We start from the raw sequence: 144,179 nt of genomic DNA, 5'->3' as shown, positions 1-144,179 counted from the left end.
AATAAGCCATTAAAAAGGAAAAAGTAGGTGCTTATTTATTGACATGAAAAGCTATTTGTTATAAATTGAAAATAACTTACAGAAAATTGTGGAGGGTTAGAAATCTTGATTCTCATTTGATTTTAGAATAGTGTTTTTAGGTAAATGCATGTATAGGGCAAAAGCCCTCAGGTAGGGGGCCACAGCCCACAGATAGCATGGCAAAAGCCCATCTAATCAACTAATCACTGCTTAGGTATGGGATTGTATACTTTAATGATTTTAGAGATAACAGGTGGTTGTCATACCAATCCTGTTAAGAGATTTTAAGAATTGGTGAAGGGAAAGTTGTGGAAAAAATGTTTGCTAGGGGCAAGCTGTCTGTTGGGGGAAACTTTAGAGATAATTGTATTTAGATTTTATCATAAGAATGTAACTTTTGTTTAAGGAGAGGTTATACTTTAGATAATGAGCCAGTTTGACCAACTTAACTTTTCACTAATTGTACTTTGGAATGTCACTGTTTATTTTACTGATGTTACTAGTTTCCATTGTTAAGCTATACTTGGCCATAGATAACTTTTGTAACTCTGCCCATGTCCTTGTGTCCTTTTGTAATGATCGAATCAACTGAATTTTCTTGTGAAACTTCCTCGTCTTTACAATAAAAGAAGCTAACTTTGGTTGCTGTACCCAGTTTGCTCTGGGATACAGACCCTTTGGGCTTCTCAATGCAAAAAAAAAAAAAAAAAAACATACGCAAATCAATAAATGTGATACACCATATTAATAAAGTCAAACACAAGGACCATATGATCATCTCTATAGATGCTGAAAAGCGTTTGATAAAGTTCAGCACTCATTCATGACAAAGACCCTCTATAAGTTAGGTATAGAGGGAAAGTATCTCAACATAATTAAAGCCATATATGACAAACCCACTGCCAATATCATCCTGAATGGGGAAAACTGAAAGCTTTTCCTTTAAGAGCAGGAACTAGACAAGGATGCCCACTCTCACCACTCCTATTCAACATAGTGTTGGAAGTACTAGCCAGAGCAATCAGAGAAGAGAAGGAAATAAAGGGCATCCAGATTGGAAAAGATGAAGTCAAACTGTCCCTGTTTGCAGATGACATGATCCTATATATCGAACAGCCTAAAACCTCTACAAAAAAACTCTTGGAATTGATAAATGATTTCAGCACAGTAGCAGGATACAAATTTAACAGACAAAAATCAGTAGCATTTCTTTTCTCCAATAGTGAACATGCAGAATGAGAAATCAAGAAAGCCTGCCCATTTACAATAGCCACCAAAAAAATAAAATACTTAGGAATTGAGTTAACCAAGGAGGTGAAAAATCTCTATAATGAGAACTACAAACCACTGCTGAGAGAAATTAGAGAGGATACAAGAAGATGGAAAGATATCCCATGCTCTTGGATTGGAAGAATCAACGTAGTGAAAATGTCCATACTACCCAAAGTGATATACAAATTCAATGCAATCCCCATCAAAATTCCAAAGACATTTTTCTCAGAAATGGAAAGAACTATCCAGACATTTATATGGAATAATAAAAGACCACACATAGCCAAAGCAATGCTGAGCAAAAAAAATAAAGCTGGAGGCATAACACTACCTGACTTTAAGCTATACTACAAAGCTATAATAACCAAAACAGTATGGTACTGGCATAAAAACAGACACACTGATCAATGGAATAGAATAGAGAATCCAGAAATCAACCCACACACTTACTGCCATCTGATCTTTGACAAAGGCACCAAGCCTATTCACTGGGGAAGGGACTGCCTCTTCAGCAAATGGTGCTGGGATAACTGGATATCCATATGCAGGAGAATGAAACTAGACCCATACCTCTCACCATATACTAAAATCAACTCAAAATGGATTAAGGATTTAAATATACACCCTGAAACAATAAAACTTCTTAAAGAAAACATAGGAGAAACACTTTAGGAAATAGGACTGGACACAGACCTCATGAATATGACCACAAAAGCAAGGGCAACCAAAGGAAAAATAAACAAATAGGATTATATCAAACTAAAAAGCTTCTGCACAGCAAAAGAAACAATTAACAGAGTTAAAAGACAACCAACAGAGTGGGAGAAAATATTTGCAAAATATACATCTGACAAAGGATTAATATCCAGAATATATAAGGAACTCAAACAACTTTACAAGAAAAAAACAAGCAACCCAATTAAAAAATGGGCAAAAGAGCTAAGTAGGCATTTCTCTAAGGAAGATATACAAATGGCCAACAGACATATGAAAAAATGCTCAACATCACTCAGCATCCGGGAAATGCAAATCAAAACCACGCTGAGATACCATCTAACCCCAGTTAGGATGGCTAAAATCCAAAAGACTGAACGATAAATGCTGGCAAGGTTGCGGAGAAAAAGGAACTCTCATACATTGTTGGTGGGACTGCAAAATGGTGCAGCCTCTATGGAAAACGGTATGGAGTTTCCTCAAACAATTGCAGATAGATCTACCATACGACCCAGCTATCCCACTGTTGGGAATATACCCAGAGGAATGGAAATCATCAAGTAGAAGGTATACCTGTTCCCCAATGTTCATTGCAGCACTCTTTACAATAGCCAAGAGTTGGAACCAGCCCAAAGGTCCATCATCGGATGAGTGGATACGGAAAATGTGGTACATCTACACAATGGAATACTACTCAGCTATAAAAACGAATGAAATACTGCCATTTGCAACAACATGGATGGACCTAGAGAGAATTATATTAAGTGAAACGAGTCAGGCACAGAAAGAGAAATACCACATGTTCTCACTTATTGGTGGGAGCTAAAAATTAATATATAAATTCACACACACACACACACACACACACACACAAAAAAAAACCTGGGGGGGAGGGGAAGAAGATATAACAACCACAAGTACTTGAAGTTGATACGACAAGCAAACAGAGGGGACATTGGTGGGTCGAGGGGGGGAGGGAGGAGAGGTGGAGGTTTTGGTGATGGGGAGCAATAATCAGCCACAATGTATATTGACAAAATAAAATAAAAATAAATAAAAAATAAAAATATATAAAAAATAAATTAAAAGAAAGAAAAAAAAATTGTCATGCCATAGTCTGAGAGAGAATATTTTCAATATTTTTATTTCAGCCAATTATTTGTATCCAGAACAGAAAAATAACTCGACTACAAATAAAAAGACCTATAAACAAATTATAAACTGAGATAAAATATTTACAATACAGTTGGAGAAAAATTGTACAATATACACATATGTCCAGTAACTTGTGCCCATAATATGTTTATAACTCTTAAAACTACAAATAAGATGACAAACAATCCAAATAGAAGAATGAACTTGTATTTAACGATGAAACATATATAAATGACAAATATCGCATGAAAAATTCTTCAACATAATTAGTTACCAGGGAAATGAAATACCACATATGATTCCCAGAATGACTAAAACTAAAAAGACTGATACTAAATATTATGGAGGATATGAAGCAACCAGAACATTCATACATTACTGGTTAAACACACATTTACTCTTTATTCCAGCAATTCCATTCTCAAGTTATTACCCAAGAGAAAGGAAAAAAAAAATGTTCATGAAAAGCTCATAAAAAATTTATGATGAGGTAGTTCATCCCAAACCCCACTGACACCTAGCCCAGGAACCACCAGCTTCACCTCATCCAGATCCAGGTGTTCCTGCATTTTACCAGGTAGAAGAAAGAGGAAAGAGGGAGAAGTAAAGACTAAGGAGAAGCCAGGGCCCACAGGAAAGAGGAAAAAGAAACCTCACTCAGGGCCATCCATTGAAGTTAAGGAGCTTCAGCACACACCAGTGCACATACCAACGACATCAGACACTAGCCAGGGTGTCAGCAAGTCCACCCAGGGCCATTCACCTCAGCTAAGGAGTGACAGGTCACCCAGGCATTTTCCCAAGAACCTGAGATCTTGCTTATGTCCTTGATGACCCAACACAGTGTCACTCACTTCAGCAAGGAACAAGTGAATGCCCCAGAACTTAGGCCACAGAGGCACTCACAGACTACTCTGACATTGAGTATGGCAGAAGTAGCCACACAGAGACTACACTACTGCATCTACCTGGAACCAAAACTAAAACACCTTACCAAATGGTAAATATAAAACATGTCTACAGTAAGGAGTCTCTCTCCACAAAACCACCCCAGAGTAACAGAAGAAGCAACTACTCCACTAGATGACCAGATATCAAAACAGTGATAGTAGAAATATGAAAAAACAAGAAAATATGACACCCCCAAAGGAATACAATAATTCTTAAGTACCAGACCCCAAACAACAGGAAATTTTGAAATGACTTAAAAGTAATTCCAACCAACAATCTTAAGGAAACTCAATGAAAAACAAGAAGACTAAGGTAAACAATACAATGAAATGAGAAAAACAATTCAGGCTATGAAGGTGGAACTTTATAAAGAGAGAAATACCTTTAAAAAAAACATAGCAGAACTCATAGAACTGAAACATTGTTTCAATGAAATAAAAAATACAACCGAAATCTTAAGCAGCAGACTAGAGTAAGTGGAAGAATTTCCAATCTTGAAGATAATCTTTCTGAAAAACCCAGGCAGACAAAAAAGAAAAAAGAATTTTAAAAAATTAAGAATATCTGTGAGAGCTATCAGACAACCTTAGGCATACAAACATCTGCATCATAGGAGTTCTGGAGGGAAAGAGAAAAGAAAAGGCATTGAAAACCTATTCAATGAAATAATAGTAGGAAAATTCCCAAGTATTGGGAAAGATATAGACTTCCTGATCCAAGAGGCTCAAAGATCTCCAGAAAGATTCAATCCAAAAAGGTCCTTTCAGAAACATATTGTAGTCAAACTGTTAAAAGTCAGTGACAAAGACAGAATCCCCAAAACAGCAAGTGAAAAGCATCAAGTCATCTGTAAGGAAGTCCTTCTTAGACTAACAGCAGACTGCTCAGCAGAAACCTTACAGGTCAGAAGAGAATGAAATAAAACATTCAGAGTACTAAAAGAAAAAAATTGCTAGCCAAGAATACTATACCCAACAAGGCTATCCTTCAGAAACGAAGGAGAAATAGTGTATTTCCCAAACAAATAAAAACTAAAAGAGTTCACCACTGCATAACCAGCCTAAAAGAAACCAAGGGAGACCTACATCTGGAATCCAAAAAATGATAATCACCATCATGAACAAAACAGACAGAATAAAAACCACTGGTATAGCAGATATGCAATAGAGAAATAGAAAGAAACTATATCTTACCACTTCATACAACACAAACAAGAAAATAAAAGGGAAAGAATGGAACAAAGATATTCTTTTATTTATTTATTTATTTATTATAAGCATATTATTAGTACAAATCATGATTTTTCTTTATGACCTTTATACAACCTGACCCTCCCCAATCCCCCTCTCCCTGCCCATCTCCAGTATCCTTAGGTTTGTTTTTCCCTTCTGAAAGTTCAACATATAAACAACCATATAAAAATCTATAAAATGCGAGGAGTAGAACAATACTTTTCAATAACAACCCTAAATGTAAATGGATTGAATTCCCCCTCAAAAGACAGAGACTGCTGAATGGTTCAAAAACCAAGGGCCAACTATATGCTGTCTACAAAAAACACATCTAACTTATAAAGACTCAGACAGACTAAAGTGAAGGAATGAAAAAAGATATAACACAGAGATGGAAACCAAAAATGAGCAGGAATAGCTATTCTTATACTCAATAAAATAGACTTTAAACCAAAAACTAAAAAAAGAGATAAAGAATGTCGTTATATAATGATAATGGTATCTATCCAGCAAGAGGGTAAAACAATCATAAATACAAATGCACCCAACATCAGAGAACCCAGATACATAAAGCAAACACTATTTGACCTAAAGAGAGATAGACCACAGCATAATAATAATTGGGGACCTTAACACTCCTCTTTCAGCATTGGACAGATCATCAGGCAACAAATCAACAAAGAAACACAATATTTAAACTACGCGTTAGACCAGTTGGATTTGGCAGACATATACAGAACATTTTATACAACAACTAAAGAATATACATTCTTCTCATCAGCACATGGAACATTCTCCAGCATAGACCACATGTTAGTCACAAACAAAGCCTCAACAAATTTTAAAAAATTGAAATCATTTCAAGTATCTTCTCAGACCATAATGGATTAAAACTGGAAATCCATGACAAGTGAAATTTGGAAACTGTACAAATACATGGAAATTAAACAACATGCTCCTGAATGACATATGGGTCAAAGAAGAAATGAAACAGAAAGTCAATAAAGTTCTTGAAATTAATGAAAATAAAGACACATCATACCAAACCCTATGGGATACTGCAAGAGCAGTACTAAGAAGGAAGTTTATTGCAATAAATGTTTACATTAAAAGAATACAAAGACTCCAAATAAGCAATCTTATGTTACACCTCAAAACACTAGAAAAACAAGACCAAAATCCAACCCCAAAATTAGTAGACAGAAAGAAATAATTAAGATCAGAGCAAAACTTAAAAATGATACAAAGACCAAGGAAACAAAAAGTTGGGTTTTTTGAAAAGATAAACAAAATAGACAAACCATTAGCTAGTCTAACTAAATAAAGAGAGAAGACCCAAATATCAAAAATCAGAAATGAAAAAGGAGACATTACAACTGATACCACAGAAATACAAAGAATCATTAGAAACTTTTATAAACAGCTTTACACCAACAAATTTGAAAACCTGGAAGAAATGGATTAGTTACTGGACACATACACACTACCAAGAATGAACCAAGAAGAAACAGAAAACCAGAACAAACAAACAATAAGAATGAGATAGAAGCAGTAATCAGCAGTCTCTCAACAAAGAAAAGACTAGGACTGGATGGCTTCATTGCTGAACTCCACCAAACCTTTAAAGAAGAATTAATACCAATACTTTTCAAACTATTCCAAAAATTGAAACAGAAGCTATTCTCCCAAACTCAGTCTATGAGGCCAGCATCACCCTGATACCAAAATCAATGATACAATACAAAAAGAAAACTACAGGCCAATATACTTCATGAACAGAGAAGCAAAAATCCTCAACAAAATATTAGTAAACAGAATACAACAGCATACCAAAAAGATTATACATCATGATTAAATGGGATTCATCCAGTGTTATAAGGATGATTCAATATATGCAAATCAAAAAATGTGATACACCACACGAAACAAAATCAAATACAAAAACCATATGATCATATCAATAGATGCAGAAAAACCACTGGACAAAACTCAACATCCCTTCATGATAAAGACTATCAACAAATTAGGTATAAAAGGAAAGTATCTCCACACAATAAAAGCCATATATGCAAACGCACCACTAATATCATCCTGAATGGAGAAAAACTGAAAGTTTTTCCTTTAACAACAGGAACAAGACAAGAATGCCTGTTCTCACCACTCCTATTTCACATAGTATGGAAGTACTAGCCAGAGCAATCCAACAAGAGAAAGAAAGAAAGGGCATCTTAATAGGAAAAGACAAAGTCAAATGTCCTTGTTTGCAGATGATATGATCCTATCTATAGAAAAACCTAAAAATTCCACCTAAAACTCCTAGAGCTGATAAACAAATTCAGTAAAGTTGTAGGATTCAAAATCAACATACAAAAATCAGTTGCTTTATATATGCCAACAATGAACTAGGTGGAAAAAAACCAAGAAGGCAAGCCCATTTACAATAGCTACCACAAAAATAAAATACCTAGAAATAAATTTAACCAAGTAGGTGAAATTTCTCTACAATGAGAACAACAACGCACTGCTGAATGAAATTAAATAGGATACTAAAGGATAGAAAGACATTCCATGTTCATAGATTGGAAGAATTAATGTTGTGAAAATGTCCATTCTACCCAACGCAATCTACAGGTTCAATACAATGTCCATCAAAATACCAATGACATTCTTCACAGAAATGGAAAAAAAAAATCCTAAAATTCATATGGAACAACAAAAGACCCCAAATAGACAAAGCAATCCTGAGGGGAAAAAAATGCTAAAGGCATTACACTACTTGACTTCAAATTAAAAAGAAAGCTATAATAACCCAAACAGCGTGGTACTGGCATAAAAACAGACACACGAACCAAAGGAACAGAATAGAGAACCCAAAAATCAATCCATGTACTTATAGCCAAGTGGTATTTGACAAAGGCACCAAGAACATACATTAGGGAAAGGATAGCCTCTTCAACAAATGGTGCTGGGAAAACTGGACATCCATATGTAGAAGAATGAAACTAGACCGGAACCTCTCAGCATATACCAAAATCAACTCAAAATGGGTTAAAGACTTAAATATAAGACCTGAAACTATAAAACTCCTAGAAGAAAATATAGGGGGAGCACTTCAGGAAATAGGACTGGGCAAAATCTTTATGAATAAGACTCCAAAAGCACAGGCAACAAAAGGGAAAAACCAAATGGGATTTTATCAAACTAAAAACTTCTTCACAGCAAAGGAAACAATCAACAGAGTGAAAAGACAACCTATGGAATGGGAGAAAATATTTCCAGACTATACATGTGACCAGGGATTAATATCCAGAATGTACAAGGAACTCAACTTAACAGTAAAAAAACAAATAATCCAATTAAAAAATGAGCAAGAGGCTGAATAGACATTTCCCAAAGGAAGACATACAAAGGGTCAACAGGTACATGAAAAAGGCTCAACACCACTAAGCATCCAGGGAAATGCAAATCCAAACCACATGAGGTATCATCTCACACCAGTTAGACTGGCTATTATAAAAAAAACCTGAATAACAAATGGTGGTGAGGATGCAGAGAAAAGGGGAACCCTCCTACATTGTTGGTGGGACTATAAATTACTATAGCCAGTATAGAAAACTGTATATAGGTCTCGGTCTCTCAAATAACTATAGATAGAACTACCATACAATCCAGCAAGTCCCACTACTCGGTGTGTGTGTGTGTGTGTGTGTGTGTGTGTGTGTGTGTGTGTGTACACACCCAAAGTAATGGAAATCCTCATGTCAAAGGGATACCTGCACTCCTATGTTTATTGCAGCTGTATTTACAATAGCAAAGAATTGGAACCAACCTAAATGTCCATTGATGGATGACCAGATAAAGAAAATGTGGCATATATACACAATGATATACTACTCAGCCATAAAAAAGAATGAAATTCTGACATTCATAGCAACATGGATGAGCTTGGAGAAAATTACCTTACGTGAAATAAGCCAGGTACAAACAAGAGAAATACCACCTGTCTTCACTTATAAGTGGGAGCTAAGAAAGAAGGAAAGAAAGAAAAAGGGAGGAAGGAAGGAAAAAAGCAAGGGGGGAGAGAGAGAGGAGAGAGAGAGAGAAAGTCACAATAATCTGTTGAACTTTCAGAAGGAGAGAACAGAACTGTGGTTCTAGAGGTGGGAAAGGGGGAGGGTGTGAGGAGGTTAGGGAGATATTTGTTAATGGACATAAAGAATGATACATTTTGTAATGATGAATATGCTAATTATCCTTATTTGATCACCACATATTGTACACAAATACTGATAGTTTACTCTGTATCCCACAAATATGTATAATCAATTATGTTTCAATAAAAAACAAACAAAAATAGAATTTATCCTGAGGTAAAGAATCCAGACAGAAGAGAATACTTATTGTATTATATGCATGATTCTATTTATCTGAAGTTCTAGAATTGGCAAAATTAACCTGTGGTGATATAAATCAGAACAATGGTTGTTTTGAGTACAGGGTAGAAATTGGGAAATGGCGTTAGGAACTTTTTATGGTGAGGAAAATATTCTGCATATTGATAAGGTGTGTGTTGTACATTTGTAAAAATTCATTGAACTATATATAAGATCAATAGCCTTCAGTGCATGTCAAATATACTTCAAAAGATAAAAAAAAGCTTACAGCAAAAAATATACAAAATAAATAATGACTATTTTCCTTTTGTGATCTGAGCAAAAATAATAATAGTGCTAGCAATCACTACCTTTACTCAATCTCTACTATAATATTCTTTTCCAGTATAGTAGGGCAGGGGGAATGATATAATATTCAAAAAGAATAATTAAAAACGTCATTGTATTGAGTCAGGTACTCTAGAATTAAACTTGAGACAGAGATTCTGGTAAAAGTGACTTATTGCAGAAATGCTTTGGGGAAGAATGTGAGTAAACAGGATTAATCAGGGAAGAAAGCTAAGAACAGACGGCAGAAACTTTCCTCAACTTGATCCCATGTGTGTCTGTGGAACATGAACTATATTGCAAAGTTGGTTCCATTCTGAGGTGGCATGGCTGTTCTTTATTCTTCTGTGTTAATCATTAGCAGGTGGTTGCCTTTAAAAGAGGTTGGGAGACATAGTCTTCTCGGTGAGGTGAGCAGTTCCTGTCAAATGAGGCAATACTTTAAAGAAGTAGGCAGCTATGATCTCCTAACAGCCAATATTCATTCACAGCAGCCAGGAGATGGGTGGACCAAACTGGTTAATTGGATTTGGGAGCAGCAGCAACAGCACCCATTATAAGTATTCAAAGACTATTTAAATGTGTACCTAGAAAAAGCCCTTCAAATTACAGATAAACTATTAGCATTATAAAATAATATAGCCAAGTTGGAAAGCCCATGGCAGATATACAAAAATCAATGGTATTTCTGAATACCAGCAACAAATTAGAACAAACTGCATAAAATATCAAATATCAGGATATGTATACTAAAATTATAACATAGTTATAAAACATTGTAAATAGATATCAAAAAGACTTCATAAGAAAAGATATACCCTGTCATGACTTTGAATATTTAATATTGTAAAATAAAAAAGAAAGAAAGAAATATACAACAATTATAATAATACATTGCACTGTCAAAAGGAGAGAACAGAACTGAGGTTACCAGAGATGGGAAAGGAGGAGGGGGAAGGGAGTAAGGGAAGAATTGGTAAAGGGCCACAAAAAATGATTACTGTGCATAATGTTGAATATACTAATTATCCTGATTTGAGCATCACATATTGCACACAGTACTCCACAGAAATGTACAATCAACTATGTTACAATAAGAAAAAGTCAACACCTAAATTTATCTTTGTATTTAAAAACAATTGCGGTAAAAGTACAAGGAGGTTTTAAAATGAAACCAAGACAATTCTATAATTTAAAGAAAATACAGTGGGCCAGAATGAGATATTTTTGAAGAACAAAGCTAGAGTACTTTCACAACTGGATACCAAGAGTTATAATAAGTTTGCAATAATTAATAAATGTGGTATTGTTACAGGACAGCAGTTCCAGGTTCTTGCTCAATCCATGGAAAAAAAAAAACTTTCACAGGACTGGGGACTGAGAGGGGCCCACATCACAATGAGCCCCCTATACAACGAAAGGAAAGGAAAAAAGGGCCAGACGATGGAACAAAATAGGGCTTTATGCCAAAAAGAAAGTACACACCAAACAAGTGCAGTGGCGTTCCTGTGAGGGAGGAATGCACATTCCCAATTCTTAAGGGGAGGGGTTGTATGTTTTCTGGGATGGGGGTGTTTCTCTATTCTAACTAAGGGCAGTGATATTCACCTGTAGGGAGGATCTAGGGTAATTACGGCCTATTAGGCTTATGGGAGGTTGCATCAGCTTCCAGTCACATGTCCCTGAGTTTCTGAACATGTACAGTGGAGTCACTTCCTTTTAACCTTGTCCTTTACATCATGGGTAGAAGGTTGTAATGGCAGTAGTTTGCACCTTAGTTCCTCCTAGTGCACAGGTGCTAGGTCTAAATATTTATGAGCAGCCTCCCTGGGGCATGCCCCTATTCTGTACTGCTTCGGTATTGGCTCCAGGATAGATATATCTGTGTGTGTGTGCCACTTAGTAGCCAATACAGTACTTGGATAGTGGTCTATTTGCTAGTTCAGTTCTCAAAGTCTTTGTTCTGCTGAAGAGGACCAGATCTATGCATGCATGGATTAGGGAGTGAGCCCAGGAATTTATAAATAACTAGATTAGGAGAGTGCCCAGGATTTCATAAACAAATTTGTGGAGTCATTTTCCCAAGCTTCTTTCTCCTCACAATTTCCCAGTACTTTCTCCTTTTTTTCATTTCTCTAACCAGAAAGCTGAGTCTTTAATTAGCTAACTCTGCTACTCACTTCTGTAGCTTTGCCTGTGTACAGGGCAAAGCAGCAGGAGGACGGAGAAAAAGAAAGTAACAGTGTTGGCCCCGCTCTCATGGAACCAGAGCTCTAGCAGTTGGAGAGGAAGCTTCCACCCCTCCTCAGGGATTTGACAATGGTGCTTGGCAGTTGTGGCATGAGAGCACAGAGAAAAGAAAAAATAGTGGGACTTCCACACACTCTCTGAGCATTAAAATTTTCCTTTTGCATTCCTTGAGCTAAAACTATAGAGTTTCTCATTAAGGTCTCTTTGTGCCCCAGTGTCCACATGTAAGTTGGTGGGGGAGGGGGTTACCAGAGAGAAATAAAATGGAAAACTCACTGCCAATTCAATAGTATTTCAAATTCTAGTCTTCTGCAATCCGCCTGTAACTATTTACTATTCAGAGTTCTCAAATAGCAATTCCATTGATTTTGCCAGGCTTAGTAGCTGGTTTAAGTCTTTGAAATATGTTTCACAATGTATGACTACTATCTCTGCTTAGGTTTTTTTTTTCCATTTTATTTTTAAGCCTGGTTTCCTAAATGGCACCACTGTGTTTGCATAGCTTAATTGGTCAGAGGTCATGCTCAAATATCTTGAACAACGAAAGCTTCCAGTTTCTGCTGATGAATCTGCGTGTGGGCTAAAAAGTGCATTCACACTCAAGGACTTTTCCTAGTCTGCTCTGTCAGAAAATCTTCTATTATGGCTTGCAAGGTTAGTCTGCTGACAATGAATTCTCTTAATTTTTGTTTGTCTGAGAAAGTCTTTATTTCTCCTTTAGTTTTGAGATAATTTCACTGGTTATTGGATATATATTTCACTCTACTCTCTTCTTGCTTACATCATTTTTGATGAGAATTCTGCTGTAATTCTTATCCTTGTTCATTCTACAAGTGAGATTTTTTCCCCCCCTCTTTCTGGCCTTTTTTTGTTTTTGTTTTTTCAAGATTTTTCTCTTTGTTTACTGCTGTTTGAATATTATACACCTAGGTGAGGGTTGGGGTTTTTTTGGTGGTGGTGGTGGGTTTGGTTTTGTTTTCTTGCATTTATTCTGTTTGGTGTTCTCTCATCTTCTGAGATCTGTCATTTGGTGTCTTTCGTTAATTTGAGAGAGTACTTGGCCATTATTCCCTCACATATTTGTTCTGCTTCATTCTTTCTTCTCATTTTGTTATTCCAATTACGTATATGTTATACCTTTTGAAATTCTCAGTTCTTGGATATTCTGTTCCATTTTTTAAATTCTTTTTTTTTCTTTGCATTTCAATTTGGGATGTTTCTATTGACATATCGTCAAGCTCACTGATTATTTTTTCAGCCATGTTGATTCTGTAGATGAGCCCATCGAAGGCATTCTTCATTTCTTCTACAGTGTTTTTTATTTCTAGCACTTTTTGTTGGATCTCTCTTAGAATCCCAACTCTGATTAGATTTCCCATCTGTTCTTGCATATTTTGTCCACTTTTTCCATGAGAGCCCATAACACATCGATCACAGTTATTTTAAATTCTTTGTCTGCTGTTTTCAACATCTGGGTCATATCTGAGCCTGGTTCTAATGCTTGATTTGTCTCTTAGGATTGTGTTTTTTCTTACCTTTAGCATGACTTGAAATTTTTTTGTTAAAAGCTGGACACAATGAATTCGATAATAGGAACTAAATTAAATAGGCCTTTAATGTGTGGTTTTATAATAACATGGCTAAGAGCTGGGCTGTGTTTAATGCTTGTTGTAGTTGTAGGTGTCAGAGGCTTCAAATTCACCTAGTGTCCTTGTTTTTGTCTCCTCTCTTGAGTTTGGGCTTCCCTGAGTTCTCTTCCTCTGAAAAAATCTGCATCTCACTGCTCTTTCGGTTATAATGTATTTTTATTATATGAGATCCCTGTTGCTGTGGTAGTAAGGTGTGAGGGATTGGGAGCATTCTATAATCTTGTGATTAAATCTCAGTTTTTTAACAGAGAGAACATTGTTGGGTGGGAGAGGGGAGAGGGAGGAGGGAGGGGGGTTTCGGTAAAGGGCCACAATAATCAACCACATTGTATATCGTCAAAATAAAATTAAGAAAAAATAAATAAATAAATAAATAAATAATTTAAAAAATCTCAGTTTTTTAGCAGGCCTGAGTCTTGGGGCTGTGATTTTCACAAGTGTTTCTTCTTATATAGCTTTTCCCTCCAGCCTCTTTAAGTGAGATAGAAAGTCTAGAGGAACTGGAGTGAGAGGAATGCCCTTTCCCTAGGTGTGATAAATCATTATTAAAGTGTTTTCAACTACAGAGTAGAACTTTGCTGTAGCGAAGGCTCTGGGTGTATATCGTGAAGATATATCTTCTTCTTCCTCTGTTAGGATCACTAGGAGCTCTTTCTCTAATCTTCACCATGAGAACCTGGTATGGTTTCTGGAAGCAAAACTCATGTCTGGAAGTAAAACGCATGTGTGCAGGGCCTCCTAAGATTGAAACTCCCAAGAATTTCTCACTCATGATAATCTTCACTCAGCCTCCAGCAAATCATCAATACTATCATTTAAATGTTTTTTTTATCAGTTTATGGCTCCAACAGCTTCTGATCCAGGTAAGCAAATCTTGGCCATGACTCTCTAGGTTCATCTTCAGATTTCACGGTGACGGTTTGCCCTGAAAACTCAGTTCTCTGATGGGTATAAGAAAAGTCATTGATTTTCATTTTGTCTCAGATTTTTCTTGTTGTAAGGGTTGGAGTGATGACTTCCAAGCTATTACATGTTGGAGCTGTAACTGGAAGTCTTATATTTTATTTTCTTGTCCTATCCTGCTGTGGTGGTTTTAAATCTTTGTACACAAATTCTTTAATCCTCCTCCTGTCAAAAAGTAGAGATTAATTCAATTCCCCTCCCTTTGATTGTGGTGCTGGACTTGGTGACTTGCTTACAGTGAAATGAGGACAATATAAATGATATGATGTTACTTCCAAACTTAAGTGATAAAAAAAATGCAGGTTTTCAGGTAAAGTGTTTTTACTCCATTGTACTCCCTCTTGGATTACATGTTCTGGGAAAGTCAGCATCCAAGTTATAAGCAGCACTTTGGAGAGGCCCAGTGTGGCAAGGGACTAAGATAGGTCTCTGGACCATGGCCAGCAAATAACTAAGGCCTTCAGTCCAAAAGACTGTGAGAAACTGTGACCTGCCAACAAATATGTGACTGAGCTGGGAAGAAGGTCCTTCAGCCCCGGTTGAGTCTTGAGATGACTAAAGCCTTAACCAACAGCTTGACTCTAGTCTCATGGAAGATCTTGAGCTAGAACCACCCAGCTAAGGTACTCTGGGATCCCTGGCCTTCAGAACTATGAGAAAATACATGTTTCTTGTTTGTGTGATTCCTGGCCCTCAAAAGCTGTGATAACTGTGTGAACATTTAATGTTTTGTTTATTGTTTTAAGTTGATAACTTTTTGGTTAACTTATTGGTTATTTATTGTGCTACAATAGATAACTAATATACCTGCTTTCCTCACTCTCCTTCTGAGATCACTCTTTCCATAAATCACTTGACAAGGATTGCTCTGTCAGTCTCTGATTCTAGGGCACTCTGCTTAAAACAATCTACTTGCCAATATTACATGATTCTCTTATTTTCCAATTCTTGATTTATAAAACCTGAAATCTGGCAAATGTTTAGGAACATGTTGGACAAACTCACTGTCTGGGTTTTATAAAATCAAAGCTATATTGGAAATTTAGCAATTAATAATCCATACTAAACTTGCCATCAAATATGAAGGGTAGTTGGATGACTCCAGACGTTTGTGAACAGCCACATGTGTGTCAACTCAGTTTGCATGCTACAGTTTCTTCTTCTGTGCCAGAAGCAGGTGAAAGAAAGATAGAAAATGCAATAACAGTACTGAAAAGAAGAAGATAATAGAGCAATATCATCAACAAAATTTGAATAAAAATAATTTCCAACCTAAAATTTCTTTTTTTTTTTTTTGTCGTTTTTTCATGACCGGCACTCAGCCAGTGAGTGCACGGGTCATTCCTATATAGGATCCGAACCCGCAGCGGGAGCGGCGCCGCGCTCCCAGTGCAGCACTCTACCGAGTGCGCCACAGGCTTGGCCCCCAACCTAAAATTTCTAAAGTCATCCAATCATCACTTACAAGAGAGAGTGCTTGTTGGTTTTTTTTCCCACACCAATGAATTGTCCAATTCTCTGACTCTCCCACTCCAACTGGGTGTTCTACAATTCAACTCAATTCTGACATGAACTACCTAGAACTAACATCAAACTCCATGGGTATAAGAGCTCAGTCCCACCAGACTGGCCTCACTTCAGATGCCAGCCTCAAGTATGAGGTCCCTAGGTTACCCACACTTTTGTCTGATATGGCTACAAATTCTGGGGTTCCCCAAATCCCCTCTCCCAAGTTTTTAAAATTTTCTAGAATGACACAGAACTCAAGAAAATGCTATACTTACTATTACAATTTATTATGAAGGATATTTGAATAGTCAGATGAGAATGTACATGGGGGAGGTTTGAAAGTGTTCTGAGTGAAGAGGAGCACAGGAGCTTCTGTTTCTATGGAGCATAAGTTAACAACCCCCTGGCACAGGGATGTGTTCACCAACTTGGAAGCTCTATGAGCCCCAGGGGTTTTTATGGAGGTTTCATTACACAGGCATGATTGATTCAATCGTTGGTTGTTGGTGATTGAACCCAATCTCCAGTCCCTCTCACTTTCCCAGAGGTTGGGGAATGAGGCTAATAGCTCCAAGCTTCTAATCAAGGTTTGGTATTTCTGATACCCAACTCCCATCCTGAAGCTATCTAGGGGTCCCACAAATCTCCTCACTTGAATAAACTCAGCTATGGTTGAAAGGCATCTGTTAAAAATAACAAAAGACGGGCTGGCCCATGGCTCACTAGGGGGAATGTGGTGCTGATAATACCAAGGCCACGGGTTCAGATCCCATATAGGGATGGCTGGTTAGCTCACTGGGTGAGAGTGGTGCTGACAACACCAAGTCAAGGGTTAAGATCCCCTTACCGGTCATCAAAAAATAAGTAAATAAATAATAAAAATAAAAATAACAAAAGACTTTGGTTATCCATTGTCTTTCATTGTTCCATATGAATGTTAGGATTCTATTTTCTATTTTTGTGGAGAATGTCATTGGTATTTTGATGGGGATTGCATTGAATCAGCAGATGGCTTTGGGTATTATGGACATTTTCACTACATTGATTCTTCCAATCCATGAACAAGGAATGTCTTTCCATCTTTTGGTGTCCTCTTTAATTTCCTTCGGCAGTGATTTATGGTTTTTATTGTAGAGATCTTTCATTTCATTGGTCAAATCTATTCCTAGGTATTACATTTTTTTGGTAACTATTGTAAATGGGCTTGCTTTCTTGATTTCTTTTCCTGCTAATTCATTGTTGGAGTATAAAAATGCAACTGGTTTTTGTGTATTGATTTTGTATCATTCAACCTTACTGAATTTGTTTATCAGCTCAAAGTTTTTTGGTAGAGTTTGTCTGGTTTTCTATACATATAATCAGGTCATCTGCAAGCAGGGACAATTTGACTTTGTCTTTTCCAATCTGGATGCCCTTTATTTCTTTCTCTTGCCTGAGTACTCTGGCTAGTACTTCCATACTACATTAAATAGGAGTAGTGAGAGCAGGCATTCTTGTCTTGTTCCTGTTCTTAAAGGAAAAGCTTTCAGCTTTTCCCCATTCAGGATGATATTGGTGGTGGGTTTGTCATATATGGCTTTTATTGTGTTGAGATACTTTCCTTTTATACCTAATTTGCTGAGAGTCTTGATTATGAAGGGGTGTTGAATTTTGTCAAGCTGATCTTCGCTAAGGGCACCAACAACATACATTGGGGAAAGGAGAGCCTCTTCAATAAATGGTGCTGGGAAAACTAGATGTCTATGTGTAGAAGAATGAAACTAGATCCATACTTCTCGCCATACACCAAAACTCACCTCAAAAATGGATTAAAGACTTGAATATAAGATCTGAAACTTTAAAACTCCTTGAAGAATACATAGGGGAAACACTCCAGGATGTAGGACTGGACAAAGAGTTTATGAATAATACCCCCAAAGCACGGCAACAAAAGAAAAACAAATGGGATTACATCAAAGTAAAAACCTTCTGTACAGCAAAGGAAATAATCAACAGAGTGAAAAGACAACCTACAGAATGGGAGAAAATATTTGCAAACTATGCATCTGACAAGGGATTAATACCTAGAATATACAAGGAGCTCAAAGAACTTTACAGCAAAAAACCAAACAATCCAATTAAAAAATGGGCAAAGGAACTGAATAGACATAAAGGAGGATGTACAAATGGCCAACAGATATATGAAAAATGCTCAACATCACTAATCATCAGGGAAATAAAAATTAGAACTACTTTGAGATATCATCTCACCCCAGTCAGACTAGATATTATAAAAGACAGAGAATAACAGATGCTGGTGAGGATGTGGAAAAAGGGGAACCCTTCTGCACTGTTGGTGGGACTGTAAGTTAGTAGAGCCATTATGGAGAACAGCATGGATGTTCCTCAAACAACTACAGATAGAATTACCATATGATCTAGCAATCCCACTAATGGGAATAAATCCAGAGGATTCAAAATCATCATGTTGAAGGGATACCTGCACTCCCATGTTTATTGCAGCTCTATTTACAATAGCCAAGCTATGGAACCAACCTGAATGTCCATTGATGGATGACTGGATAAGGAAAATGTGGTATATATATAGACAGTGGAATACTACTCAGCCATAAAAAAAGAATGAAATTCTGTCATCTGCAGCAACATAGATGAGCCTGGAGAAAATTATCCTAAGTGAAACAACCCAGGTGCAGAAAGAGAAACACCTCATGTTCTCACTCATAAGCAGGAGTTGAATCCATAAATAAGAAAATAATCAATAAAGAGAGACAGAGAGAGAGAAAGAAAGAAACAACAATTACAATAATACATTGAACTTTTATTTTTTTCTTAATTTTATTTTGTCGATATACAATGTGGTTGATTATTGTGGCCCATTACATTGAACTTTTAGAAGGAGAGAAAAAATCATGGTTACTAGAGGTGGAAAGTGGGAGGGGAGGTGGGTAAATTAGAAAGTGGTTAACAGACACAAAGAATGATTATGTATCATAAAGATGAATAAGCTAACTATCCTAATCTAAGCATCACATATTGTACACAACTATTGAAAATCAACTTTGTACCCACATATAATAAATTTTCTTTAAAAAGTAAAATAAAAAAATATATAAATTGTATCCCAATAAAGCTGGGAAAAAGAGTCAATAAAGAAAGCACTACATATCAGAAGCTATTGGGTGTGGATAAAATTGTAAAAAGAAGAAAATTTGCAGCTGTAAACATGTAATAATTTTTAAAATATAAAAATGAAAAATTGGCAGCAAAATGGAAAGTAGGCAGCCCCAAGCCTCAGGCCCCACACAGAAACATCAAAAATAAGCAGACACTGTCAGAACCAGCAATGAACAATTGAAATTTGAAATAAAAAAACACAATAGGATTTACATTAGCACCAAAAAAAAATGAAATATTTAGGTATAAACTAACAAAATATGTAAAACATTCAAATGAGAAAAATTATAAATCTCTGATAAAAAGAAATATAAAAAAGATCCAAATAAATGGAAAACTATTGCATGTTCATGAAAAGGAAGATTCAATATTTTTAAAATGTCAGTTTTTCTCAAGTTGATCTATAACTTCAATGCAATCCCAATTAAAATCCCCGTTGCACAAGGGATTTTTAAGGCAATAAAAATATTCTGTGTGGATGGAGTTCTGGTCAAGATGGCAGAATAGACAGTCCCCAGCATCACTCTCTCCCACAAATCAACCAATTTACAACAAAAAATGTAACATCAGCCACGCTGGGGCCGCTGGAGCTCAGGGGAAGAGGAGGAGAGACCTACAGAGTTCATGAAGGCAGGAAAAACCACGATGAGAGAAAGAAAAAACTGCTTGGAGCATTTCGGACTGCAGCTGCTTTAATGCTGGAGCTGCTGAGCGCATGGAGCAGGAGCTGGCAGAAGTCACAGCTGTGCCCTTCAGATGGAGTTACTTGGAGGCAGCAGGGGAGAAGAGGACCTTGGTGGCCCCCAGGACAGCAAGATCACGAATAGAGTTCCTGTGGACCCACACAGGAGCGAGAAGCCAGGACAGCTGAAAAAAGGGAGCCTTTCAGAGCCGGGTTAGTCAATGCAAGGGACTGGCACAGAGCCTGTCCCATGGGAAGTGTTTGGAGCACGGGTGGTGGGGGAGACAGGCCCACCAGGGGAACACTGGGACACAGCAAGGACAGCTAATCCACCCTCCAATCAGCACAGGACCACTCAGAGGAGACTGGTCGGGAATGCAGAATTGCATGGGGTGCAGTTTGATGAAAAGATTCAGGACCAGATAAGAGTTTCTACACAACCCAGGTGCACTGAGTCTCTGGAGAACCAGAAGTAGCTATAAGGTCAACTATTGAACACTGAGCTGCACAAAAAGCCTTCCCTAGGGAAACAGCAGCAAAGCAGCAAAGCAGCAATTTAGCTCAACAACACAGCTCAAGTACTGGTTCCCACAGGAAGTTCCCCTCTGTTAGAAGTAAGCAAAGGACAAAAAACTAGTTCTCGCCCAGGCACACCACCAGCGCCTTGGGGCCCACCTGGGGACTCTAGGTATGGAGCTGAGGACTGGACCCCCGCGCACAACCAGGCACACCGCACCAGCACCTTGGGGCCTGCCTGGGGACCCAAGGCTTGAAGTGGGGACCAGAACCCCCTATCCCACAACCAGGCACACTGTACCAGCGCCATGGGCCCCACCCAGAGACCCAAAGCATGGCGAAGGGGACTGGACACCCCTCCCACAACCAGGCACACCACGAGCACCTTGGTGCCCTGCCCAGGGGCCTGGGGCATGGATCCAGGGACTGGACACCCTGCCCACAACTAGGCACATTGCCAGCACCTTGGGGCCCTGCCCAGGGGCCCAGAGCATGGATCTGGGGACCATACTCCTCCCACAACCAGGCACACCGCACTAGTGCCAGAGAGCCCACCCAGGGACCTGAGGCATGGAAAAGGGGAATGGACCCCCCCTCACACAACCAGGCACACTGCACCAGTGCCACAGAGCCCACCCAGAGACCTGAGGCATGGAAAAGGGGAATGGATCCCGCCTCCCACAACCAGGCACATTGCACCAGTGCCTCAGGGCCTGCCCAGGGACCCAAGGCATGGAGAAGGGGACAGAACTCCCCTCCAACAACCAGGCACACCATGCCAGCACCTCAGGGCCCGCCCAGGGACCCGAGGCATGGATCTGGAGACTGGATCCCCCATCCCACAACTAGGCACACCATGCCAGCACCTTGGGGCCCATCCAGGGACCCAAGGCATGGATCTGGGGACCCAGTCTGCCCTCCCACAACCAGGCACACTGTGCCAGCACCAAGGATCATGCCAAAAATATCACCTCCATGTGGGTAGCCCAGCATAGCCACCACAATAACCATGGCTGCCACAAAAGCAGCTAGATGCCACAACCATCATGCAGATGGTCTGCCAGCCACTGGAGTGCATTGACACAAGGAGTCACCAGCAGAGATAAAGAAAAGAAGAGGATGTCTTTCTCCACAAAGCCCATTCCAGAGTGACAGAAGAAGCATCTGCTCTATGATAATACTGGGGGACCTGATCACACCTCTCGGCATTGGACAGATCATCTAGGCAACAAATCAAAAGAGTAACCATTACTCTTTCAGAAAGAGAGAAGTAATTTAGGGTAATTAGAGGGGGGAGGGAGAGGAGGATGGGCAGAGATTGGATAAGGGGCATAAAAAATAAGTATAATTTGTAACAATGTAAATACTAGTAATATTGGTTTGATCAACATATCTCAATGTTGAACCCCTTAAATATGTATAATAATTTTGATTCAATAAAAATTTTAAAAAATTCTGTTTGATACTGTAATGGGTGGATACATGATATGATATACTTCTCAAAACCAATAGAACTATGCAACACAGATAGTAAACCCTAATGTAAGCTATGGGCTTAGTTAATAACAATGTATCAATATTGGTTCATCAATTGTATCAAATGTACAAAACCAATGCAAGATGCTAATAATAGGGAAAACTGTGGGTGGGGAAGAGATGAAGTACAAGTAAACTTCCTGTACTTATTGTTCAACTTTTTTGTAAACCTAACACTACTCTAAAAATACAGTCTATTAATTTTTTAAAATTTTCAAAATAAACCAGTGCTCTGAGAACTGCTTCTTAAAGTATAGTAAAAGAAGAAAAAAAGTTTTCCGAATTCATACTATGAGGCTAGCCTAACGCTGAGAACATAACTTCACAGTAAAGTATATATATGTATGTGCTCTACCAACATGTTATCAAGTAAAATCACTTATTGCAGCTGCTTCATCAAAAGTGTTAACAAGCTAGATCAGATTAACATGGCCTCAGATTAACACACAGCTATGGATTTGGTAGATATGTTATTTTTGATTCTGATCGGAAAAGAGCATCAGAAAGAATCTGCATTTGTATGGCATGGATACATGTTTATTTATAGGTTTGCCTTCAGAGCTATGTTAACTCACCTGCCTCCAGCATAATATAAAGTGAAGAGATCTAGACTCTCTGTCTGGACATCCAGAAAACGTTATACTGATTCATTTCATCAACAGTATCTTGCTGATGGGGCAGGGGGAACATGACTTGGTTAGTTCACTGGAGGTCTTATTAACAGACATGCATGCCACGGGTGGGAAGATTAAGGGACATGCCTCTTCATTTGATCATTTAGGGATACAGTGGTACAGTGGTGGAATATGCTCTCAAAGTAAAGGCAAATTCCTTCATCTTGCAGTCCCTCCCACAAAGAAGGAGGCAGTGCTTGATATATGCCTCTATGGATTCTTGAAGCAAACATTCCCCACCTATGAAACCTACTCTGGACCATATACTGGGTGATGATGAAGGTGGCCAGCTCTGAGAAGGGCCCGAAGCAAGAAGTGGCTTTGCTGTGGGTTCAGGCTGTGGTGCAAGCATAAACCATCATCACAGCCCATATCTCTGACCCTGTGCAGGTATCAGTGGTGGGAAAAGATGCAGTGTGGAATCTGTGGCAAGACCTTGAGGGAGAATCACAGGGCAGATCCTTGGTGTTTTGAAGCAAGGCAGTACCATCTATCGATGAAGAAAGAGCTCTTGGTTTATTACTGGGCCCTGGGCAAAATAAGACTTCTGAGCAGGTGCTCTGAATTGTCTAGAATGAGTGAGGTTCTGTTGGTTCTGCCAAATCATAAAGTCAGATGGGTCTGGCAACAATATTTAGCGAAATAAAAGTGACACATTGCATACCAAGCTCATACAAGAGGAAAGGTTATATGTAAGCTGTGTGAGCAGGTAGTTGAGATATCACTCATCATATTACTCACCATAACTTTCATTTGTACCTCACTCAGCTTACATATGGGGTTTTGCTCAGCCAGCTGAAGGAAGAATAAAATGGCTGAGTTTGGTTTATGGATGAGTAGGCTTGGTGTGGATTAAAAACCCGAATGGAAGATGATGGCATAACATTCTGCTTGACAGGTGACTTTACAAAAAGATTGGAAAGGAAGAAGTCTTTTTATTTTGCAGAGTTATGACCAGTGCACTTGGTCACCCACATTATGTCGAAAGATTAGTGGCCCAAGGTGGAAGAGGCCCTGAAAAACCAATTAGGCAAAAACCCTGGAAGAGGCCATGAAAAACCCAGTAGGCAAAATGACTTGGTCAGTCAACATTAGGCAAACTATGTCATTGACCACTCTGGAACTGGCACAAGGGGCACACAAACAGGTGGCTATGGTGGCATGGCAGAGGTAAAGGTACATTGGGCTCAATAGCATGGACTCCCACTTGCCAAGCAGTATCAATCAAGATACCACTGTCTAAAAGTAAAACTTGTCAACCACAAAGAACAATGTTGAGCTCCTGGGAAGGCACTACAATCTTCAAGGAAACCAAGCAGAAAATTGGTGGAAGTAAATTGACTACACTGGGTCCCTTCCATACTGGAGGGACAGCAATTAGTCCAAATAAGAAAAGATACTGAGTCTAATTATAATATTGCCTTCTTGCTGCAGAGCTTGAGTCAGCAACACTCTTGGGGGCATATGGATTGCATGATCTTAAAGCATGGAATCCCACATGACTTAGCACATAATCAAATGACTCACTCTTTTTTTTTTTTGTCTTTTTTTGTGACCGTCACTCAGCCAGTGAGTGCACCGGTCATTCCTATATAGGATCCGAACCCGCTGGCGGGAGCGTTGCCGCGCTCCCAGCGCCGCACTCTCCCGAGTGCACCACGGGCTCGGCCCTGAATGACTTACTCTTCAGTGAGTGAAGTCCAGGAATGGTCCCAAAGTGATGGGATCTATTGTTTCTATCACATGTAAAATATCCAGCAGCAAATATTCTCATAGATTGCTTGGAACAGCCTCCTGAAAGCACAGCCTGAGTGCCAGCTCAGAAACAATACTCTGGAAGAATACAGCACCATCCTTTGGGATGCAGTGCAGGTTAACTCAGAGACACCTATATGGTGCTGTAAATCCAACAGGAAGAATATGAGGGTACTTGGAAAAGTTCATGAAAAATAGAATTGAAAGACAGTATGATTGTTTTTGAAACAGTCATATATGTGGGACTAGGAACCAAGGAAGAAAAGCTGGGTGGCCCCACTTACCATCACACTTAATGATCCGCAGGTGGTTCTTCCACTTCCCCTCCTGCAGCTGTGTGTTCTCCTGATAGGCCTACATCCACAAATTGAGTGCACATTTTTGCTACCAGACACAGCATGAATCCCATAGACCTGGAAGCTATGGCTGCCACCTGGGCACCTCCAATATCTTGTGTCCAAGGACCAGCAGGTGAGAAGACAAATCACCATTTTGGTGGGAGTAATTGGCCCTACAAGGCAGGGGGCGGTAAGGCTTATGATCTTCAGCAGAGGCATAAAGGATTAGTACTCATGGAACCTAGGGGACTCACTTGGGAGCTACACGGAACTACCTTCGCACAGTGGTAACTATGAGTGGAGATGTGCAGCAATGTTGACCTGAAAAGAACTCAGATCCCTCAGGGATGAAGGTGCAAAAGATTTTCAACAAACATTACAGCGAGTGCTCTGGTTCCCCGCTTAACTTCCACTTTGCCCCTTTTTCTTTCTTTTTGGCTACATACCACCCACGAGATCTAAAAAAACGGTGCTCAGAAATACCATTGAAGCGGTTATTAGGACTCCAGACAAAAAGCAGGGAAACTAAAACAACCCCCATCCACAAATTTTGGTTCAGGGGAAAACTGCTGCTAAAGCTGAAACAACAAGGACCATTACTCAAATCCTTCCTACCTTGTAGAGACCCTACCCCTGCTTCACTTGTGACATCAGTAGTCTTCAGGCACTCCCTAGTATACCTCAACTGAATAAGGCCTCTAACCTCTATGCAAATTTGAGTGCCTTTACTTAGTTTTTTAAATAGTTTTTAAATATACTTTTTAATAGTTTGGTGCCTTTATTTAGGATAGGTGTGGACAAACCCCCACCATTGCCTGATTTTGGGTCAAGGACAGCATGTATCAAAGAATCCTAATTATCCTGTATAGAAAGATAAGTCCTGCTCCTATTCTCTAATTTTTCTTTACAGCATGGACGTTACAGGATTTGATTCATTATTTAGGTCAACCTTTTGTCAGACTAAAGTCAATATTTTCCCTTCACTTTCAGAGGTCTTTGGATGAGCAGAGAATTTAGGTGATTTTCCTAAGGTACGGCAAGGCTCTCCTATTTCAGACTTCTTTTACTATCGAAAACTCCTAGTCAACCCAATCCCCTGGCCACATCTGTGCTAGGTATATGATATGGCACACGGTTTGTGATTCTGTTAATCTGCTCTCTAAGTGACATGATTTCAGAAAGTACAGCCTTGAACTGAAGGGGCCATTTGGTTGCTCGGGGCATGTCAAACTTATGCATTTCTGTGACACCTTAGAAGACAAGGGTAATAGAATAGTTGACACACCATGGATAGCTTCTGTTGGTACAAAGAAACCAAGAAATCTTTTGAACAGATCCTAGTCTTTCTGAGGCCTCCTTTCAACAACATCAACAATCTTTCCCCCCAAAGACCTTCTCCTTCCTGCCAACCTCTGTTTCCATCTCTTACAGCCCCACTCTTTCTCACCTCCCTTCTATCCGGATCCCTATCTTCTTCTTGGCCTTATCTCCAGCTGCCGCTTACCATTTGACCCAGAAAATCAACTCCTTCTGGATGTGCAAAAGCCCTAGAAATAGGAAAGAAATATTTTAAACGCTAACTCTGAAGTTTTCTGCCCTTGTATTGACTGGGTTAAAGCAATCCTGTTGACAAGAGTGTGATGAATCTGTCTCAAATCTCTGACACTAATAACAAATTTCTTTTAAGGAATACTCATGTTCGGCCTTAACTCTGACAGTACCACCTCTTTAGTTTACGGCCCATAAGCTTAATTATCAGATACTACTTAGAAACATCAAATAGACTGGCAGACCACACTCCTCCTCAAGTTAAAATGCGTAGTTCGTATTTTCAAGATAGCACGATAAACAAAGAGAAAACCACACTCACTCAAACTTATGGTACTACAGATGAAATGGCTTCAGGGAAACAAAAAGTCCTTCACAAATACAAAACAGGTCAATAAGGATGTAAGCACATATTAGAAAAGGCGTTGGGACAGAAAGAGGAAAAATATGGTGCAGGACACACAGTTATCATTTTTTTAGTGCGCAGAGTGCTCAAGTAGAAACAAAATGACTCTCTGTCCTTTTGTGCCTGGGATGACACATTCCAGTTTCAATAACTGCCTTTGGATCAGGAAGAAAAAACCCTGTTTAGTAAATAGTCATTCAACCTCATTTTTAGAGGATAGTGCTGCCAGGTACAAATGCAGCAACCAAAGTTTAACAAGGGCACAGTAAACAGGGTCTTGGTTCAGTCATGGGTGAAGATCCAGGACACTCTATCAGGTAAGCTACCAGGACAAGACACGCTGGCCAACAGAGCTCTATACAAGATGGACAAACTGCAATGTCATAGGTGGGAACCCTATAGTTTCTGTAGTTCTGCATTTTCCCTCTTCCCTTTGGCAGCTACCCTCATCCAGATTTGATATTTTCAGAAAGAGATTTGATCCGAGACCTGAGTCATTTAAGTGGAAGGAATGTAATCTTTATCACTTACCAGATCCTGTTCTAGTGCACTATTTCCGAAGTGGTTCTTCCTGTTTCCTTTTACCTAAATAATTGTTGTCCATACATATATCAGTCCCGCACTATATATAATTCATAGACAGTCTGTGCTCAGGCGCTTGCTGAGATTTTCAATGTGAGATCCTATGACTTCAATAACCCAAGGCATTAAGAACTGATATATCAGTGCTCATGACTCCTTGTTTCATGGTTTTACAATAAAGAGAACATGCCAAAGACATTATACTTGGAATACTCCAGATTTAGCAGAACCTAAAATGAGAATAAAGAGAATGATAGCAGCTGGCACGTATTCAGTGCCTACAACATTCCTGGCCTTCCTTAGGTGCTTCCTGTGATCATCACAAAACTTTGGAGAAGCACATTTCATATCTTAATGTAAAATATGGACCTTGAAACTCTGAAAGATTAAGACTTTGCCTATGGTCACATAGTCGGCAGGTGGTAGAACCACTGCTGAAATTCAAGTTGCCATGACACAAGAGACTTTTTAATCTTCCTACTGTATCACTGCCATATGTTACTTTTTATGCTTATTTGTTTAATGCTAACAATAAGATGGACAAATAAGAAAAATCTACTACATAACCAATGGGAAAAGGACCTTAAGAGTGTTAAAACACATGCATACTAGTGCAAACAGGATTTGCTACGGGGCATCTTGGAAACGTTAAAACCCAAATCTGAAATAAACACAGGTCCTCTTATTAGTGAATCTGAGAGTTTCTGCTATCACCTATAGGAGTATTAACAACATGACCAGACATGAAATGTTCAGTGAATTTAAACACACCAGTCCTTCTTTTGATTATGAAGTGATTTTATTTTCTCAGATAACAACTTCAGAATCGCTAAATGATTATGTAATTGTCAACTATTATCAAACATTTCTCTCAGTAAGAGCCAATGTGATTTTCTCCATTGTGTGGGCTCCCGTCAGTATTTACTCAGATTTCATTATCTTCAGATATATCTTCTTCCAATACTTTCTTTTCTACTAATTCTTTTGCTTTTGTAAGGCCACCAATGAGAAGTGCAGCCAGAAAAAGGCTGAAACGAATAATCATCAGAAATAGTGACTGGTTTATGTTAGCAACTATTTTGGCTCGAATACCAGGGTCTTTGTCAGGTGGAGGGCCACTATCTATACTACCACCTACCCCTTTCTGTCTACACGTTGGTGGACTCCAACCACGCAGACAGTGACAATTTTTCTGGTTGTTGCACACCCCTTTGAAATTGCATTTCTTCACGTCACAGTCAAAATGCATGTCTTGATGAAAAGTACAATTCTGATTAAGGCAATATCTTCCTGGGCCACACGATGCACCATCCACTACAAGCCCCATATCTGGCAACTCTATCCCATCGTGTGCATCATATCCAAAGCAATTTATTTCTGTAACATCTTGGACTAGTATATTATGAAATGTAGTGTGCTCACCTCCACCAGGAATTTGTTCGATGCCACTACAGTGCAGCAATCCACACAAAACATCGTCTTCTTCACATTGAAAAGGCTTAGCTCCTCCTCGTTGAATCCTAACCCCACAGTTTCCAAATCGGTCACCTATTACATTCAATGTTTTATAGCATGCTGGGGAAGCGTCTTTTACTTTGTAGCCAAAAAGGGCTTGACACTGCAAATCACGGTCACTGCAGTTTCCTCTCACACAAACGGCTAATGCTGAACACGGGGTTCCATCCTGGATGTAAAAGTCATCCGGGCATTCACTCTTCTTCCCATCACAGTACTCCGGTAGATCACAGATACCACGCTGGTCCCTGCAGATCACTCCAGGTCGACTATATTTACAGTTACTGCAGCAGCCTCCTAAATTACAAACACTGCCAAGGGTGAGGGCACAGTTGGTCCCGCAACACTTATCCATGGCACAATCTTTAAAGGAGCCGCAGTCACATTCCTCCTGCTGATTTTTGATCTTGTCTCCACAACGAGGAGCTACATAAGGAAAGTTACTGTATGGAGTGTTTCTTTCACTCAAACAAGGATCCCACATATTAAGCCAATTATGTATACTGTGGTAAGAACAATTGCTCATCACATCTAGAAGACCCGGCACAGGAGCCATGACACAGTTGCTTCTCCGAAAACAATGACAAGCACTTCCATCATGGCCCACACCAAAGTTATGACCTATTGCATGTGCTGTAATAGTTGCGGTCAAAAATACGTGATATCTTACTGCATACACAAATAATGCTCCCCAGTTAGGGTTGCACATTCCACCACTGCTGGCATAATATGAGGATCCTGCAATTTTATGCCCTGTAAGAAGAACTGAAGTATCATGTCGAATCTCAGAAAACCATGTCCAGTATTTCCACAAACCAAAATGTTCTACAGCTTTGGCAGCACTTGGATAGTTATAAATGTCTGTTGCATCCATTCCATCCCATATGCACAAAAGACGTATGAAGACGTTGAAACTAACTGGCCTATAAATGGTATGTAGTATGCTGTTTATAATCACTACATTCTCTATTATACGCGTATTATTCTGGTTCTGCACAAATAATGAATTAGATACAGTATAATGGAGTTTCAAGTTTTTCAAATGTTGCCTCCACAAATACATGGGGCCTGCTCTAGGAGTCTGAGAAAGTTTTGCCTCTTCAAAGGCTTGATTTTCATCCTCCCCTTCAATCTTACACCTTTCAACCTCTTCTGATCTTTCTTCTGACACAAGCAGAGAAATCACATGCTCAAATTTGGAAGAAGCCTCCAGTGGTTTGATTTCATAAGTGAGGTCATCCACCTGCAGCATGCCACGCAGACCTCCATAGCAGGTGTCCAGTGTGGCCATGGACCCAGGGACCCCTTCCAGGTAGCTGTAGTAGTAACAGTCTTGGGGGACAAAGGGGTAGTCCTCTACCATGGCTCCTTGGTCATTATTGGTAATAACGGGAAAATGTCTGGGCAGCAAGTTCTTCTTGAGCTTCATGTGCATCACGTGTCTTCGGCCCCGGAAACGCATGCTGTAGGAGAGCTGGTCTAGCCTTGCAACTCCACCCATCCTGTGGGGCACCTTCCTGGGGATCACAACTTCAGAAGAAGTGAAGCGCCATCCTGGAGGGGCATGGGAGCAACTGGCAAGGGACAGGAGTGCCCAGAGCACAGGCAGCCAGAGAGCACATGCCAGTGGGGGCTGGGCCCAGGAAGGCCCCATGAGTAAGGGAACCTTTGACCAAAGAAAATGCAGTCAAGTGGGAGACAGGCAAGAATATCCCTGAAACACCAAGTTTCTTATTAGGGCTGTCATGAGAGCAGAATGAGGCTGCAGGCTTGGCACGCTCTGACAGGTTGAGGCAAAGGGGTTTGGCTATTACATAACAATGGTGTGCTCATCAGGGGAGGCTGTACTTAGGGAGCTAGAGACTCTAGGGTAGGGGATCTAGGGAAAAGAAAAAAATGGGAGGAATTAAGAAAAATAGTGTAGATCTGGGTTAAAATATCCCATGTTCTCTAAGAAAAGTCATAAGTGGGGGATGAATAAGTGGGTTTGGTGAAATTTTAGGATAATTAATGCCTTTTTTTCCCTCAAACCTAAATGTGGTAAGGATTTAACATGTGATTAAAACAGGGACATGTAAACAAGAGTAAGGAAAGTAGAAGCTCCTCCTACCAGGAATTTTGAGGGGAGAATTAGAGTTTATAGAAGTTGAACAGAGTTGGGGTGTGATGGAATGTAAGAGTAGACAGATGTCATGAGTAGAAAAATTAGGGTGTGTAACAATAGTTTCTTATCAATATAAACTTATACCTACCCTATGATCCAGCGACTTCAGTCCTAGGAACTTACCCACATAGTCTTGTCTGTGAATGCTCATAGCAGCATTGTTCATAAGTTTATTCTACAAACTGGAAACAAAGAACCAGTCATTAGTAGTCCTTAATAAACACATGGTTATATTCATCCAGTGGAATAATTCTCTGTAATAACATGAACCAAATTCTGATGAATGCAAGAACATAGATGAATCTCCGACAATACGATGAGAGGAAGAAACCAGACCACAAGAAGTAAGCAATATATTATTTAATTTGTACGATGTTCCAGAATAGTCCAAACAAATTTATAAGAATAGAAAAGTAATCAGAAGTCTTCTGATGTGGGAGTAGCAAAATGGGGCAAGGAGGGACCATTCTGGAGTGATGAAAAGTATCAAGTATCTTGTGGGATACTGATTTGGGATGGTGGTTTCAAATCAAAAGTGATCAAGCTTCATCCTTAAAATCTGCATATTTTATCATATGCTAAGTGTACCTCAATAGAATTATTTATTTATTCATATTTATTAATATTATTATGTTTTCACATTCTAAGATATTGTAGTGGAGCAGTTTGGGGTAGAGGGAGAAGGAAAGGGAGAGGGAAATAGGGTGAGAGGAGGAAGGAAGAGAAGCATGGTTGAGATCCATGGTACCCCCCCGCCTCCAGCAGAGGAACCTGGAGTGCTTCCAGTGCTGGCTTAGTGGTCATCATTGGACTGGTGGCGAATGTTGTGGGGGTGTGGATGAAGCCCTCAGTCCCCCACTGCCCCGGCTCAGGAGCCTGGGGCCTTTTTGGTGGCAGCCTGGTGATCATCACTGGGCTGGTTGCAGTCGTTGGGGGTGTGTGGCGGAGGCCCGTTACCCTCCTCCTTCTCTAGCTTGAAAATCCAAGGGGCGCTTCTGGTCCTTCTAGGTTTTATAGGTGTTCTTTGCTGGTGTTAAATTTTTCCTCGTTAATATTAAACTTTGTCTCTGATCTGTGGGTATTTTGTTTTTTCTTCCAGTTCTGTGTTGGATTATTTGCTGTTCCCATCACTTAAACTCTGCACTGGAACTAATTTGATGTCCTTTGCTTATTTCTAAAATGGGGGAACTTCCTAAGGGAACCAGCACTTGAGTCCTGTGGTTGAGCTAAATTACTGTTTTGCTGCTGATTCTCTGGGGAAGACGTTTTGTGCAGCTCAGGTTTTAGTTGTTATCTTTGTAAGCACTTCCAGGTCTTGTGAGGTCTGGTACACCTGGATTGCGTGGAAACTCTGGCCTTGGCCTGAGTCTTTTCAGCAAACTGCACCCCCTGCAGTTCTATATTCCTGACCAGTCTCCACTGAGTGGCCCTGCACTGATTGGGGGGCAGATCAACTGTCCTTGCTGTGCCCCAGTGTTCCCCCCGTGGCCTATCTCCCCTACCACCCGCACCCCAAATACTTCCCATGGGACAGGCTGTGTGCTGGTCCTTTGTGATGATTAATTGGCCTCTGAGTGGCTCCTTTTTCAGTTGTCTGTGGCTCCTTGCTCCTATGTGGGTCCACAGGAACCCAGTTAGTGATCTTGCTGGCCTGGGGCCCACCAAGGCCGTCTTCTCCCTTGCAGCCTCCAAGCAACTTCATACGAAGGGCACATCTTCAGCTTTTGCCAGCTCTTTCTACATGTGGTTACGAGCTCCAGCATTGAAACCTCCAGGGCTGAAATGGTCAGAGTGGTCCTTTCTTTCTCTCATTGTGGCTTCTCCTGCCTTCTTGAACTCTGTAGGTCTCTCCTCCTCTTCCCCTGAGCTCTAGCAGCCCCAGCTTGGCTGTCATTGCTTTTTCATAGCTGTAAATTGGGTAATTTGTGGGACAGAGTGACACTGGGGACCATCTATTCTGACATCTAGACTGGAAGCCAATAGAGTTAATTTTTTCATGAAGGGTTTGACTTTAGCTTCTTTTCTCCCCAGTTAAGAATTGGCACATCAGTAACATAACTCAGAAGCCATATTCCTTACTTTTCAAAAATCATTTTAACAAAGAATTGCATGTTAAATGAACTCAACTTGGTATAAAAAAGGTATCAAGGTATCTCCTTTGTTTTCTCCTCATATAAACCATAGTTTCTATTAGTAAGACTAACATACACAGCAACATTTATATCTAGAAAAAATATATACTAGTAATTAATTGTGTTATATACAATTTTGGAGGATTTTTTAAAAATCAGGCAGGGTAAAATATTTCTAAAGTTACAAGTATGACTTCATCTAATCCTGAAACAAATTGGCCATAATGAAAAGCTAATTTCTAGGAAGAAACAGTAATTTTAAAAAGGCAAAAAGAGAAACTAACTAATTGTAATGGTAAGAAGTAAAAAATTCACTAATTCATACATTACATGTGTACTAAGAATTATCAGAAAAGAGTAGTAGACGGTTATGCATTCATTATTTTATGTGACTGAAAAATGCCGATTGAAATCTGTGAGAATAAATATGACAGGAGGAGGTAATGTCTGAAAGATAATGAGGCTTCTTTTAGCATTCAAGGCCTAGAAAAAGTACAATCAGGAAAGTCCCCAGAAAAAAATGTTGCATAAATTCAAACAGCATCAACACTGTCTGAAAAGGACTATTTGTGGGCATAGAGAGAACCCATAAATTAGTCAGATTGAATAATCATGTGTGTATGTGCATCTTCACGCTTTCTAAAATCCTCTAGAATTTACTTTTTCTTTTGTGTCTCATCTTTGTTTCATTGAGCTACTGTTTATTATTTTTGAAGTCATGGAGATATTAACAAAGTTTGGAGTAAGAGCAACATCAAAAATTGTCACACTAGAAAGCTGCAAGCTCTCATTGGCCCACAAAAACATTGGGGAAAATAATCCAAGAAACTATCTGAATCAACTCTATAGGAAATCAAGACAGAAAAAAAATAGAAGGTTTACAACAACCACCAAGCAAACACCCATGAAAAGAAGCCATCTTCAAAATGCTACAAGCATTTAAGGAAACCTCTGTCAAAACATTACCTAAACATGATGTAAATGAACTGAGACTTCACTAAGCACACATGACTAGATACGGTCTTGGCTAAATATGTTAAGAAATGGAATATAGCCTACAACAATCAAATTTTTACAACGCATCACTAGGAAAAATAAGATGTTCTTCTGTTACCATTGAACAATAATCAAATATCCAATTTTCAACAACAACAAAAAATCACTAAGTACACAAAGAAACAGCAAGATGTCGCTCATTCAAAGAAACAAAATAAACTGCAAAGAAACCGTCCCCAAACATGCCAGATATCAGACTTACTAAACAGAGTCTATAAAACAATTGTCTTGCATATTCAAAGAGCTATTGGAAAACATGAACAAAGAGCTAAAAGAATAAAAAATACATGTATAAATAAAATGAAAATATCAACAAAGATATAGAATTATAAAAAGGAAATAAACAGAAATTCTGAATCTGAAAGGTATAATGACTGAAATGAAAGATGCACTAGAGTTTTTAACAGCAGATTTGGTCAGGCAAGAAAAACAATCAGGGGACTTGAACATAGGACAATTAAAATTATCCAGTAGGAGGAGGAAAAAGAAAAAAGAATAAAGAAAAGTAAACAAAACCTAAGGGACTAGTGGGACACCAACAAGCTGATCAACGTATCCATTATGGAAATACTAGATGAAAAAGACAAGTCTAGGCTGAGAATTTTCCAAATCTTTACTTTCTGATTCTTTCTTGGTAATTAATTCTGTCTTTAAATTGTTTTTCTCTTCTTGCATTTCACTATAAACAGTTGAGAGAAGCTGTGCAGCTGCTTGTGCTAATATTTTGCTTAGCCATTTCTTCAGCCAGATAGCCTTGTTCATCACTTTTAAGTTTGCTTTCCACAAAGCCTTCAGGCATGCACACAATCTTGCCAAGTTCTTTGTCACTTATAAGAATGATGGCCTTTTCTCCAGTATCCAGTAAGATAGTTTTCATTTCCATCTTAGACCTCATGAGAATGGCCTCTATTATCCATATTTCTACCAACTTCCTATTCATGACCACATAGATAATCTCTCAAACTTAGGCTCTCCCTAAAGTTATCCATTTTTTCTGAGCTCTCACCAGAATCTTCCTTAAGCCTCCATTCATTGCAGTCTAGGCATTTTCCTGTCCTTCTCCTACCAATTTTCCAGCCTCTGCCCACTACACAATTCCAAAGCCACTTCCATGTTTTGAGGTATCGGTTAGGGCAACACCACACTCCTCTGGTTGATACGTCTATCTTATTTGTTTGTGCTGCTATAACAGAGTGCCTGAGATTGGGAAAATTATAAAGAACAGAAATATAGGTCTCACATTTCTGGAGGCTGGGAAGTCAAAGATCAAGGCACTGTCAGGCATGGTGTCTGGTAAGGGCCCCGTCTCCACTTCCAAGATGGTGCCCTGATTGCTGGATGCTCCAGAGGAAAGAAACACTGCACTTAACACAGCAAAAGAGTGGAAGAGAGCAAACTCACTCCCACAAGCCCTTTTCATAGCAGCATTGATCCATTCATGAGCGTGGAGCTTTCATGTCCTAAACACATCCCACCAGGCCCCACCTTTCAACACTGTTGCATTGGGGATTAAGCTGCCAACACATGAATTTTTGGAGGGAATGCTTTCAAACCATAGCAGGGAGATACATTGAAAGTGTTAAAAAGAAAAAAAATTTCAATCAAGATTCTATATTGGGTAAAATTGTCCTTCAAATATAGGGAGAAATAAAGCTAATCTGAGATAAGGGAAAGCTAGGAAGTTCATTACCACTAGACCTGCCCTATAGGAAATGCTAAAGGGAGTTCTTTAATTTGAAATGAAAGGACACTTGACAGTAACTTGTAGCCCTATAAAGCTATAAAGAGTTCTGTTAAAGGTAACCACATAGGCAAAGATAAAAGCCAGTATAACTATAAGTTTGGTTTTTACCCACAACTTTAATTTTTTTCTAGCATTTAAAAGACAATTGCATAAAAATAATTATAAATCAATGGAATGGGTATACAGCTACAAAGATGTGGTTTTTGACATCAATAACATAAAGGGAGTGGTATACAGCAGTGAAGGAGTACAGTCCTCACATGTGATTGAAGTTAAGTTAGTATCATTCTAAGTAGAGTGTTATAACTTTATGATGTTATATGTAAACACCATAGTTACCACAAAGAAAATATCTATAGAATATACACAAAAGGAAATGAGAAAATCAAAATGTGTCACCACAAGAAAACCAACTAAACAAAAGAAGGCAGTAATGGAGGAAATAAGACAAAAAACTGTAAGACATGCAGAAAACAAATAGTAAAGTGGCAGAAGTAAGTACTTCCTTGTCAATAATGAGCTGAAATGTAAATGCATTAAACTCTTCAATCAAAAAACATAGACTAGTAAAATGGATTAAAAAACACAACCCATTTCCATCCCCAGCCCGGCTGAGTACACACCAATCAGAGAGGCACCCTGCCGGAGAGGCCAGAGATATGCGGAGACCACACGCTCCACAGTGCCAGCGCACAACTGAGCAGTCTGCCTCTGCTTTAACAACCACCAACTGCAATTATTCCATACAATCACCCACCAATTACAGCTTCAGATGGGAGGTCCCGGGGTCTTCATTGTCCAAAATACAGAAGGGGGAAATGTGGTATACTGAACAGCAAGCTGACAGAGTCCTTCCTGTTTTAAGGGAGGAAGCAGCCATTTGCCTGCTTCCCCCTCCTCCCTCCCCTTGAGGTCTGACCTTTGTTTGAACCCAGGACCTGAGAACTTTGTAAACAAGGAATTTATGCTCTTATTTTGCTGATAAGCAGTTAGCCATGAACCTTCAAGTGCAGTGGCAACAGAAAGTGTTCTATAAATAGCTTTGTACCAGACATAACTGGCTTAATCAGTACAATTTGTTATTTTTACTGGCTTATAAAAAGGAACCTAAAAAAAAAAATAGAACCCATCTATGTATGCTTTCTATGAGAAACACAGGTAAGATATGAAGACATAAATGGTAGGAAATGAAAAGGTAGAAAAAATATTCTATGCAGTTAGTAACCTAAAGGGAAATGGGGTGGCTAAATTAATACTAGATAGAATAGACTTTAAGTCAGAAACTGTTATGAGAGACAAAGAACAACATTACATAGTGATAAAAGGGTAAAAACACAAAGAAACTATAACAATTATAAAGTAACATGAACCAAACACCTGACATCCAAAATATATAAATCAATCATTGACATAATAGAAGGAATAGACAGTTTTACAAGAATAGTTGGAGACTTTGATACACTATTATAAATATTTGATGAAACAATGAGACAGAAGATTAATAAGGAAATAGAAGACTTGAACAAACTTGAATCAACTAAACTTAACAATCATATACAGAATGCTTCACCCAACAAGGTCAGAAGGCATGTTTTTCAAAAGTGCACATGAGGGCTGGTCAGTTAGTTCAGCTGGTTAGAGCATGGTGTTATGACATCAAGGTTGAGGGTTCATATGCCCATAATGGCCAGCCCTCCCCCACCACACACACATAAAAGAAATGCACATGGTTCATTCTCCAAGATTGATTATACTTACGTTCTAAAACAAGTTTTAAGAAATCATACAAATTATCCATTATCACAATGGAATGAACTAGAAATATATTGAAAAAAAAAAAACAGGAAAACAGACAAATATGTGAATATCAAATACCACACTCTGGAACAACTAATGGACCAAAGAAGATATCACAACAAAACTTAGAAAAAGCTTTGAGATGATTCAAAACCAAAACACAGTACACCAAAACATATAATGCAGTGAAAGCAGCACAAGAGAAACATTTGCAGCTGTAAACACTTACATTTAAAAAAGAGAGAAAAATATCATATTAATAACCTAAAGTACAACAAACTAAACCCAAAGCTAGCAAAAGGAAGGAAATAATAAGATTAGAGTGGAGATCAATAAAATATAGGATAGAAAAACAAAAGAGAAAGTCAAAAAATCAAAAGTTGGTTTTAGAAACTATCAAAATTGTGAAATCTTAGCCTAGACTGAAAAATGGGAAAAAAAAGAAAGAAGACTCACATTACTAAAATAAATAGAAGGAAGACATTACCATTAACTTAATGGAAATTAAATAAAAGAGAATGCTATAAATATTTTATGTCAACACACTGGAAAACCTTCATGCAATGCACAAATTCCTAAAAACACAAAATCTACCAAGACAGAGTCATGTAGAAATACAAAAACTGAAAAAATAGCCATGCAATGGATAGGACATATAATCAGGAATCAAAAGCCTCCCAATAAAGAAAAGACCTGTATCAGATGGCTTCACTAGTGAATTCTAGCAAGCAGTTAAAGAAAAATTAAAACCAGTCATTTTCAGACTCCTTCAAAGATGAGGTGGGGACACTTTTTAAGTTATTCTATGAAGCCAGGCTTACCTGATACTAAACCAGAAAAAGACTAGAAGAAAAAAAAAACTATGAACTAATGTTCCTTATGAATATTGATGCAAAAATCCTCAACAAAATACTAGCAAAGAGAAGTTAGCAGCATATTAAAAGGAATACACACCATGACCAAATGGGATTTATTCGTGGAATGCAAGCATGTTTCCATATATGAAAATCAATCCATGTAACACACCATATTGACAGAATGAAGGAAAAAGGCACACGATCATTTCAACTGTTGCAGCAAAGGCATTTGACAAAATTCAACACAGTTCCTTGATGAGAAATAAAAAAAACTTTCAACAAAGAGAAATAGAAACTTTCACAACATGGTAAAGGCCAAATATAAAAAGCCCACATCTAACATCATACTCAAAGGTTAAGGAATTGAAGCTATTCTCCTAAGATTAGGAACAAGAAAAGCATGCCTGCTTTTACCACTTCAATTCAACATAGTATTGGAAGTTCCCTTCAGAGCAATCAAGCAAGAAAAAGAAATAAAAGGCATCCAAACTGGAAAATAATAAGTAAAATATTTTTCTCTTTGCAGATGAATGATCCCATGTGTTGCAAACTCTAAAGATTCCACAAAATATCCTGCTGAGTTCATAACTGAATTTAGCAACATTGCAGGATACAAATCCACACACAAAATCAATTGCATTTCTATACTAACAATGAATAATCTGAAAAGGACAATAAGAAAATAATTCTATTTATAATAGATTCGAAAAGAGAAAAACACTTGGGATTAGATTTATTTAAGAAGGTGCAAGATTTGTACACTGAATACTGCAAAACACTGTTGAAAGAAATTAAAGATATAAAAACTGGAAAGATATTGCACATTCACAGATTGGAAGACATAATATTATTAAGATGACAGTACTAACCAAGCAATCTACAGATTCTATGCAATCCTGATAAAAATCCAAATGGCACTTTTTTGCAGAAAAGAAAAACCCAACCTAATATTCATATGGAATATTAAGGAACCCTGCATAACCAAAACAGTCTTGAAAAGGAAGAACAAAGGCAGAAGATGTAAACTGATTTTACAACTTACTACAAAGCTACCATAATCTAAACAGTGCATTACTGGCATTAAGGACAGATATGTAGACCAGTGCAATAGAAGTGTGAGCCCAGGAATCAAACACTCACATATACGACTACTTGGTTTTCAACAAAGGTTCCAAGACCATTCAGTGGTGCTGGGAAATTACATATCCACCTATAAAAAATTGAGGTTGGGCTGTTACCTTATACTACATGCAAAAATCTACTCAAAATGGATCAAAGACAAAAATGCAAGAGCTAAAACCATAAAACTCTTTGACAAAAAAATAGGAGGTAATCTTCATGACATTGGATTGGTGATGATTGTTTAATCTTTTGATAGGACACCAAAAGCACTGGAAAACAAAAGATAAAAATAAAGGTAAAATAGGTAGAGTGGACTGCACTGAAAGTAAAAGTTTTGTGCATCAAAAAACACCATAAATACAGGTTTTCTTAAGTTTATTTATTAATATTATTTTTTTACATTCTATGATGTTATTATGGAGCAGTTGGGGGGAGGGGGAGAGAGGAAGGGGTATGGAAATAGGGTGGGAGAAGGAGGAAGGGGGAGGGGCATGGTTGTGGCCTGTGGCACCCCTCCCATTCCTGCAGGGGAGACCAGGGAGATTCCAGTGGTGTCTTGGTCATTGCTGTGCTGGGTGCAGATGTCAGGGCGGTGTGGCTGAAGCCCTTGCGCCTCACGACCCTGTGTCAGGAGAGCCCAGGTCACTTCCTGCAGTGGCTGGGTGGTCATCACTGGGCTGGTTCTGGGTGTTTGGGGAGCATGGCTGAGGCACCCAGCCCTCCCCACTCCCTGGCTTGGTAGCCCATGGGATTTCTGGTCCTTCTAGGTTTTATAGGTGTTCTTTGGTGATGTGAGACATTTACTAGTTAATATCAAACTTTGTCTCTGGTCTGTGAGTATTTTGTTTTTATTCCAGTTCTGTGTTGGATTTTTTGCTGTTCCTACCACTTAAACTCTGCACTGGAACTAATTCGTTGTCCTTTGCTTACTTCTAAAATGGGGGACCTTCCTTTGGGGATCAGCGCTTGAGCTCTGTGGTTGAGTTAAATTGTTGCTTTGCTGCTGACTCCCTGAAGAAGGCTTTTTGTGCAGCTCAGGTTTTCATGGTTGACTTTATAAGTACTTCCAGCTCCCATGAGATCCAGTGCACCTGGGTTGTGTAGAAACTCTGGTCTGGGCCTTGGTCTTTTCAGCAAACTGTACCCCCTGTAGTTCTATATTCCTGACCAGTCTCCACTGAGTGGTCCTGTGCTGATTGGGGTGGCAGATCAGCTGGGACACAGTGTTCTCCTAGTGGGCCCATCTCCCCCACCACCCATGCTCCAAACACTTCCCATGGGACAGGCTGTGTGATGGTCCCTTGCAATGACTCACTGGTCTCTGAGTGGCTCCTTTTTTTCAGTTGTTGTGGCTCTTCATTCCTATGTGGGTCCACGGGAACTCCGTTAGTAGTCTTGCTGGGCTGGGGGCCACCAAGGCCCTCTTCTCCCTGCAGCCTCCAAGCAACTTCATCCAAAGGGCACAGCAGCGGCTTTTGCCAGCTTCTACTCCATGCATTGACAAGCTCCAGACTTGAAGCAGCTAGGGCTTGAAAGGGTTGAAGTGGTTCTTTCTTTCTCTCATTGTAGTATTCCATTTTGTGTTGCTATAACAGAAATACCTGAAACTGGGTAATTTATGAGGAAAAGAAGTTTATTTGGCTTATGATTCTGGGTCAGCTGCATCTGGCATGGGCCTTAGGCTGCTTCTACTCATGGTGGAAAGTGGCAGGTACAAGCAGATCACATGGCGAGAGGAAGCAAGAGAGAGAGAGAGGGGAGGTGCCAGGGTCTTTTAAACAACCAGCTCTCATGGGAACTAATAGAGTGAAAACTCACTCATTAATCCCCCCACCTATGGAGAGCATTAATCCATTCACAAGGGACCCGCCCCCATGACCCAAACTGCCACATTGGAGATCAGATTTCCACATGAGTTTTGGCGGGGACAACACATCCAAACTTCATCACTCATCGTGGCTTTTCCCACCTTCACACACTCCATTCCCCCGATCCATTCTCCTCCTCTTCCCCTGATCTCCAGTGGCCCCAGCTTGGCTGTCATTGCTTTTTAATACTTGTAAATTGGTTGACTTGTGGCAAAGAGCGATGCTGCTAATGGTCTATTCTGCCATCTTGATTGGAAGCCCTCAGAACTTCTGAATTCTTAAAAAGTTTTTTGTTTTGGTTTAGTTTTTCTTTGTTTATAAATCTTAGAAAGGCCTCTCAAAGACCATCCACTTCATCTTTTAACCCCAAGGTAACCTTATCAGATTCCTCTTCTTGTTCCTGTAGAGGACACTTTCTAAATTCCCCCAGTTTTCTTAAAATTCCTGCTAAGCTGCAAATGTAACCACAGTCTTCTCTGTCAGTTCTGGGATCTCCTGTCCTCTTTCCCACTGCTGTACTTCACTTTATCCTTTTCCTAGCCCTCACCTCGACTGAAAGGTGGCTGGTCTAGCATCAGGAGGGGTCAGCCTGCTAGGTTGAGTTGCTGAAGCTGGAGCTGAAATGCAGACCCTGAGTGGAAGGTGAAGTCCCACTCCTAACCCTGGGGAGCTGGGTGACTCACCGCTCAGTACCCCTACAAATACACTTTAAAGACAACCCACAGAATGATAGAAAAGAATTGCAAATTATATATCTGATAACAGGTTACTATCTAGAATATATGAAGAACTTCACAACTCAAGAATAACAAGAAAACTAATGACACATTCAAAAAATGAGCAAATGACATGAATAGAAATTTCCCCAAAGAAGATTCACAAATGGCCAATAAGGACATGAAAGGATGCCCAACATCATCTATTATAGACAGAATATCTGCACTGTCCCCAAATCCCTGTGTTGAAGCCCTAACCCCAAGTGTGGCTGTATTTGGAGAGAGAACCTCTAAGGAAGTAATTATGGTTAATGAGGTCATTAGGGTGGGGCTAATGTAATAGGAGTTGTGTCCCTACAAGAAGGAATACTGGAAATTTCATCCCCCCCCCACTCTCTGTGCTTATACTGAGGAAAGGCCCTTAAGCTGTAGGGAGGAGGAGGCCATCTGTCTATATGGTCAGAAGTGAACCCTCACCCCAGTCTGAATCAGATGGAAAGTTAATCTTGGACTTCTAGCTTTCAGAACTGTGAGAAATTAAATCTATTTTTAAGAAATGCAGTCTGTGGTATTTTGTTATAGCAGCCTGAGCAGACTAACCCAGATGTTGATTCTGAGAAGTGGGGTGTTGCTGTAACAAATACTGAAAAGTGTAGAAGTAACTTTGCAGCTGGATGATGGGTGGAGACCAAGAATTTTGAGGTGTGTGTTAGGAAAAAAAGTAAATTCTCTCGAAGGGACTGTTAGTAGAAATATGGACATTAAAGATGATTCTGGTGAGGGTTCAGAAAGAGAAGAGGAGAGCTATAGAGACAGTCCCTATTGTCTTAGAGAATATATATATGTATATATACATGAAGAAAATGTTGATAAAAATTTGGACATTAAAGGCCATTCGGTGAGGTCTCAGATGGAACTGAGAAACATGAAACATATTATGGGAAGGTGGAGAAAGTCAATCCTTGTTACAAGGTGTAAAGAACTTGACTGAATTGTGTTCTACTGTTTTGTGGAAGGTAGAACTTGCAAACAATGAAATTTGATATTTAGCTGAGATTTCTGAGCAATGAATTGATGGAGTGACTTGGTTTCTCTTTACTGCTTATACTAAAATGGAAGAGGAGAGAAATGAAATGAAGAAATTGTTAAGCAAAAAGGATCAGAATGTGAAAATTTGACAAAAATTCAGCCTATGTATAATTCAAAAACCAAGAAAGCACATTCTGAAGAGAACACTAAGGGTGTGGCTGCATTACCATTTGATAAGGAGATTCATATGGGTTTGAACCATGAATTTAATCAGCCATCTCAGCAGAAGGCAGGAATAGAGATAGGATTATACCAGCAGAAGTACTGCCAGCTGGGGCCATAGGTGACAGACAAAATGACCAGAATGAAGGAAGGCTGTTGGATTTCTGGAACTTTATAGAAAGTGTCCATAGAGCTATCTGGTTGAGAACATATGTTCTGTTTCAAAAATAGAAAAGATCGACAATTCAGAGACCACCAGAGCTGCCACTCCCACCACAGGCCCAGAGTACACAAAATCCTGGGGTGGGAAGGCTGCCTTTACTTTGGTTGCAAAGGGTGGGGCCACTTCTGGAGTTTCAACAGGCCAGGTTGCTGCTGCCCAGAGTCTTGTGAGTGGGAGTCCTGTCCCACAGAAGCTTTGGGGCTGAACTGCCACGTAGAGTAGTTGGGGCAAGGCTGCAATCACAGTCAGTGGGAAAACCAGGATGACAGCCCAGTGGATCAGGAAGGTAGGACAACCAGCCAAAGAAGATTATTCTTGAGTCTTAAGATCTAATGGAATTTGAGCCCAGAAGACACTGAGATGAGCTGAGACTCGCATGGCACTGGGGGCCCAGTCTAAGGCCCAGGATATAAGGGAAGTGCTCATAGCCCAGCAGCTGCCAAGGTGAGCTGAGACCCGCATGGCACTGGAGGCCCAGTGTAAGGGCCTGGAGAGAATGGAAGTGTGCACAGCCCAGTGGCCACTGAGGTGAGTTGAGACCTGCACGGCACCAGGGGCTCTGTCTACATCCAAGGAAAACTTGAATGGGAGCCAAGATAGTGTAATATAGCCAATGCCACACCTACTGTCACCACAAGGACAGTTCACCACCACAGTAGCAGCCAGGGCCACTCTAAAGGCAACATGACACTCACTCAACTACATTGATATAAGAGTCGCCAGTACAACCTGCTAATAGATGAGGAAATATTTATCCTCATAGCCAATCCCCGAGTTATAGAAGAACCAAGTCCTGTACCAGATGACCAAACATCGATGAAAAAATACTAGAACTACAAATAAACAAGAAGATATGACACCACCAAAGGTATACAGTAATGCTCAAATTCCAGACACCATAGAACAGGGAATCCTTGAAATGTCTGAAAAGGAAATCCAAGAAATGATCTTAAGAAAACTTGAAGAGATAAAAGAAGACTCAATTAGAGAACACAAGGAAACAAGAAAAAATATCCAGAATATGAAGGAGGAAATTTACAAAGAGATTAATACCTTTAAAAAGAGTGTAGCAGAACTCCTAAAAATGATTCACTTGATGAAACAAAAAACACAACAGACACTTTGAGCACCAGGCAAGAACAAGTAGAAAATAGAATTTCAGACCTTGAAATGGTCTTTTTGAAATAACCCAGACAGACAAGAAAAAGGAAAAAAGAATTTAAAATAATGAAGAAAATCTAAGAGAGATAGCAGACAACCTTAAGCGCTCGAACATCCAAAATTGTAGGTATTCCAGAAGGGGAGGAGGAAGGAAAAGGTATTGAAAACCTTTTCAAGGAAATAATAGAAAACTTCTCAGGTGTAGGGAGAGATGCAGACCTTCAGATCCAGGAAGCTCAAAGGTCCCCAAACAAATTCAATCCAGAAAGATCCTCCCCAAGACAAATTATACTCAAATTTGTGAAGCTCAAAGATAAAGAGAGCATTCTAAAAGCAGCAAGAGAAAAGCATCAAGTCACCTATAAGGGAACCCCCAGCAGACTAACAGCAGACTTCTCAACTGAAACTCTATAGAGTCGGGCCTTAAAAACTAACGCCACCTTAAGTGACAGTACAAGTGGCGCCATTATGGGGCCACAAGGGCGTATTAATGTGGCAGCCTAAGACTGCGCCAGGAGGAAGTAGGGTGGGAGTGTCTGCGGGAACCTTGCCTTAGCCCTTATTGGCCAAATACACGCTCCGTGCTCGTGAACACTGCGTGATTGCAATAGCTAGGCATTGAGACAGGATGCATGCTCTTGACCTTTAAGCTGATAGGATTATGTTAAAACCGCCCCTCCCCATCTGCCTATAAAAGCAAGTGCTTGTGTGATAATAAACAGAACTGCTGGACAGAACCCCCGCCGCATCTGAGTGTCCTTTAATGGGCTGGTTGGGGCCGGTGGCTGTGCTCACCTCTCTTCATGGCTCTCTTCCCCTGTCTCCTCCCAACGGGGACCGGAGGGAAAGAGGAATCCAAGCAATTCGCTCACCCACCAAGGGAGAGACTGATCACGAGGCTAGGGCTGTTCGGGTCGGCCACCGGCCGACCCGACACTATAGGCTAGAGGAAAGTGGAATGATATATTCAAAATATGAAAAGAAAAAATTTTCAGCCAAGAATTCTTTACCTCCTTCAGAAATGAGGGAGAAATAGTGTATTTCCCAGACAAACAAAAATTGTGGGAGTTCACCACCACACACCAGCCTTGCAAGAACTTCTCAATGGAGCCCTTCATCTGGAATCTGAATAATGATAATCACTATCATGGATACACAAGAAAGAGCAAAACCTGCCATTAAAACAAAAATGCCAGTGAGAAAGAGAAAAGTTAAATCATGCCACCTCAAATTTCCAACTAACATTGAAGAAGAGAAATAAAAGAGAAAGTAATAAAAAAAAAGATATTTAAAACATCTAAACAAAAAGCAATTAAATAACAAGAATTAAACAATACTTCTCAATAACTACCCTAAATGTGAATGGATTAAACTCGCCATTCAAAAGACATAGACTGACTGATTGGATTAAAAAGCTAGACCCAAGTATATGCTGTCTTCAAGAGACCCGTCTCACCTGCTGAGATACACACAGACTAAATGTGAAGGGATGGAAAAAGATATACTATGCAAATGGAAACCAAAAACAAGCAGGAATAGCTATTCTTATATTGGACAAAAAAGACTTCACACCAAAAAATAAAAATAAAAAGAGACAAAGAAGGCCACTATATAATGATAAAAGGATCTATCCAGCTAGAAGACATAACAATCATAAATATGTATGCGCCCAATACTGGAGCACCCAGACATATAAAGCAAACACTCAGATGTAAAGAAAGAAATAGGTCCTAATACATTAATAGTGGGTGACCTGAACACCCCTCTCTCAGTTTGGGACAGGTCTTCCAGGCAACAAATCAACAAAGAGACACAGGATGTAAACTACACATTAGACCAACTGGACCTGGCAAATATGCACAGAACATTTCACCCAACAACTAAAGAATATACTTTCTCCTGATCTCCTCATGGAACATTCTCCAGGTTAGACCACATGTTAGGTCACAAAACTAGCTTCAGCAAATTTTTAAAAATTGAAATCATTCCGAGTATCTTTTCAGATCATTATGGACTAAAATTGGAAATTAATAATAAGAAAAACTCTGGAAACTATACAAATACATAGAAAGTAAATAATGGGCTCCTGAACAACCTATGAGTCCAAGAAGAAATTAAACAGGAAATTAAATTTCTAGAAACTAATGAAAATAAAGATACATCATACCAAAACCTGTGGGATACTGCAAAGGCAGTACTAAGGCAGATTTATTGCAATAAATGCTTACATCAAAAGAACAGAAAGACTTCAAATAAATGACTCAAAGAACTTGAAAAAAACCCCAACAATCCAAACCTAAATGTAGTAGATGGAAAGAAATAAGATCAGAGCAGAACTAAATGAAACAGAGACCCCCCAAAACAATAGTAAAGATCAACAAAACAAAAAGTTGGTTTTTTGAGAAGATAATAAAATAGACAAACCATTAGCTAGGTTAACAAAAAAAAGAAAAGACTCAATTAACAAAAATCAGAAATGAAAATGGAGACATTATAACTGATAACACAGAAATACAAACAATAATTAGAGACTGTGATAAACAACTGTATGACAAAAAATATGAAATATGAATAAGTTTCTAGACACATACAAACTACCAAGACTGAACCAGGAAGACTTAGAAAACTTGAACAGACCAATAACAAGCAATAGGATTGAGGTGGTAATGAGCAATCTTCCAACAAAGAAAAGTCTGGGTCCGGATGGCTTTACAGCTGAATTCTATTAAACTTTTAAAGAGGAGTTAATACCAATTCCCATGAAACCGTTCCAAACAATTGAAACAGACTACTCTCCCAAACTCATTCTATGAGGCCAATATATATATATATATTTTTTTAATTTTATTTTATCGATATACATTGTGGCTGATTATTGCTCCCCATCACCAAAACCTCCCTTCCTTCTCCCTCCCCCCCACCCCCCCAACAATGTCCTTTCTGTTTGCTTGTCGTATCAACTTCAAATAATTGTGGTTGTTATATCTTCTTCCCCCCCCCCGTTTGTGTGTGTGTGTGTCTGTGTGTGTGTCTGTGTGTGTGTGTGTGTGTGTGTGTGTGTGAATTTATATATTAATTTTTAGCTCCCACCAATAAGTGAGAACATGTAGTATTTCTCTTTCTGTGCCTGACTTGATTCACTTAATATAATTCTCTCAAGGTCCATCCATGTTGTTGCAAATGGCAGTATTTCATTCGTTTTTATAGCTGAGTAGTATTCCATTGTGTAGATGTACCACATTTTCCGTATCCACTCGTCCGATGATGGGCATTTGGGCTGGTTCCAACTCTTGGCTATTGTAAAGAGGGCTGCGATGAACATTGGGAAACAGGTATACCTTCGACTTGATGATTTCCATTCCTCTGGGTATATTCCCAACAGTGGGATAGCTGGGTCGTATGGTAGATCTATCTGCAATTGTTTGAGGAACCTCCATACCATTTTCCATAGAGGCTGCACCATTTTGCAGTCCCACCAACAATGTATGAGAGTTCCTTTTTCTCCGCAGCCTCGCCAGCATTTATCGTTCATAGTCTTTTGGATTTTAGCCATCCTAACTGGGGTTAGATGGTATCTCAATGTGGTTTTGATTTGCATTTCCCGGATGCTGAGTGATGTTGAGCATTTATTCATATGTCTGTTGGCCATTTGTATATCTTCCTTAGAGAAATGCCTACTTAGCTCTTTTGCCCATTTTTTAATTGGGTTGCTTGTTTTCTTCTTGTAAAGTTGTTTGAGTTCCTTATATATTCTGGATATTAATCCTTTGTCAGATATATATTTTGCAAATATTTTCTCCCACTCTGTTGGTTGTCTTTTAACTCTTTTAATTGTTTCTTTTGCTGTGCAGAAGCTTTTTAGTTTGATATAATCCCATTTGTTTATTTTTCCTTTGGTTGCCCGTGCTTTTGGGGTCGTATTCATGAAGTCTGTGCCCAGTCCTATGTCCTGAAGTGTTTCTCCTATGTTTTCTTTAAGAAGTTTTATTGGTTCAGGGTGTATATTTAAATCCTTAATCCATTTTGAGTTGATTTTAGTATACGGCGAGAGGTATGGATCTAGTTTCATTCTCCTGCATATGGATATCCAGTTATCCCAGCACCATTTGCTGAAGAGGCAGTCCCTTCACCACTGAATAGGCTTGGTGCCTTTATCAAAGATCAGATGGCAGTAAGTGTGTGGGTTGATTTCTGGATTCTCTATTCTATTCCATTGGTCAGTGTGTCTGTTTTTATGCCAGTACCATACTGTTTTGGTTATTATAGCTTTGTAGTATAGCTTAAAGTCAGGTAGTGTTATGCCTCCAGCTTTATTTTTTTTGCTCAGCATTGCTTTGGCTATGCGTGGTCTTTTATTGTTCCATATAAATGTCTGGATAGTTTTTTCCATTTCTGAGAAAAATGTCTTTGGAATTTTGATGGGGATTGCATTGAATTTGTATATCACTTTGGGTAGTATGGACATTTTCACTATGTTGATTCTTCCAATCCAAGAGCATGGAATATCTTTCCATCTTCTTGTATCCTCTCTAATTTCTCTCAGCAGTGGTTTGTAGTTCTCATTATAGAGATTTTTCACCTCCTTGGTTAACTCAATTCCTAAGTATTTTATTTTTTTGGTGGCTATTGTAAATGGGCAGGCTTTCTTGATTTCTCTTTCTGCATGTTCACTATTGGAGAAAAGAAATGCTACTGATTTTTGTGTGTTGATTTTGTATCCTGCTACTGTGCTGAAATCATTTATCAATTCCAGCAGTTTTTTTGTAGAGGTTTTAGGCTGTTCGATATATAGGATCATGTAATCTGCAAACAGGGACAGTTTGACTTCATCTTTTCCAATCTGGATGCCCTTTATTTCCTTCTCTTCTCTGGTTGCTCTGGCTAGTACTTCCAACACTATGTTGAATAGGAGTGGTGAGAGTGGGCATCCTTGTCTAGTTCCTGTTCTTAAAGGAAAAGCTTTCAGCTTTTCCCCATTCAGGATGATATTGGCTGTGGGTTTGGCATATATGGCTTTAATTATGTTGAGATACTTTCCCTCTATACCTAACTTATAGAGGGTCTTTGTCATGAATGAGTGCTGAACTTTATCAAATGCTTTTTCAGCATCTATAGAGATGATCATATGGTCCTTGTGTTTGAGTTTATTAATATGGTGTATCACATTTATTGATTTGCGTATGTTGAACCAACCTTGCATCCCTGGGATGAATCCCACTTGATCGTGATGAATAATTTTACGTATGTGTTGCTGTATTCTGTTTGCTAGTAATTTAGTGAGGATTTTTGCATCTATATTCATCAAGGATATTGGCCTGTAGTTTTCTTTTTTGGTTATATCTTTACCTGATTTTGGTATCAGGATGATGTTTGCTTCATAGAATGAGTTTGGGAGATTTGCGTCCGTTTCAATCTTTTGGAATAGTTTGTAAAGAATCGGTGTCAATTCCTCTTTGAATGTTTGGTAAAATTCTGCTGTGAATCCATCTGGTCCTGGGCTTTTCTTTGTTGGGAGCCTTCTGATAACAGCTTCAATCTCCTTTATTGTTATTGGTCTGTTCAAATTTTCTACGTCTTCACGGTTCAGTTTTGGGAGCTTGTGTGTGTCCAGAAATTTATCCATTTCCTCCAGATTTTCAAATTTGTTGGCGTATAGTTGTTTATAGTAGTCTCGAATGATTCCTTGTATTTCAGATGAATCAGTTGTAATATCGCCTTTTTCATTTCTAATTTTTGTTATTTGAGTCTTCTCTCTTCTTTTTTTTGTTAGCCATGCTAATGGTTTGTCAATTTTATTTATCTTTTCAAAAAACCAACTTTTTGATTCGTTGATCTTTTGAATTGTTTTTTGGTTTTCAATTTCATTCAGTTCTGCTCTGATCTTAATGATTTCTTTCCGTCTGCTACCTTTAGGTTTGGATTGTTCTTGTTTTTCTAGTTCTTTAAGGTGAAGTGTTAGTTTGTTCACTTGCCATCTTTCTATTCTTCTGAAGTGAGCATTTAATGCAATAAATTTTCCCCTCAATACTGCTTTTGCAGTATCCCACAGGTTTTGGTATGATGTATCATTGTTTTCATTAGTTTCAATAAATTTTTTGATTTCCTGCTTGATTTCTTCTTGGACCCATATGTCATTAAGTAGAATGCTGTTTAATTTCCATGTGTTTGTATAGTTTCCAGAGGTTCGTTTGTTATTAATTTCTAGTTTTAATCCATTGTGGTCTGAGAAGATACATGGGATAATTGCAATTTTTTTGAATTTATTGAGACTTGATTTGTGACCTAATATGTGATCTATCCTGGAGAATGATCCATGTGCTGATGAGAAGAATGAATGTTCTGAGGTTGTTGGATGGAATGTTCTGTAGATATCTGCCGATTCCAATTGGTCTAGAGTATTGTTTAGATCTTGTGTTTCTCTACTGACTCTTTGCCTAGATGATCTGTCTAATATTGACAGTGGGGTGTTCAGGTCCCCTGCTATTATGGTATTAGTGTCTATTTCCTTCTTTAGGTCTAATAGCGTTTGTTTTATAAATCTGGCTGCTCCAACATTGGGTGCATACATATTTATGATTGTTATGTCTTCTTGACGGATCAGTCCTTTTATCATTAAGTAGTGTCCCTCATTGTCTCTTTTTATGGTTTTTAGTTTAAAGTCTATTTTGTCAGATATAAGAATAGCTACTCTGGCTCGTTTTTCTTTTCTGTTTGCATGGTAAATCTTTTTCCATCCTTTCACTCTTAGTCTGTGTGAATCTTTATGGGTGAGGTGGGTCTCTTGTAGGCAGCATATAGTTGGGTCCTGCTTTTTGATCCAGTCAGCCAGTCTGTGTCTTTTAATTGGGGAATTTAAGCCTTTTACAATAAGAGTTGTTATTGAAAGGTGTTGATTTATTCCTAGCATTTTATTGGTTGTTTGGTTGTCTTAAGTGTCTTTTGTTCCTTGCTTTCTGATTTACTGTTTGTTTTCTGTGTTTGTTGGTTCCTTAGGTTGTAGATAGCGTTTTGGTTTGTTTGTTTTCTCTTCATGAATGCCATTTTTATTATACTAGCGGGTTTAGATTTTTCTTGGGTTTTTATGGAAGTGGTAGTTGTTTTTCAGGAACCAAACCCAGTACTCCCTTGAGGATTTCTTGTAAGGGTGGTCTTGTGGTAGTGAACTCCCGCAGCTTTTGTTTGTCTGAGAAATATACTATTTGCCCCTCATTTCGGAAGGATAGCCTTGCAGGGTAGAGTATTCTTGGCTGGCAATCTTTGTCTTTTAGTATTTTGAAAATATCATCCCATTCCTTTCTAGCTTTTAGGGTTTGTGATGAAAAGTCTGATGTTAACCTGATTGGGGCTCCCTTATAGGTGATTTGACGCTTCTCTCTTGCAGCTTTTAAGATTCTCTCTTTATCTCTGAGTTTTGCCAATTTGACTATGACATGTCTTGGAGAAGGTCTTTTTGGGTTGAATACATTTGGAGATCGTTGAGCTTCCTGGATCTGAAGATCTGTGATTTTTCCTAAACCTGGGAAGTTTTCTGCCACTATTTTGTTGAATATGTTTTCAATGGTATCTCCATTTTCCTCCCCTTCTGGAATACCCATGACTTGGATATTTGATCGCTTATGGTTGTCTGATATCTCTCTCAGATTTTCTTCAATGTCCTTGATTCTTTTTTCTTTCTTTTTGTCTGCTTGTGTTATTTCAAACAGCCCATCTTCAAGTTCAGAGGTTCTCTCTTCAACTTCGACAAGCCTGCTGGTTAAACTCTCCGTTGTGTTTTTTATTTCGTTGAATAACTTCTTCAGTTCAGCAAGTTCTGCTACATTTTTTTTCAGGACATTGATTTCCTTGTACATTTCCTCTTTCAGATCCTGTATACTTTTCCTCATTTCATCATGATGTCTAGCTGAGTTTTCTTGTATCTCATTCAGTTTCCTTAGAATTATCACTCGAAATTCCTTGTCAGTCATTTCAAGGGCTTCTTGTTCTATAGGATCTAGAGTTTGAGATTTATTAACTTTTGGTGGTGTACTTTCTTGATTTTTTGTATTTCTGGTATCTTTTTTTTGGTGTTTATTCATTGTGGCCGGGGGTTTCACAGTCCACCGGTTTGAGACTAATGACTAACTAGGATGTTGCTGTGGTTGCCAATTTCATATGGCTCCCTCCGTGACTGCTCAGTTGGCCTCTAGTGCCTTGTGTGTGTGGTTGTCTCGGGTCTTGGGCTTCTCCGGGGAGCCACCTTTCTGGTCAGCTTGGACTCTGCTGGGCTGGTGGATCATGTACCACAGGGTGTGTGATCTCTGTTGAGCTTTCACTTCCTGTGCAGGACTTCTCCCTGTTCCGTGTGCTCTGGCCCAGGCTGTTAGATCGTGCTGTAGCGACCCCACCGGGTGTGTGGTTTTTGTCGAGTCTCCGCCTCCCTGGCCGCAGGTCTCCCCACTCTGTGCGCACTGTGCTGGGCTGGGGCGTGTCTTCTGCACCCCTCGTCTATCAGCTGGGCCTTCAGGACCCTGCTCGGCACCGTATGAGGCCAATATAAATCTGATACCAAAACCAGATAAAGACACGACAAAAAAGGAAAATTACAAGCCAATACCCTTAATGAACCTAGATGTAAAATTCCTCAACAACATATTAGCAATCAGAATACAGCAACACATTAAAAAAAATTGTAAACCATGATCAAGTGGGATTCATCCCAGGGATGCAAGGATGGTTCAACATACAAAAGTCAATAAATGTGATACATCACATCAACAAACTCAAGGACAAAGACCATATTATTATCTCAATAGATGCTGAAAAAGCATTTGACAAAATTCAACATTGCTTCATGATAAATACTCTCAAAAAATTAGGTATAGAAGGAAAATACCTCAACACAATAAAAGCCATTTATGACAAGCCTACTGCCAGTATCATTCTGAATGGGGAAAAACTGAGGGGCTTTCCCTTAAAAATAGGAACAAGACAAGGATGCCCACTCTCACCACTTCAATTCAACGTAGTGCTGGAGGTACTAGCTACAGCAATTAGGCAAGAGAAAGAAATAAAGGGAATCCAGATTGGGAAAGATGAAGTCAAACTCTCTCTATTTGCAGATGACATGATACTATATATAGCAAAACCTAAAGACTCTATCAAGAAACTCCTAGAGCTGGTTAATAACTTCAGTAACATTACAGGATACAAAATAAATGCCCCCAAATCAGTAGCATTTATATACTCAAATAATGAACTAACAGAAAGAGAAATAAAGAAAGCAATCCCATTTACAATTGTCACAAGAAAATAAAATACCTAGGGATCAATTTAACCAAGGAGGTGAAAGACCTCTACAATGAGAACTACAAACCATTTCTGAAGAAATTAAAGAAGACACAAAACGATGGAAAGATATTCCATGCTATTGGATTAGAAAAATTAACATTGTGAAAATGTCTATACTTCCCAAAGTAGTCTACAGATTCAATGCAATCCCCATAGAATACCAATGACATTCTTCACAGAAATGTAAAAAACAATCTTACCCTTCATATGGAACAACAAAAGACACTGAATAGCCATAGCAATCCTGAGCAAACAAATAAATCCAGAGGCGTAACACTACCTGACTCAAATTATACTACAAAGGTATTGTAACCAAAACAGCATGATACTAGTATAAAAATAGACATTTAGACCAGTGGAGTAGAATTGAGAACCCAGAAATCACCCCTCAGGCTTACAGCCATCTGATATTGGACAAAGGCAACAAAAATCTACATTGGGGAAAAGGCTGCCTCTTCAACAAGTGGTGCTGGGAAAACTGGATATCCATATGCAGAATGAAACTAGATATTCACCTCTCAACATATACTAAAATCAACTCAAAATGGTTTAGAGACTTAAGTGTAAGACCTGAAACTGTAACATTACTAAGGGAAAATATAGGTGAAAAACTTCAGCAATTTTGTCTGGACACTGGCTTTATGAAAATGAGCCCAAAAGCACAAGTAGCAAAAGAGAAAATAAACAAAGGGGACTATATCAAACTAAAAAGCTTCAGCACAGCAAAGGAAACAACAGAGTGAAATGACAACCTACAGAGTGGGAGAAAATTTTTGCTAACTCTGCATCTGACAAAGGATTAATATCCAGAATATACAAGGAACTCAAGCAATTATACAGTAAAAAACCAAATAACCCAATTAAAAAATGGGCAAAGGAGCTGAATAGACATTTTTCAAAGGAAAACATACAAATGGCCAACAGGTACATGAAAAAATGCTCAACATCACTAGTCATCAGGGAAATGAAAATTAAAACTACATTGATATACCACCTCACCCCAGTTAGACTGGCTATAATCAAAAAGACAGTGAATAACAAATCCTGGCAAGTGTGTGGAGAGAAGGGAATGCTCCTACATTATTTGTGAAACTGTAAATTAGTACAACTACTATGAAAAACAGTATGGAGGTTTCTCAAACAACTACAGATAGATCTTCCATATGATCCAGCAATCCCACTTCTCAGTATATACCCAGAGGAATGGAAATCATTATATCAAAGGGATACTTGCTTTCCATGTTCATCACAGCTCTGTTTAGAATAGCCAAGACATGGAACCAACCTTAATGTCCATCGATGGATGATTGGATAAGGAAACTGTAGTATGTGTATATATATATATATATATATATATATATATATATATAGACCATGGAATTCTACTCTGCCAGAAAAAAGAGTGAAATTCTCCCATTTGCAACAACATGGCTGAGCCTGAAGAAACTTATGTTGAGTGAAATAAGCAAAGCACAAAGGGATAAATATCGCATGTACTCCCTCATATGTGGGAGCTAAGAGAGAAAGAATGAAGGAAAGAAAAACCACAGTAGTGCGTTGGTCTTGCAGAGGGAGATAACATTCCTTGGGCTACAAAGTGGAGTAGGGGGAAAGGGGGAGGGAGAGGAAGGTTGGGGATAATTGGGTCAGGGACACAGGGTACAAATGCAATTTGTGGTAATGGGTATGCTACCAGTATGAATCTGGCCCTCACATCATGGGCGTGAGGGGTGACAATAAGCTTTGTATCTCATGAATATTCATAGCCAATTAAAAAAATAATAAATCAATAAAAATTAAAACACTGAAGATTCATTTCATAAGGTCATAAAATATCATGTTTATTTTAGTTGTTACAAAGGAAGTGTACAGAATGATGACCAGAGATGCCAAGCAGGCCAACTCACTCCGAAAGGAAAAATCAGTACAATTAAAAAATAAGTGATAAGAATACATCTGGTTCTGTTATTAGAATAACAAGGTTTTGTCTCCCAATAGGAGTGTTCCATAGGGTTAATTACCATAAGAGTGTAACCAAACCAAGAGGGGGTTCATCGTCCGCCATACCAAAATGACTATAGAGTCCCTTACCCCAAAGTTCGCAGTGATATAGATCAGTGTTTATTTGAATGGTGAGTCAACGGAGCCCATGGCAGCTATAGGAGGTTTAAGACCTTGGACCCCTAGATAGCTTAACATAATAAGTATTTTTTTTTTTAAAGATGACCGGTAAGGGGATTTTAACACTTGACTTGGTGTTGACAGCACCATGCTCTCCCAAGTGAGCTAACCAGCCATCCCTATATAGGGATCCGAACCCATGGCCTTGGTGTTATCAGCACCACACTCTCCCAAGTGAGCCACAGGCTGGCCTAATAATAAGCATTTATAGAGCAAAATCATGAATAGTCCATGACGTAGTGTGGGAAGCTGATTGGTTCAGGATGAAGTCAGCACAGCTTTTATTATTACTATTACTATTATTATTATTATTATTATTTTAACATTTACTTGTACATACTTGTGTAGTATAGTGTGTCTTGTTTACAGATTTAAAAAATCTCTTGGGTAGCAGCTCTCGGAAAGAACAGGTGGTTTCAATACGTGCATTTACTGCACAATGATTCACTCAGGATAGATAGCATAGTTTTATATCCATTAGTCTACCACTTCTCCTAGTCAGCACAACTGCTCCTGGCATCTTAACTGGTATTGTCCAGGGTACCTTAGGGTCCAGTGTGTACCCACTTCATAGCTGTCTTGTAGATGCGGGTGGTCTGCAGAAACAATTCAAAATTGACATTACAGTTATCTTAAGCCATAAGGCATTCATTTAGGAAACAAACATCCTGACCATCAAATCAAGTTAGTCTAAGGAACAAACATCCTGACTTTTAAATCTACTCTTCACCTAAGGAAGTTTATGTTTAATCAACTCCACCCTTTATTTTATTGTTAACCATACTTTATTGCTACTCTGAGGAATCCAGCCTATCCTGCTTGATCAAGCAGTTTTTCTTTTGCTTTTCCCCCTTTTCCGAGCCAAGGCCTGTTCTGTCAGGGAACAGCTAGGGGAAATTGAGTCTGTCCCCCAGTTTCAAAAGCATGAAATGGCGTCAGCAGAGGCCAGAAGCAACAAATTTTCATTTTAAAGAGACTTTGCCAGTATATATAAAAGCTGCAAACAAAAATGCAGAATATACAGTGTAGGAAAGTTCAGACTTTCTGAAGGTTTGAGTCTAAGTCTGTTGAAATGAATTGATGAAATACAGATTAATAGGAGAAAAACCAAACGAAATTTATTACATGCATAGGAATGGGAGCCACACACAAAGTATGAGACTCAAGGAAGGCCAAGATGGCTCAAGTTTTTATACCATCCTGAGGTTATAGAAAAAATAGGGGCTTGAGGCTTCTTGGGAGGGAGGTGGTATCATTGGTTATGGGAGAGTGAGGGAAGAAAAGTATGGCAAGCAAAGTCTGTTTTGTTTTGTAGATTAAAAAGAAAACTTCCAGGTAGCAGCTCTCAGAAAGAATAGATGCTGATCTATGTTAAAAGTTTCTCTGTCAGACCTTTAAAATTTTCAGACTTTTAGTCCCCTTTTCCTGTGAGTTAATCTTTCCTAGATTTGGATAAGGTAGATGAAGGGGGCCTCAGAGAAAGCAGGTTTGCATCAGCTGTTCACTTCACTACATGCAAATCTCCCTCACAAAAGACAACTTTTCAGCTACTCCTTTATGTGCAGCCCTCTGAATAGCTACATCAAATATGCTAAGAAGTATATTTTAGGGTAAAATATTCTGGTGTCCTTCAACCATTTCACCATTTCTTAATGGGAAAAAATGTTTTATTTTGACAGTCTAAAGAAAATGAGGCTGCCTTTTGCAGCAAAACATTCTGGATTCCTTTTGAGGTGATCAGCAATGTCAATGACAACAGTTTAGAGAAATACAGGCAGCAGAGCTAGGATATCATTGGGAGCAGCAAGTGATGAGACAGCAAATGACAACTTCAGTGTGACTTTTAGCAAGTGACTGAGTTTAAGCTTCATCATCACTGAAACTCATTCATTCATTGAAGGCCTACTATGTGTGGCAACTCTCCTAAGTACCGGAGATAAAGCAGTGAACAAGAAAGAGTGGGGATATGGCACAGCAAATGCAAAGATCTAAAGCAAAACCAAACTTATTTGTTTGAGGAAAAGAGAAAAGCCCAGTGTAGATGCAAAGTAATGAGTGAGGGTAGGGTGATGTGGGAGTAGATGAGTTAGAGAGCTACATAAAGGCCAGAACATGCAGTTTTAGAGGCAATATCAAGGATGTTGACTTTTATTCTAAGTGAGATGAAATTGATTAAAGGATTTCAAGTAGGGGCATAACATGATCCAGTTTACATTTTGGTAAGATTGCTTCAGCTGTGGGAGGAATGGATGAAGGATGGGAGAAGCGAGCAGCAGGGCAAACTGTTAGGAGGAACAGCAGGAGTAGACACAATAAATGCTGGTGGTTTGTAATGAGATGATAGTAGAAGAGATGGTCAGATAAAGACTATATTTTGTGCATAGAGACAACTGGACTTTCTGATGGGTTGGTTGTAGGTGTAAGGGAAAGAATGGAATCAAGAATGGTTTCTAAGATTTTTATTTGAACTGGATAAATTAAGTCACTCAAGGAAGAGGAAAGACAAAGGAGGTATAAGTTTGGGAGTATAGGAATGATAAATCAGAAGCTCTGACTGATGTCAGTTAAATTCCTAAAATCTTTGGGAGGTCTGGAATGGAGTGACAGTCACGTACCCACATCCTGCAACTGTTACCACAAGACTATTTTTAACCTAAAACCAGACTTGCTGACACTGAAAGAAATTATAAATTAACTCAAAAATGTTGAGAATGTATCTTGTGACCCTTACTCATAAATCTGTACATAAAATATAACTAAGGACCAATCACTATCTATGTAATGCTATGTAACCAATAGAAACACTGATATACTGATTAAGAGGCTGTCTGCTTTTTTCCCCTTTGTTCTTCACTTTTCTGTGATTATAGAAAATGCTAAAGCTCTGACGGCCCTTCAGAAAGCACTTCCCAGGCAACTTGGTGGTGGTTTCCCAGGCTGCAGTGACACATATTGGTTCAAATAAACTCTCTGATGATTTATTGGTGCCATAGGTTCTTTTTCCAGGTTGACAGGGATTTAAAATTCTGTTTTCATCATAATTTAGAATGCCTATTTGACATCCAGATTTTGAGATGTCAGGTAGGTAGTCAATTGGGTTAAACAAGACTGATGCTCATTGAAGAAAAGTGAGGGCTGGCATATTAATGGAATTTATAGCCAGGGGATTTAATTAGATTTCTTGTGAAGAAAGTGTATTCAAGGGTACTTCAAAAAGTTCATGGAAAGATTTGTAATATCTTTTAACTCTATTTTTCCATAAACCTTTTGAGGTACCATCATATATACAGAAGAATGGAGAGTATCAACCAAAAAGGCTGTAGAAGATGAAATAACTGTAAATGCCTTGCTAATATCTGCTGTCATCAATAGTTAGGACCTGCAGTGCACCTGTCTCCAAGAATTTGGAAATTATAGAAATAATATTGCTACCAAGATTAAACTGTAATACCAACATGTAATGTGCCACAGCAGAGATATACAATGACACCTTCCAAAATCTGCGACTTCACTATAATCTGTGTTATGGGCTGAATTTTGTGCCCCCAAAATTCATGTGTTGAAGGCCTAACCCCCAGTATTTCAGAATGTAATCACATTTGGAGATAAAGTATTTAAAGAGGTAATTACATTAAAATGAGGTCTTTAGGGTGAACCCTAATCCAATATGACTGCTGTCCTTTATAAGAAGAGGAAATTCAGACACAGAATTTTGCACACAGAAGAAAAGCCATGTGAAGAAAGAGAGAGAAGATAGACATCTGCAAGCCAAGGAAAGAGGCCTCAGAGGAATCCAACCTTGCCAGCACCTTGATCGTGGACTTCCAGCCTCCAGAGCTGTGAGAAAATAAATTTCTGTTGTTTAAGCCACCCAGTCTGTGGTATTTGTTACAATAACCCTAACAAACTAACATAATATGATTAAATGTGATAACACAACAAAGTAAAAAAAAGTGTCAATTAGAGGTTTAATCACCTAAGGAAGCACTGAAAAATAAAATACATAAGAGTTTGAAACCAAAAAGGTCAGTTTCAGGACCTCAAATTGGAACAAATGCCAAGTCAAAGGAGTGGTGGATAAATCCTAAATGCAAATATAGAGCAACGGGTGAGTACAGGTGAGGCAAGGTTTCCACTGATATTGTAAATGGTAGATAGAACTTGCCACCAAGCTCCATACTTTTTACATACCTTAAGGTTATAAGGCCTTAAACAGAAATGCTAGCTCAGACAGCTCAGTTTGGAATGTTCCATCTCAAATGTCTGGAAGACTTAGCTAAAGTAATAGGTAGATCTTGCACTAATCTTACTGTAAGGGTTTTGTTGGGAAAATGCAGTGGTTTGATCAGGCCCCCTCTCCTTGGGTCCCGTTGGGGGTGGTGTAGAGCATTCTTTGTGGGCAGGTTGTGTGGGGGTGGAGTTGGTGCACATGCGCAGCACCACCACTTGGCTTGCCTTTTACTGCCTCGGATGGCCGCCAGCAGAGGACCATGCTGTCCAACCTATGGCTTCCAAGGACCTGTTTGCTGGTAACCTAGCTCATAGACCATAGCTTATAGTGTGAGGGGTCTGGTGACCCAGCCTGGCGTGTGAAGTTTTGTGACCCAGTCTGGACAAGGGACTTGAGGGGTCTGTGAGCTCCAGACCCAGCCCTAGCTCAACAATTGGCCCAGTTGGCAGGGTTAAGGGCAGATAAAAGAGCCCGACAGGTTTAGAAGAAGGAGGAGGAGGGGGAGGAGGAGGGGAAGGGGAGGGGGAGGGGAGGGGGACGGGAGGGGGAGAAGAAGAAGAAGGAGGAAGAGAAGAAAAGATTAGGGCTGGTCGTGGCTCACTTGGGAGAGTGTGGTGCTGACAACACCAAGTCAAGGGTTAAGATCTCCTTATCCGTCATCTTTTAAAAAAAATGATTGAATTTTCCCTGTTGCCAAAAGAGAACTTTCCCCTCACATTTCCTGAAGGATTTTCTCGAGCAAACTTGTAATTATAATCTTTTCTCCGTCTCTGTCTCTTTATATAAATATATATCTTTATATATATATATATATATATATATATATATATATTTTTTTTTTTTTTTTTTTTTTTTTTAAAGCTATGTAAGACTCTTATCAGACACAATCTAGGAATCTTTTTCTTAAGGTCTTGGGAGCTAACTCTTTGAAATGTAAATATCAAAGCAGACAATGCCTCTATCTCCTGTCATTATGGGAATTAGCCTAAGTGCCTTGTTCTAAACTGTTAGTATCTGCTTATGAAAGAGAGAGAGAGAGAGTTTTCTTTTTCTATTGTATAGAGGCAATTAACTAACACAGAGGGTGAACTCTCAAAGAATGAGGAGCAAAGTGTTGTCAAGTCTTTTTCTTTTTTTGACCGGTAAGGGAATCGTAACCCTTGGCTTGGTGGTGTCCGCACCACGCTCAGCCAGTGAGCCCACCGGCCATCCCTATGTAGGATCCAAACCTGTGACCTCGGCGCTACCAGCGCCGCACTCCCCCGGGTGAGCCACGGGCCCATCCCTTATCAAGTCTTCTTACATGGGAACATGCATGTAATGGATTGTGCCTGCTTGGCTATATAAAAGGTGAGATTTTTGCCCGTTTCTGTAATGTCATTAGCGGATTGCCTGTGACGCCCGTCCCAGTTTACAGAATAATAAAACTTTTTTTTTTTTCTTACATTTGTGGAGATTTTCTGAGATGGTAGGAAATTTTCTTTTGAATTTTTCCTCGAAAATAGCAACTTATTTATGTCCCCTAACTTTACTAGCCTTCCCGCGCTCCAGCTTCCAAAGGTTACCTGTTCCTTGTTCACGTCGTAGTTTGCTTTGAGAACCCTGTCAGAAACTGCAACCTGTGGACGGTGAGAACCACAACTCCCAGCATTCCCAGCGCCTCCCGTGGGCTTCCTCTTCCGGTTCGCAGGCTGCTAAAACCCAAAGAGCTGCGCTTTGGACTCAGCGTTGAGATTGATTCACTTTAACCTGTGCAGAGCCCCAGCTTCCTCCAAGGAGGAAGCCAGGCAAGCAGTGAAACATGAACGGAAGAGTGGATTATTTGGTCACTGAGGAAGAGATCAGTCTTACCCGAGGCCCTTCAGGTATGTGCGGAACGAGTAGAGTACTTGAGGGTATAACTGCGGAGCAGACACCTCTTCTGCTGAGCCGGATTCACCTGGCCTCGGAGCAGGCGGGCCCCAACGTAGAGTTTTCTTGCAATGCTTTCGGGCACGTAGATAGAATATATTGGCATCCATTGTTAGCCAAATGCGGGTCTGAGGAATCCGTCTCATAATCCAGTCGGATTACCACGCGTATTTACAGTCAGGAAGGATTTCTTTCTGCTAATGGTTCTAGAAAAGCCTAGAAAAAAGCCTGCTTTTTAGCCGGCGTATCGTGGACACCACGCCCTTCTGTTACCTGCTCTATCCCTGCTCCTATAAGGGACCATTTAGTAACAATGCGAGCATAAACGTTGCAGATTCTGAATGCGTAGCCGTTTTCTTGGTCCTAGGATTCCTTCCTGTCTCTCCTTTCATTTCTGGGAAATTCATTTACAGTGTCAGCTAGAATGTTAAAGCAGGAAGAGACCATAGAGATCTATTACAGAAGTTCCCAGATTTGGTTCTACCACAAAATTAGGCAGGAATTTTTTGTTTTTTGGGGTGTGTGTGTGTGTGTGTGTGTGTGTGTGTGTGTGTGTGTGTGTGTGTGTGTGTGTGTGTGTAAATTCTTACATCCCATTTCTAGGGATTTGGTTTCAATACGGATTTTCTTTTTTTTAAAGCTTCACGTGATTCTGATACAGCCAAATCCTCACTTACCCCCTGCTGTCTTCTTCCCCTCCCTTGACGCTCTTCACTAGACTGGGCTCTTGACATTATTACATACTGCCTTCCTTGGACTTTGTTGCCTTTCCTTTATAGCTGTTTAGTTTATCGATTAAAAGCTGTAGCTTTCGTAGTGGTTCTCACAGAAATAGAGAATAGAATAATGGTTACCTGAGGCCGGGACCCCACAAAAATATACGAGTAAATGTTTTTTTTTAAAAAAAGAACTATAACTTTGGGATTACACTACCTAGGTCCAAATCGTATGTTTAACCGTTTACTAGTTCTTTCATAATTATTGATTGAGTAATTTACCTGATGTAAGACTTAGTTTCTCACCTGTAAAATGGGTATGATTATACAATACACTTCATAGGATCGAGAAAATGAAATTAGTTAATCTGTGTAAAATATTTAGAACATTGCCTGACACATGGTAAGCAGTATGTGTTTGCTACTGTTGTGATTGTTAATGCCTGAATGATCTAGACTGACACAGTAAATCCTGCTAAATACTGTATTCCAAGAATCTGTAATAAATCATAAAGTACTGTGAACTCTGTCTCTGAAATATTTTTGTAATCCTTTTACTGTCCCCATCACCACTACCTATAACAGTCCATCACCTTTTCTCCTCTGGAATTTTGCAGTGGCTTAGTCATCACTGATAGATTCTTCTTTATAAAATATGGCATTCAGAATCACCCATATTTTGTGTCTTTGTTCCTGTTATAAAAAATTGAAAGTTGGTTTTACTTATGGGAGTGTAACTGATTGCTGATCTTCGTGGTTTACTGTCATGCTCCTTATAAGCTCCTAAACTTTTGTCAAAGGCTCACTTAGTATGCCCAAGTTTCTTGGATTCATTTTTCCAGTTTCATGTAAATTTCTCCTTCTCTCACTCTTAATATTTATTGACTTTTGAGGCTAACGTGGCAAGTTATTTTTAAACCAAAATCTGTTTTTCTGTACTTTGCACCCATTGCTACTTCTTCTTTTAAGGCCAGTTAAAACAATGCTAGTTTCTTTTCTGATTGCTTTGAAATTATTTAAAGGCATCTAGTTGTTCTGCTCCTGCTTTGCCTCTTCCTTCCTTAGTCTCAATATCCCCAGTTGTTACATTACCTCTCCTGATGTTGTGTGAGTTATAATTCTGCCTCTTGCTTAAGAATTTAATGTATTTTGGCATAGTTCTATTGCTGTAGCATCCACAGTATTTCCAGGATTCCTGACTAGAGCAGAGCAGAAAGAACCCTATCTTTCTTGTTCTAGGCACTAAATATTTTTAAAATTCGGTATAATATCACTTTGTCTTTTTTGGCATTTGCATAATAGCATTGCCTAATATTCAGCTTACCATTCACTAATATTTTTGAGCCTGTTGATCTTGCAGACCTAAAGTTCCTAAATTTTTTGGAAACATTGGAATTAGGATAAGCTTCAAGGGACTAATTAAAAAGAATGATTATATCCAGCTAAATATTTCACCCCAAAGTGAATTAATTTCTGTATTGCTTATATATGTATCAAAAATGAATGAACTTATCCACTCAGTGGCTTCTTGAATTTTCCTAAGCATTTTCGTGCCTTGGTCATATAAGTCAATGAACTTACTGGGAAGTAGAGCCACAATTTAAGATTGAATTTGGATAAAAACAATCATTTGAAATTTGTTTTTGTTTTGTTTTGTTTTAAATTTTATTTTGTCAGTGTACAATGTGGTTGATTATTGTGGCCCATTACCAAAACCTCCCAACCTCCTCCCTTCCCCCCCTCCTTCCCAACAACCTCATATCTGTTCGATTGTCCTATCAACTTCAAGGAATTGTAATTGCTGTGTTGTCTTCCCTCGCCCTCCCAGTTTATTTGTGTATTTACTTATTTATTTTAGCTCCCACAAATAAGTAAGAACATGTGATATTTCACTTTCTGTGCCTGACTCATTTCACTTAATATAATTCTCTCTAGGTCCATCCATGTTGTTGCAAATGGCACTATTTCTTTCTTTTTTATAGCAGAGTAGTATTCCATTGTGTAGATATACCGCATTTTCTGTATCCATTCATCTGATGATGGACATTTGAGCTGGTTCCAACTGTTAGCTATTGTAAATAGTGCTGCAATGAACATTGGAGAACAAGTATACCTTTGACATGATGATTTCCATTCCTCTGGGTATATTCCCAACAGTGGGATAGCTGGGTCATATGGTAGATCTATCTGCAATTGTTTGAGGAGCCTCCATACCATTTACCATAGAGGCTACACCATTTTGGAGTCCCACCAACAATGTATGAGAGTTCCTTTTTCTCCGCAACTTTGCCAGCATTTATCATTTACTGTTTTTTGGATGTTAGCCATCCTCACTGGGATGGTATCTCAGTGTGGTTTTGATTTACTTTTCCCAAATGCTGAGTGATGTTGAGCACTTTTTCATGTGTCTGTTGGCCATTCGCATATCTTCCTTTGAGAAATGTCCATTTAGCTCTTTTGCCCATTTTTTAATTGGGTTACTTGTTTTTTGGATGTAAAGTTGTTTCAGTTCCTTGTATATTCTGGATATTAATCCTTTGTCAGATGTATATTTTGCAAATATTTTCTCCCATTCTGTTGGTTGTCTTTTAACTGTGTTAATTGTTTCTTTTGCTGTGCAGAAGCTCTTTAGTTTGATATAATCCCATTTGTTTATTTTTCCTTTGGTTGCCTGTGCTTTTGGGGTCATATTCATGAAGTGTGCCCAGTCCTACTTCCTGAAGTGTTTCTCCTATGTTTTCTTTAAGAAGTTTTATTGTTTCAGGGTGTATATTTAATTCTTTAATCCATTTTGAGTTGATTTTATTATATGGTGAGAAGTATGGGTCTAGTTTCATTCTTCTGCATATGGATATCCAGTTATCCCAGCACCATTTGCTGAAGAGGCAGTCCCTTCCCCAGTGAATAGGCTTGGTGCCTTTGTCAAAGATCAGATGGCAGTAAGTGTGTGGGTTGATTTCTGGATTCTCTATTTTATTCCATTGATCACTGTGTCTGTTTTTATGTCAGTACCATGCTGTTTTGGTTATAGCTTTATAGTATAGTTTAAAGTCAGGTAGTGTTGTGCCTCCAGCTTTATTTTTTTTTGCTCAGAATTGCTTTGGCTATGCGTGGTCTTTTATTATTCCATATAAATGTCTGGATAGGTTTTTCCATTTCTGATAAAAATGTCTTTGGAATTTTGATGGGGATTGCATTGAATTTGTATATCACTTTGTGTAGAATGGACATTTTCACAATGTTGATTCTTCCAATCGAAGAGCATGGGATATCTTTCCATCTTCTTGTGTCCTCTTTAATTTCTCTCAGCAGTGGTTTGTAGTTCTCATTATAGAGATTTTTCACATCCTTGGTTAGCTCTATTCCTAAGTATTTTATTTTTTGGTGGCTATTGTAAATGGGCATGCTTTCTTGATTTCTTTTTCTGCATGTTCACTATTGGAGAATGGAAATGCTACTGATTTTGCTGAAATCATTTATCAATTCCAAGAGTTTTTTTGTAGAGGCTTTAGGCTGTTTGATATGTAGGATCATGTCATCTGCAGACAGGGACAGTTTGACTTCATATTTTCCAGTGTGGATGCCCTTTATTTCCTTCTCTTCTCTGATTGCTCTGCCTAGTACTTCCAACACTTTGTTGAATAGGAGTGGTGAGAGTGGGCATCCTTGTCTAGTTCCTGTTCTTAAGGGAAAAGCTTTCAGCTTTTCCCCATTCAGGATGATATTGGCAGTGGGTTTGTCATATATGGCTTTAATTATGTTGAGATTCTTTCCATCTATACCTAACTTGTAGAGAGTCTTTAACATGAACGAATGTTGAATTTTATCAAATGCTTTTTCAGCATCTATAGAGATGATCATATGGTCTTTGTGTTTGATTTTATTGATATGGTGTATCACATTTATTGATTTGCGTATGTTGAACCAACCTTGCATCCCTGGGATGAATCCCACTTGATCATGGTGTATAATTTTGCATATGTGTTGCTGTATTCTGTTAGCTAGTATTTTATTGAGGATTTTTGCATCTATGTTCATCAAGGACATTGGCCTGTAGTTTTCTTTTTTAGTTGTATCTTTACATGGTTTTGGTATCAGTTGGTATCAGGGTGATGTTTGCTTCATAGAATGAGTTTGGGAGATTTGCGTTTGTTTCAAGCTTTTGGAATAGTTTGTAGAGAATTGGTGTCAATTCCTCTTTGAATGATTGGTAGAATTCTGCTGTGAATCCATCTAGTCCTGGGCTTTTCTTTGTTGGGAGCCTTCTGATAACAGCTTCAATCTCTTTTATTGGTATTGGTCTGTTCAGATTTTCTACATGATCTTGGCTTCATTTTGGGAGCTTGTGTGTGTCCAGAAATTTATCCATTTCCCCCAGATTTTCAAATTTGTTGGCATATAGTTGTTTATAGTAGTCTCTAATGATTCCTTGTATTTCAGAGGTATCAGTTGTAATATCACCTTTTTCATTACTACTTTTTGTTATTTGGGTCTTCTCTTCTTTTTTTAGTTAGCTGCGCTAATGGTTTGCCAATTTGATTTATCTTTTCAAAAAACCAACTTTTTGATTCATTAATCTTTTGTATCATTTTGGGGGTTTCAATTTCATTAAGTTCTGCTCTGATCTTAATGATTTCTTTCCATCTGCTAACTTTGGGTTTGGATTGTTCTTGTTTTTCTAGTTCTTTAAGGTGAAGTATTAGGTTGTTCACTTGCCATTTTTCCATTATTCTGAAGTAAGCATTTAGTGTGATAAATTTCCCCCCTAGTACTGCTTTTGCAGTATCCCACAGGTTTTGGTATTATGTATCATTGTTTTCATTAGTTTCAATACATTTTTTGATTTCCTGTTTGATTTCTTCTTGGACCCATATGTCATTAAGTAGAATGCTGTTTAATTTCCATGTGTTTACATGGTTTCCAGAATTTTGTTTGTTATTGATTTCTAGTTTTAACCTATTGTGGTCTGAAAAAATACATGAGATAATGCCAATTTTTTTGAATTTGTTGAGACTTGATTTGTGACCTAACATGTGATCTATCCTGGACAGTGATCCATATGCTGATGAAAAGAATGAATATTCTGAGGTTGCTGGATGGAATGTTCTGTAGATATCTGCCAAGTCCAGTTGGTCTAGAGGTTTGTTTAGATCTTGTGTTTCTTTGCTGATTCTTTGCCTAGATGATCTGTCCAATATTGATAGTGGTGTATTCAGGTCCCCTGCTATTATGGTATTAGTGTCTGTTTCCTTCTTTAGGTGTAATAGAGTTTGCTTTATAAATCATGCTGCTCTGACCTTGGGTGTGTATATATTTATGATTGTTATGTCTCCTTGATGGATGAATCCTTTTATCATTATGTAGTGGCCCTCATTATCTCTTTTTATGGTTTTTAGTTTAAAGTCTATTTTGTCAGATATAAGAATAGCTACTGCAGCTCGTTTTTCATTTCTGTTTGCATGGATCTTTTTCCATCCTTTATTCTTAGTCTGTGTGAGTCTTTATGGGTGAGGTGGGTCTCTTGTAGGCAGCATATAGTTGGTTCCTCCTTTTTAATCCAGTCAGCAAGTCTGTGTCTTTTGATTGGGGAATTTAATCCTTTTACACTGAGTTGTTATTGAAAAGTGTTGATTTACTCCTAGTATTTTCTTGATTTTTGTTTGGATGTCTTAAGTGTCTTTTGTTCCTTTCTTTCTGATTTACTGTTTGTCTTCTGTATTTGTTGGTTTCTTGGGTTGTAGATAAACTTTTTTTTTCTCTTCATTGTTGGCATTTTTATTTTACTAGTGGGTTTTGATTTTTCTTGAGTTTTTATGGCAGTGGTAGTTATTTTTCAGGTACCAAACCTAGTACTCCCTTGAGAATTTCTTGTAAGGGTGGTCATGTGGTAGTGCACTCCCGCAGTTTTTGTTTGTCTGAAAAATATGCTATTTGCCCTTCATTTCGGAAGGATAGCCTTGCGGGATAGAGTACTCTTGGCTGGCATTCTCTGTCTTTTAGTATTTTGAATATATCATCCCATTCCTTTCTGGCTTTTAGGGTTTCTGATGAAAAACCTCATGTTAGTCTGATTGGGGTTCCCTTATAGGTGATTTGATGCTTCTCTCTTGCAGCTTTTAAGATTCTGTCTTTGTCTTTGAGTTTTGCCAATTGGACTATAATATGTCTTTTTTTTTTTTTTTTTTTTTTAAATGATGACCGGTAAGGGAATCTTAACCCTTGCCTTGGTGTTGTCAGCACCATGCTCTCCCAAGTGAGCCAACCGGCCATCCTTATATAGGATCCAAACTCATGGCCTTGTTGTTATGAGCACCACACTCTCCCGAGTGAGCCATGGGCCAGCCTGTCTATAATATGTCTTGGAGAAGACCTTTTTGGTTTGAATGCAGTTGGGGATCTTTGAGCTTCCTGAATCTGAGGATCTGTGCCTTTTCCTATACCTGGGAAGTTTTCTGTCACTATTTTGTTGAATATGTTTTCAATGCAATCTCCTTTTTCTTCAACTTCTGGAATACCCATGACTCAGATATTTGAGCGCTTAAGGTTGTCTGATATCTCTCTTAGATTTTCTTCAATGTTTTTGATTCTTTTTTCTTTCTTTCTTTTTTTTTTTTTTGTCTACCTGTGTTATTTCAAACAGCCCATCTTAAAGGTCAAAAGTTCTCTCTTCTGCTTCTGCAAGCCTGCTGGTTAAAGTCTCTGTTGTGTTTTTTATTTTGTTGAATGAATTCTTCAGCTTGGCAAGCTCTGCTACATTCTTTTTCAGGGCATTGATGTCCTTGTATATTTCTTCTTTTAAGTCCTGTATACTTTTCCTCGTTTCATCATGTTTTCTAGCTGAGTTTTCTTGTATCTCATTCAGTTTCCTTAGAATTATCACTCAAAATTCCTTGTCAGACATTTCAAGGGCTTGTTGTTCTATAGAATCTAGAGCTTGAGAGTTATTACCATTTGGTGGTGTACTTTCTTGATTTTTCATATTTCTGGTATCTTTCCTTTGATGTTTAGTCATTGTGGCAAGGGATTTCATGGTCCACTGGTTTGACACTATTGTCTGGCTAGGATGCTGCTGGGGCTGCCAATTTAGCATGGCTGCCTCAGTGTCTGCTTGGTCACCCTCTGGCACCTCGGGCGCATGTTTGCCTTGGGTCTTGGGCCTCTCCAGGGAGGCACCTCTCTGGTCGGTGTGCCCTCGCTGGGCTGGGGATGGGGTCCAGCAGCAGCAATGCCTACCTGCTTGGTCACGCGCTGGTGTCATGGGGTGTGTGGTCTCTGCAGGACTCAGTTCTCTCCGGTGGAGCACCTCTCTGGTTGGCATGAACACAGCTGGGCTGGGGATGGACTGCCGCAGGAGCAAGGCCTACCTGCTCAGTCGTGTGCTGGCGCCACAGTGCATGTGGTCTCTGCAGATCTTGGGCCTCTCTGGCAGGGCGCCTCTCTGGTCGGTGCACACTTGGCTGGGCTGGTGGTGGGGTCTGGTGGCGACGAGGCCTCCCTACTTAGTCACGTGCTGGCGCCGTGAGGCATGTGGTCTCCGCAGATCTCTCGGGCCTCTCCGGTGGGTCGCCTCTGTCATTTGAAATTTGGTTTGTTCAGTTAATAGGGAAAGGTTTCAAGTTCCTGTGAATCACTTCCCAGAGCTGGTTTCCTGGTATGTAGTACTTTTGATTTCAGAGTCTGTAGTGGATTGAATTGTGTCCCCCCAAAACTCACTGAAACTTGAATTGTGTCCCCCAAGTTTTATGTATTAGAAACTTAGCTCCCACGGTGACTGTTAAAAGAGGGTGGGAAATCCTATTACAGTAATTGAAAGGTGGAGTCTTGAAGAGGTGATTGGGTTGTAGGACCCTGCAGTAGTGAATGGATTAAAAATGGTGGTCAGGGTGTGGTTCTGAGGGCTTAAAAAGAAGGGAGAGGAGAATCTCTCTCTCCCTGCTCTCTCTGCTTCCACCATCTTGCAGTGTGAGATCCCTGAGTCACTGTTACCACCACCACATGGACTTTGGACTTCCCAGCCTCAGAAACTGTAAGCAATAAATTTCATTTTCTTTATGAATTACCCAGTCTCAGGTATTCTGTTATAGCAACACAAAACGGACTAATACAGAGTCTAATTCAGCTTTTCTTCACAGTGTCATCATGAAGAAACATAAGAAAGAATTCAGTAATCACCACTAGAAACGTCTCGTAATTTTGGCAGGCCCCTAGGGATCTTTCTTTCTGCAGAAGAAATATGAAAAATCTCTAAGTACGTGTTTTTGTTTGTAAGAGCAGTCACTCTTCGTTGTACAACTTCCTATCGAGGGACCTGATGGTTTAATCAGATAATTGCATTGTTGCCCTTTTGTGCCATTGTTCTATCAGGGACAAGAGTCTTGGGTATTTCCAATGTTTGGGCCTATTTTACAAGGCAAACAAATCTGTTCTGTCTGATCTTGCTTGAAAGAGAAATAAAGAAATCTTGGGGAAAATTATGACAAGGAAGTGAGTGTTTGAGGAAGCAAAGAGAAGCTTGGCATGTAGCTTGGCATCTCTCCTGTGTCTACTTTTTCAACTGCGTGAGGAGAGGCTTGGGCTGGATGAGTTCAACCCACACATACTCATTGAGCAATTACTATGGGACAAACTTTTGGGCTAGTCACTGTGGATACAACAGAGAATTGGGGTTTAATATATCTGCAGAGAGCAGCAGAGCATAATGTTTAAGAGCCAGAATGTCTGAGTTCAAATCCTAAGGGTACCACTAATTAGCTGTGTGACTGTATGCAAGTCGTCTCACTTCTGTACATTTCAGTTTCCTCAGCTATAAAATGAGAGCATTATTAGAACCTACTCACAGAGTTGTGAGGATTAAATGCTTTTTGTTTTTGTGGGGGTTTTTTGTTTGTTTTTTTGACTGGTAAGGGGATCGCAACCCTCAGCACGGTGTGGTCCACACCACGCTCAGCCAGTGAGTGCACCGGCCATCCCTATATAGGATCTGAACCCACAGCCTCGGCGCTCCCAGCGCCACACTCTCCCAAGTGAGCCATGGGGCCAGCCCTGTTTTTTGTTTTATAAGTACTTTATAGTGATGATTCTGTACCGTGCACTGTTCTAAGCACGTTACCAAAAAATAATTATTTAATTTATCTGAAGTGCTTAAATGATGCTTGTCATTACTGCTGCTGTGTGGGGAATAGGCTTTAGTGGGGCAAAGACGAGTCATCTAGGAAAGGTAGGGTAACCTGTGCCATAGGAATTTCATGAACATTGGGCTCTTCCTTCTATTTTTCTCTCCTTTCTTTTTAAAGTTGCAGAAAAAGCCTGCTAGAGGCTCACAGAGACATTTTAAATCTTGCTAGATTTCCTCATCACTAGAAATGTTAGGAATTCTTGACCTAGGTGTTATTTCCAGTGCTGCTAACAGCCAGTTGACACCAGTTGAGTTCTGTATATATACTAGGTACTGTATTGGACAGGAGATACAAAAATGAAACACAAGCTAATTACTTTGTCTTCTAGGAACTAATGTTGCAGTAGGGTAAAGAGAGATTTAAACAAGTAATTTCAGTAAAGTATGTTTCCAGGCAAAGTGAAGACATCAAAAGTCATGGAGTTATGGAACAGCTATGAGGGTGAGAGAGTATTGAGGAAACAACAGGGTGAAAAAATGACAGGGTGAAAAGCAAGGAGATAGAGCCACATTATTTCCCTTCTATCAGATATGACAGTCCTGCACTGCCTGTTACCTGAAAGCAGTTATTTTATATATCTGGTGTAGTTTTTTTAATGGTGAGAGGTTAAGTCCTGTCCTTGTTTATATTCATCATGGTTGTTGCATATAAATTTTTAAAAATATATCTGTATCTTGTTATTTTATATCATCCCCACAGCCTGAGGTGCTATTGTTTTGTTTTCTGTTGTTGTTTTGCCACTGGCCTGTACAGGGACAACACTGTGCTCTAACCAACTGAGCTAACTGGCCAGCCCCAGAGGATCTTTTTTTTTTTTTTTTTTTCCTTTTACTGTTTTTCAAATTTGAACTTTTCCACTGAACTTTTTCTACTTGCCTTCAACTTCTCTGCCTTTTTTTCTGCACTCTCCAGTCTGCTGTTAAGCCTATCCAACGACTGTTTCATTTCAGTTATTGTACTTTTCCATTCTGGTACTTCCATTTGGTTCTGTTTGTCTGTTTGCTTTCTATTCACTCATTAAGAATATATTTTACTGTAATTCTTCTAAAATATAGTACTTTAGTTCTTTGAACATATTTATAATAGCTGCTTTGAGACGTATTTAAGAAAACATCTTGGCCAAATCAGAGTTTGTATGTGGTTTCTTTTCATGTGTTTGGCTCATATTTTCTTGTTACTTTGAATGTCTAGTAATTTTTGATTGTATATTGTACATTGTATTAAGCATTATAAAAACTATAATCAGTTTGGCTTTAGATTTTAAGGTGGGTCGAGAGTAGGACTTAATCCAACCTTTATTCCTATTCTTAAGATGTAGCCTTTCTAGTATCTCACCTAGACATCTTTGTTGCTATTAAGGTCTCTTCACTAAGTATTATCAAGGTTTCTTCACTAAGGATGAGCTGGCACTCAAAAGTCTCCCAGCACTGCTCATTCACTAGTGTCTATTTCATCCCAACCCAAACCCAGAGAAGCTGATCTCTGGTAAGTCTTGGGTCATCTTACCTTCTGCATGTGCAGCTCAGCCTGAGCCAGGGACTTGTGGGTACTTCCACCTGGACTTCTGAGGTCCCCTTCTGCTCAGCTCCCTGTTCTCTGGTATCCAGTGGATTCAAGCTGTTATCAGCTGCTCTAAACTGATCTCTGCCTCCTCAGCTCAGCAGTGTTCATGTTCTGCTTGACTTCAGCTTATTGAACATGGTTGAGAAATGGTGGTTCAGCAGAGTATAGGAATGATTGTGAGGCTGACCTCATGAGTTTCTTTTCTCTCAGAGATTGTAGTCTAATGCCTGAAAACAGTTGCCTCATCTGTTCAGTTTTGTGCTTGTTTACAGCTGGAAGATTAGTCTAGTACTGGTTACTTCATCTTACCCAAATGCAGAACTGTTTCATTTTAAAGTATCATCTTTTGATTCCCAAATAACATAATAATAAAACAGATTTGGAGCTGCTTTTTACATGTACTTCTATACAGATAACATACAGTATATATGGTTCTTACCCCAATAAATATAAAGAGAATTAGCTATAGTCATCATTATTTCTGCCCTTTTAAACATTGTTTTGTTTTTTTAATGCAAACTTTTTATTGTGACAAAATATATGTAGTATAAAGTTTACTATTTTAATCATATTATATTTTACAGCGCAGTCAAATTTAGTCTCCTCACAATGTTGTACAACTATCAGCACTAATCCTACAACATTTTCATCATATCAAAAGGAAACTGTGTATCCATTAAGCAGTCACTCCCCATTCTCCTTCCCCCCAGCCCCTGGCAAGCAATAATCTGCTTTCTGTCTCTATGGATTTGCCTGTTATGAATATTTGATATAAATGGAACCATGCAATGTATATATAGCCTTTTGTGTCCTTCTCTTTCACTTAGCATAATATTTTCAAGGTTCAATGATGTCGTTCTATGTATCAATACTTAATTTCCTTTTACAGCTAAATAATACACCACATTTTGTTTATGCATTCATCAGTTCATGGACATTCGTGTTGTTTCCATCTTTTGTCTGTTATGAATGGGGCTGCTGTGCACATTCATATACAAGTTTTTGTTTCAATACCTGTTTTCAGTTCTTTTGGGTGGAATTGCTAGATTGTATGGTAATTCTTATTTAATTTATTGAGGATTTTGCCAGTCTGTTTTTATAGCAGCTACACCATTTTCCATTTCCACAAGCAACATACAAGGGTTCCAGTTTCTTCACATCCTCATCAGTGTGTGTGTGTGTATAAAACCATCTAGTGGTGTGAAGTATTATCTTACTGTAGTTTTGATTTGCATTTCCCTAATGACTGCTGATATCAAGTGTCACTTTATGTGATTATTAGCCATTTGCTTACCTTTTGTGGAGAAGTATCCAAGTAATTTGCCCCTTTTTAAATTGGGTTGTTTTTCTTTTTGTTGAGTTGTTTGAGTTTTCTGTAGATTCTGGATACTAGACTCTTACAAGATATATGCTTTACAAATATTTTCTGCCATTCTGTGGGTTATCTTTTCACTTTCTTCATGATGTATTTAGATGCATAAAAGATTTGAAATTTGATGTAGTCCAATTTATCTATTTTTTTCTTTTGTTTCCTATGCCTTTGGTATCATATCTTAGAAACCACTGGCAAATTCAAGGTCATTTAAGTCTCTAATCCATTTTGAATTTATTTTTGTTTGTGGCGTGATGTAAGGGTCCAACTTCATTCTTTTGTATGTGGATATTCAGTTGTCCCTGCACCACTTGTTGAAGAGACCATTCTTTCCACATTGAATGGTCTTGGCACCCTTGTCCAAAATCAACTGACCATAGCATATGGGGTTAATTCTGGAATCTTAATTCTATGTTTTTTAATAGAAAATTTACAGCTTATTATGTTCAGTTCTGTGATTTATTTCAAATTAATTTTGTGTGTGGTTTAAGTGTTTTAGTACATTTTTATGTATAACTCATATAGATATCCAGTTGTCCCATTCCACCTTTTGGCCAGTACTTTCTGCTACTGCCATATTGTTTTGATTTCTGTAGCTTTGTACTGAGGTTTGAAATTATGACTATGAGACCTCAAAACTTTTTCTTCTTTTTCTAGATTGTTTTGGTTATTCTGGATTCTTGCAATTTCATATAAATTTGAGTATCAGCTCTTATATTTCTGAAAAAATGTTGTTGGGATTTGGATAGAGATTGCATTGAATCTTTAGATTACTTTGGGAAGGATTGCCATCTTAATATTATGTCTTCCAATACATGAACATGGCATGACTGTTTATTTATATGGGTCTTCTCTAATTTCTTCAAGCAATGTTTGTAGTTTTCAGTATACAAGTCTTTTACCTCCTTAGATAAATTCATTCCTAAGTGTTTTACTCTTTTTGATGCTACTATAAGTGGAATTGCTTTCTTCCTTTTCTGATTATTCATTGCTACTGTATGTACCAGATTTTTGTCTGTTGGTTTTGTATCTACAAATTTTCTGAATTTGTTTATTAGCTCTTGGAGAATTTTTAGGATATTCTATATAGATAACACCATGTCACCTGTGAAAAGAGGGAGTTTTACATCTTCCTTTCCAATTTGGAGGCCATTTATTTCTTTTGTTTTTTGTTCTAATATCTAAAACTTCCAGTACAATGTGAAATAATAGCAAAAGCATGCATCTTTGTTTTGTTCCTGCTTATAGGGGATAAGCTTTCACTTTTTCAACATTGTGTATGATCTTAGTAGTAGGTTTTTCATAAATGCCGTTTATCGTGTTGAGGATGTTCCCCTCCATTCCTAGTTTGTCAAAGGTTAGTCTTGTTTTTTTTTTAATCATGAACTGGTATTGGAGTTTGTGAATTGCTTTTTCTGCATCAACTGAGATGATTATGTTGCTTTTGTTCCTTCATTCTGTTAATACACTGTATTACATTGATTGGTTTTCTTATGTTGAACTACCCTTGTGTTTCTAGGATAAATCCCATTTGGTCATGATGTACAACCCTTTAAATGTGCTGTTGGATTCTGTTTGCTAGTATTTTATTGAGGATTTTTGCATTAATATTCTTAAGGGATACTGGTCTGTAGTTTGCTTGTTTGCTTTTTGGTGTGGTATCTTTGTCTGGTTTTGGTGTTAGAGTAATGCTAGCTTTATAGAATGAGTTAGGAACTGTTTCCTACTCTTCCATTTTTGGAAGAATTTGAGAAAGATTGCCATTAATTCTTTTTTAAATGTTTGGTGGAATTCACCAAATAAAGCCATCTGGTCAAGGGCTTTTTTTTTGTTAGGAGGTTTTTGATTACTGACCCTAAAACTTTACATGTTACAGGTCTATGTAAATTTTCTATTAATTGATGAGTCAGTTTTGATAGTTTATATATTTTAAGTACTTTGTCCATTTCATGTATCTTATTTAATTTGTTGGTGTACAGTTAATGAGGTATTTTCCTATAATCCTTTTTCTTTGTGTAGTATTCTCTGCTTTTCTTTTTTATTTTAGTAATTTGGGCTTTCTCTCTTTTTTTTCTTAGTAGGTAAAAGTTTTTAAGTTTTGTTGATCTTTTCAAAGAACCAAGTATTGGCTTTATTAATTCTCTCTACTGTTTTTTGATTCTCTATATGGTTTATTTCTGCTCTGATCTTTATTTCCTTCCTTTCACTCACTGTGGGTTTACTTTGCTCTTTTTCTAACTTCAGTGTTATTATAATTTTGGTTTATAACTTCATTTTTTTGATATCTGAAGGATTTAAAACATAAGTACATAAAACAATTATAAATCTGTGTATCAGGCAGTGTATAAAGATGTAATTTATGACATCAATAGCATAAAGGGAGAATGGAGCTATGTAAGAGTAGGCATTTTATATGTAATTGAAGTTAAGTGTGTATCAATTCAAATTAGATTGTTATCTCTTTTAGATCTTATATGTAATCCCTGTGGAAAACCACCAAGAACATATAGCTATAGAATATTCACAAAAGGAAATGAGAAGGGATTCAAAAAGTGTCAGTACAAAAAAATAAATAAATAAAAGACAAAAGAAAGCAGTAATGGATGAAATGAGGGACCAAGTTAAAAATAAAAACATTGTAAGACATACAGAAAACAAATAACTAAATGACAGAAGTAAGTCCTTTCTTATCAGTAATTACTTTAAGTGTAAATAGATTAAACTTTCCAATCAAAAGGCAGATATTGGCAGAATGGATTAAAAATGAATGCACGAAAACAAAAAATGATTATATTGTGTAATGTTGAATATAAAATTATACTGATTTGGGCATCACATATTGCATACAGGTATTGATATTCAATGCTTTACCCCACAGATATGTACAATCAATTATGTTTCAATTTTTAAAAAACTCTTGAAACCACACACAAAAAATGATCAAATGTTAAGCTGTTGATAATAGATTAAATTCAGAACTAAAGACACAAGTAGTTTGAAAGTGAAAGGATGGAAAAAGATATTTTATGCAACACTCTTACCCAAAAGAGTGTTGGGGTGACTGTACTAATATCAGACAAAATACAGTTAAAGTAAAAAACCACTCAAGAGACAAAGAGGGACATTATATAGTTATTCAAAAAGTAAATTGATCAGGAAGATATAACAATTATAAATATATATGCACCAAAACAACAGAGTTCAAAAATATATGAAGCAAAAGTTGAAGACTGGAAAGGAGAAATACACAATTTTACAGTAATAATTAGACTTCAATAGCCCTCTTTTCAGTAATGGATAGGACAACCAACAGAAGACCAATAAGGAAATAGAGAACTTGACAATATTATAAACAAAGTAGACCTAATAGATATATACAGAGTACTCTATCAAATAATAGCAAAATGCCCATTTTTTTCAACATACAGTGTTGAGAAAACTGGATATCCACATGCAAAAGAGTGAAGTTGGATCCTTACCTTACACCATATACAAAAATTAACTAGAAATTTATTAAATACCTAAACGTAAGAGCTAAAACAATAGAACTCTTAGAAGAAAAGATAGGAAAAAGCTTTATGACATTGGACTTAGCAATAATTTCTGGGATGTGATGCCCAGAGCACAGGCAACAAAAGAAAGATAAACAAATTGGGCTTCGTCAAAATTTAAAATTTTTGTGCATCAAAGGACACTATGAGGAGAGTTAAAAATAACCTACAGAATGGGAGAAGATATTTGCAAACCATATACCTGATAATGAATTAATATCCAGAATGTATAAGGAACTTTTACAACTGAACAACAACAAAAAAAATTCAAAAATAAGCAAAGAATTCAAATAATTATTTCTCCATAGAAGATATACAAATAGTCAATAAGCACATGAAAACATATTCAACATCACTGGTCATTTGGGAAATGCCAATCAGAACTATATTAAAATACCACTTCACACTCATTAGGGTGACGGTAATAAAAATAACAAGGGTTGGAAAAGATGTGGATAAATTGGAACCTTGTGCATTGTAAAATTGGAACCCTGGAAAGTAAAATGATGCAGCCACTATGAAAAACAGTTTGGCAGTTTCTTAAACTGTTAAACATAGAATTACCATGTGATCCACCAATTCCACTCCTACGTATATACTCCAAAGATTTGAAAGTGGGGACTCAAATAGATACTTGTACATCAGTGTTCATAGTAACATTATTTGCAGTACCCAAAATGTGGAAACAACCCAAACGTCCATTGTCAAATGAATGGATAAACAAAATGTGGTGTATACATACAATGGAATATTATTCAGCCTTAAAAAGGGATGAAATTCTGATACATGCTATAACATGGATGAAACTTGAAAACATGCCAAGTGAAGTAAGCGAGACAAAAAAGAACAAATATTGTGTGACTCTATATGAAGTACCTAGAATAGACAGAAAGTATCATAGAAGTTACCAGGGGCTGGGGGGAGGAGAGAATGAGGAGTTCTCATTGTTTAGTGGGTATAGAGTTTTTGTTTGGTGAAAAAGTTCTGGATATGGACAGCAATAATGGTTGGACAGCAATGATGGTTGCACCGCATTGTGAATGTACTTAATGCCCCTGAATTATGCACTTACATATGTTTAAAATGCTAATTTTTTATATTAAGTATATTTTACCACAATATAGATAGACAGAGGGTTATATGATCAATAGAGTTTGACTGATGTCTGGGGAAAATTAGTGGGATTGATCTTGGGGTAGAAAAAGCCTCCAGATAGAGGGGAAATAGGGTGTTTCTCAATCTAGTGTTCAACAAGTGGCTATAATCCTTTGTATTAATGGATTATTTTGTTTCATTTTAATTATGTCCAGAATTACGGTTTCCAGAATAACAGGTTAAACACCAGTCTTTTAGATTTTATAGACAAGAATCTGAATGAAATGAAGGGTTTTTCCTTCTCTGGCCTGAAGGTAAGCAATAGGGACCCTAACTATGATGACAGATCTTCAGTGATGAATTCTTCCTCTGGAATATATTACTCTTGGAGACTGTTCTGCAACCATTATCCCAACATTGTTTATTCAAAGCCAACCCAAAGACCATTTGACTCCCAAGATAGCCAGCAGTGCTCAGAAGACATCTTTTCTAAAACAGTTCATGTTTTCTGAAAGATGCAGTGTAGCAAACTGGTTAAAAGCTCACAGTTTGGAATCAAACAGCCTGGCTTAGAGTCTTGGCTTTGCCAAGAGTTGTGTGACCTTTTTGTAAAGTTACTTCATTTCTCCCTGCCTTATCTTTTAAATTCATCTGTAAAAAGTAATACTTCATGTGTTTGTTGAGAAAATTAAATGAGATAATGTATGTAAAGTGCATAACATATTACATGATACATATTAAGTGCTCAATAAATATTAGCTGTTGCTACTGCTATTGCTCTTACTCATAAACAGTCTCAGAGTCAGACCTGTAGTCAGGAGAAGTCCAGAAGAAGGCATTTCTTTTTTTAACTTTCCAACGCTCTCCTACTTTCTCTCCCAGTCTTATAGTGGTGTCATTCTTATGCCACCTTTACTTTTTTGCATTTAGACTCATCTAAATTATAGGCCAAGCAACCCATTTTAATCTTGCCATGTTTTATATTGTGTTGGCACATTATAACTAGAGTTCACTAAACAGTACTTCTTCATTCACTCACTTTTTTAAAAAGTCTGTTGAGTCTCAATCTTTTTCTTTTCCCCTCTCCCATCAACCCCTTTTGGACCTTAGATGCTGAAAACTGAATCAATTATATCCTTCAGCTCCAAAGCACGCTGTTACAGTTCATACCTCTTTTGGTATATTTTTACCATTCGTAACTAAAACCCAAGCTGTATCCATCCCCTTATAGGTTCCCACTCCAGTGTATTTTATATGTCCTCAAATATGCATGGATTTTTGTAAATAGGTAATATTGTTTTGTGTGTATGTGTTCTTATTTATAGGAAGGTATTGGTCTATGAATATCATTACATTTTAAAACTCTATCCATATTACTTTATTGATTGATCATACAATATATGATTAAATAGATTGATAAAATATAATTATTAAGTGCTTCTAACATTTAACTATATTTTGATCTATTTCCCAAAGGATGGACCCCTAAAGTATGAGCAATTTCACACAACCACAAAGATGGGATGATCACATTTGTCCACACTGGGATGCTTTTGAAATTGAAGGGGAGACTTCAGTAATTCAGTAATTGCTTGATGCATGTACTGGATGATTGTCGTAGATCTTATTTTACTTTTCATTCCCTCTTCCTTCTCCTTTCCTTTCTTGGTGGCTGGCTGGTAAGGGGATCGGAAGGAACCCTTGACCTTGGTGTTATCAACACCATGCTGTAACCAACTGAGCTAACCAGCCAGCCCTGCTGTAGATTTTGAATATCACCCTTGCTAGAAACTACTCATGAGGGGGATTTCTAGGTCACAGGTTATAGATATACTTAATTTAGATAAATTTGTGTGCTAATCCAGTCTTTGGCTGTTTTTAGATGGATGAACTTTTTAATTTGTCTTACCATCTTTCAGGAGGTTTCACATTTGTTCCATATATTTATTCATCCTTTCTCCACCAAACTACGTAGTTACGGGCTGTTGCAGTAACTAGTTTATTGACAACTACTCCCTAGTGCCTTACCCCAATACAGCAACTACTGTATAGTTTATAAAGAACTTTTTCAGATTTTATGTTACTGGCCCCTAACAATTACCCTTTGAGGTAGAGAGGGCAGAATTTGTAATCTTTATTTTACAGAAAAGGAAGCTGAGGATCAGAGGTAAACTGACCTGCTTCAGTCCACATATCTGGTAAGTTACGGAGTTCAACATAGAACCAGGTCTTCTGATTTTGATTTGCTTCTGCAATATCTAAAAGGGACAGGGAAAAGGAGAAACTTTGTTTTGCCGTTAAACTTTATGTTTAACTTTATGTCTTCCTGAGGACATAACTCAGTGCCTGACATGTAGTAAATGATCAATCCTTTTTTTTCTGCTGTTCGTCCTTTTTTTTTTTTTTGACAGTATTTTTATTGAAAGATAATCGATTGTATGTATTTGTGGGATACAGAATTGAATATCAATACATGTGTACAATATGTGGTGATCAAGTCAGGATAATTAGTATACTAATGTTTACAAAAAGTAATCAATCTTTATGACCCTTAACAAGCTTCTCACAACCCCCCATTCCCCTCCGCCTTTTCCACCTTTAATAACCACAGTTCAGTTCTTTTTTTTTTTTTTAAAGTTCAATGTATTATTGTGATTGTTTCTTTCTTTCATTTTTTTCTTTGTTTTAGCTCCCACTTATGAGTGAGGACATATGGAATTTCTCTTTCTGTGCCTGGCTTATTTCACTTAATTTTCTCTAAGTTCATCCATGTTGCCGCATATGGCAGAATTTCATTTTTTAATGGCAGAATAGTATTCCATTGAGTATATACACCACATTTTCCTTATCCATTCATCTGTTGATGGACAGCTATTGTAAATAGAGCTGCAGTAAACATGGGAGTGCATGTGTCTCTTCGACATGATGATTTCCATTCCTCTGAGTATATACCCAGTATTGCTGTTGCTGGTTCATATGACAGTTCTATCTGTAGTTGTTTGAGGAACCTCAGTACTGTTTTCCATAATAGGTGCACTAATTTGCAGTCCCACCAGTGGTGTAAGTGTTCCCCTTTCTCCACATCCTCACCAGCATTGTTATTCTCTGTCTTTTTGATAATGGCCAGTCTAATTGGGGTGAGATGGTATCTCAATGTGGTTTGGTTTGCATTTCCCAGATGCTAAGTGATGTTGAGCATTTTTTCATATAACTGTTGGCCATTTGTATATCTTCATATGAGAAATGTCTGTTCAGCTCCTTTGCCCATTTTTTAACTGGATTACTTTTTTTTTTTTTAACCATTGATTTGTTTGAGTTCTTTGTATATTCTGGATATTAATCCCTTGTTGGATGCATAGTTTGCAAATATTTTCTCCCATTCTGGAGGTTGCCTTTTTGCTTTGGTAATTGTTTCTTTTGTTGTGTAGCAGCTTTTTATATAATTTGATATAGTTCCATTTGTTTATTTTTTCATTTGTTCCCTGTGCTTTTGGGGTCATATTCATAAAGTCTTTGCCCAGTCCTATATCCTGAGGTGTTTCCCCCTATGTTTTCTTTTTGGAGTTTTATAGTTTCAGGTCTAATATTTAAGTCTCTAATCCATTTTGAGTTGATTTTGGTATATGGTGTCTAGTATGGGTCTAGTGTCATTTTTCTACATATGGATTTTCAATTTTCCCAACATGATTTATTGAACAGGCCATCTTTTTCCCAATGTATGTTCCTGTTGCATTTGTCAAAGATCAGTTGGCTATAAGTATGTGTGTTGATGTCTGGGTTCTCTACTCTGTCCCATTGGTTTGAGTGTCTGTTCTTATGCTAGTACCATGCTGTTTTGGTTACTATAGTGTTGTAGTATAGTTTGAAGTCAGGAAATGTTATGCTTCTGGCTTTCTTTCTTTTTTTTGCTCAGGATTGCTTTGGCTATTCAGGGTCTTTTGTTGTTCCATGTGAATGTTAGGATTGTTTTTTCTGTGTCTGTGAAGATCGTCATTGGTATTTTGATGGAGATTGCATTGAACCTGTAGATTGCTTTGGGTAGTATGGACATTTTCACAATGTTAATACTTCCAGTCCAAGAAGATGGAATGTCTTTCCATCCTTTTGTGTCCTCTTTAATTTCTTTCAGCAGCAATTTGAGTTCTTGTCGTAGAGATCTTTCATCTCATTGGTAAAATTGGTTCCTGGGTATTTCTTTTTTTTTTTTTTTTTTTTTTGTGACTATTTTAAATGTGCTTGCTTGCTTTATTTTCCTGCTAGTTTGTTATTAGAGCATTAAAACACTACTGGTTTTTGTGTGTTGACTTTATGTCCTGCAACTTTACTGAAATCGTTTATCAGCTCTAAGAGTTTTTTGGTAGAGTCTTTAGGTTTTCTATATATAGGATCATGTCATCTTCAAACAGGGACAGTTTGGCTTTGTCTTTTCCAATCTGGATGCCCTTTATTTCTTTCTGTTTCCTGATTGCTCTGGCTAGTACTTCCAGTACTATGTTAAATAGGAGTGGTGATAGTGGGCATCCTTGTCTTGTTCCTGTCCTTAAGGGAAAAGCTGAAATATTCAGGATGATGTTGGCAATGAGTGTGTCATATGTGGCCTTTATTGTGTTGAGATACTTCATTCTATACCTAATTTGCTAACAGTCTTTATCATGAAGGGATGTTGAATTTTGCAAAATGCTTTTTCTGCACCTATTGAGATAATCATATGGTTTTTGTCCTGATTTTGTTGGTGTGATGTATCACATTTATTGACTTGCATATGTTGAACCATCCTTGCATCTCTGGGATGAATCCCACTTGATCATGGTGTATAATTTTTTTTGATATGTTGTATTCTGATTGCTAATATTTTGTTGAGGATTTTTGCATCTGTGTTCATCAAAGATATTGGCCTGTAGTTTTCTTTTCTTGTTGTATCTTTGTCTGGTTTTGGTATCAGGGTGATTCTTCCCTCATAGAAAGAGTTTGGGAGAATGGCCTCTTTCAGTTTTTTGAAATTGTTTGAAGAGAATTGGTATTCCTTTTTAAAGGTTTGGTAGAATTCAGCTGTAAAGTCATCCAGTCCTTGGCTTTTCTTGTTAGGAGACTGCTGATTACTGCTTCAGTCTTGTTGCCTGTGATTGGTCTGTTCAGGTTTTCTAATTCTTCTTGGTTCAATCTTGGTCATTTGTATGTGCTGAGAAATTTGTCCATTTCTTCCAGGTTTTCAAATTTGTAGGCATGTAGTTGTTTGTAATAGTCTCTAATGATTTTTTGTATTTCTGTGGTATCAGTTGTAATGTCTCCCATTTCATTTCTGATTTTTATTATTTGGGTCTTTTCTTTCTTTAGTTAATCTTGCATTTAGTTTGCCTATTTTGTTTATCTTCTCAAAAAACCAACTTTTGTTGATCTTTTGTATTATCTTTGGGGTCTCTATTTCATTTAGTTCTGCTCTGATCTTAATTATTTCTTTTTGTCTATAAATTTGGGGGTCGGATTGTTCATATTTTTCTAGTTCTTTGAGTTGTAGCATTAGGTTGTTTTTTGGAAACTTTCTATTCTTTTGATGTAAGTGTTTATTGCAATAAACTTCCCTCTTAGTACTGCTTTTGCACTATCTACAGGTTTTGTTATGATGTGTCTTTATTTTCATTAGTGTCAAGAAATTTTTTGATTTCCTGTTTAATTTCTTCTTGGTCCCATGGATCATTCAGGAGCATGTTGTTTTGTTTTTGTGTTTGTATAGTTTGCAGAGTTTTGTTTGTTCTTGATTTCTAGTTTTAATTCGTTGTGTTCTGAAAAGATACTTGAAATGATCTCAGTTTTTTAAAAATTGGTTCAGACTTGATTTGTGACCTAACATGTGGTCTATCCTGGAGAATATTACATGTGTTGATGAGAAGAATGTATATTCTGTAGTTTTTGGATGAAACATTATGTAGATATCTGCCAAGTTCAACTGGTCTAAAGGGTAGTTTAAATCCTATGTTTCTCTGTTGATTTGTTGCTTAGATGATCTATCCAATACTGAGAGAGTTGTGCTCAGGTCCCCAACTATTATCATATTGAGGTCTCTTTCTTTAGATCTAATAGTGTTTGTTTTATATATCTGAGTGCTCCAGTGTTGGGTGCATATATATTTATGATTCTTAAGTCTTCTTGCTGAAGAGATCACCTTATCATTATGTAATGGCTTTCTTTGTCCCTTCCTATCGTTTTTGGTTTAAAGTATTTTATCTGATATAAGAATAGCTACTCCTCCTTGTTTTTGCTTTCCATTTGTGTGGTATAATTTTTTCCATCCTTTCACTATTAGTCTGTGTATATCCTTACCTGTGAGATGAGTCTCTTGAGGACAGCATATAGTTGGGTCTAGCTTTTTAATCCAGTCAGTCAGTTAGTCAGTGTCTTTTGAGTGGGGAATTTAATCCATTTACATTTAGGGTTGTTATTGAGAGGTACTATCTTACTCCTGTCATTTAATTGCTTTTTCTCTAGTTGATTTAAATATCTTGTTCTTTTCTTTACCTTTTATTGTTTGTCTTCCATTTTCATTGTTTTTTTGAGGGGGTATGGTATAGTTTCTTTCTCTTTTTCATTTGCATGTCTGCTCTACCAGTGGTGTTTGTTCTTTCTAGTGTATTCATGGTGTTGATTATCATTTTTTGTGTTCCAGGTGCAGGACTCCCTTAAGGATTTCTTGTAGAGCTGGTTGTGTGATAGTGAACTCCTGCAGCTTTTGTTTGTCTGGGAAATACATCATTTCCTCTTCATTTCTGAAAGATAGCCTTGCTGGGTAAAGTATTCTTGGCTGGTGGGTTTTTTCTCTTAGTACTTTGAATATATCATCCCAGTCTTTTCTGGCCTGTAGTTTCTGTTGAGAAATCTGGTGTTACTCTGATGGGGATTCCCTTATAGGTGACTTGATGAATGATCAATACTTTTTATTGAACAGTGAACTGGAGATTTTGTAGATATCCATAGGACTCAGGTTTGAATTGGTAATGCCTCTAGTCATTACCAGTATAATGTGGTGACTCATGTTTATCGCAGCAATACTTTGAATTATAGTTAAGCTCAGTCTGCAGATGTTCTGGCTAAAGAAAGAGCTTCAGGTCAATCCAAGAGTTTTCATGTTAAGAGGTTAGTTAGGTCAGTTATAACAGAAGTGGCAATGGGTTATAAATATGCCTACTTTTTAAAAAAAATTTTTATTTATTGAATCAAAATCGGTTATACATATTTTGGGGGTTAAACATTGAGATATGTTGATTAAATCAATACTACTAGCATATATATTGTTACAAATCGTAATTATTCTTTATACCCCTTGTCCAATCTCTCCCTATCCCCCTCTTCCTCCGCCTCCTCCCTCTAATTGCCCTAGATTTCTTTTCTCCTTCTGAAAGAATAATGGTTACTCTGTTAATTTGTTGCCTAGATGGTCTGTCCAATGCTGAGAGATGTGATCAGGTCCCCCAATATTATCATAGAGCAGATCCTTTTTCTGTCATTCTGAAATGGGCTTTGTAGAAAGAGACATCCTCTTCTTTTCTTTGTCTCTGCTGGTGATTCTTCTTGTGTGAATGCACTCCAGTGGTTAGTGGACCATCTGTGTGGTGGTTGTGGCATCTAGCTGCTTTTGCAGCAGCCATGGTTATTGTGGTGGCTGTGGTGGGCCACCCACATGTAGGTGCTGTTTTTGGTATGCTACTTGGCACTGGCGGTATGCCTGGTTGTTGGGTGTGTTTGGTCCCCTTCTCCATGCCCCTGGTCCCTGGGCAGGCCCCAAGGCACTGGTGCCATGTGCCTGGTTGTGGGAGGAGGGTCCGGTTCCTGGCTCCATGCCTCGGGTCACTGGGCGGGACCCAAGGCGCTGGCTTGGTGTGCCTGGTTGTGGGAGGGTGGTCTGGTCCCTTTCTCCATGCCCCAAGTCTCTGGGTGGGCCCCAAAGCGCTGGCTTGGTGTGCCTGGTTGTGGGAGAGAGGTCCAGTCCCCTTCTCCATGCCCCAAGTCTCTGGGTGGGCCCCAAAGCACTGGAGCCATGTGCCTGGTAGTTAGAGGGGTGGCCAGTCCCCTTCTCCATGCCTCAGGTCACCGGACAAGACCCAAGGAGCTGGCTTGGTGTGCCTGGTTGAAGGAGAGGGGCCTGGTCCCCTTCTCCATGCCCCACGTCCCTGGGCCAGCGCCTAGGTGCTGGCTTGGTGTGCCTGGTTGAAGGAGGGTGGTCTAGTCCCCTTCTCCATGCCCCAGGTCTCTGGGCGGGCCCCAAGGCACTGGAGCCATGTGCCTGGTTGTGGGAGGAGGGTCCGGTCCCCTTCTCCATGCCTCGGGTACCCAGGTGGGCCCCGAGGTACTGGCATGGTGTGCCTGGTTGTGGGAGAGAGGTCCAGTCCCCTTCTCCATGCCTCAGGTCCCCGGGCAGGGCCCGAGGCACTGGTGTGGTATGCCTGGTTCTGGGAGAGAGGTCTGGTCACCTTCTCTGTGCCTTGGGCCCCATGTGGGCCCCGAGGTGCTGGCATGGTGTGCCTGGTTGTGGGAGGGTGGTCTGGTCCCTGACTCCATACCCCGGGTCCCTGGGCAGGACCTGAAGTGCTGGCTTGGTGTGCCTGGTTGTGGGAGGGGGGTCCAGTCCCCTTATCCATGCCTCGGGTCCCTGGGCAGGGCCTGAGAGACTGGTGCAGTTTGCCTGGAAGTGGGAGTGGGGTCCAGTCCCCAGAGCCAAGCCTCCGGTTCCCAGGCAGGCCCCAAGGTGCTGGTGGTGTGCCTGGGCTGGAACTAATCTTTTGTCCTTTGCTTCTAACATGGGGGAACTTCCTGTGGGAACCAGTACTTGAGCTGTGTAGTTGTTTAAATTGCTACTTTGCTCTGTTTTCCTAGGGAAGAATTTTTGTGCAGCTCAGGGTTTAATCCTTGATCCTTATGGGTACTTCCAGCTCTCCAGAGACCCGGTGGATCTGTGTTCTGTAGAATCTCTGATCTGGGCCTGAGTTTTTTCATCAAACTGCACCCCATGCAATTCTGCATTCCAGCCCGGTCTCCTCTGAGTGGTCCTGTGCTGATTGGGGGGCAGGTCGGCTGTCCTTGCTGTGCCCCAGTGTTCTCCCGGTGTTCCCATCTCGCCCACTGCCCAAGCTCCAAACACTTCCCATGGGACAGGCCCTGCACTGTTCCATGCGATGACTCACTGGCCTCTGAATGGCTCCACTTTTTCAGTTGTGGCTCCTCGCTTCTGCGTGGGTCCACGGGAACCCTATTAGCGGTCTTGCTGTCCTGGGGGCCGCCAAGGCTTTCTTCTCCCCTGCTGCCTCCAAGTAACTCCATCTGAAGGGCACAGCTGCAGCTTCTGCCAGCTCCTGCTACATGTGCTCATCAGCTCCAGCCTTAAATTAGCTGTGGCCTGAAATGCTCAGAGCAACTTTTTCTTTCTCTCATCGTAGTTTCTCCCACTTTCATGAACTCTGTATGTCTCTCCTCCTCTTCCCCTGAGCTCCAGCGGCCCTGGCTGATGTTACATTTTTATAGTTGTAAATTTGGTTGATTTGTGGGAGAAAGTGACACTGGGAACCGTCCAGTCTGCCATCTTGACCAGAACTCCTAAATATGCCTATTTTTTTAAAAGTATCTATATAGTGTAACTTTGGAGGGTGGCTAGTAGACTGCACTTGTTTATTTATTGCAAATCTCAGTTAAGATTTCTATGCTTTTCTTTTTTTAGACACTGTTCTGTAACTTTAAATAACCAGTAGCAAAGTCCCTCCTCTTGCTAACTACTAAATTGCATTCAGCTGCTTAACAATTGCTTCCTGTTCCCAGCATCCCCAGAGGCAGCTGCAGTGTTTGGTGAGAGATTCCAACCATAGTGAGAATGTTGAATTTCATTGAAAGATATTCTCTAAATAATTTCTTCCAGCATTGGGAGAGGCTGGTTGGCCTCAGCTCCCTTGCTGAAACCTGTCAGTTTTGAAGTCATTTCAAAGCCTTCCATAATCTGGTTTCACCTACCTTTCCAAGTTACCTTAAACTACCATCCCCTGTCCAATACCTCCCACCTTCTATGATACAAATTAAGGGTGCTCTGAGAAAACTGTTTAGTAACTTAAAGCTCCTGTTTTTCATATTCTACCCTTTAATTGTCATCTTCCAGAAGGAGCTCTTCCTATCATTTGTCTTAAATCCTTTTTATTCTGTAACTACAGAGACTCCATACACAAGGTATGCTATTTAAATTAGATGTTTCCTGTTGCTTTTTGTTTTGGTCATGTTTTCTTTAAAACACAGATTGATTTGCTAGTGCTTATGTTAATACTGTGAGCTTCAGGTGTAAGCTTTCATCCCATCCAGTGGGGAGACCTTTTTAGAAAGCACACGTATATGTCTCTTTAAGTGTCTGTTTTCTGTGGAGACCAGTAGTAGGCTGGTGATTATGCTGTTCCTTCCAATTTCACCATCAGATTTTTATTTTTAAATTATTTCCAAACTATTTTCTTTCTCATTACATTGTGACCCTGAATTCTACCAGTAGCTGATGTAAAGCCCTAAGGAAGTTCCTTTTTCTTTTCTTTTTTTTAATGCATAGGTAAAATCCCTTTATAACAATGGTTTCTGTAAAATGAAATTATTTTCACAACTTGATTGGTCCAGGGAAATAGCACTTTGGTAGTCAGTTTTCTTTTTTTCTTTTAATATTTTATTCTGTTTTATTTTAAACACTTAACATGAGATCTACCCTATTAACAGATTTTTAAGCATACAAACAGTATTGTTATCTCTAGGCACAGTGGTGTACAGCAGATCTCTAGAACTTACTCATTTTGCATATCTAAAATAGTCAAACTCGTAGAATCAAGAATAGAATGGTGGTTGCCAGGGACTTAGGGGAGGGGAAATGGGGAGTTGCTAATCAACAGGTAGTCGGTTTTTTTTATAGTGAGTAAAAACTTAGCAATCACTGTATCTTACTTAGTATGTGGTTGTTTGCACCTGAGGTAGAAAGGGAAGGAAGAATGAATTTAATGATTTAATCCTATCATGAAGTAGCAGTTGCCTTTCTGGTCTGAGGTTTCCTGTGCACACCTACACCACTACCCTCCCCACAACCCAAAATAGAGAAAAAGTAATGAAACTCCCAAAACCTCTTTTTCCAAAACAGTACTATACATAAACTCTCCAGAAGCTTTGGGAGAAGAAAAGTATGGAGGAGAAAGTATGTTTAGGAAACTCTCTTACTAAACTAAGAACAATTCATTTGATAATAGCTTTTTCTCATGAACACAGCTAACCCTGTTACATTAATACCAGGAATGTCAGGAATTGAGTCCTCTGAATGCCATCAACAGGATCAAAATCAAATATGAGTCAAAGAACTTACATCTTATAAGATTCACCATTATTCTCCAAGTTCTGTATAGATCTTTCATTATATATTCAGCAAACCATGTTGATCACTGTGTTTTTATTTTTAGTCCTGCATGATCTGACTGGGCAACTCTGGGGACTCTTGACCTCTGTTGGTGATATTACTTACTGCCCTTGTTATTCATGACTGTTCAGCAGCTACATCATAGTCTGACTCATCAGCCTCTCCTCACTAGGCCTTTCCTCTCTCTTTCTCCTCTTCTTCTCTAATCCCATTCTTTCTTCTTCACCCCTGTCTTCTTCACTCCTCCGTGATTTTCTCAGGGCTGGGCTTCAACATCGTCGGTGGGACAGATCAGCAGTATGTCTCCAACGACAGTGGCATCTACGTCAGCCGCATCAAAGAGAATGGGGCTGCGGCCCGGGATGGGCGGCTCCAGGAGGGTGATAAGATCCTCTCGGTGAGAACTGGCTTTGGCCTCCTTCACTGTCCTTTATTCCCTAGACTGTGGGTCCTACCACTAACCCTTCCTCGGGAAGATTCCTGCTTGCCTTTTTGTATCTGGAAATATTCAGATTATATAGTTGAGTGGGAGGAAATTTGATCAGTCAACTTTTCCAACCCTACTGTTGGCATGGAGGATAATATCCTTACTTGGCAGACAAGGCAAATTAAGCTGAGAATGTGAAGTTACTTGTCCGGGTTCAAAAAACATGAAACGGAGGGGTGAGGGGCTGGTGGGGGGAGAAGAGATGTAAAACCCACAGTTTTTGTCTATCTCCATTACTTTATCACCTCCCTTTTGTTGATTTAAACACTATGTTTGTCTTTCTTTGGGGCAGTCAGCCTTTATAATTAGATTTAATTTCAAAAGACACAAAGAAGAAAGATTGGAATTAAGTGTGTTTTCAGACTCAGGGTCCTTTTCTACCCATTACTAAGATGAAAAATTGGAATGTGGTTTGATTTGGATATCTGTTCACTGTGCTCCCATTTCATCCTGCCAGTGTCTCTACTAAGACACTACATGGTAATCATTTATTATTTTCTGGAATTTCCTTAAGGGTATTTTTTAACCTTTTATATCCCAGCATAGTGCTCAATATATGTTTAACAAATGAACAAGTTAGGAAATTTAGGCAAACCTAGAAATGCTGACTGACAGAGGACCATTGACCCCTGGTCTTAGAATAAATTAGAATAAGCATAAAATAAATCAAAATACAGGCAAAACAAGAATTTTTAAAACTATTAAAATGCAAAATATAACTCTGACCCTACTTTTTATTTCTTTCCCCTACCATTGGCTATCATAGTATCACTATGATGCTATCAGTTATGGTAGTTTGGACATAATCATTCTATAGTTGTTTTTTTTTAATTTACCTTCAAGGCTTGCCGAAGATGACCAGCTTATTACTTGTATAGGAACAGTGCAGGTGATTGGTATGAAGAATGGAGAAGTGCTGAGAGGGTGAGATGTTACCTAGGATATTCCTGGGAGAGCTGGCTTCAAAGTCTAGACTTACATAAAAGGGAATTTGAACTAGGATAGGGCTTCTCTTCTCATGCCAAAAGCCCCTATCTTCTTTTCCAGATGGGCATGGGCCCTGGTCTGAAGAGAAAAGTATTTCCTACTTTCTCTCATTGATTGAATAGGGTAGGAGGGTTAATTTTTGAAAAGGTTAAAACAAGTAAAGTATAGCCTAAGAGAAGTCTTAATTGACAGAACTAAGTATTAGTCTGAGAGACCTGATTTTGAACCTACCTCTATAATTAGATAGGTTTGTCCTTTTAAAAAATTATTGTTATAGTTTTGTTTTGAATTTTCCACTTTGAATTACTTCTCATGCAGTTCAAGTGATTAGTGATTAAAGGTCATATGTGTTGAGTCTCCATAGTTGCCAGCTTATTGTACACTTCTCTACCATCCAGCCTGTTTGGTAGCAGCACGTGAAGGCAGAGATATAAAGGAAAGGAAAGAGAGAACTTCCATCTTTTCTTCATTTGGCATCTGAGTCTTTGAGAGCTCATGCTCAGCAATATAGTTCTGAATGCCTCTTCAAGAAGACTTTATGAGTCCGCTTCGACCCGAGGAAAGTATATCAGAACATGTTGCAATTAAACTATCTAAATTAACGCAAGTCATTCTTCAGAATGTGTCCTAGCTGATCCAAAATATAAATATAATATTATGGATGGCAGTATTTCAGTCTTTCTCACTGACTGCCTCACTTCAGTCCATTAAGCTTCTCCTAAACCCTGGTTATTAATCTGTAAGGTGGAGACAGTGATAATCCACCTTTCATCTCAAAAGGATATTAAAAAGTTTAGAAGCAGATTATTTCCTATAGCTCCCAGGAGAAAGACATTCTAAAAATATGAGTCAACTTGGCAGTGGTATAGTAAGGAAAAATTGCTAGTGGGTTGTTAAGATAAAGGTAGTTAGAATCTATGCAGTTTAATATTTTGACACATAAATCACATTCTCTCCAGAACACTGGAGCCTAGGCTCTGTGGGTGAAGAACTCAAACAGTATAGAGGTTAAAAGAGCTATATTATTTGGAAAACTTTGGTTCAAGGTTGATTTGATTATTGCAAAATGAGAATGGTGGGAAGTTTTTTGAGTACTAAATGCCAAGTAGCATGCTAAGAACTTTAAACTTATCTTGTTTAATATTATAGTAACCCTACGAGGTGGGTATGATTATTAGACCCATTTTGCTGCAGAAACTGGAGTGTTAGTGAAGTCAAGCAACTTGCTCAAGGTCTCACACAACTAGTAAGTGGAAGGGGACTAAAGTTTTGGTCGGTCTGAATTGGGAGCCTCTACTCTTAACCAGTGTACTGTTCTGCCTCCTAAAAATTAAGTGAGAAGCTAGGATTAGTTACCCTAAAAAGAGAGTTGCGTGGTGAATTAACAGTAGATTGTATGTATGGTTTTATATAAAAACTGAAATTTGTGTTTCTATAAAGGGTAGAATTAGAAAAAAAGGACATAAACCTCAATATGAAAGAATTTATTAGACATAAGCAGAGAAGAGGAACCTTTCTTACGTGGAACATTGCCCCACAGAGAAAAGAAATTAGGCCTCTCAGGTTTTAAAAAAGGGCTAGGAGGTGGTGATGGATGGTGGGAGATAAATGTCAATGAAAAGTAGATATCTAAAAAACTGAGCTCACCTGACCTTAAAATTTATAGCAAAGAGGATTACTTTATCAAAATAAAAGAAGTATAAGAAATATTACAAAGATATATACGAGATTAAATATTACAAAGATATATGACATATTACAAAGAATACGTTTATGTTCTAGCTGATTCTACTGAAGCCTACATTCTTTTGACTTCAATTTCCCTTCTAAGAGTTTGTTCCAAAATTCTTTCTATATTCCATTCCTCAAGAAACATTATGAAATAGCCTCTGTTGCCTCCTTCACCCGTGACATCCTATTCCCTCTCTTTCCTTAAGTGAACCTGTTAGGCCATAGCTTTTAAATGGTTCCATCTATTTTACTCACTTCATTCCTTTGACTTACTTTATTTATAATTGGCTTTGAAGTCTGTATAAAATGGTGCTAGATCATTTATTAGTCTATATCCCATTCATTTTTTATGGACATTCCTATTCTCACATTGGTTATTTCCCCATGTTGTATATATAAACATGCCTCATTTTTTTCTATAAGTTTTCCTAGATAATCAAACTAAGACTGTGTCCTTTCCTTAGCACATATTCGTTTTAGATAACTAATAGAAGTATTATTAAGTGATCTGTAAATTTCCTGTGAGTTAATATTGACTACTAATCTTTCCATTCTCCCTAAATAAGGCCCACAAATTTTCTTGGCTTCAAGTTCTAAAATTAAATAACTGTATGACTTATCATGTAGTTTCCTTTTTCTCATCAGAAGTAAAATTTAATTTTTTGTGATTACCGTGGATGATTTAAACTAAAAAAGGAAAAAAAGAAAAAGTAAATTTCCTTAACCAATGAATGTAAATGACTTTTGATGCCACATTGCATTTGACAACTATGAAACAAAAACAGATATTACCAATGGAAAAACAGACCTGATGAGGTCTGCAGGTTCCTCACCCATAGTTTATTTTGTGTGTGTGTATTGGTGAGGGTGTTTTAATATTGTAGTAGGTCACTATGGAACCTGGGGAAATTTTTTTTTTGTTAAAAAAAAAAGTAAATTGTCTAGTCTTTTCATTTCCCCTGTGTGTGTGCCCAAATGAAGGGAGATGGATAGTCAGTAATAGTCAATCCTCAGTGAACTCTACATTTTTATGAAGCTCAGCTTGGTGTAGTTGGTTGTTACACTGCACAGGTGAATATTCCATTTTAACCAAACCCCTTATATAACAAAATCACATAGATTGGGCCATTAGATGGCTGTGTTTCATATTCTGTTCAAGTAAAATTCTTACTTTGGTGAATGAAAGCATTCATCATCAACATTTATCAACTATTGTACTTAATGGCCTTCAAAACATTGTGCCAGATGCTATGGAAAGTTATAAAGAAAATGAAAGGCTGGTCTCTACCCTTAGCTTAGAAATCAGTGGGAGAGACCCAGCAGAAACCCCCAGCCAATCAGCTGCAGACATTGAAATATACAGCAGAATCCTTTAGAGAAAATACCTCTTGGGAAGAGTCTTGTCTTCTCATCTCTGTATCTCCAGCACCTAGGCCTGTAGCTGGCACGGAGCAAGTTAATTGCCCAGTGAAAGAACCACTCCGTCATAAAACACTCACTGTTTTGGTTGTGCCTGATTAATTGGATCTAGATAATCTATTTTTATTCCTTCAACTTTGATGAAAAAGGGGACAAAAAATGTCCTCATTTTAGGATCCTGGTTAAAAAAAAATCCAGAGTATAATCTGAGATCACTGCTTACTAACTTGAGCCTATTAATTCTCTATACCTCTACATCTTACATTTATATTATCCTATAGTCGGAGCTACTGTTTTAGATTATTCTGAGGTAATTCAGAATTCTTAATCATCAAACTGATTTTAACTCAGTTAATTTCCAAGATAGGAATTAGGAAACACCTTTATAAAGACTGCTAACAACCAGAATTAAAACAAAAAAATTTTTGTTTCTTCATCTGTTAACCAGAACAATACCATCCTGGTTCTCTGAACATTCAGAGTCAGCAAAATTTTTTAGCATGTTGCAAATGTGCCATATCTCAGGTTCAATAAAACTTATTATGCTATGAGTTAAGGAAGCTGAAGTAGCAAGTTAGCAATTCTAAGATTGTTCAGCTAAGTAGCTCCGGGTATTAAAAGTGAGGTCCAAGGTCCAGTCTGGCTGTCACCTTGGAACTTGTTAGAAATGCAGAATCTCAGGAACCTCCTCCAACCTACAGAATCAAAATCTGCATAATAACAAGATCCCCTGGTGACTGTGCACAATAAAGTTTGAGAACCACTGTGTTTTGAGAACCATAAGTGTTTTTCAAACTTATAAAATTATGACCTATAAGAGGAACTACAGTCAGCCCTCCATATCCACGGGTTCCATAACCACAGGTTCTGTATCTGCGGATTCAACCAACCATGGATTGAAAATATTTGAGGAAGAAAAAACATGTATGATTGCAGGTGTACTGTACAGGCTTTTGTTTGTTTGTTTCCTTATCACTATTCTCTAAACAATACAGTGTAACAACTACGAGGGTATTTCAAAAAGTTCATGGATTCATATTATCTTTTTTGGGGGGGGGGAAGCTGCTAGCTGATACTGGGATCCTAACCCTTGACCTTGGCATATTATCTTTTATTTTTCCGTGAACTTTTTGAAATATGCATGTGTTTACATAACATTTACATCGTATTAGGTACTATAAGTAATCTAGAATGATTTAAAGTGTATGGGAGAATGTTCATAGGTTATATGCAAATACTTCACTATTTTTTATAAGGAATTTGTGCATCAAGCAGATTTTGTTGTCAGTGGGGGTCTGGCAACTAGTCCCCTCAGATACCAAGGGACAACTATACATAAATTTCTTATTCATCAAATAAGGTATATGTATCCATATTTGAAAAAGTTTAACAAAACAATACTTTGTACATTGATGCATCCTGATATTTTGTGTTTTCTTCTAATTTTACTTTTTAAAAATTAATCCTGGTCTTGACCTACTGGGTGAATTCACAGTCTTCTGTAATGAGTCAACAGGCCCATATTTGAAAACTCACTTCTCCAGTAAATGGAAAATCACTGATGAAATCTGTATATGCATGGAGTATGTATTAAATAGGGGAAGTAGTCTGGGAGTGGAGAGCAGTTTTAAGACTGTTTCAGGCAGCTTAGGTTAGAGCCAACTCAAACTTCAGAACCACCTGGAGGGCTTATTAAAACACAGGTTACTAGGACAAAGCCTAAGAATTTGCATTTTTAACAAGCTTCCAGGTGATGCTAATACTGCTGGTTGTGGAACCACACTTTGAGAACCACTGGTCTATATTAATAAAGATGGTTATAAAGAGAGTGGATTCCGCAGATAGGGGTAAAATCTGTAAACTTGGTGGTTAGTCACTAGGCAAGTGGAATCAGTAAAAATGCTTAGAGGAGATAAATATTGGAAGGCAAACTTAACTTCAGCATTTAAATGACATGGTCAGGGGAGAAAGTCATAATCATGATTTGCTTTATGGGTCAGGTTTACCTTGGGCAAAAGATGAGAAATGGCTCTTTAAAAAAGAAATTCCCTTTGCATCTCTAAAAGGTCTCTTATTTAGGGTTTTATTTTTAAAATAAAATAGAAAAAAATAGAATAACATCATATTAGAATACCTTTAGAAAGCTTAATGGGAGGGTTGAAAGGTATAATTGGCAAAATTGGTCTATGCCATTTACAGCAACTTCTTTTGCCTGATGTCACCAGTGTCTCTCCTTGCTGTTAGCAGAAGGAGGCTCAGATGAGACCCAAGATTACACACTGAATCGTTGACGGGTAGAACTGCTATTAGATCCAGGCCTGTCAGCTTTGTGGAACACTGAGCTTAACATCAGTCAGGCTTTGTGTAGTTATGGCCTTTGTAGCGTGCCCTCTACAGCCAACCTTCAGGAAAGCATGTGACATGTATTATGTGCTAAGTGTTGCACAAAGTGCTCTTCAGGTATTATAGGGTTCATAATGATCAACACTGAAGGGACGCAACCTCTTCAAGTTACTTGCGGCAAGATGTAAAGTGATATAATGTGAGGCAGAGTTCAATTTGATCTTTAAGAGAGTTACATAATACAGAGATTCAAAGAAGTAAATCAATCACATCTAGTGAAGGTATATAGAAAGGCCTTGTCAAGAAGTGGCACTTAACTAAATTGCTTTTTTAATTTTAATGCTACTTCAGTATATACAAATGAATAAAAATTTTACATATAAACTTACCTTATGCTTTTATACAACTCTAAAATTTTTAATCGTATAGCATTAAATACAAACAAAACTGCAAAGCCTGTAAAAAATTAATTAATTTACAACATCAATGTGATAATTGAGGGGGAAGGAAAGAAAATGGAGGGAATGTTAGAAGTCCTCAATATTCTCACAAAAGATGAGGCAAAGGAATCTGCTGAGAGGATTGAAGTTGGGGTTGGGGTTGATGGTGGGAAAAGATCTGGAACAGCTATCACTGTGTATTTATTAGGGAGTTGACTAGATGAGTTAGAAGGGTTGTAAGGATGAGCTGCAGTTAGGTAGCACGGATTTATGGTGGAGAGTGTGACTGTATCTTTCTCCAGGTATATTCAACTCAATGATGTCAAGGAAAGTAGATGCAGTATGTTGCCCAGGACTGGAAAGATGTCAGAAGATCATGGGGACAGGGATTCTAGTGATTTACCAAGTGCTTTGTTGAAATTATGACAGGTACTCCTAGATGGACAGGGATGCAAGTAAAGTCTAAAAAGGTTAAAGACTTTGATGAGGATGAAGAGGAAATTCAGTAGAGGAATAGGAAGTGTGAAAAAAGTAGAAATTGTGGCCAGGTTTTTAAGAGTTTGATACATTGGAGCTGAAGCATGTCTGATGTTGAAAACTAAGTTTATGTCAATGGTGAGTGAAGTGGAATGGAACTGTAAACTACTAATTTGAGAAGGTAGACAGTCTGTAAGGGAAAAGTGTTGGTAGATTCGTTCACCAAGGATATTAGCAGGAGATAGAGTGGAGGGAAGATTCTGAAGCTCTTAGAGAAGAAAGATCATGACTGGGAAGATGAGAGTGTTGACTGAGTCAACGGCTTGAGCTTCAACTGAGCAGAGGATGGTTGTTGAGTCAAGGCGGAGGAATAATAGTGAAGAAGGAACAGTGAAATGCAAGGGCACTTTGATCTTCCTTCCATTATTCAAAAACCCTAGCCCTAGCCCCTGTACTTGGTAATCACACTAAGCTTCAATTTCTACCTCTGTGCAAACGATAAAAAATAGCGTCTACTTCATGGGGTTATTGTGAGAATTAAATTAGGTAATATATGTGTAGCACAGAACCTATTAAAATAAATAGATGTTCTTGCTGCTTTTGCTGCCGATGGTGACATTGACTTTTATGCAAGATTACTCATCTTTTATACATGAGCCTGTGATGTGTCACTGAGTGCAGCATAAGATAGAGATCACCTGTGCCAGTGTCACTCCTAACACCAAAACATATTAATACCAGTATTCCTTAATATCTCTTACCTGTGAGTGGTAGGATTGACCTACACTGAAGTATTTTTTAAGGGTTGACCGTCACAGAAATACAGTTTTTAGCAAATTTGAGGAGGATAGGAATATTCATGAAATCAAGGGAAATTGTTCACAATAGAACAAACCCAACAGAATGGGCTATTTATACCATGTCAGAATAAGTTGTGGGAGAGTTTCATAGAGACATTTCTAGAGTTGAAGCTGGCAATGTCAAGGATTAGTAATATAAAGTTTGTTTTTTAAAGGCCATGAGAAAGTAAATTGTTGACTTATGAGAGTTAGTCTTTTGCTTCTCTTACTACTCTTTCTTACTGTTTTTGGCAGGTAAATGGTCAAGACCTAAAGAACTTGCTGCACCAGGATGCTGTAGACCTCTTTCGTAATGCAGGCTATGCTGTGTCCCTGAGAGTGCAGCACAGGGTAGGTGTCACTTGCAGCTAGACACCCGGCACCAGGCATTTGCACCATTCTTGTGAATAACTCTGTGGGTGTAATCTTCAGTAGTTTTTCTTTTTTTCTTTTACTCTCTCTTCTTTAAAGAGCTTATCTGGCACAGGTGGCGGTCCTCTGGTATTTCCGCTTATCGTGAAAGGAAATTCACAGTGCAACACAGGTCCTAGCTTCAAGGTATATGCCTTAAAGATAGAGCTTGACAACAAAATAAAAAGGGAAAAGAACCTAGTATCAATTTTACTTTTTGGTAGGAAAGGAACAATATGTCTACTCTTGAAGACTCTTACTCATAAAACCAATTTATAAAACTAACTACAAAGATGTAGGTTTTCTGGTATTCACTATATGCTTTTCTCTGTCACTGCCATGAACCCGTCTCATGTCAGCTTGGTGACCCTTTTGGCCAAAGCTCTCGTGCTCAAAGGGGAGCTGCAGGAAAATGGCAATGGAATTCAGAATTCAGTCAGTGCAGTACCTATCCCTGCATCTGATTTTTATTTCCTAGTGTTTTATAATTTGGATGATGGGAAGGGAAGCCTGGGTAGAAGTAATTCCTCCCTTAGCACTAAGGATTTCTAAGTGTAATCACAGCACAGGTTCAATGTGCCTTTAAAGTTGCTCCTTAAATTGGTGCACTCTGCCTCACCCAGTGGCGGAGTGAGGATTCAAAGGCTGAAGAAGATTGAGAGGAGCTAGTAAAAAAAAGTGGAGAAGGCAAAACCTGAAAGATATCTGAGAAAACAGCCAATGTTATAAGCAGAATCTGGGTGTGATGGATTAGAAAACAGGTACATCCGAGCCAGTATTGGTCATTGGCTGCTTCTGCCTTGGCTCTTCTGTATTTCTAAAGCATAAGAGAATTTATGCAGTAAATAAAGGCAAGTAAATATAGGCATACACTTCAGATATGATTAGAGTTCTTTTTGAAGGTATGTGGGAAGTGATTTTAATGTTCACCTTTTAGGAAACATCCATAAATAATAACTCCTAATAAAACAGACTTTCTGGTCAGGAAATTGACCTAGCCCTAAAAACTGTCTTTCTATTGAGCGTACCCTCTCAGATATCTCATTAGGAAATGAGTAAGAGATGAAGAGGTGGACTAGAGGGTATAAAAGGTAGTTCATGCAGCCTTGCCTTTCAGATGGAGGGGTCAGGGTTTCATGGATTGTAATGAGAAAGTTAAATCTAACTGAAACAATGTGGCACCATAATTTTTGCAAATTAACCATTAAGAGTTGATATTAAGAAGAGCCATCCTGAAAAAAATGACTGAAGTTAAGAAAGACCATCCAGCCTCAAAAAGAAATACTTAAGCAATAGAAAATTATAACCACTAGGATATAATTTCTTTTTACTTTTTTACTCTGAGGACCTCTCTTCCATATAGGTTTCACCTTTATCTCTGTGGTATTACAAACTAGGGGATGAAGGACAAGACCCTATCTTAGGAGGGAGTGGGTGCCTTCTGTGAATTGGAAAGCATTTCCAAGTGATAGCATTGCACGTGTTGACATTGCTCAGATATGCTCTTACTGCATTCTGATGACTGATAATCTTTGTAAGTAAGCATTTTCAGAAAGATGCCCTCCTCCCCATCCCCCACTAGCTTCCCCATAGGATCAATAGGTTTTAACTCATATCTTCATTTTTCTGATATGTTATACATATAGAGAGGTGGTGGCAGTACAGAAATACAAAGAAGTTATCTGTCTTACCCTCCGGGGTCCCTTTAGGTCAGTAGCACAGAAAGGTTAAATGCCTTCTCATCAGGTCTGTTTTCTTTCCAAAGAACCTGTGACACTGGTGCATCAGTTTAGGACAAGAAGAGTACGTCTTCTGCTAGATAGAGCTTGAGGTTTACAGCTTTAGGTGGTCTAGAGACTATAGACCCAGCTGATGTGTCTACCTGGACATTTTGATTGTGATAAATGCACATTAGTCACTAGAGTTAACATTTTTCTTCCCCTTCCAGTTACAGGTGCAGAATGGACCTATAGGACATCGAAGTGAAGGAGAGCCAAGTGGTATTCCTATAGCTACGGTGCTTGTGCCAGTGTTTGCCCTCACCATGGTGGCAGCCTGGGCCTTCATGAGATACCGGCAACAACTTTGAAAAGCTTGTTTCTTCCCATGCTCCCAGTGAAGACAAATTTCCTCACCCTCCTTCCCTGCCATTCTCCCATATCTTTTCCTCTCTCTGTGTAGCCAACACATGATTTAAAGTGACTGATACCCATCTTGTTATTCAGTCTCCAAATCTTCATATTCTAATGGGAGAGTAAAAGTATTGTTTGAAGGAAAGCTGAAGAAAAGACTTACTTAGAACAAATGAGGAGTTATATATTTTACTAGGACTGCCAATAGAAATTCAGCTACCACCCAAAGAGGGAAAGGTCCAGTCTTCCTGTCACCATGGGTGATACTTTTTTCTTAGCTGGCATGCCTTAAAGACCAGCTGTGTGAAATGAGAGGAAGAGAGGATTTTTCTTTTTAATGAACTTCCTTGGGAAGTTTTTGTGGCCTTATTTAATTTCTGACTACATACCTAGGTGCCTATATTGGACAAAGGACAATGAGAAGAGCATTTTTACTTTTTTTAAAAAGCAAATACACATACACACATACATATGCATATAAAATAGTATATTGGTGATGCCTTATAGAGAATTAAAGAGGTGAAAGAATCACTCTGTGGTTTCTAGGTTTCTGATCTAAGGGATGATCTTAACTGAAGAATTTGGAGAGGTGATTATGGAGCATATATAATAGGAACAAGGGAGTGAGCCTTAAAAGAACATGTTCTATCTGAATCATTAAAAAAGTGACTGAAGCAACTAATTGAAAATCTTAGAACAATATTTCTTCTCACAATAGCTATGGTAAAGTTGAGGTAAATTGCCATAATCCACCTCTGCTCAAGTCAATCTGCTCAAAAAACTTTTGAGGTATAAAGATAAATCTTACCAATCTCTGGGTACTCTAGTGACTTTTTTGGTAACTCTCAGTCCTGTAAAGGATCAGCTGAAATGGTTGTGGTCAGATCTATACTGGTGGAGCTAAATCAACCCAGTGAGAAAACTGTAAAGGGACAAAAGATAGTGCCTACAAGGTGGCACCTAAACCTTCTCAGGCTATCTACCAGTCTGGTTTCTAGTAACAGGCAAAACCTGAGAAGGAACTGCCTCCCTGGCAGGTTGGTCACGAAATCACCTCTGCTTCTGATTTAGTTGAGAGGGCCTGGATTACTCATTTTTTTGAAAGGCTCTAAATACTGATTAAGACTTTTAATTAATAGACCATTTTGCAGGGGGAAAAAGAGGGGTTTTTTTGTTGTTGTTTTACAAGGTAGGGAAATTTGGAAGGTGTTTCATGGGGAAAGCCTGAGAGAAGGATATGGATGAATGGACGCTAGGGAAAACTAGGGATATTGATAAGGTGGGAACCATTCTGTTCATGTGGTATTTAAGGTTGGTTTTAAAGCACTAAGGATAGCTGAACCAAGGCTAATTTTCTAGCTTTAAGAAAATCATTTGCATTCTCCAAATCTACTGGCCAGGCTGTAGGCCTTATCTAATTTTGACAGCAATATTATGTGCACTTTCCCTCAGGCAATCAATTGTACCGAATTTTTAGAATGACAGTCTAGTAATCATTTAACAAATGTTGATTGAACATCAGCTTTGTTAAGATCCTTTTAAAAAGAAGTAAAATGCATACCCTCTATCCTAAAGGGCTTTTAGTTCCAGTTGAGAAGAGAATACTTAAAATGGAATTAGCCACGTAGGCTGGGCAATGTTAAGTCGGTGTCAAGTTTATATTGCAGACAGCAAAAGAGAAAAGTTACTGAGAATTGGGGCACTTGAGAAAGTTCCATGGAGGAAGGGAACTCATAGAGGAAGAACTCTTGAGGATCTCAGTCTATTTAAGAGAATTCATAAAAGGGTGAAAAGTTAAAAGTACATCATCAGGTTAAGTAATAATTAAAAAACAATAATAAAAGAAATAGTATTATGCAGAACATGCAGCAACAAAGAAGATATGCAGACAACCATCACTTTTTTTTAAAAAGAAATTCAGAGGTAGAAAGCTGTCACATATATGGCATCAGGCTAGATTGGAAAAGGAAGCCTTTTAAAAAATAAAAGGTTCAGAAAGAACTTGCCTCTGGGTCAACTGTTGGTACAGAGAAAAACATGCTTTAGATAATCGTGATATAACTTATGCCTTTCAGCCTGAACTAATCAGTTTCTTTGAGATTCACTTAGACAACTGGACTCATTGTAGGTTCTGCAGAGAAACACTGACAGTGTTCCAGTTCTCACATCAAGTAGCCCCACAATGGAGGCAGCAACCTGTAGTGCCCTCCCTATATCTGAAGACACCTGCAGAGATTCTGCAGTGGGTCTGCTTATCACCCAGGATTCTCCTCAGGGCTTGGACATTAACTCCTGAGAGGACTTTGAGACATACAAAGTGAAGCAAATGGCAAGCAAGAAAGAAAGCTATTTAGTTTTTTGTTCACTGGTATGTGTAAATAAAAAAAATAAATAAACCTATCACATCATTGGTAGAAGTTTTGCTTTGGTTGATAATAGGAATTCTGATGCACTTTCATAATTCAGGTTTTCTCAGAAATTAAACAGCATTTGAAGACCAATATATAAAGTTTTAGGCAGGTATGCTATTCAATTACATTTTTCTGATTCTGTGGAAAATAAGTTATAGATGAGGTATCAGAATCCATTATATGTTGTAAAAAATTCATGCTCTTTATAGATTGAATCCAATATTCATTCCTACCACTTTATAGATTGTATCTAATGTTATTACCACCTAAATTATTATGTTCAAAGTTCTGCAAATTGAATGAAGGCATTTTTAAGGCACTCTACTTAAAACATTTCTCTATCATTCTTTATTATATATATAATTCTAATAAGATATTGTTTACTTCAATTGTCTCTATTTTCTTTTCCTGCAAAGTTTCAACTTCTTTACTATGAATTTAACTTAATTGCACCATCTAGTCATGTATAGTGGAAAAGGGAAGTTTGTATTTATTATTGCATTCTGTGCCAGGGACTGTACCAAACCCTGATTGAGTGTACACTATTTGTTCATGCCTCACAACTCTGAGATCTGAGTGTTGTTATAAAGAGACTAAAGATGAAAGAATAAATTAAGGTTACATAGGTGGTAATAATAGGATCAGGACTGAAATTCAGATTCAGGTGCCAGCATCGATAATATTTCTTCACTGGCAGTGGTTCTTAAAGTGAGATCTCTGGACAAAAACATGAGTATTACCTGGGAACTTGTTAGAAAACCAAATTTGGGGGCTTCATCCCAGACCTATTGAATCAGAAACTCTGAGCATGGCACCCAGTCCCTCCAGGTGACTCTGATTTACACAATTGTTTAAGATTTACTCTCTGTGCCAATAGTTGTTCCCTTCTCTCTAATGTCCAGGCTGCACCTCAAACCAATTAAATAGGAATCTCTGGGGGTGGGACTTAGGCAGCTGTAAAATAAAGTTCATCAGGTGACTCCAGTGTGCAGCCTTAGTTGAAAATATTCTGTGGCATTTAAACCTCAACTCTATTTAAGTTATTAAATTACATACAGACATTGCTTCAGCCAAATAAATGAACTTCACCTGGGCCTTTTCAGAGCCCACCTCTCAGCTTCTGCCCCAAGTGTAGATATGAAATAAGAAGTGCAACATTCTTTCACTCCTGATTTGCTACGGACATCAATCTCCAGCAAAATGTATGATTAGTGAGTGTTTCAGTTTGTGCATCGATTACATTAGGACCAAATCATAGAATGTTGAAGCTAAAAGGGAACCAGAAAGATTATAGGATGAGTCTGTCTTAGAAATGAGAAAATCAAGGCTCCTCCGGAGAGGTGAGCTTTCATGATCAAATTTAGTCTGTGGCAGAGGTTCCCTTTCTGTCTCATATTTATGTCTTGAATGTATCCACTACATGAATACATGCAAAATTTTTTTTTATCTCAGTCTACTTCCGTCTTCTTTCTTTGAGCCTTGAATAAAGACCAGAAGAACTGATTGACTGCTGAAGGGTATTGCAAGCATCATTATTGGAATTGGGAGATTCCACAGAACAATCTGAGACCTAATGTCAAATCCAATCAGAGGAATTCTGAGATTAATTCCTATAGTTCTAAACTAGAGACATGTTTTTTGATGGTGGATGTTGTTTTTATTGTGTAAATAAGCAGTTTTAAAATATATTTAAAGAAATGAAACAACATAAGGAACTATAGGCTGTCAAGTATGTGGGAAAGTGGGGTTCGTGTAGTCTCATGTAGAGCCAATAAAGATTTTATTCTTGTCAACTTTGGTGGAAATTTATCTTTGGACAGATGAGGGTTTTATACTTCATTTAGCAAATAGCTAATGAGTGTCTACAATATGCTAGATGCTGAAGATACAAAGGTAACTAAAATATAGTTACTCAAAGATGAAACAGCTCAGCATCTGAAAGTGGGAGAATATATGTAGGTGATCTTATTTTAATAACATCACCTAGAAGTGGACTATTGAGTTTCGAAGCTCTGTACCTCTTACTTTTAATAGCTTTAGAGTTGGAGTTGCTGCTATCCTGGGGTAAGCCCCTTTTACTGTTCCTCTTTTAACTGCATATCTTTTGAGACCAGCACACATCCAAAAGTACAATTATGATCAAAAGAAAGACAGTATTTTAAGGAATTCTGTTCTGTTCGGAATCAGATTCTTAACTGGTGTGGACTTGTATGATGTTGATATTTATATATAGATCACAAAGCACTTGGTTTGCTTACTTGATGCACTTGGTGATACTAAAAGATTCTAAAAGATTTCCTGTTAATGTTTTTTTTGGGGGGGGCAGGGAAAAAGGGAAGGGGAGAAAGCTGAAGTATTTTTTCAAATGTAAGTCAATCATTAACTCACAGAGTCATTTACAAAAGAACTTTGTATTTGCTGTAGTCATTAAATTTATTGACCACAGGAAAATGGTATGATTCTTCTTCCTAGTTTGCAGATTTGCATGTGAAGACTCAGAATTGAATCCCATATCTGAAATGCTGATTTGAATATGGGTTTCTTATTCCTGAATATATGTGAATTTACCTCCAGGCCATGTTATTCTTATAAGGTATTTTCCTTATGAACCTTATTTTGTTTTGCTTTCTTTCTGCTTTGCTTTTAATGTTACATTGCATCCCTGGGTGGAAACAGCAGTCCATTTCTCAGATCAAATAGGTGCCCTATAAGAATTTGGAAGAAATGTGGACATAAAACCATATTATCTAGGGAATATTACTTCAGATTGAATATGCTAATGAGTCCATCAAGATCCATGATAATCTCTCTCAAGCTTTGCTATTTCATAACAGATACAGTAAATGAGAGTGGGTCTAACTATGCCTACCCAGTATTGACATTCAATAAAAGCTTGTTAAATTTGTCATTGAATCTTTACAATCTCTTTTTCACCTTATTTTATAGACTGTTGATTAAGTATATCCTTATTTTTCTTTTCTTTTTTTTTTTTTTGTCATTTTTTTCGTGACCGGCACTCAGCCAGTGAGTGCACCAGTCATTCCTATATAGGATCCGAACCCGCGGCGGGAGCGTCGCCGCGCTCCCAGCGCAGCACCCTACCGAGTGCGCCACGGGCTCGGCCCTATCCTTATTTTTCTGCCACCTTCTTACAGTAAAATCCCTGATAGAACAACGAAAAGGAAAGAAATCTAAATTATCAATTCGAGGCTTAGCTTTCACATACGTGAAAAGGAACAGGACACTCATGTACTGCTAATAATAACGGACTGACAATTATTGAGCTCTTATCAATATCTCAGCTACTGTTCTAAGCCCTTTGTATTCATTTAAGCCACACAACAACTCTAAGATAACTATGGTTGTCATCCCCATTTTATAGATGAGATCAGGGAGACATAAAGAGGTTAAGTAACTAGCCCAAGTTACACAGTGTTAAGTGCCAGAGCTGACATTTAGACCCAGGCAGTCTGGCTTCAGAACCTGCACGCACCACCATAACACTATCCTGTCTCTCTTCTGCATGGTGCCAGGCACTGCATTGGGCCACCTTTTTGTGCAACTAATGTCAAGTTCTCACAGCTATGCAAGGCAGTGTCAATATTCCCATTTTTGTAGATGAGGTAACTTGATGCTTAAAGAAGTTAAAAACTTGCTCAAGATGTATAGCTAGTCAGTGCCAGTCCTGGTAATTTACTTCAAGCCAATGAGGAGTCTACTTCCACCATTACAGAAAATTAAAGTTTACTTAATTTGATTCAACCATGTTGTCACCGCCTTCCATTGTGGTTAATAGGAAATTGACTTCACTAAGTTAAATGTTCTATAACAATAGCAGTACATTCAATATGTACAATGTTTGAAAGCAATGGCAAACATTTACCATCTTACTTGTATCCCCTTTATCCCCCAAAGCCTTATAAGATACATAGAAGGCAGAAATGGGTTTGTGCCACAGGATGAATAAGAACTGAATATTGACCTTTAGCCTAAGTTTGTATATAAGTTTGATATGAAGAGAAAAGTCAGTTTACATTGGTCATCATTGCTCTGTCACACAGCTTAAGCAATGTTTAGACCTGGAGTCAAATTGCTAGTCTATAACTGTGGTGTATATAGAATGGCCGTTTGCTTCCTTGATGAGCAAAGGTATGCCAGTTATTAATTACGTAACAAACCACTGCAGAACTAAGTGGCTTAAAACAATATTTTTAAAAATGTTTTAAAGATTCTGTTAGTGGATTGAATGTTTCTTCTGCTGATATCACCTGGGTCATTCATGCAGCTATAGTTGTCTGATGGCTGAGCGAGGTGGATAGTCTAAGACGGTTTCTCTCACATGTCTGGCAGTTGGTGCTGGCTGTTGACTGGGATGCCTTCGTTCTTCTCCACATGACCTCTCATCTTCCAGTAGACGAGATTGAGCTTCTTCCCAGCACTGGGGATCTCAAGGAAGCCTTCCAAGAAGGCAAGCCCCAATGTGGACATCACATTTGCTAATGTCTCATTGGCCAGTGCAAGTCATGGCCAAGCCTGTAGTCACTGTGAAAGGAGACTTCAACTCTACCTCTTGATGGGAGTAGTGTAGAGACTGTGGGCATTTTAAATCCACCCCAGTAATAAACCAGACCTCAGGCAACAAAGGCCTGGAGTCAGCAAACTTTTTCTTAAAGGACAGATAGTAAATGTTTTAGGTTTGCAGGCCTTATGTCTTTGCAGTGGTAGTGTGAAAGCAGCCATGGACAATATATAAGTAACGGGGTGTGACTGTATTCCAGTAAAACTTTATTTACAAAACTAGGAGGTCCTGCCAGACTATAGTTTGAGGACCACTGGCATAGACTATTGCAGGTTGAAATTGACCGTTAGAAGAGAAAGCTCCCAAATGTTGACCCCTTTGAGTCCAAAATTGAAGAGCATTGCCACATTTCCTAGGAATCTGAAAAAAAAAAAAAATCTCCTTCAAGAAAGAGAAGCCAGGGAAAGTCCTTCAGAAATTTCTTCTGGTGTAATTTTGGAAATGAGTTGAACGGTGACCATTGTCAGACTTGATTGAGCACCCATCATGGCCAGGACAACGTTCCAGATTCAAGGATTCACATAAAAATACCAGCTATATTGAGAACTCACTTTATAGAAGTTATTTCATTTAACACTCAAAATAAGCCTATTAGATCAAAATTATTTCTCCCAATTTAAAGATAGAAAAATAGAACTTTAGAGATGTAAAGTTACTGTCCCTAGTTAACATTAGGTTTTAAAAGAGTCAAGATGTGAAGCCAGAACCAGAACTTTTTTTGTGCTTTTTCTACTCTACCACGTTACCTTAGCCTTTTGGATTTAAGAGGAAAATAATGTATATAGAAGAATAACTTATTCATGGGAAAATTATTTGGTAATATTTGCAAAAGTGTCTCCAGGTGCAAATGGAAGATAGGGAATGAGTAAGTATTGTTAGTTTTGTCCTACCTGCCTTAATATTGTGTATTAATAGAAAATTTCAGGTATAATAAGGCCAAAAGATCAGGAAATGATTGCCATTGAAAAGATAGTTTGTTACAGTTCCCAAGAGAAGGGGGCACATTCTGCCATAGGGGGCTACACAGGGAAGCACCAGGGTTGGTCAGGAGGCAGAGAAAGAGGGAGGAACTCTGGACAAGAGCCTTTATTGTGGCTTCCATGGGAAGGAACAGGTGAAGCAGGGTATGCAGGTTTAGAATTGGCTGGTTTGAGTAATTTCAGTGGGCTCTGTGGCATAGGGGATGTCCCTAGATGTCAGTTAGTTGGCCCTGGGGTGATTAGGGAAGGTGGATAATGGCCTGGAGTTTGGTAAAGGAGGTGATTTGGATGTGGGCTCTGGATTGGTTGGTATGTATTTGAAAAGTACACTCGTGGGTGAGTTGTTTACTATCTCTAAGAATTGGCTAACCCTGGGAAAGACAATCCCTCCAGGGTCAGCAATGCCCCAGATGTCAAAGCATCAGCATACAGAAAATAAAAAACATGGCTCATACACTACCGCTACTATTGTTCCTCTATTTCTGCTTTACTCCGAAATGACTGAGATATCCAAAGGTAATCTGAACTATCTAGAAAACAGCGAAGAACAAGAAAGAAAGCAAAACAACAACAGAAATGAAAAGCCCAAGCAACCAAAACAGGTATCACCAAATCTGTGCACACAAAAAAAATCCTTCATTTTGTTTTATATACCTTTCTAAAAAGCTTGATTTCCTAGCCCATAATAAATTAGTTAAAATAATGGCTACCTCCTAGCACTGCATGCTAGGGTTGGCAAAATTACCTGCCAGGGCCCCAAGCAGTTAATGGGGAGTGATTCTTTCATATCACAAATTTCATCTATCCTCAACTACAGTGGAGCTGCATTTCAAACTTTGTACATGACGTCAGTGGTTAATTAGGAAGCACTCTATAGAAAACATGTTTTAAACCGGCTTTGCTGGACAGCACCTATTTCTAAAGCAAAGGCTATTGATCTGTACTGGTGTCTCTAGCCACATCGTATGACTGTGGGTACCCAGTAGTCCTTGAGCCTGTTAATTCTATGGCCTGTTTGCTTTAAGCATTTAATTCTGTCTCCCACTATTACCAACTGCTTACATTGTTCCTTGAATCCTAATCTGAACCCCCATCTAATTTCACTTGGTCCATTGCATTAGCTTCCAAACTGCCCTCTTCACTATTCACTAGGTCCCCTTCAATTTTTCTCCAGAAACTATCTGAAAAGAACCTAGTAAAACATAGGTTCAATCATGTCTCCCCTGCTTAAAAATCCTCTAAAAGTTTCCCGTTGCTCTTAGGATTCAGTCTAAAATACTAGGTGATGGAATGTGGATGTGTTGCTCCCTCCAAAATTCATGTGGAAATTTGATCCCCAGTGTGGCAGTGTTGGAAACTGAGTCATGAGGGTGGATCCCTCATGAATAGATTAATGCTCTCCCTAGGTGGGGGGAGTAATGAGTGAGTTCTCACTCTTAGTTCCCACGAGAGCTGGTTGTTTGTAGGACCCTGGCACCTCCTCTCCCTCTCTCTTGCTTCCTCTCTCTTGCTTCCTTTCACCACGTGATCTACTTGTACCTGCTGCTTTCCGCCATGAGTAGAAGCAGCCTGAGGCCTGTGCCAGATGCAGCTGTCCCAGAATTGTAAGCCAAATAAACCTCTTTTCCTTATAAATTACCCAGTCTCAGATATTTCTGTTATAGCAACACAAAACGGGCTAATACACTTGGCTTAACCTATCAGGTACTGCATGATTTAGTTCCTGCCTACTTCTCCAAACTTATTTAATTCCTTGCTCTACCTATCTGTGTTCCCTATCCTCTTTTGGCCTTTCAGTTACTCAAAAATGCCAGACTCCTCACCTCAGGGCTTTCTCACAAACTAAAGTGTGTATATTTTCTTTCTCACCAATACTCTGGCTAAATTCCCAACATACTGTCATTTCCTCAGTGAAGACTTCTCTCTTTTCAAGCTTGTCTGGTTCTGAGGGCACCTTCCCCAGATTCATCCTTCTGGCCCTTTCCTGGTCACACTTCAGGAAGCTTCTCCCCACAGCCCAATGTGCCTCTCTGCAGAATCCTCCACAAATTAACACTTTCACCTCTAGCTTCACCATCAACAAGCCCATCCTAATACCAACTACTTACTTTCATTTTCAAATTTGCTTTTTTCCCTCATTATTGCTCTAGTCTGCAATCCTTCCTCTTGAATTTCTAAATTTTCCCTGGGCATTAACTCTGTAAGGTAGATAATTTTTTCTGAAGGACACTCGACATATATAAAGTAAAGAGTTTTGCATCCACAGAGGACATAAAGGACAGGCCGTAAGAACCTGAATGCTTTCCGAAACCTTCATACGACTAGCAAAGTAAGTCTTTGATTTCAGCTTCTAGATCATACATAGAGTCAGAGGAAGAAAGCTTTTGAATCCCTAAAATGGTAAATTTCATGAAGGTACCAGTAAAAATACCTATATAATAACCCCCATGAAAATTTTAATAGAAAAGAAATAAAATTTCTCATGGGAATGGAAGATGTATGAAACAAGTATTTTGGCTCTGGTGGGAAGGGGATACTGTAGTACAAGTACCTGTATGAGGAAATTTAACAGCATCACTGTAGGGGTCATTTAATGCTTGTCTTGGCTAGAACAAAGTGAATGTCAGATTGGTGAAACAGTGAAAATATAAAAAGCTTTTATTTACCTCAGCATTATTTTAGGAAGTTGGGAAATTTATTTTAGACTTTACATAAATCTGGCATTTCTGGGGATGTGTTAAGTAGAGTTAAGTTCTTTTAGACAATGAGTACATGATCATAAAGTGTCTTTCCAAGAGAATTTTGTGTTGTGATGGATGTTGAGAAATAAAATATATTCTATTTCCACTGTCATTAAACCTTGTAGTGTCTGTTCCCCTGGGGAAAAAAAGTTTTTCACTAGACTTTTGAAAGATAGTCACGGTTTGGTTCAATTAAGACAAAATTTTCCTCCTCTGTTTACAGCCTAGTGTCTAGTCCTTTTTTAATGTTAAATTTCCAAATTTCTTAGTAATTGGTATATATGACTTTTAAGTGATTATGTTTTATCACAAAAAACACCAATTTCTCCAGCTGTTCAATTTATTGTAGTAGATTAGAACATGAAATTCTCATGTAATCCTTTTAACTTTCTTATATATCTGTTTTTATTATCTATCTCATTCCTAACATTAAAATTTTTTTCCCCTAATCTATTCGTTGATTCTCCCAAATGACTAGCTTTTGGTTTTAATAATCCATTCTTCTCTCTTTTTTTTTTGTTTTCTATTTCTTTTTTTACCTTTTATTTTGTTTAATTCCCTCTTTATGCTTTCTTTTGCCTTTTTTTTTTTTTTTTTTTTTTTGGTTTTCTGGTTTTTTGGTTTCATTTCCTGCCCACAAGTTTGATATTTATTTTTAGTCATGTGCTGTCATAGGACTTTGTATGAGTTTTTTTTCTTTTTATTAATAGCCATGTAGCAGAATTTCTCTTTTGATATCCTCCTTCATTTGGTGGTTATTCAAAATAGTGTTAATTTGATTTTGAAGTGGTTACAAAGTAGATTCATTTTTGAGGTGTCAAGTTCTAGTTTTATTGGATGTGCACTGTACTTTGTTTTATAGGAAACTTTGTGTAGTACAATGATATTTTACTAATCTTTTTTTTAAAGCAGATATTATTCAAGCACCTAAAACAACACAAAATATGCTTTACTTGCTTCAGATTTAAATATTTGTCTTTATATTTCTGAATATAACTTATGGAATTTTTAAAAACATAATATTCAATAGATAAGATCCTGTTTTACCATTGACATATCACAAAAGCACACATCCACCTACCCAATAAGCCCTAGTTAGCTTAATTGATGATATAATTATCTCTCAGAATCTGGGGATTGGTTCCAGGAAACTTCATTGTTTTTTTCCCATTTATTTTCAATCCCCAGTTGGTTGAATATTCCAAGGCAGAACCCTTGGATATGGAGGCCAACTGTATTTAAACAGAATTCTTTCAGATGGATTTTAGTCCCATGGCCATGGAAGGTTAAAGTTCCTACTTTGCTCTACCTGTTGAAATTTGTTGTAATGTAGGTTATACTGCACTTCAAGACACTGCAGTTGACTTTGAATTCCTTTTGGTTTCATTAGTCTGTACAGAAGAGACCTCTAACACTTTTGTACAGAATAGTTATCCCTTTGATTCTCTCCAAAATGTTGCAGAACAGATTTTTGTTTGGTTTGGGAATCACTAATGGAGGATTTTTCACTGTATAGCATGATATGGGAAGCTCTTGCCATTTCATTTGTTTTCAAAAAAATTATGGATTATGGTTTAACACTATGAAGGAAATCATGAAAAACAGAAATGTATTAGACATGGTCCCATTTATCCCATAGCTTACATTCCATAAAAAGTGATAAGGCAAATACAGAAATAATTCTAAAGCTAGAATGTTCATGATCACTATCATAAGGAAATGTGCATTAAGGGAGAAATAGTTAATTTTCTCACTGAATAACATCAAGGACTTAACTGGTTTCAAATTGGACTGAACTGGAATCTGAGAGGCCAACTCTTAGCCATGCTAGTTTTAGCCATAGAAATGAGATTGAATGGAAAGATTGATTGTATTACTCCATTTCTCTTGCTTATAATGGAATTCCTGAAACTGAGTAATTTATGAAGAAATAAAATTTATTTCTTATAGTTTTGGAGGCTGGGAAGTCCATGGTCTGCAGGCTCATCTGGTGAGGGTCTTGTTCTTGGTGGTGACTCTCTACAGCAATGCAGTGTATCACATGGTGAGAGAACAGGCTAACCTTATTTGCTCTCCTTTTTAGTTTATTTGTTTATTTTATTTTTGTTGTTGTTGAATCATAATTGATTATACATATTTTTGGGATTCAATGTTGACATATGTGGATCAAATCAATATTATTAGCATGTATATTGTTACAAATTGTACTTATTCTTTATGCCCCTTGTCCAATCTCTCCCCATCCCCCTCTCCCTCCCCCCTCCCACCACTGATAACCCTAGATTTCTTCTCTCCCTCTAAAAGAGTAATGGTTAATCTGTGGATTTGTTGCCTAGATGATCTGTCCAATGCTGAAAGGTGTGTTCAGGTCTCCCAGTATTATCATAGAGCAGCTGCTTCTTCTGCTACTTTGGAATGGGCTTTGTGGAGAAAGACACCCTCTTCTTTTCTTTATCTCTACTAGTGATTCTCCTTGTGTCAATGCACTCTAGAGGCTGGTGGACCATCTGCGTGGTGGTTGTGACATCTAACCTCTTTTGCAGCAGCTGTAGTTACTGTGGTGGCCGTGGTGGACCACCCACATAGAGGTGATGTTTTTGGCATGCTCCTTGGTGCTGGCCGTTTACCTGGTTGTGGTGGGGAGTCCAGTCCCCGGCTCCATTCCCTGGGTCCCCAGGCAGGACCCTGAGGTGCTGGAGTTGTGCCTGGGTGTGGGCAGGGTCTCCAGTCCCCTGCTTGATGCCCAAGGCCACCAGGTGGGGCCCCAAGGCGGTGGTAGTGTGCCTGGACCAGAACTAATTTTTTGTCCTTTGCTTACTTCTAAAATGGGGGAACTTCCTGTGGGAACCAGTACTTGAGCTGTGTGGTTGAGTTAAATTGCTGCTTTGCTGCTATTTCCCAAGGGAAGACGTTTTGTGCAGCTCAGGGTTTAATGGCTGATCTTATAGGTACTTCTGGCTCTTGGGTTGTGCAAGAAACTCTGATCTGGGCTTGAATCTTTCGATTCAATTGGACCCCATGCTATTCTGCATTCCCGACCAGTCTCCTCTGAGTGGTCCTGTGCTGATTAGGGGTGTAGATCAGCTGTCCTTGCTGTGTCCCACTGTTCTCGCAGTGGGCCCATCTCCCCCACTGCACGTGCTCCAAACACTTCCCATGCAATGGGTCCTGTGCTGGTCCCTTGCAATGACTCACTGGCCTCTGAATGGCTCCCCTTTTTCAGCTGTTCTGGCTCCTTGCTCCTGCGTGGGTCCACGGGAACCCTATTAGTAGTCCTACTGTCCTGGGGGCCACCAAGGCCCTCTTCTCCCCTGCTGCCTCCAGGCAACTTGATTTGAAGGGCACAGCTGCGGCTTCTGCTGGCATCTGCTCCATGTGCTCAGCAGTTCCAGCCTTAAAGTGGCTGCAGCCAAAATGCTCTAAGCAATTTTTTCTTTCTTTCATCGAGGCTTCTCCCCCTTCATGAACTCAGTAGGTCTCTCCTCCTCTTCCCCTGAGCTCCAGCAGCCCCAGCTTGGCTGTTGTTAAATTTTTATAGTTATAAATTGGTTGATTTGTGGGAGAGAGTGACGCTAGGGACCACCAGTCAGAGTAATAATGACTTTATGCACTAAAAATGATAATACAGTGTGACAGTGCTCTTTTATATAATTTAGTCAAAGGCTACTGGAGCTCTGAAGAGGGAATATAATTTACATTGCCTGTGGACTGAGGGAGGCTTCAAGAACTAGAGTCACTGGAGCTGCATTTTAAAGATGTGGAAGTTCATGGAATACTCAAGGAATAGTATATCCTCCAGTGGAGTATGGAGTGAATGGTGGCAGAAAAGGCAGGCCAAAGTCATGTTACATAAGGCCTTAAATTCCTTGCTAAGAAAATTGGAGTGAATACTGTATGGAAAAGCAGGAGAATCTCATCATTGTTCAAGTCTCTTACATAACTTTCGGTAGTATGGAAGATAGACTTGAGAATTAATATTCGTGATTTTTTTGTTTGTTTGTTTGTTTGTTTGTTTTGACCATATGGTCTTATAGACATGGATATCATTGGAGCATCCTAAAGGTAGATCTGGAGTTTCTCCTCTGGAGAACACTTAGGGGGCTACTTTAATAGGTGGAAAGATGATAAGGGATTAAACCAGAAACATTTCAGTGGCAATAGAGAGACAGGGACAGATGGACAGATTTCAGGAGCTGCTACTCTACGTCACCTGTACTCTAGGTGAGGCTTCTTCTGATTCACCCTGGCAAATGGTACAAGTGGGCCTGTTTCCTAAACTATCACAATAATTTAGACATGTCTGTCTGCCCTTTAGATCGCCAGTTTCCTTAATGTAGGGGTCATATCTTTTCATCTCTAGGTTCCTAGAACCTTGTAATGTCATGCAAAAAGGTGGCCTGCAGGGTTGTTGAATCAGTGCGAAATAAGCATTCATAAATGAAGATTACAGGCCATCTCGCAGTAAAATCGATAGTATTAAAGAGTCAGTGATAACTAATAAGACACTACACTGATTATATTCAATCTAACATTCCCAGCAACTTATTGTTTTTGTTTTTAAATCTTCATTAAGTTGGTACATTCCCCATCCCACAAATAGGCACAAAGACTAGAGGACGAGCTTCAAAATACCATTTTTTTCCTTAGCTGATTTTATTGAGTTGTTATGTTCCAGTGAACATCCTAAGAAGACACTAGGCAAGACCGAGAACATGAAAGGTACCGGTTTCTATATCAGTTTGATGGTGACCGCGAACCAGATTTAAGTCCCTACATCTCAACTGCATGCCGGAGTTCCGGAACCAAAGCGCTGACGCCGCAATTCCTGGGCGGACGCTCGAATATGTTACGATGAATCGATTGCTTTTGCCTGGCGGAGGCCTATCAGTAACGGACCCCTCACCGAACAGCCAAGGGAAGGAGGTGGGTCAAGGACGGCTTCGTCTGGGCTGGAGCTTGAGCCGCTGAGATCGGGAAGCGGCGCTGGGTTTGCTTGGAAGGGCGTCTAAACGAGTCGGAGACTTAAGTTATGTTTGCACCCGCGGCGATGCGCGCCTTGCGCAAGAACAAGACCCTTCGCTACGGAGTCCCCATGTTGGTGAGTGGAGTCAGGAGTGAGGCCGGGATTGCCGGAGGGGCGGGACCTCCTGCTTGACTGCATCAAAGCTCGGGGGAATCTAGTCCTTGAGGCCGAGGACCGGGACCTGGGCCAGGAAGGGGCTGGCGATAGATTGAGAGCTTTCAGGCAGTCTTTCTTCTAGTGTTCTCCCCCCTCCCCCCCACCTCGTAGGGGGAACTCGGTCCCTCTCTCCCCTTTCCTGGTAGTTAATAGGATCTGCCTAGTTGTGAGCGTAGCATCTTTTCCCAGCGTCGAACGCGGTCGTTGTTAATGTCCCCGATTCACAGTTGAGTTAAACGGAAGCTCAGAGAACGGTATCAGAACCAGAGTTTAACCCAAGTCTGGATGATTGCTAAACTTACGTTTTAAACCCCCGCTGCGTTTTGATGACAGTCTGGATCATTTGGACTAGATGTATTTAATTTAACTACGATTTCTGGTGTCTCCTGGTTTCAGCTTCCTAGTTTGTGAAAATTCTTCCAGTGTTGCTATGAACTAAACAAGACTTTGTGAATAAAGTGTTTAGCACGGTAACTGCCACGTTGTAGCAGCTCTTGAGTGGTCGCTGTGTTATAGTTTATATTTATAAAGCACTTAGCAGCTTTCGTGTTTATATGGTCTCATCCGGTTCTATACTGAATTCCCTGAAGATGTCATGAAAATGCAGGTTGAGGCTGACATAAGACCAGTCAGAGTTGGAATCTAGACAACTCCTTTTATTTGCTGTTTGACCATGAGCAAGTTATTTTGCTTCAGCAAACCTTGATGTCAACAAATGATTTAAGTAAAGCATATGAACAAAAGCTGCTTTCTTTTAAGTACAGAGTAGTTTATTACTTTGGGGTGTGGATTTTTGCACAGGTGAGGTTACCAGCTTTTGCACTGATGCAGAACTAAAGAACAGAAGTGATCTTAGAAAGGTAATTGGGTTTTTTTTTTTAACTCATTTTTGATGAATATGGATTTTTTCATCTTTAGAAAACTTCCTATATATTTTTAAAAGAGTTTAAAGATAACTGTTTGCCTTTAAAAGATAACACAGTAATTATATTTATGCAGATGACAAAAAGGCATGTGTAAATACTATCCTCCCTACAGATTCCTCTGTCCCCAAAGGGAGGGCTATTCGGAAGCATTGTTACTGTGGGCACTGGCTTTTGGTCACCAGCATGTCCAATGGAAGCAGTTTGATTTGGCTTCTTACTTTTTGAAATCATGAAAGCCAAGGTCTTAAAACCACTATGCATCGAAGTGCTTTCTAGGGTTTTCCTCCTTTGTTTTAGTTCATGGACTGGAAAGTACCACAGAAGCCTTTTTCCTAAGTATGTTACTCTAAACTGCTTCCTGTGTCTATACTGGACCTAGGGGACCATGTTTCTGAATATGGGCCCTAAACATGTAAATAATTTTGTAGAGGAAAATCCTGCATTCAGTACTCTAAAACCCAACACCACTGGCAAGAATTCAAAAGATACAACCTCTTCATCATGCATCAGTCAAATATGCCATAATTACTATTCTACATGTATCTTTAAGTTCATATTATTTCCTCTCTTGGACAAATATTAATGCTTCATGGGAGTCTTTATTAACAACATACAGAAGAGGATTTGCAAAGCCAGGTATATGCTAATAATCTCTTCTTCCCTTCTCTTCGAAACCACTTGAAAAAGAGACTATATGTGTTATTTCATTTTCCACAGTGCCCACTGAGTCCCCAGAATTTACCCTTCTAATCTGACCAGTGACATACTTGTTCCTACACATCAAAAAATTCACCCACTTACAGTATTTAATTCCGTTGTTTTTGGTATATTCTGTTAGGCAGCCATCATCATGATCATCTAATTTTAGAACACTTTCGTCACCCCAAAAGAAGCATCATAACAATTAATAGTCACTTCCCATTCTCCCCTGCTCCGTATCCCACTATAGGCAACCACTGTTCTTCTGTCAGTAGATTTGCTTATTCTGGACATTCATATTAGAATAATACATGTGGTCTCTTGTGATTGGCTTCATTCACTTAGAATAATGTCTCCAAGGTTAATTCACACTGTAACATGTATGAATACTTCATTCCTTTTTATGTCTATATAATATTCCATTGTTTGGATATACAACATTTTGTTTATCCATTTATCCATTGATGAACATTTGGGTTGTTTCCATTTTTTGGTGACTATGAATAATGAAACTATGAACATTTGTGTACACATTTTTTTGTGGAAGTAGCTTTCGTTTCTCTTGGATGTATACCTACGAAGTAGAATTGCTGAGTCATATGGTAACTCCATGTTTAACTTTTGAGAAACTGCCAAACTGTTTTCCAAAGTGGCTGCATCATTTTACATTGCCACCAGAAGTGTGTGAGGTTTTCAGTTTCTCCACATCCTTGTCAACACTTGTTATTGTCCATCTTTTTTATAATTACCCTTTCTAATAGGTGTGAAATGGTATCTCATTGTGGTTTTCATTTGCACTTCCCTAAAGACTAATGATGTTGAGCATCTTTTCAAATGTTTATTGGTTGTGTGTATATCTTCTTTGGAGAAATATCTGTTCAAATACTTTCCCCATTTTTTAAATTAAACTATTTTTCCTTTTATTGGGCAGAGGTTTGCTTAAAAACCAGCAAGTCTCTCAGTCTTTGTTGTGGGGCTCTGCATGCTTGCTTGGACATGCCTTCAACATTCAGCCATGTGATTTACTGCTCCACCTTAAGCCTTCACCTTTTGCTTGCTTAGCACTTCAAGGTTAGCCATAGGTGAGAGTTTAGGGCCTTCTCAGGTCTTTCCTGAACATATACACTGCTCTGGGCATGCACACAGTTCTGTTCATGTGTCTGGTTTTCTAAATTCTCAGGAATATGTTTGAGCTTTTCAAAGTGTTCCATGGACACCTTATTTCTCACATTTTCTTTTGAAGCTTTTTGGCTAGCCTATTGTTTGCCTTAACTGTTACCCACCAGCTCTGGCAGTCATAATGTTAAACAGTTGCCTCTGATTTTTTTTCAACAAACACCTCCAGGTAGAAGTCTGTGCATACTGGTTGAGCTCCAAGTGAGGTAAACTAAAAATAGCCTTGTGAGTGGGTTCTTTCAGGAACCACCAGACTGGTCAAATAATGACAATTCTCAGAGAATGGGATTTTAAGGAGCTTCAACCCCATTCTGCCCCTTTCAGTGGTTGCCAGGCTTTACACCGTGATGGCAGACTGTTAGTTTTCATGGTTATCATGGATCTGGGGTAAGAAGTGAGAATAGGGCAAGTTAAAAATGCCACCAAGCTCGCTGTTTTTCCTGAGATTCAATCATTTTTTTTAAAGTAAATGCTTCCCACATTGCTGCAAGCCTTTGCTTAATTTCCAGAGTTCTGAAAAAGTTGATTTGACAGTTTTTTTCAAGCGTTCTTATAGCTTTTATGGAGGAGATTTTTGGAGGTACTTATTACTCCACCATTTAACTGATGTCACCCTTTGGTTCTTTTTTGTGTTTTCTGTCTTTGGTGAGGTTTTCTAGCTTTTCATTTGTTTCAAGAAAATTGATAATTGCTCTTTGAAGCATTTTTATAATGGTTTCTTTAAAATCTTTATCAGGTAATTCCAACGTCTGATTTGTGTCTATGTTAGCATCTCTTGATAGTCTTTTTAAATTCAAGTTGTTATTTTCCTTGTTCTTGCTATGACACGTGTATTTTTATTGTTGGACATTTTGAATATTATGTTAGGAAACTATAACCTGTGTAAGTCTTCTGCTTTAGCAGGCAGTCACCATGTTTAGGTTTAGCCTACTATTTGGGGCTGTCCTGATAATTTAGGTTCCAGAGCCTTTGCAGTGCTTATCTGGTCTGCTTTGTTCACCTGGTGCCACTAGGGCTCCTGCTTGAGCACATCTATGTGGAATGTTGTAATCAATATATAAATGTTTTTAAAGCCATAGGATTGATTGAATCACAAAAGAAGTGAATATAGATAGAGAAGACAAAACACTGTGCCCTGGGGGATGCCAGCATTATAGGGTTGGGGTGTACAGGAGGAACCAATAAAGGAGACTAAGCAGGAGTGACTCTGAGGCTAAATAAAAACCAGGTGTAAGGGAAGAGGAGGAGAGCATGATCAACTGTCAAATTTTGTTCATGAAATAAGATGAGAACAGAGAATTAACCATTGGATTTAGTAATGTAGATGTCATTGATGGTTGGAATGGGTCTAAGACAGAGTGAGAGGAGCAGTGAATATAGACAACTCATTTGAGAAATTTTACTGCTATTAGGAATAAAGAAATAGGTTAGTAACTGGAGGAAGTGAGATCTAAAAAAATCTGTTAATAAGATAGGAGAAGTAATAGCATTTTTAGATGAATTATGTAGTGGTGAGCAAGATTTTGATGATACAGGAAAGGGGAGAATTGATGAATCAGTGTCCTTCAGTAGCTAAGGGAAGATGGGATCTAGAGTACAAATGAAGATATTTAATTAGGAGTGTGGATTCTATGGTAACAAGTGGCAGGTGGTGCATTGCAGTCTAGATGCTAACTAGGCACACATACATGCACACACTTACTAGATACAGTCCTCCACAAAACTCCCCTCACTTCAGATCCTAGGTGCAAACTCTGGGATTCTCAGGCCACCAGTGCTTCTGACCAACTAGTTACAAATTTGGATGTTCCCACTACCCCCTCAGGTTCAGTAATTTACTAGAAGGAATCAGACTCAGGAGAGCACTATACTTACAATTACAGTTTTATTATAAAGGGCACAAATTAGGAACAGGCTGAAGAAGAGACCCATAGGGCAAAGTCTGGGAGGGCCTTAAAACAAAAGTTCTGTCCTCTCCCCATAGAATCAGGGTGTGTCAGCCTCCCAGCACACTGATGTGTTCAACAACCAGTTCAACCAAGCTTCAGTGTCTATTATTTTTATTGGGGTTTCACTACAGTGGCTTGGGTGATTGAATCATTGGCTTCATGATTGAACACAGTGTTCGGCCCCTCTCCCCTGCCTGGTGGTTTGGAGGTCAGATTGATATCATGTAGCTCAAACCCTCAACCCTTTAGTCACATGGTTGGTCTTTCCAGCACGGCCAGCCTCTATCCTGAAATCATCTAGGCACTACCATGAGTCACTTCGTGAGCATAACCTCAGGTGTTGTCCCAGGGGCCCACCATGAATAACAGATACTCCTATCACTCAGGAAATTCCAAGTTAAAAGCTCCTTCCTAGGAACCCAAGACAAAGATCAGACAAATTCTTTATTATGCTGGGTACTGTGATTGCAGTAGTCCAAGAAAGAAATGATAGTGGCCTGAATTAGAAGAGGGTATTAGAAGAGGATATAGTCAGAAATTGTCATATTCAAGAAATATTTTGAAAGTAGAGGTGACAGAACTCAGGGATGGATTACTTGTGATATATGAATGAGGAGCTAAAGATGACTTCAAAGAAGTTGACTTGAGGAATTGGATGAAAGTAATTGACATTTATTGGGATGTGAAAGATTGGTTAGAGGCAGGTTGAGACTTGGGATAAGGATCAAGAGTTATTCTTTTATATTAATTTGTATATACCTCTTAGACTTTCAAGTGGAGATGTCAAATAGGAAGGCAGGTCTACAGTTCAGTGTAATGTTTGGTTGGAAAGGTGAGGAAGAATGAATAAAAGGAGATTGAGAGGAAGTAAGAAAACCAGGGGTGTGTCTTTTCATTGAAACTAAAATATAAAAGTTATTTTACCTATACAAAGCATTCTTACATATAGACATTGCAGATATTAGCTGTTTGTACATGTCAAATATTTTTCCTGATTTGTTGTATTTTGATTTTATGTTGTTTTTATTTTATTTATTTCTCAGGATTGAAGGTTTAAATTTTTATGTGATCTCATTTAGTGGGTTTTGAAATTCATAGCCTCAAGGTTTTGTTAGTATTTACAACTTCAGAGTTATAAAAATTTATGTTTTATAATGTTTTATGTCTTTTTTATTTAATTCCTTAATTGGTAATATGAACATATTGACATAAAAAGGAAGGTGAGATCAAACTTTATTTTTTTTCAGATGACTAGACTTTTGCATCTATAGAAAAGAGATTAAAGCCAATTAGATTTTTGGACAAGATGATGAAGCAGCAGTGACAGTTTGGGGATCTTTTAAGATTTACCACACAGTGAGAAATGTGGCATATTTCATGAGATTCCTTTATCACTTGATAAGAAAATGAGGGACAGTGCTCTCTGGGAGACAGAGACAGAGACAGACCCAGCCTGGCATATGAAGGGTTTGTGACCCAGTCTGTGAATGGGCTTGGGTCTGGGAGCTCCAGACCCAGCCCTAGCTCAACAGTCAGCCTAGTCGGTGGCAGGATAACCAGAAGGTAAAAGAGCCCAACAACTAGCGTGGTCACCTAGCGTTACAATTGGCGTCATGAACAGGATTAAGAGCTAGACAACTGGCGATGTCGACAGGATTCCAGACATTAGCCACAGCAGACCACCACACTCTCAAATTGGATTATTTTGCAAAATCATAAAATTGAAAGAATTCTGATCCTGAAGGAACAAGGCCAGATTTTTATTCCTGGGAATACCCTGTGTAATAATGGTGTTAAAAGAAAAAATTTAAACAAAAATTTTATGGAGTTTATTGAGCAAAGAGGATTCATGAATGAAGCAACACTCAGAACTAGAAGAGGTTCAGAGAGCACCGCTCTGCAACAAGGGCTGTGAGTATAGAGAGAACAAAGAAGTAAAGTACAGAAGTAGCTTGGTTGGTTATAGCTAAGCATTTGCCCTATTTGGAAAAGGTCTGACCAGTTGGTAATCAGGTTTATTTATCTACTAAGTTAGGTTTCTTAGGAACTTAAAGTAGAGACAGCCTCAGGCCAAATCTGATTTAACAATGGGCAAGTCATTTAGTTGCCTGTGCTTTTATTTCCTCATTTGTTTAATGCTTTGGGGTTTGTTTTTGTTTTTGTTCTTTTCCTTAGCTGATAGATCTGTTGTAAGGATCAAATAATACAATGCTTGTCATGATGTCATTTAAACCATAAAATCAAGTACAGGTATGGGGTGCTGATTTTGGTATTTGGTAGTGATGTACTATAATGTTTCCAAAACAGTATATATTACACTTACTGTGAAAAGATAAATAGTAAATTACCAGGAAAAATAACCTATAGGATTTTGTATAATCTGTGTCTCTGTTTGTTACTGGAAGCCAGGTTTGGCTTGCCCTCTCACACTAAACAAATGGCTCAAAAGTTCAAAAGTTGGTGCAAGGATTGGAAGGTTTATTAGATAACCGGCATCTGGGGGATGACCAGGCTGAAATCATCCCGCCTTCTGATACCTGTTCTGGGGTTATAAAGGGGAAGAGGTGGGAAGGTGAGCTAAGAGTTTTGTCCTGTGGGACATGGTCATGGGATCAGAAGAGGATCTGAGTCAAATGTCAGGGTCTCATGATGTCAGACTCTGCAGTTGGTGGACTGGTCATCTTCAAGCTCTTGATGTTATTTCAGGGTTGGAGTCCTTATCTCCTAGGGAGAGCTCTAAGACAGTAACCTCAGTCAAGCATCACTGGAACATAAAAATATCTGACTCATACCTCTAACTAATGTGGATGCAATTTTCCTTTAAGCAAGATGGTGAGTTAATATCATTTCTCTTGGATTTCCTCTGTTTGTAGTTGATTAGGGAGGTAAGAAAAACAATAAAACTCAGTTTTAATTCTTTTTTTAATTAATTTATTTATTTTTATTTATTTATTTTTTTAAATTTTATTTTGTCGATATACATTGTGGCTGATTATTGCTCCCCATCACCAAAACCTCCCTCCCTCCTCCCTCCCCCCTCCCCCCCAACAATGTCCTTTCTGTTTGCTTGTCGTATCAACTTCAAATAATTGTAGTTGTTATATCTTCTCCCCCCCCCCCCCGGTTTGTGTGTGTGTGTGTGTGTGTGTGTGTGTGTGTGTGTGAATTTATATATTAATTTTTAGCTCCCACCAATAAGTGAGAACATGTGGTATTTCTCTTTCTGTGCCTGACTTGTTTCACTTAATATAATTCTCTCAAGGTCCATCCATGTTTCATTTGTTTTTATAGCTGAGTAGTATTCCATTGTGTAGATGTACCACATTTTCCGTATCCACTCATCTGATGATGGGCATTTGGGCTGGTTCCAACTCTTGGCTATTGTAAAGAGTGCTGCGATAAACATTGGGAAACAGGTATACCTTCGACTTGATGATTTCCATTCCTCTGGGTATATTCCCAGCAGTGGGATAGCTGGGTCGTATGGTAGATCTATCTGCAATTGTTTCAGGAACCTCCATACCATTTTCCATAGAGGCTGCACCATTTTGCAGTCCCACCAACAATGTATGAGAGTTCCTTTTTCTCCACAGCCTCGCCAGCATTTATCGTTCATAGTCTTTTGGATTTTAGCCATCCTAACTGGGGTTAGATGGTATCTCAATGTGGTTTTGATTTGCATTTCCCGGATGCTGAGTGATGTTGAGCACTTTTTCATATGTCTGTTAGCCATTTGTATATCTTCCTTAGAGAAATGCCTGCTTAGCTCTTTTGCCCATTTTTTAATTGGGTTGCTTGTTTTCTTCTTGTACAGTTGTTTGAGTTCCTTATATATTCTGGATATTAATCCTTTGTCAGATATATATTTTGCAAATATTTTCTCCCACTCTGTTGGTTGTCTTTTAACTCTTTTAATTGTTTCTTTTGCTGTGCAGAAGCTTTTTAGTTTGATATAATCCCATTTGTTTGTTTTTCCGTTGGTTGCCCGTGCTTTTGGGGTCGTATTCATGAACTCTGTGCCCAGTCCTATTTCCTGAAGTGTTTCTCCTATGTTTTCTTTAAGAAGTTTTATTGTTTCAGGGTGTATATTTAAATCCTTAATCCATTTTGAGTTGATTTTAGTATACGGCGAGAGGTATGGATCTAGTTTCATTCTCCTGCATATGGATATCCAGTTCTCCCAGCACCATTTGCTGAAGAGGCAGTCCCTTCGCCACTGAATAGGCTTGATGCCTTTGTCAAAGATCAGCTGACAGTAAGTGTGTGGGTTGATTTCTGGATTCTCTATTCCATTGGTCAGTGTGTCTGTTTTTATGCCAGTACCATACTGTTTTGGTTATTATAGCTTTGTAGTATAGCTTAAAGTCAGGTAGTGTTATGCCTCCAGCTTTATTTTTTTTGCTGAGCATTGCTTTGGCTATTCGTGGTCTTTTATTGTTCCATATAAATGTCTGGATAGTTTTTTCCATTTCTGAGAAAAATGTCTTTGGAATTTTGATGGGGATTGCATTGAATTTGTATATCACTTTGGGTAGTATGGACATTTTCACTATGTTGATTCTTCCAATCCAAGAGCATGGGATATCTTTCCATCTTCTTGTATCCTCTCTAATTTCTCTCAGCAGTGGTTTGTAGTTTTCATTATAGAGATTTTTCACCTCCTTGGTTAACTCAATTCCTAAGTATTTTATTTTTTTGGTGGCTATTGTAAATGGGCAGGCTTTCTTGATTTCTCTTTCTGCATGTTCACTATTGGAGAAAAGAAATGCTACTGATTTTTGTGTGTTGATTTTGTATCCTGCTACTGTGCTGAAATCATTTATCAATTCCAGCAGTTTTTTTGTAGAGGTTTTAGGCTGTTCGATATATAGGATCATGCCATCTGCAAACAGGGACAGTTTGACTTCATCTTTTCCAATCTGAATACCCTTTATTTCCTTCTCTTCTCTGATTGCTCTGGCTAGTACTTCCAACACTATGTTGAATAGGAGTGGTGAGAGTGGGCATCCTTGTCTAGTTCCTGTTCTTAAAGGAAAAGCTTTCAGCTTTTCCCCATTCAGGATGATATTGGCTGTGGGTTTGGCATATATGGCTTTAATTATGTTGAGATACTTTCCCTCTATACCTAACTTATAGAGGGTCTTTGTCATGAATGAGTGCTGAACTTTATCAAATGCTTTTTCAGCATCTATAGAGATGATCATATGGTCCTTGTGTTTGAGTTTATTAATATGGTGTATCACATTTATTGATTTGCGTATGTTGAACCAACCTTGCATCCCTGGGATGAATCCCACTTGATCGTGATGAATAATTTTTCGTATGTGTTGCTGTATTCTGTTTGCTAGTAATTTAGTGAGGATTTTTGCATCTATATTCATCAAGGATATTGGCCTGTAGTTTTCTTTTTTGGTTATATCTTTACCTGGTTTTGGTATCAGGATGATATTTGCTTCATAGAATGAGTTTGGGAGATTTGCGTCCGTTTCAATCTTTTGGAATAGTTTGTACAGAATCGGTGTCAATTCCTGTTTGAATGTTTGGTAAAATTCTGCTGTGAATCCATCTGGTCCTGGGCTTTTCTTTGTTGGGAGCCTTCTGATAACAGCTTCAATCTCCTTTATTGTTATTGGTCTGTTCAAATTTTCTACGTCTTCACGGTTCAGTTTTGGGAGCTTGTGTGTGTCCAGAAATTTATCCATTTCCTCCAGATTTTCAAATTTGTTGGCGTATAGTTGTTTATAGTAGTCTCGAATGATTCCTTGTATTTCAGATGAATCAGTTGTAACATTGCCTTTTTCATTTCTAATTTTTGTTATTTGAGTCTTCTCTCTTCTTTTTATTGTTAGCCATGCTAATGGTTTGTCAATTTTATTTATCTTTTCAAAAAACCAACTTTTTGATTCGTTGATCTTTTGAATTGTTTTTTGGTTTTCAATTTCATTCAGTTCTGCTCTGATCTTAATGATTTCTTTCCGTCTGCTAACTTTAGGTTTGGATTGTTCTTGTTTTTCTAGTTCTTTAAGGTGAAGTGTTAGGTTGTTCACTTGCCATCTTTCTATTCTTCTGAAGTGAGCGTTTAATGCAATAAATTTTCCCCTCAATACTGCTTTTGCAGTATCCCACAGGTTTTGGTATGATGTATCATTATTTTCATTAGTTTCAATAAATTTTTTGATTTCCTGCTTGATATCTTCTTGGACCCATATGTCATTAAGTAGAATGCTGTTTAATTTCCATGTGTTTGTATAGTTTCCAGAATTTCGTTTGTTATTAATTTCTAGTTTTAATCCATTGTGGTCTGAGAAGATACATGGGATAATTGCAATTTTTTTGAATTTATTGAGACTTGATTTGTGACCTAATATGTGATCTATCCTGGAGAATGATCCATGTGCTGCTGAGAAGAATGAATATTCTGAGGTTGTTGGGTGGAATGTTCTGTAGATATCTGCCAATTCCAATTGGTCTAGAGTCTTGTTTAGATCTTGTGTTTCTCTACTGATTCTTTGCCTAGATGATCTGTCTAATATTGACAGTGGGGTGTTCAGGTCCCCTGCTATTATGGTATTAGTGTCTATTTCCTTCTTTAGGTCTAATAGCGTTTGTTTTATAAATCTGGCTGCTCCAACATTGGGTGCATACATATTTATGATTGTTATGTCTTCTTGATGGATCAGTCCTTTTATCATTAAGTAGTGTCCCTCATTGTCTCTTTTTATGGTTTTTAGTTTAAAGTCTATTTTGTCAGATATAAGAATAGCTACTCCAGCTCGTTTTTCTTTTCTGTTTGCTTGGTAAATCTTTTTCCATCCTTTCACTCTTAGTCTATGAGAATCTTTATGGGTGAGGTGGGTCTCTTGTAGGCAGCATATAGTTGGGTCCTGCTTTTTGATCCAGTCGGCCAGTCTGTGTCTTTTAATTGGGGAATTTAAGGCTTTTACATTAAGAGTTGTTATTGAAAGGTGTTGATTTATTCCTAGCATTTTATTGGTTGTTTGGTTGTCTTAGGTGTCTTTTGTTCCTTGCTTTCTGATTTACTGTTTGTTTTCTGTGTTTGTTGGTTCCTTAGGTTGTAGATAGTGTTTTTGTTAGCTTGTTTTCTCTTCATGAATGCCATTTTTATTAAACTAGCGAGTTTAGATTTTTCTTGGGTTTTTATGGAAGTGGTAGTTATTTTTCAGGAACCAAACCCAGTACTCCCTTGAGGATTTCTTGTAAGGGTGGTCTTGTGGTAGTGAACTCCCGCAGTTTTTGTTTGTCTGAGAAATATACTATTTGCCCCTCATTTCGGAAGGATAGCCTTGCAGGGTAGAGTATTCTTGGCTGGCAATCTTTGTCTTTTAGTATTTTGAAAATATCATCCCATTCCTTTCTAGCTTTTAGGGTTTGTGATGAAAAGTCTGATGTTAACCTGATTGGGGCTCCCTTATAGGTGATTTGACGCTTCTCTCTTGCAGCTTTTAAGATTCTCTCTTTATCTCTGAGTTTTGCCAATTTGACTATGACATGTCTTGGAGAAGGTCTTTTTGGGTTGAATACATTTGGAGATCGTTGAGCTTCCTGGATCTGAAGATCTGTGATTTTTCCTATACCTGGGAAGTTTTCTGCCACTATTTTGTTGAATATGTTTTCAATGGAATCTCCATTTTCCTCCCCTTCTGGAATACCCATGACTCGGATATTTGATCGCTTATGGTTGTCTGATATCTCTCTCAGATTTTCTTCAATGTCCTTGATTCTTTTTTCTTTCTTTTTGTCTGCTTGTGTTATTTCAAACAGCCCATCTTCAAGTTCAGAGGTTCTCTCTTCAACTTCGACAAGCCTGCTGGTTAAACTCTCCGTTGTGTTTTTTATTTCGTTGAATAACTTCTTCAGTTCAGCAAGTTCTGCTACATTTTTTTTCAGGACATTGATTTCCTTGTACATTTCCTCTTTCAGATCCTGTATACTTTTCCTCATTTCATCATGATGTCTAGCTGAGTTTTCTTGTATCTCATTCAGTTTCTTTAGAATTATCACTCGAAATTCCTTGTCAGTCATTTCAAGGGCTTCTTGTTCTATAGGATCTAGAGTTTGAGATTTATTAACTTTTGGTGGTGTACTTTCTTGATTTTTTGTATTTCTGGTATCTTTTTTTTGGTGTTTATTCATTGTGGCAGGGGGTTTCACAGTCCACCGGTTTGAGACTAATGACTAACTAGGATGTTGCTGTGGTTGCCAATTTCGTATGGCTCCCTCCGTGACTGCTCAGTTGGCCTCTAGTGCCTTGTGTGTGTTGTTGTCTCGGGTCTTGGGCTTCTCCGGGGAGCCACCTTTCTGGTCAGCTTGGACTCTGCTGGGCTGGTGGATCACGTACCACAGGGTGTGTGATCTCTGTTGAGCTTTCACTTCCTGTGCAGGACTTCTCCCTGTTCCGTGTGCTCTGGCCCAGGCTGTTAGATCGTGCAGTGGCGACCCCACCGGGTGTGTGGTTTCTGTCGAGTCTCCGCCTCCCTGGCCGCACGTCTCCCCACTCTGTGCGCACTGTGCTGGGCTGGGGCGTGTCTTCTGCACCCCTCGTCTATCAGCTGGGCCTTCAAGACCCTGCTCGGCACCGCCTCGCCCAGGAAGTCTACCAGGTTTCTGCTGGGCACAGACGACCGGTCTCTCTGGGTGCCTTTGTAGCACTATTGTAGATCTTTCTCGGGTCTTGTTCACCTTTGTATCCCCCCAGTATAAACCGAGTCTAGCGCCCACCTGCAGCCTGGTCTCCGGCAGGTTCAAGCGGACCTGGGAACTCTCCTACCATACTATTCCCAACCAGACATTCGTTAGGCTTTTTTCCAAACTGGTGGCCGCAGAGATGGTATCTGCCTCCCAGTAACAGGGAGTTTACCTGGGGCCGGAGTCCAGGGTATGGTGGAGTGACAGTCGGCCCGCCCGTACTTCCTTGCCGTCCTGACACTGGCCCGGGACACCCCCTCCACCCGCCCCGCCAGAGAACCGCGGAGGGAGTGGGAGCGGAGGCCCCCGCACCAGGCCAAGCAAGTGGGAGGGCTCAGTGATGGCCGAGCAGGGCGGAGCTGCCCGCACCTGGGAAAATGGAGGCAGCACCAGGCGGTGAGTGGCCTGGTGGTGCAGGCGGGAGCCGCGTGGGCACCCACCCCCCGAACAGAGCTGTGCCAGGGATCACTCACAGTGCTGTGCCAGGTCGGGTGCTCGCTCTCTGTCTCTGGTTTGCCGCCTTTCCCAGTTCTCGGCCGCTGCCGCCTCGGGCTGTTCAGTCGCGGCGCGGCTCGGGCGCTCCCAGGAATCTTCTTTAATGCCGGTCTGAAACCTCGAATCCTGAATAGGGCAGCTGGCCGCCTTCAGCGCGGCCCCGGCCTCTGGGATCCTGGCTGCATCCACAGCAGCCCTGGCGCCGTGTTCCCTGTTTCGAGACTCACTTTTGCAGCTAAGAAACAGTTCTTTTCCTGCTCCACACTTCAAAGCTGTTGTCTGTAAATGAGGCAGCCTTTCCTGCCGGGGGCAAAGTGGCGGTCACCCCCCACGACCGGTCGGCAGCAGCAGTCCTCCCTTAAGAGATGGCGAGAGGAAGGTCCACAAGATTCCCGGCTGCCTGAGGCCCAGTGGCCACCTTTTCCACCTCAGCTACTCCGCGCCAGCCGCCGCAGCCGCCGCCATCTTGAAAAGCTCAGTTTTAATTCTTAATTTTAGGTGTGCAACATCTAAAGTAAATCAGCCTAAGAGAATGTAATGGGAGACAAACAGAAATAAACTTTTAAGAAGGATACTTTGGGAGCAAGATTTCATCTTTAGGCAGTTTCAGCCATATGGTCAGTTTCTCATTTCCTCTGCTAACCTGAAAAAATTGATGATAGCCAGTTCCCAAGTTAATGGCTAACTGAAATTTTCTGCTTGGTCCTAGTTACCCCAAAGATGGCTGTTCTCTGGCTAAGGTCTTTTTCATGTTATTGTTTAGATAAGTAATCTATAAATAGGCTGAATTCTACCCTTCTGTTTTGATTGTTTCCTATCTTTGTTTCAGTTGCTGATTGTTGGAGGTTCTTTTGGTCTTCGTGAGTTTTCACAAATCCGATATGATGCTGTAAAGAGTAAGGTAAGAACTGTGATTGGAGTTTGACATGTGCCTGTGTATATGTATGTTCTGGTTTAGGAGAAAGTTATACTCAGTATACTAAGCAGTCTGAGTTTGTCGTGCTTTTCAAAGCTAACATATGATCTTTGTGCTCTTAATTCTTAATTTTTAAAACAGCATTAATGATCACATGGAAGTGAACCATGAAATGTAAAAGATTTAGTAATCTGTCTCCTTATTCACTACAAAATTGTCAATATTGTTTAGCTTTCTGCCACAGAATATGCTCTGATGTAGCTGTTTTTAGGATTTAGAAGGGACTAAAGAACATAGGTCAACAATTTCACTTCATTTTATTTCTCCAATTATAAGTTAGTTATTTCATATTAATATCAGTAATTTGTAAATTATATTGATATGTATCTTTAATAACTGATACTAAAAGAAAACAAAATTATTTTTCATTATAAATAAAGATGCCTATCTTCTCATAATATCTACTTTGTGGTAGGACTCTACTAGTTCCTATACATATTACTGTCTTTATTTTACAGATGAGAAAACTGAGCTTAAGTATTTTGCCTAAGGTTACATGACTATGGAGCTAGGATTCTTACCTTCTGTGATTGTACGATTACTGTGAAATTCAGGCCAGCTGTTACATAAGAACTCTGGTTCAGTCATACAGAAGTAAATAGTTTTTGTTTATGGCACATATGTGATATTTGAAGTTTTTTCCAAGTAATTTATGAGGGGTCTTCAAAAAGTTCATGGAAAGATTTGTATTACTGGTTTTTTGGGTTTTTTTTGGTTTGTTTTTTTAGCAGCTGGCTTGTATAGGGATTCAAGCCCTTGACCTTGGTGTTATTAGCACCATGCTCTGACCAAAAGAGCTAACCGGCCACCCCTGTATTATCTTTTAATTCCATCTTTCCACAAACTTTTTGAGGCACCTTTGTATGTATTTCATTGGCAGACCTTGGTAACATTAGTGGGAAGGCAAAGAGTATAAAGGCTTATTCAGTTTTCTTAGTTCATTTTATGGTTTGAGAAAACCAACTTCAGCTAGTCTTAAAGACACTAGAGATTAAATATTAACTTTATGTAGTTTCTATGAGGGAATAGAACAATTTGTAGATAATTGAATAATTTCAGTTAGTCAGTTTTTAGTTAACTAACAATTTTCAGTTTAACTGTCTTAAAAGGCTTCAGTTAGCATCCCAATTACTTCATCAAAGAAATTTTTCTCTTTCCCTTTAAAATGAAAGTTACAGTAATCACACTTTTAGAAGTGGGAGACTGTGTATGTACTTGAAAAATAATTTAATATTTATTATGTGTTAATCATTTGTTAGAGCCTGCAGATAGAAAGTGGCAAGAAACTGGTTCTTACAAAACCTATGGCATAATCAAGGCTCAAAGACATATAATGTAAAAATATACCCAAATGTATTCCAATGCCCAGTAAAATGCTATATTAGAATTCTATATAAAACATTACTAGAACTTCAAGGAAAGGCATACAATTTAGACTTGGGAAAGGGGAATTAGAGAAGGTTTATTACTAAAAATATCAACCCTTGAATTAGGCTTTAAGAATGAGTAGGAGTTAGCTAAATGATAGAATTGATTTATATTCTTTAAGGTAGAAGGAGTATTGGGCATATGGTCAGATTTTCATTTTAGAAATAGCTCTCTGACAGTGGAGTATAGGGTGGATGGGAATTGTGGGAGCAAGGCAGAAGGAAAGAGATTGTTTAGATTGGAAGTAAAGAGACCTGTTAGGACTCTGTTGTAGTAGTATAAATGAACAATACTGGAACCTGAAATAAAACATTTGCAGTGATGATAAAGAGAAATGAATGGGTTCTAAAAAAAATTTTAGCAGTAAATTGAGAGTATTTGATGACTAATGTGATGTATGTAATATAAAAAGGAATAAATCTGAGATGACTGAAGGTTTTGGTTTTGAGGACTGGATAAATGGTTATTCTAGTCACCCAGTTAAGGAGAGAGGGTAAGGGAGGTTGAGATAACAGGAGAGGTCTGGAAGATGGGGTCAAAGTAAAGAGAACAAGAGAATGATGTTGATTAAAGCTGAGAGGACAAGGTCATTTGAAGTCCAGAGAATAAGGTTTAAAATATGAGGTTTGTTAACGTTTATAGGAGTGGGATGAGAGGAAAAGGTTGAGATGAGAGGGATGAGAGAACATGGCCTACTGAGATTGAGAGGTCAAGGTTGCTTGATATTGAGAAGTCAAATTCCAGTGAAGTCAAGAATCAGTGGTTGGGTGAGGTTGAGTTTAAACAAGGTAGAAAGGATGAGTTAGTCTGATGTTGAGAGGAATTGAAAGGATGAGTTTGGTTAAGGACTGAGAAGAAAAAATTGGTTGAAGTTGACAGCAGTTACAAGGATTAAGAGGTTGAGGTCAAGGTGGGGATGGTCAAGAGGGCAAGATTGCTGAGGTCAAAGGGGTTTGAAACTGGGATCTAGAAGACAGTGTCGGGCCGGCCCGTGGCTCACTCGGGAGAGTGCGGTGCTGATAGAAGACAGTGTCAGTTGAGAAGGATCAAGAAGAGGATAAGTTCAGTTGAGAAGTTTGTAGACAGGTGGAGAAAAGACAGTATGAATTTGGGGTGACCAGCCATCCTAAGTTGCCTTAGACTGTCCTGATTTTAGTACTGAAAGTTCGGCATCTCAGGACACAAAAATCTGTGCTTTTCAGTGATAGGTGTGGAAAGTTGAGAGGAAAGCACAAGACACATAATTTGGGCCAAAAAAATACCAGCTGAAAACAACAACTTTCAATTTTTAGTATGAAATAGATATGGCATAGTTTATCTGCTGTCCCTAGTGGCTGTTGCTGTTTTTTATTCTGGGTGCTGATGCTAACAACCACAAATCATCCATTGTTGCATCACACTAAGTGATCCAATTTAAGTACATTGCAATCATAAGCAGAAATAGTCTTTGACTTTGCCTGTCTGTTGTGCTTTGTAAAGATAGTGCTAGCTTAATTTTTAACATTATAAATATTGTGACTATGTTTTCTAAGATTCAGATAATAAAAATGAGAACAATTACAATACTGATGCCAGTATGATCCAGACATCACTTGAAAAAGAAAGCTAAATGAGTCTGTTATTTTAATGAGAGATGAAAGAACACATACATGTACAAAAAAGGAATTGCTGGGATATAGGGTATGTGTATCATACTTCAACCTTATTTAATAATTCCAAACTATTTTCCAGAATGACTGTATTAGCCTGTACTGTTACCAGCAATTTATTGTTCACAATTTTCCAAATATTTGCCAATACTTGGTATTGTAAGTTTTGTTTGTTTGTTTGTTTTTAAAAGCTATTTTGGTGGGCATGTTATGAATTCTTATCTAATTTTGTAATGAATTTAAATTTTCCATGATGATGAATGAGGTTGATCACTTTTTATGTCTGTTGGCCATTTTTATTTTCTATTTTGTACATAGTCTTTTGTGCCCACTTTTTCTACTGAGTTGTAGATCTTTTACTGTTTTGTAACAGTTCTTTATGCATGCCAGGTTAGTCTTTACTTTCTTAATGGTATCTTTTGATGAACATATTTTCTTAAGTTTAATGTAGTCCTTTTTATTCCTCTTTTACTTTATTATGGTCACTTTTTCTGTTTGTCCTTTTAAGAAAAATTTTCCCTACTCCAAAGTATTTTTCTGTATTAATACTAAAAATTTTGGTTTTGCCTTTTATATTTGGGTCTACATTCTACCTGTAACTGTATTGTGTAAGGAATGTTTTCTCTAGTATAGATAACAAGCTGTCCATGCACCATTTACTGATGACAGCATCTTTTCCTTTCTGTCCTTCTGTGACTATTTTATCATAAATCAAGTGTTCATATAAGTGTTTAATCTGTTTTAGCCTTCTCTGTTCTGTTGGTTTGTTTATAAATTACATTGTGAATTTCAAGTTAACCTTGCATTCCTGGAATGAGTTCAACTTGATCATAGCATGTTATCTTTTTGGTAGGTTGCAACCCTCTACCATCAACCTTGTGCTTTCATTCTTTTTTTTTTTTTTTTTAGTGCATTTCTTATAAGTAGTGTGTAGCTGGATTTCTAAAATTTTGTCATTAAATCTCTAACAGTGGTTGAGAAAAAAAATCAAGTAGAAACCATGAAAGAAAAAGAGAGTGTAGTAAAAATAAAACTGAAGTTCAAAGTGATCTTTTCTCATAATCAAAATTGAAGATATAATTTCATCATATTTTAGCATTGAGGTTGCTAATGAGCAGTCTTTTTTCTAATTCTCATCCCTTTGTGAGTAATCTCTCTTCAAAAGCTAAAAGGCTTTTGAAGTTTCTTTTTTATCTTTACTATTCTAAGGTTTTACTATACCTTGATTAAGAATGAGTTATTTTTATTTTGTTGTGGTTATTTTTTATTTTGTCATTTTAGTCTGAGGACTCGTGTCTTTTCTATGCACTAGAGAATTTTTTGCTATTTTCATTTAATTATTGCCCTTCTTCCCTTTATTCTCTAATTCTAGAACTTCTAGTAGACATATGTTGAAACTTTTTGATCTAGCTTTCATAATACAGTACATCTTTTCTTTAATTCATCTTACCTTTACCTCTTCAGGCTGCATCATTCTAGTGTAATCCTCTGGTTATACTTCTGGTTTACTAATTTGGTCTTAGTTTATGTTCAGTCACTCACTGTTCAGCTGTTTAATTTAATTTAATTTGGGTTTTTTTTTTCTGGTTGTTGTTGTTTGTTTATTAATTTCAGCAATCACATTCTTTGCCAACACAAGTAACATGACATCAGCTCCTATTTACCACTATAGAATCCTACTTTTTTCATATAGATATCTCTTTATTTCTAAAGAAGGTGTTCTTTATGGAAGGTGTTCTTTTTTCTTTTCAAGTGTAGCATTATATTTAATAGTCTTTTTTGTAACATAATTTAGGTTGGTGGTTAATAGTGTGGACTCTGGAGGCAAAGGGCCAGTGCTCAAAGCTAAGCTCTGCCTCTTTGACAAGTTATTTAAACTTCCTATGTCCCATTTTCCTTACTTGTGATAATACAGATTGTAATAATACTTATCTCTTAGATTTTGTGAGAATTAAGCAAGATAATATATGTCGAAATTCTGGCACAAAGAAATGCTTAGTAAATATTAGCTGCTATTAGTTGTGGTAGTGGTGGTAGTAATACATTAGTTATTATGTGATTGGAATGGATGGTAGAGATTATGCCATGTGTTTGTAATCAATCATACTATCTCAGCCATCCCTTCTATAATTTTTAAAGTTGAAAATCACATCTAACAAACTTAAATAACTTATGGCTCCTATCTCTTTTCTACAGATTGATCCTGAATTGGAAAAAAAACTGAAAATGAGTAAAGTATCTTTAGAGTCAGAGTATGAGGTACAGTATATTAATATAGTCTCTGTTTTGTAACAGTCTTACTAGAGATTGTGTCTATCTGTCTTATTATAAACTTAAATTATTAGTAATACAGAAAAAAATTATTTATGTTGAATATATGGTATTTGGTAAACTATATAGTCATTTGGAAAGAAAATAAAGATGGATCTATATTTTAAAATTTTTATTGAATCATAACTGATTATACATATTTTGGGGGTTCAACATTGACATATGTTGATCAAATCAATATTACTAGTGTGTGTGTGTGTATATATATATATATATTATTACAAAGCGTACTTATTCTTTATGCCCCTTGACCAATCTCTCCCCAGCCCCCTCTCCCTCCCTCCTCCCACCTCTGATAACCCTAGATTTCATCTTTCCTTCTGAAAGAGTAATGGTTACTCTTTTGATTTATTGCCTAGATGATCTGTCCAATGCTGAGAGGTGTGTTCAGGTCCCCCAATATTATCATAGAGCAAATGCTTCTTCTGTCTCTTTGGAATGGGCTTTGTGGAGAGCGACATCCTCTTCTTTTCTTTTATCTCTGCTGGTGAATCGCCTTGTGTCAATACACTCCAGTGGCTGGTGGACCATCTGCACGGTGATTGTGGCTTCTAGCCACTTTCGCAGCAGCCGTGATTATTGTGGTGGCTGTGGTGGGCCACCCACATGGATGTGATGTTTTTGGCATGCTCCTTACCTAGTTGCTGGTGGTGTTGGCAGTGTGTCTGGTTATAGGAGGGGGTCCGGTCCCTGGCTCCATGCCTCAGGACCCCAGGTGGGCCCCATGGCTCTGGCAGTGTGCCTGGTTGTGGGAGAAGGATCCAGTCCCTGACTCAATGCCTCAGGACCCCAGGTGGGCCTCATGATGCTGGCGGTGTGCCTGTTTGTGGGCAGAGGGTCCGGTCCCTGGCTCCATACCGCAGGACCCTAGGCAGGCCATGTGGCACTGGCAATGTGCCTGGTTGTGGGCAGAGGTTAGGTCCCCAGCTTCATGCCTCAGGACCCCTGGATCTATATTTTATATACTACAAACAGATAAATTCCAGATCAAGAATTTAAAAATAAAAAACAAAATGCTAAAAGGACTAGGAAAAAAAAAATGGAGATTCTTTTTTTGGTGGTCTTGAGTCAGAAAAGCCTATTTAAATGTGATTAAAAAAAAAAAGAAAAGAAAAACTCAGAAGCTGTAGAAGTAAAGATTGATGAATTGATACATACAATTTCAAAAGTTCAGCCTAAAAAAATTAATGTATATAAAGTCACAAGTTAAATGAGAAATCCTAAATACAGTTTATCTTATCATGGTGAATTGTTTAAATATGAAGAGCATCTACAAATCAATAAGAAAAAATTCAAGAACTTGCTTGGTCAATAGGAACATCGACAAAGTATGTAAAGAGTTTAGGGGAAATAAGTATCCTTCTTAAACATAGGAAGAGATCCTCAACTTATAATAATAGGAATGTCAATTGAAGTTATAATGAAGTGTCATTTTTCACCCATTTGATTAGCAAAAATCAAAGAGTTTAATAGCACATTATATTATGGGATTTGGTGAGGGAGGATATTCTCCATTTCTTAAGGTTTTCTCATATTTTACTGGATTATGTTTTCTTATTTCTTTGTATGTCTGGTTATTTTTTATTGAAAAGTGAACATTGTCAATAACACATTAAAGAGACTGCTGAAGAGTGCTGATTTTCATTTTAGTAGGCAATTTAATTATTGGCTGAGCATCTTGAATTTGCTTTGTAAGGGAGAATCTGTGGAAAGGCTACAGTGTTTCTTAGGCCCCTGTAACTTGATGGCAGTCAATTTCCAAACTGTCTCCTCAGAGGATCTTGTCAGGCCTTGGCATTAAGTTTTGTTGGGGTGAGTCTAAAGTAGGGCTTATTCTCAGGCATAATCCTCACTCCTAAGGAGTAGCCTTTTGGGGGCCTTAGCTGGATGTCAAGGTAGCAACAAGGTACTAAGGAGAGGTCTTCACTCTGGTAGGGCTGAAAATTCAATATGCCTGACACTTCTTTTTCTCATCATTTCTTGACTCTGTTCTACACTTAGTCCTATAGTAGTTGGCTATTAAGTGGTCACCCTTAGGTGGTCTTACCTAGCACACGTACATAGCTGAGTCTTCAGCCACTCTGCATGTTATGCAGAATTGTACGGAGAATCTTTTCTTCAGTAAAGATCTCTAAAGACTGGACCACTTTTGCGAGAACTTGTTCTGTCAACCTTGAATCTCATCTAAGAACTGTCTTAAATTCTCTTAAGTATATATATCTTATGTTGTCTAGATAATGGCCATATTTTTATTAAAACCTTTTAATAATTTTAGATTATTTTACAACTACACTGGAAAATACCCTCTTCTTGCTAAATTAGTAGAATTTTGTTTCTCCATATATATTTAATACAGACTCCTGGTAAAACTATAAGTGAAATTTAGGCAGTGTTTTTATTCACAAGTATCTCCATTATTTGGTCAAAAAGTATAACTTGCTACTTGTAAATGTGTTAAGTACTATGCCAGTAGCAATGCTATGGAGGGTTTGTCTGTGAGTAGATTTTCCTTCTAATTCTTTTAGAAACCATAGAATTTGAGAACTGAAGCAGCATTTTATTATCACGTATGTAGGAATTAATGCCCAGATGGCTTAAATCATTTGCCAAAGGTATACAACTAGTTAATAAAAGAGTAATGCTTAGTATCCAAGCATCAGGGTAAATTTATACTATTTTTCCTGTCTCTAGATATAAGCTATCCTGTGTTATCTCAGCTTGTTCTCTATTTTACTGAATTATTCCAGAACAGCAAATGTATAAAAGTTACTGTCAGAGTGGTGGTTAGTAGGAGAAGGGTGAAGAAACATTTATGTTCTTCCCTTTTATCCTGCCTTCATTCCTGTGCTTGAGAGACACTTCAGACTAAATGAAGGTAAAATGATCCAAAGGGTAGTTTGAAACTAGTTTCAGTTGCCCAAAATAGGTAGTTGTGGGAAAAGTCTTTTCATTCTTAAGCCCAGGCTCATTTGTCAGGTGTAAGACAAATTATCTTGGTCTCTTTTCTTCCTTGTAGAAGACTTTGAGGTCTCCATCTTTGGTTTTTCCCTCTCATTTTCGACCATCACCCATGCTAACCCTTTAAGTCATCATTATGCTGGATCAGCCTTCAGATTTGGATTTTGTTTTCCCATTCTTTATGCTCTCAAAAATAAGGCATCTAGAGTTTTTCTATTTTAATAGTTTTATTATTATGGGGGAAAAGATAGGCATTAACATCAATAGCAAGCAACAAAAGTTCTGAACTCCTAAGAAATATGACATTTCTTTAATTATCATGTTTGGTCTGCAGTTGATTTATTTGCTAAAATTGAGGCCTTTTGGATTCTTTCCACTCAATCACTTATTCATTTATTCAGTGATATCCTAATCATAGCCACAGGGCTTTTGCACTAATACATATACTTTAATTTTTGTGGTTCTGTAGAAAATAAAGGACTCCACTTTTGATGACTGGAAGAATATTCGAGGACCCAGGCCTTGGGAAGATCCTGACCTCCTCCAAGGACGAAATCCAGAAAGCCTTAAGACTAAGACAGTCTGATTATGTTGGTTTTTTTAAAAATAAAAATGTTATCAACTGGACTTCCCACTACATACTCCTATCCAGTGGAAAGAAAATTCCAGACCTGTGGAAACCTGATAAGATAATCTTGATAAGAAGTCAAGTTACAGGTCTTTATACTTCCTAGCTTATTCCATTTGCAAATGAAAGTAACAGTGTTGATCACATATATTTTACACCTTTCAATAAAAATTTGAATGCTGCTGTTAAAGAGTGTCATATATTCCACTCTCCAACTACCCACCCATATCCCTTTTCCACCAGCCACTAGGACAATGTGTTGATACTTCATCCTGATTCCTAATGAGAATAGTACGTGTGGATCCAAATTCTCACAGTAAAGTCAAGCTGTGGTTTTTTTGTAGGAAAATATATATGATCACAATCTGATAAGAGTCTTGGTTTTATTTATAATACCTCACATAGGGTGCTAATCAGTGTCCAAAGCATCACCTGATGATTATATTAATACCATTAAGCATGTTAAAGAAATTACATTATTTCTGGCCAAGCCAAAAATCATGAAGTTGTACATGATTGTAAGCAGACAGGGCAAATTTGTTAATGTAATCCACAAATGGCTGCAATCTGGGAAACACTTATTAAAGGTATGCTTTATGCCTTAGCATAATTTGCATGCAAATTGACTCTCTAGGTTTTTTTTGTTTGTTTTGTTTTGTTTTAAACTTGGATTTGCTGTGATCCGATTTCTACGCAAAAGAATAGAATTAAGGGAAGTTAGTTTTTTTTAACTTAACTCCTTTTCAACCTGCCTTGCACAGCCTTGTTCCCCCACCTTCTGGTATATCATGCTGAGTTCTGGATGCTTAAAGTCTCAATTGAAAAAGTCTCAATTCCCCTTTAATTGCCAAAAAATTATAATTCGATCCTATCTTGCCCTCCAATCAAGATATTCTTTTCAGCAGTTTAGTTTTAGCAAAAATTAAAATAAGCTGATTATTTAGTGATAATTTGTGATAGAGATGATTCATAAGATTTAGTTATCTGGAGGAGCAATTGGATTTCATAGAAAAAAACCAAACAACCTCCACCGAAACCTTACTTCTTATACAAAAAGTAACTTAAAAATGGATCATTGATTTAAATGTAAGAGATAAAACTTGTAAAATTTTTAGGAAAAAACAGGAGAAAGTTTTTTGGACCTAGTGAATAACTCTTTTAAATAGTTCTTACCAAAATATATTCATAAAAGAAAAACTTGGCAAATGGCCCTCATCAAAATTACAAATTTTTGTTCCCAAAAGACCCTGTTAAAAGGATGAAAAAACATACATACTGAAAGAAAATATTTGTAAACCACATGTCTGGCAAGATTCAT

At 38.5% G+C, this 144,179-nt stretch overlaps 3 protein-coding genes and 1 non-coding gene across 4 annotated transcripts; 2 read left to right on the top strand and 2 right to left on the bottom strand.

Moving 5' to 3' along the window:
• Nucleotides 1–28,573: 28,573 nt before the first annotated feature.
• On the bottom strand, nt 28,574–30,817 carry LOC134372771 (disintegrin and metalloproteinase domain-containing protein 20-like). Its single transcript, XM_063090143.1, has one exon. It carries the CDS (start codon nt 30,815–30,817, stop codon nt 28,574–28,576), a length of 2,244 nt encoding a protein of 747 aa, XP_062946213.1.
• A 31,875-nt stretch (nt 30,818–62,692) lies between these two features.
• Nucleotides 62,693–107,254, top strand: SYNJ2BP (synaptojanin 2 binding protein). Its single transcript, XM_063092161.1, has 4 exons — nt 62,693–62,858; nt 92,045–92,181; nt 100,763–100,858; nt 102,867–107,254. The coding sequence occupies exons 1-4, from the start codon at nt 62,795–62,797 to the stop codon at nt 103,005–103,007; spliced, it is 438 nt and encodes a 145-aa protein (XP_062948231.1). The 5' UTR covers nt 62,693–62,794; the 3' UTR covers nt 103,008–107,254.
• Nucleotides 82,051–82,129, bottom strand: TRNAI-GAU (transfer RNA isoleucine (anticodon GAU)). Its single transcript has one exon. It is a non-coding gene; the product is annotated as a tRNA-Ile (tRNA).
• An 11,400-nt stretch (nt 107,255–118,654) lies between the features above and the next one.
• Nucleotides 118,655–143,051, top strand: LOC134374012 (cytochrome c oxidase assembly protein COX16 homolog, mitochondrial). The gene is made up of 4 exons (XM_063092162.1): nt 118,655–118,859; nt 133,721–133,792; nt 139,141–139,203; nt 142,703–143,051. The coding sequence occupies exons 1-4, from the start codon at nt 118,791–118,793 to the stop codon at nt 142,817–142,819; spliced, it is 321 nt and encodes a 106-aa protein (XP_062948232.1). The 5' UTR covers nt 118,655–118,790; the 3' UTR covers nt 142,820–143,051.
• The last annotated feature ends 1,128 nt before the right edge of the window (nt 143,052–144,179 follow it).

The sequence above is a fragment of the Cynocephalus volans genome, chromosome 3 (assembly GCF_027409185.1).
Source record: "Cynocephalus volans isolate mCynVol1 chromosome 3, mCynVol1.pri, whole genome shotgun sequence".
Lineage (NCBI taxonomy): Eukaryota > Metazoa > Chordata > Mammalia > Dermoptera > Cynocephalidae > Cynocephalus > Cynocephalus volans.
The sequence above is the reverse complement of the archived record's forward strand: the minus strand, read 5'-3'. Positions and strand labels throughout refer to the sequence as shown.

Coding starts and splice junctions, on each gene's coding strand:
- LOC134372771 (XM_063090143.1), bottom strand. CDS start 30,817: ATGGGGCCTTCCTGGGCCCAGCCCCCACTGGCATGTGCTCTCTGGCTG.
- SYNJ2BP (XM_063092161.1), top strand. CDS start 62,795: ATGAACGGAAGAGTGGATTATTTGGTCACTGAGGAAGAGATCAGTCTT. Junction 62,859..92,044: donor TCTTACCCGAGGCCCTTCAG/GTATGTGCGGAA, acceptor TGATTTTCTCAG/GGCTGGGCTTCAACATCGTC. Junction 100,859..102,866: donor CCCTGAGAGTGCAGCACAGG/GTAGGTGTCACT, acceptor TTCCCCTTCCAG/TTACAGGTGCAGAATGGACC.
- LOC134374012 (XM_063092162.1), top strand. CDS start 118,791: ATGTTTGCACCCGCGGCGATGCGCGCCTTGCGCAAGAACAAGACCCTT. Junction 133,793..139,140: donor ATGATGCTGTAAAGAGTAAG/GTAAGAACTGTG, acceptor TCTTTTCTACAG/ATTGATCCTGAATTGGAAAA. Junction 139,204..142,702: donor CTTTAGAGTCAGAGTATGAG/GTACAGTATATT, acceptor GTGGTTCTGTAG/AAAATAAAGGACTCCACTTT.